The following is a 142,448-nucleotide window of genomic DNA, read 5'->3' as shown; positions in this document are numbered from 1 at the left end:
AGGTTGTGTCAAAGTAAAGCGATACTTCCTTTGTGTTCTACTAGTTGAAGCTGGGAGTATACCTGCATTGACAGCGTAGGCTCTGACCCATGCTGCTAATGGACCGTGAGCAGTGTAAGCTTTAAGCTTAGTCTAGCCTGTTACCTTCAACTTGTTGCGGGTTCAGCCAAAGCTCATCCTCCATTCTCAGTAAGTTGTTGTTCAACATGCCAGTATCTCGGATATCGCAATTGAATTGGCATGCTTGACTGATCACAACAAATGTTAAGTATGCGTTTGGCTTGTTTATCGGAGTACCATCATGTCACACGTAGAACTGTGGGTCTGCCTAGATGTTGTTCAATCCACGAACTTCAGGGAGTAGATAAGCATCTATCTCAGTTCTCATATGTGCTAATGTCCTACCTGTAGTAAAAGGGAATTGAAAATGTAGTACATATATATCCAAGAACATAAAAACGGTTAAAGTATACTACAACCCTCAACTTTCATCCTATTGACCATGTATGACCGGTTTCCTCATCCCCCTATTTCTTAATCATCTCATTGTCTACGCTCACTTAAAATCTAACAATCAACAAATCCACCACTAGGTAGTCTGAATGGTTGCCGCTCCCCAAGCTGGAGTTGTAGACATCCGTATTGGCATGGCCGATAATGCTAAAGTCAAAGAGAAGGTTGAACTGATCCGATCAAGACGTGATGTAACCATTGGAAGGGTGCTATATGATGGCGAAGAGACTGAACCAATATATGATCCAACTCTCTAATCAGTCTACTGATTACTTCCGCCAACAAGGACCAGACCTTACCTGAGCAATGAGTTACGGTTGAATACCTAAAGTCTGATCAGTTACTGATACTACCATATGCACTAGGTATGATGCCATCTTAAGACACTGCATCTATGGTTCCTTTTAGACCTACTCTGGCTGATAGATATGCAAAGTTAAAGGTGACAGGCTAGACTTCAAGCTTAACACTTCACTACTCACGGTCCATTAGCAGCATGGGTCAGAGCCTACGCAGTCAGTGCAGGTATACTCCCAGCTTCAACTAGTAGAACACAAAAGGAGTATCGCTTTACTTTGACACAACCTTAACTTAACGATCAAACAACTGTACAAGCATTTGAGCAGAGCTTCGAGTTTGATATCTACCCTTCATGCTTAAATCTCATTGCAATGTTTGGTCTTCTCCACCTTAACAAGGATCACACATTCAAGCCAAATGATCCGAATATGGAATGAATCTGTGTATCATACATCCAGACCCTCAGCACCATGGTTAACACACTGAAATCATCGAATACATGAAGGGTCATCTAGAGGCACTATGCCGGACAACTCAGCACATATTTGGCTTAGGACGAACATACATTGTTGGATTGATCATGCAAAGAAGAGATCTACTTGCTCCCACTGCTCTAGTAGATCTCTTATTTACATACATTATCTACGGTGCAACGTCTACTGGGAGATTGCATGGTGCACGGTGGGGCTTTGGCTTCGGTGATGGTTGTTGACGGTAGAGGGAGAGCTACGGAGCAGTACGCTAGTCCTTGGGTAGGCGGTTTCCATGAGGTGGAGGTGGTGGTGCTACGAGACGACAAGAACTAAGCGGTGGCTACGTGGAGGTGCAATGGGTAGGTGGTGCACGGCTAGAGTGGTGAACTCTTAAGGATTTTGGGTGGCTGAGGTTCCATGGGTGGATTGAGCAGTGGCTACCTTAAGGTGGTGCAGCGGCAACCCTAGTCTAGAGGAAGAAGATGAATACAAGATCTAACGTGTACGTGTTCTATATATAATGGGGGTTGTTGTCGTGAATATATAACTGTCTTGACTGTAGGGGCCGTGGGAATAGGAACGTGGATGGCTTGGGAAGTGCATGAGAGACGTGCATGTGTGGTGAACGTGGTGACGGCAACCAAGAACTAACCAGAGTTTGAAAATAAAACATCTACCATAATGCACGGGGCTGTGTAATAGGATTAAGAATTTTAATGGGAACGAGGCTCTATAGTTGTAACCTTAATCCGTTTGAAATTGATAATAAACATTTAAAAGAAACAAATCAAGGGCTGGCCGATGGGTCCTCGTAAATAAATTAGGCTAGTTAGAATAGTAAAATAAATAAAAAATAAAAAATAAAAAGCTTATCTGCAATCTTTCTCCTGGTCGAGTATATCATAAATATTATTAGCCCTCGACTCACATTTCAAACTAACCTAACTCATTCCATAACTTTGTTACTTCAAAAATCAAATTAATAAAATAAAATTTACTGGGTCCATAAAATATTAATTGAATCAAACTTAATTATCAAACCCTATAAAAGCCTATATTCTATCATAATAAATTTTGAATTCGAAGCCTAATCTTAAAATCACTCATTAAATTCTAAGTGGGCTTTATACATAACAATTAAAAAAAAAATCCAACACAAGTTTCATACTGGACCGGGTGTTACAGCTTAGCTCTAGCACTCAGTCTGAGTAACGTAGCCAAGGACAATCGTGGTCAAGTGAATCTATACACAAGCCTATATGGGAGAAGTATTTGTTGATTTGTGGTCGTAGTACACATTTTGATTAGGGAAAATGATGCTTTGACACTTAAATTTGACACGTTATTTATTTTATTTTATTTTATTTTTAATATTAAAAAATAATTATTAATGTATTAATATTTTTTTAAAAATGTTTTAAAATGATAAAAAAAATATTAAAAAAAATTAATTTAACCTAACAATCACTTAAAACGATGTTATTCAAACGGCAGATTAGCACTGCTCTTTGAGAAGCTAAGATAGTTTACAAGTCTAGTTGGTGATCTACACCGTAGGCCCCTTGCGGATTTGCCGAATAAAATCTTGTGCTACGGAGTAGGAAGCTAGCTGGAACAGTAGGTTCTTGTTAGCTTCGATAGGTTTTGTTAAAAATTAAAAAATAATAGAAAAAAAAAAAAAACTCAACTTTCATCCCCATTTTTAAATTGTAGTAACATCACCAAAGAGTGGCTTAATTTGCATGTGAACAAAAAAAAAACTTAATTAGTAGTTTAAGGCCTTGAAGAATGAACAAAAAAGAAAATGTAATGGGTCACGAGTTGACCCGAATGATCCAAATAATCCTGTTATGGATAGTTAAGGCTGCTAATGAATCACGTGGCTTGTATGGAGTTGTTAGGAGTTCTTCCCATTGTCATGAGGAATGGAGTAGAGCCTAGACTAGGTAGACTAAAGAGTCTGGAAACATACAAAAGAAGGGGAATTTACAATTAAATCTGCTTGGCAGAATTTGAGAAGAACATATGATCAGTGTTTCCAGAAGAGATGATCAAGCCTCAATTCTTGCTTCCATTGCTCCAATGTTCATTCTATGGGGGATATGGGTAGCTAGAAATGATCATCTTCACAAAGGTAAGGAACTATTTGAAACTGATTCAGCAACCATTGTTCAATGATTTCATAATTCCCTTCTCTACCATGGCAGTTTTATAACATTTGGGAGGACATTCTTGCTTTCCAACAAGTTTTATCTTTTTCTATTCAACATTCATATAGAGAGGGTAATTTTGTTGCTAATCAACTTGCTAAACCATGTTCAGTAGGTGTTTCGACCACTTATTCTTTGGCTTTGGGAGAGTATACAATGGATGTTTCGAGATTACCTAGATTCAGACACTAAAATTAGATGGTTGTAGCTTTTAACTCTCTTATTTTAAGTATAGATTCTATTGTAATTAGCACAATATAGAGATAGTGTTTTATAAAGCTTGGTTTTGGACTTTTTGGAATCTCCAAGTTTTTTGTGTAAAAGATATTCCTCCGCTAAAACTGAGGGTTATGAATAAAATTAGAGGAATTTATCCTCAATAGCTTAAATCTATCTTTTATCTCTTGCATATAGATTGTTAATGTGTCATGTTTATCTCTTATTATGTCTATATTTTGTTTTGTACTAAACTGGCAAGGGAGCTACTGTTTCATACTAAACTTTACTTATACTTTTGTTCATGCTTGTAACATATCCTTTTCTATTTTTGCTAATCAAATCACTCGGATCCACATGTAAACTCGCAGGTTGACCCGACACGACCCAAATCTAATTATCTTAACCCTAACTCAATTATTACGTGTTGGGTTTGCTGTTCTTGTTAAATTGACAACCCTAATCTCAACACCTTGCATGCGTACAATGTCACCTCCAAAAAAAAAAAAAAATCATATCTAACTTTCATGACTGATCTTTCTTTGCTTTTTTCAGCTTTAGTTTGCCATCTACATGGACAAAAAACCAAAAAGGAAAAAAGATGTGTAAGACCACTGGTCTATGATTTTCATGTCTCTTTAGTTCTATATATAAAGGTGAAATAAGGTTGCTATTGTTCTCCTGCATTAATTAATTACGTGCATAGCATCGATCGATCATCCTTTTTTACTTAATATGAAGACTTCGACTTGCCTACAAAATTAAAAATTTAAAAGAAACATACAAACAGATTTACAACAAATTATTTCACACTAAATAATACCCAAATACTATCAGATTCATTCTCACATCCTGCCCTCAGGAAATCCCAATCCCATTGAGAATTACAACCATCGCTTACAGATTGGGAAGCAAGCATCCACTTTTAGATTAAACAGGGTAAAAACTTGATTACTACAAATGATTACACACAAAGCCAACTAACTCCCAAATATTCAACAGGGTAAAATCATGATTTGAGTGATAAAGGTAATGGCAACATCAAGTCAATACAGCATGTATCTAGTGATTATCATACAATCAAATCACTATCTTAACCTCTACTAGGTGTTCTAGAGGATAAAACACTCCTTGTTGGATGTGTCATATTACATAATAAAGCATTTGGTTAGTAAGAAACATGAAATTACCAGAAGAAAAATCTATACAAAAGTTATATATATGGTAACAATCTGATTATTTATAAGAAAATGCATCGTTCGTTAAATACCTATACCTACAAACATCTGATGAAGATAAAGCGTAATAAAACTTCACGTACCTACTAGTTTTTCCATTAGCAGATATTCTATTAGTGTTCTTCAAAGACCTGCAGAAAAGGTATACAGAAAGGTGAAAGTGTAATAGTCCACTATTAGATTCAGCATTCAGCAGAAGATCATGGCAAGGAGTGATAATAAGATAATTTATACACCCCCTAATTCATCATCTGTCTCTCCTATTCTTGGTTTAAGTGAAGAGCATTTTGGACCTATTTTCTCTTCACTTGACTATCAACAAAATCCACCAATTCAACAGGCTACTCCCAGTTCTAGGATTCCAGATCCATCGATTCAAACATAGCCTCATATCTATAGCACTACCCACAATTAGCCTTCAATTCAAATAGAGCACTATACCTCTATCGTCCGTTTGACCATATATAATCTCAAAAGCTTTTTTTATCAAAACAGAGCAATTTTCCCCGTGATCCAATGACAAAATTATAACTTGGTAGGGAGCCTCATGACAATTTTCACTGATAATTGAGTTGTTGAGAATGCTAGGTCCGTCAGTTGAGCAACATAACAGGGGGGGCATAAATTCAAAATCTTCGAGAATAATGCATCTCAAAGAAGTACCTTCTCAGATAAACACGGGTTCCTCTCAATGTTGGACTTCTTTTTATAAGTTATAATCATTAAAAAGCACACCAAAGTACACATTATGTATAGAATCACTTATCTATATATGAAAACATCCTGAAAAGCTAGCCCACTAGAGTTTATAGAGGCTGTCCAAAGGAAGAGAGTACTGAAAAATAAAGCTTTGAGCTCCTCCAATGTCCTTTTAGTCTTCAATTTCTGATGTTCCTTTCCCACCAAAATACACAATATGCAGGCAGTGTTTAACTTATTGCCTACTTTGATCTTTTCAATTCAACTCAACTCCAAGTGTTCAGTTTAATTACCGAAATAAAATACATCTTCATCTGCCTATATAACACTAAGAGCAGACCTGATTTGTCTACATATTGTCATGGATATTATCATTAAGGAATTGACACATTGAATTACTGACTTGCTCCTTATGCTGCAGAATCACTGCAGATAGAACAGGTTCAATGCGTATATAATGTTCTGGTCACAACCAGCCTAATTTTCCTGAAAAGATCCCTCTCCATGCACAGTACCTCCCAACTCTCCAGATATTCATCAGATCAAAATCACTCTGCATTTACATCCTTCATGAACATACATGTCCAACTGCAAGCTAGAGAGAATTGGAGTAATAAAAGGGGAGGAAATTCAGACTGAAAGCTATGGACAATTTTTTTGAAGATATAAGTGGAAATCAAATATAACAGAGTTTATTACAATAAAGACACAAATAATTACAAATTCATGCACAGAGCATCCAAAAGAGAGTATAACAGTTGAACAAGAAAAATATAGGAACTAGTGAATCCCACTTCTAGAATAGGGGGAGGGTGAATCATATCAAAGCAGGCTTCCAAAACCTTATCTCTCTCTTTCTTTTTGTTTTGTTTTTTTCTTTTTCTTTTTCTTTTTCTTTTTCTTTTTTTTGCTTTTTTTTTTTTTTTTTTTTTTGTGATGAGAGATGTTTTTGAAGGAGCACAGGAAAGGAACCCAAGAAAAGCTTGTTCCAAGTAATTGACGTTTACAACATCACCAAACTATATGAAAGTAAAACATCCTTTTCCACATGCCTGGAAAGAAATTTTAGTGGTCTTGAATCATGAGGACAGAGTCATTGAAATATCCTGGTCTCTCGTTTTCACTTATGCTGGCTTTAATCCTTTTATGTTCTTTTTGTCGATTATGCTTCAAATTTCAACATATCTTTAATATTTTCCCAGATAACACTGTGCAATTGCCAAATGGATAGTTGGAAAAAAAATTATAAGCACAAAATAAGATAGGAAAGCATGCAGCAGTCTGCAAGAATCACATTTCACCATATGATAACAATTTCTATACACCTCCTTATGAATAAAATAGCAACTTGAACTGTACATTATAAATATATAAGAGGAAATCCTCTTACTACCTTTTTAGAAACATTAGACAAAGCACTCCATAGAGTTGTCGGCTGAGAATAGAAACAGAAGGGACAAGCACCAAGAGCTGAACCAATAATTACGCAATCAACAGTTCATTGTATAGCTAATTACCTCGAGATCAGAGAGGAATGGTATTGAGCATCTAAACTAGAAGCCAGTTTTTGCATTCAAATGGTTGAGAGGGAGAAGGAGCTGCTATATTCAAGCTAATGAGATATATAAGGGGCTCTTATTCCTTGTCACTGAATCTCGCAGCAATGATTGGACGTACATCATCAGCATCAACCAGAGTCTCTAAGAACGGAAGTAAGGAAATTAGTGCGCAGTCTGATGGATCGTCAAACCAACTCCTTATAGGAATCCCATTATTGACTTGCAACCGGAAAACCTGAAATAATCATAATGAGAACAAGGCTTGAACAATCGCACTTCCATTCAATAGAGATGACTTCTTTTATTTTTGTTTTTCCCCTTCCAGCACTTTATTTTGGATAATATAGACATCATTATCTCATGTAATAGTAAGCAGATAATTTTTTTGATCATAAAAGCAAGGAGATAATTATAGACACAGAATTTTCATATCAGTATTAACAGAGTTCAAACGACCTTATTCAGTCTGTCCTTCCCTTTGGAGTTATCTTGAATCAGGCTAAACTAGCTAGCACAGCAACTTTTCCATCCTAGATTTTAATCCAACATACTGCCAAGTTTTGGAATGACTTTCCTGCCTAGATATATGCATTTCCATAAGATCGAAATTCATGTATGTTCAGTTCTTATTAACGCCGGGCTGAACTGCGAAAATATGCTATTGATGATGGGAAAATCTTGTCAAGTATTAACTGGTGAATCAGATCCACATAGATTTCAGTCAGTTCTAAACCAGCAATGCAACTCTCCCTTCTTTTCCAGCTATCCCTAAGGAAACTACCAACTTCCTAGTTAAGGGTAGACCCAGTCCAACTAAATCTAAGTCGGTAGCCCAATATTAACTGATATCAAAACTCCATCAACCTATACAATATACATACTAGGCAACAGGTCAGAACACCAGTAGAAGAAAATTTCAGAGAAAGGGGCAAACTTAACAAAAAAAAAAGAGAGCTAGTCAATGGCAGGGCAGAGAGGTGGCCGCCACCCTTCCCTTCCTCCAACAACCCCCCCCCCCCCCCCCCCCCAAAGACCCCATGCCTGCCCTACAAAATTACCAAAAGAAATATTGACACCCAAAATAATTTTAAAACAACCATTCAACCCCGAAAACACAAACAAAACCTCAAAGAAAAAATCCTTCCCCTAGCCCTTAAAAAGTTCAACCCCCCCCCCCAAAAAAAAAAAAGAAGAGAGCTAGGTAATGACAAAGGCAGGGCCTAGAGGTGGCCACCCTTCCTCCCTCTCAAACACCCCCCCCCCCCCCCCCCCCAAAAAAAAAAAAAAAAAACCCACAAAAAAAAGCCCATGAATGCCTAACCTACAAAATTAGCAAAAGAAATATTGACACCCAAAATAATTTTAAAACAACCATTCAACCCCGAAAACACAAACAAAACCTAAAAGAAAAAAACCCCTCCCCTAGCCCTTCAACAACACCCCCCCCCCCCCCCAAAAAAAAAAAAAAAAATCTTGAAATAAACCTTAACACCCAAGAATCTAACAAAAACCCTCTTCTATCCTTTTAAAAAAAAAAAAAAAAAAAGAAGAAGAAGAAGAAGCTTTAGCACCCTGAAATTTAAAATAACCCCCAAACCCTAAAATCTTAAACATCCCACAGTCCCCCCAAAAACTCTGATAAAAATATGCCTAGAGTTTTTCTAAAACTAAAAATTTAGTCCAAGTCTTTAATATTATATATATATATATATATATTGAAGAGTTTGACTCCAAAAAGTTTCTGAAGGTCAAAAATGTATTTTTCTAAAGCCCAAAACATATAATTTCACTTTATATCTTAGTCCTTTCAACCCTTTCGTGTTCTATTCCAAAACCATAATTTCAAATGGAAACAAGGAGTTCTCCAATTAAGAGAAAATCTTAACCTCTTATTCATGATCTTTTACTACCATGACACATGTTAATCCTATTCAAGTTGATATACATGTTGATAACTTTTTTCTTGACATCTTCAAGACTTCAACTATGTTTATAGTGCTCTTTTTTTATACATAAAAATGTACACAATGCAAAGAAGTTACTATTAGAATACGAGATCTGTCCCCGCCCGAATAAGAAAGAGAGAGATCAAATCCTAGCTCCACCATCGGAGCTAGTAAAGGGTCAAACCATCATGACAAACTGGCCAGGTGACGTACCTGAGGAGAATTATCAACTATCACAACTTTTGCAAGATCAACACCTAAAACTGTCAAATCTTTAGTGTAACTACCATCTGAGAAAATGCATGATTCACGGAAAACTCTGCGAGATATAAGCTTTCCATCTCGATCCACTATATCAAGAAGTTGTTCTGCATAGATGCTTTGGCTTGCAGTAAAAATAACAACTTCAAACATTTCTGCAACTCTCTCCAAGAATGTATGGAGATAAGGCCTCTGTTTCACATATACAGTGTGCTCCTTCATGTCAAAGAAAACTGTGAACGTGAAGTCAGCATCATCACGGTGTTCCAATGTGGAGTGGACAAGTGTTTCTGCATAAAAGAAAGCAAGAAAGCAGGTTGACCGAGCATCAGTAACATTCACTTATACAAAAAAGAAAGAAAAGACAATCTCATTACGCTAAACAATTTCAAAGTCAAGGCCACTCTCATATCCCAAGTTGAAGCCCAAATTAAGAGCTCTGTCAGAACAGAGGCCCACACTATACAGTTCTCCTAACATGACTCATTTGGGAATATCAAGAACTTTCCAAAACTCAATGAAAGTCTTCAACCAAGAAAACAAGGGGGGGGGGGGTGGTTAAAAATAAAAAAATATATATATACATTCACAAATTCATATAGACATTTCAACTTATTGCGCCCAGTGGTAAACTAAATTTTCGTTTCCGGCAAATAAAAATTCAGTTGAATAAGCACATTTCACCGAACGGTGTCATCTTGAGAGGTTTCTGATGTTTTCCTCATGCAGACAGGTAATGTGACTTGTGCACTGCATATGAGACACCAAAGCTAGATCTCAACAATGGTACTATACCAGATTGTGTACCTGAGACCATGACTCCAAGAAAAATGATTTTTGAAGCCAAATTTTGGAAGCAGATAAATCTGCTGACTTTTCACTACATTCACTTTCATTTGCTTTTGCAGTAGTTTTTCATCTTTTGATAACCATTCATGACCATCTCAAGGAGGAATCCTATAATAGTATAAATAAGTTTCATAATATCTGACAAGCAAAATGATATTAACAAGGAGAGTAATACATGAATTGGGAGAACAGATCCCAAATAAATTCAAGTTTATACCACATCCACTGGAGAAATATCATGTTAAAGGTGGGATAACATAACTGTAAGGAGCAACAGATAAGTATAAATGAATTACCATCCAAGTCAAGTACTAGTGTTACAGGTTTCCTGTTCTGAGTATCCTTTGGCAGTATAGTAGGCTGGAAGTTCGATACCACGTCTGAGAGTTCCGGTAAATTTTTTATGAACATCTGTGGGTCTGAGTCAGTGTTAACATCAGTTTCCGAGTTGCATGATCTCCTTTGACCAATTGCTACATATGAGCTACTATTATCTGAAACCATAGCTTCTTCATGTGATTGGGTATCAGTTATGTCACTGGTTTTGACCATATCCTCAAGGAAAGGCAGCGTCATGTATTGTTCAGAGACATCAAACAACAGACTCTGCTCAGCATAGTTGTAATCAGGAAAGCAGTTAACCACATTAATATCATCATCAAACGTATTCCCACTGAAGGGAAAGCTAGCAACAATCATGTCAGATATGTAGAAATCTGATACATCACAAGTTTGGTAGTCAGATGAGCTTCTATTATCATCACTGTCATCAGTTCCCAACCCTGGCATGTCAGGATCTTTGATGTTCCCTAGAGAAAAGTAAAAAATAGGTTGGGTATTAGACATACTCTTCAAAATAACATATAAAAGTTGTTAACTTGACATGTTCAAAGGATGTAATGAGGAACTAAAAACATCCTCTTTACTATTTCTTTTCAAAGGCAAATTGGGGCATATATTCCAGAAAAGGCATGTATACTGCCAGAATTTTGTTTACATATTGGAAAAAATACCAATATTTTTTTTTTGTAGTGAAAAACAACAAAAACTAAAGCACAAATCTACCCTTTCAGTGACCAGAATTGGTAGAAAATGTTCTGTTTGTTTCTTCTTTTTCTTTTTCAAATATTGTCTGCACTCAGAAATACATCCATTGTATACTATTATTCATATTTTTAGAGTTACATCATTTATGCAGAAAAAAATACTAGTGTCAAGAGAAAAAGAACTATGGCCTAATTATTAAAAAAACAAAGAAAAGACAAAACTGTGGCTCAACCTTGGTTGGGGAAAACTTAGAAGAATGTCATGACCATCACACTTGTGAAGAATGGGAAACATACTAGATAGATGCTATGTGCTCAACCAATAGAATTGAAGTCAAACCTGCATCATCATCAGCTTTTGGTTCAGTATGGCTTTCAATGTGCTCCAAAGTGGGAGAGAAAATCGTCCCTAGGTCTGAACTGTGGGTTGATTCCTGAAAATTAATGAACCACCACTGTTACCTTACCACAAAAAGAAATGAGACAAAATAAGATCATGAGAGAGAGGAAGAACATTCAGGAGAATATTTATAACTAATTTAGGTTTATTTTTTAATTGTTTTAAGAACAGAAGGTACTTTTTTCCTAGCAACAGAAGGTAATTATAACAAGGAAAATCTCCATCACCCACTAGCACAAGAAGGTCCTCAAGAGAGTTGAGAAATACAGGCCAGCTTCCCATGAAATCCAATTTCGACCAATGATTTCTATGGTTGCAAAAAAATTAAGGTCTCGTTTGGCTACACAGATGAGATGAGATGAGATGAGATGATAAATCTATAAATAGTAGTGAAATAGTTCGAGTTAAGATGTTTTATGGGATTTGAAAAGGTTGAACTGTTTTTTTTTATTTTGTTTAGAAGTTTGGAAAAGTTGTAATGATTAGGTAATGATTAGATGAAAAAATTAAAAATTTCAAATTGAAAAGTGTTTGTGTTTGTGTTTGAATGTTGTTTGGATGTTGAGATGAGATGAGATGAGATGGATTGAGACTATATGTGAAACCAAACAGGATGCCTAAGTTTTCCACACTTGTGGCCTCCATTAGCAAGGTGGATAAAGCACAATGGACAAATGTCATAAAGCTCAATAGAGGAATGATTTTGAATAATTACACTATTCATCAGTAATAAAAAATAATAATAAACTTTAAAAAGAATAAGTTATCTTCAATCAGAAATTGGTTCAAACCAAGCCCTTTACAGTTTACACCCTTCAAGAAAAGAGTAAGGCCTGGTTTGGATAGCAAAGTGTCACATCTCATTTCATCTCATCTCATCTTATCTCAATATCCAAACACCACAAACACAAATATTTTTCAATTTCAAATTTTCAACTTTTTCATCTTAATCATTACCTAATCATTACAACTTTCTCAAACTTCCAGACAAAACATAAAAAATAATTCAACTTTTTCAAATCTCAAAATAAAAATTATATTCTACCAATATTTTAACTTTATAATATATTTATTTAACTTTTTCTCTCTCATTTTCCAAAACCCGATAAAACATCTCAACTCAAAACTATTTCACTACTATTCACAAAATATTTCACCGTTATTCACAGATCATCTCATCTCATCTCATCTCACTATCCAAACAAGGCCTAACATATCAGGTTTTATTAAATATTGAAAAAAGTACACCCATAGTGAATCAAATTCTTGAAAACATAAAAAACAAAAGAAACATAAATAAAAAAAAAAGGTTGGGTGGCTCCACCCATTCAAGGGCGGTTCGGGCCGTCCAGCCACCCCATTTGGGGTGGTTCTGCAGTGGTGGTGGCAGATTTTTTATTTTTTTGGATTTTTCTTTTTATAAGTTTTTTATTTTTGGATATTCAAATAGTTTATTAGAAATAATCAAGTGCATTTCATGTGTTTTATGAATCAATAAGCCATTGATGTGTCAATCACCTGTTAGAGGGGTAAAACTAGTTTTACACCACATCCTGACAACAGGTGCCCTAAAAAGAAAAACAGTATTGAAAACAGCACGCGCTCAAACACACATAACAAATAGCTGAGAGCGAAGCTTGTAAATGAACATGCATCTTGCCCACTTGACATGCACTAATCCCATGCCAATGTTTAAAAGGCAAAAAAAGGAAAATTCCTACTTGAAACAATTAAATTATCTGGATCCAATTCAGTAACCACTGTCAGGGTATCCCAAAATGACAAACTAAAGAAATACTACCTGTCAAAAAGATAAAACATTTTACCGTTCTCCCAATGCTTGCAGAACAAACAAAAAATGTTGGCTGCTGCTGGAACTGATATATTTCTTCATCCAGTAATTCTTCACAGTCAATGGATTCGTCACTTCCAATGTTCTTCATGGATGCTTGTGTGCTCAAAGAAACTATAAGAATGACAAGGAGCATTAAAAATAAGAATGGCGAGGATTATCATATATTTAGCTAATACATTTTTTATAAGTGCATAAACAACTAATACTACTCATTGTTTGTACAAATCAGACTAGTGTTACATTCTGTGGAACACGATACAGAAAGAAACACCAAGACATCATACATCAATTATGACCATTCTACGACTAAAAAAAATTCACATTTTTGCTCAAGATTATATAAATATTTTTGCAAAGAAAATGATTAGAATATAGTGGAAATTAGCAGATTCAAAAGCCAATTTTTTTCCCTTGATAATTTAGTGCTTTTATGAAGCTTCTTGTCCTTTTTTTTTTATGTAGAGCTTTAGTGCTCTACCCCTAGGGGAGCCCTTCCAGAAATTCTCGATGGCCAAGGTTGAACCCAGGCCGAAGAGGGGCTTTTGGAAATAGTTTTCAATCAGCAATAGGTGTGCCTTGGTTAGAACCTCACCAGCTGCATCATTGCCCCAAGTGCAAAGATTGGCTTCCTGTCCTTCTAAAAAGGCTATTCCTCTCTAAGTCTCACTTGAAGTTTGCATTCAGATATATATATATATATATATATATACATCTTTTAGATTCAAGGCAGAACAACTGTACATAAACTTCTTAAAATTGAAAAAATATATAAATATGTGAATATACGCGTAAAATAAAAATATGCAAATGTAAGACCATTATTAGAAAGGTGTGGTCTGTTTTTTAAATGAAAATTTTGTCTGCACTTGGAAATGTAGTGTAACATCTTAGAAAATTAGTCAAACTGAAACCCGCACCAAGTATCAAGATATGGATAGGCAACACGAGATAACTTGAAAACTTAATACTAAGTACATAAAATACAATCTGAAATTTAAGTATAGTTGCTTACCATCCTGGCATTTGTGAATAAATGTGTCCAATTCTGATGCTTGTTCAGAAATCCTGAATTGTGGGCAAGAGTTTTTGGCAATTTTACTGGACATTTGAGATACATGAAGACCATTTTTTTCTTTGAAATAACTCGTGCTCAATTTGTTCTTCATTTTCAATGAGGGCATTTGATCTGTGCTTCAAGAATGTACTACAAACTTGATTCAGGAACAGTGGGAGACAAAACCCTCGAAACAATCAAACCAGCAGCAGGGACTGTATCATGTAAACAAAAATATAAGTATAGGGCAAAAAGAAACGATTGATATGAAGAATTAGAGTTTCCGGTATGAACTTCAGTCAACAATATATAAGCAATTAACTTGCAGACCAATAAGCTACAAGAACTTATTCAGTAATAAATTAGAAAGTTTAGGGCAAGGGAAAGCATCCAAAAAGTTTATCCCTCAAACCATAATTTCATCACCATAAATATCATAGCCAAACCCATCGCTAACCAAGTCAAAGTACAGGTTATCCCGCCAGATTGCCTGAAAAGATGGTTGCACTCAAGTGTAGTGACCCCATGCCTTCAAATGTCCTATTATTTCTAGCTTCATTATTAAACCAAATTAGACAAGGGGTTGCTACTCTCTAACTATAACAAATAAAAAAAAAACTATATAAAAAAATTGATCCTTCGGAAGGATCATTGTCAATACCTGCCCAGCATACCTATAAAAAAAACTATAACAAATCTCCCACTTCCAACAATGCCTCTTTAAGCTGCAAAAATTGCAATAACTTTGGCATGGCCCATTACACCCCACAAAGAAGGAGAAGACCAATGTCGAAATGCACTAAGCCACCAAACAATGTCATAGCAAGTGATCAATTATATCTCCAAACCATTTACCACCATATCCAATTAATCAGTATTGCTTTTCATTTTTGCCTAGTTATCTGTGGAAAGAACGCGTTCCGAGGCTTCTATCAATGCAAAGATAGACACCTTTTGCAGGAAAATTTTGCTAAACACTCTCTCTTGAGAGAACAACAAAAAAGAAAAAAGAAAAGAAAAGAACAATCATGTCATCATTTTTTCTGTCACCATGTAATTGACCACGTGATCCACCACAAACTATAAAGATAAACAAAATGACATCTGCTTTCTCCTTTTTCAGTATGTTTGCAAGGAGAAAAAAAAGCACTAAAGAGTCAATTGTGGATGTTATTTTTGGAACATTTGAATAACTAACATTAAATTTTCTCTATGCTTAAGCTTTTAAGGTAACCTTTTGGTTAACACAGTGCTAGAACTAAACACCATGCATACAAGACCCATGCTCTCCCAAGGTAGTCCTCCCCACTCCCAACAAAAACGATTTATGCACATGGACGGCAGAGATAAGAAGCACCACAACTTACCATGCAAGAGACACTACGAATGATCAACTTTCCAATTCTCTCACAACTCTTAAGGCAAAATTCATGACAAGGTTAAGATTTAGGTTTAAGGTACTCGGTATTAAAAATTATGAGAATAGGCGACAACCACCCACCTATACTTTGAAAATGACACTTTCTTCTTTCAAACTCATTTTATGTGAAAGGTGGATTTTGCCAATAACGCCACTTCAATGACCTTTCCTAATATAAAGGAATGATTCCAGGCCATAGGATAACATTAAAATGCCAAAACACCTCCGCCCACCACCACCGTCAAACCGATTACTACTATGACCACCATCATTCAGATCACAACTCCAATGAATGTATTCTGCCGATTTTGTGCATCCTAGACTGGCATTTTGACTGAGGGCTTGTTTGGATAGAGAAACGATCTCATCTCATCATTATAACTTTCCCAAATTCCCACACAAAATATAATAACCAATTCAACTTTTTCAAATTCTAAAACAATAATAATATTAAAAAAAATAATATTCTAACAATATTTTATTCAACTCATCTAAAACCATCTCATATCATCTCATCTCACCTCATCTTACCATCCAAACAAGCCCTGAGTTGACCAAAAACGACACTTTATAAGACGAGTGACACATGACTGTTCCTCAGAAGAAAATATCATTAAATCGCCTTCATTCAGAAAAGAACACCCAAAAGAACTCAAAAGGACCTTCAACTTCAAAATTGACGTCAATTGACTCTCCCTTTGAGCTCGACTATATCAAGAGATTGTAGATAACAGAATTCATCCCCGCATTCAAATTTAAACGAATAATTAAGATGCACTATTAATGAGTAATTGCAGCACCAAGCCTGCTTATATAAAAGAATAATAAAACTAAGTTGTGCTATCTAATTGTAAATCCGGAAACCAAAAGGAGAAACTGTGATGTTTTTTATGCCAAGAAACAGGGAACCAACGTATTCACAAGGGGAGAATCCAGGAATCCAGGTCCAAAACACCACAATTCTGAAGCGAATACCACACGAAAATCGAAGTCAACGACCGATTTATAAAACCAAACCCAAAGTTGAATAATCAACAGCAAGAAAAAGGAAACAGATTAATGAAAGAAAGAAGAGCCTACAATTCAAACCAGATCATTAACTTAAACCCTAGAAAGACCAAGCTCAAATGACAGTTACACAGTTAAGGTAGAAGCAAACATTACGTTGAGGAAGAAAAATCGCCAAAAACAAGATTCAACCAACAGTAAATGAAGATTCAATTAGCCGAACCCAAACAAGGGAAAAAATTACAATAAATAGCGGAATTGAATATACGCATACCCGAAAGTAGCTGAGACTCCCTCTCGCTCTCTCCCCCTCCCCCTCCCTCTCCCTCCTCTTTGTTGAAATCTCAAGTCCTTAACTTCCACGAATGGTCAGAGACATAGTTGATGTCGGCTTCTGCTGGATCACGCGAACGGCTGAGATGCGACCTTAAGAGACGGGTTGGACCAGTGAAAATGAGCCACGTATGGTCGGTAACCAGCTCAGCGTAACGCGTTGACACGTGCAGTTTCGTGGAAAGAGAATACAGGAGGAACCCCGGTCGTGCACTGCAAGTGGCATGCAACTTTGGCGTCGGAGGGTGTTTGAAAAGTGTTTGTCTCTTAAAAGAGAGAATTGTCTCTAAAATTATTTTTCCTTTTATTTTTTTAGTTTAGATTTTATGTCTTTCATAAGATAATACATTTTATTAAAGAAAACAGAGAGAGAATTGTTTTGGCGCACGCAGTCCTCACTTGTGTTTAGAGACGTAGCATCAAGATCTGCACCACAACGATGGCACGCCTCGCAATTGATAACTTTACGTGCTCGTATGCTCGATATACGTGTATAAAAATTTAAAGCTGAAAATAATAAAGATATGTATTATGACTATAGATATGTATTATGCACGATATGTATTATGGCTAGGATGCGAGGCGGGTGGCCCTGCCAATCGCAGTTGGTGGACAAGGGTCTGCCCTGCCCTGCCCATACAGAGGCAGGATGGACGGGAGCAAGGCAGCGGGGTGCGGTGTTGGGGTGTATGTGGAGATTGATTTTGAAGCTGAAAAATGTGTTTGCTCGACATGCGCACGAGCGACACTCAACTCGTGAGTTCGCTAGACGTGCACTCGATAGTGGGCTCGAGCGAAGCTCAACTCGTGAGTTTGCTCGAATCTCGCTCGAGAGTGAGCTTGAACAAGATACCAACCCTAATGTTCGCTTGAGGCCCGCTCGAGCTAATGTTGATTTGGTCGTTCGCTTGAGGCGCGCTCGACACGCCGCTTGAGCGAAAAATGCAGATTTTGCCAATTAGAATTTTCAATGTCGTTTGTTATATATTTGTCATATTTGACTTGTGTTAGATGACTTTCAGCATATTTTGAGAGAGAACAATTGTCAAGTGAATGCATATTGTGTGAGAGAGCAAAAAGTCCTAGAAAGTGTGAGTTGAGATTGAGTGATTGTAATCTCCTCTGTTAATAAGATTTCTGCAGCTCTGTGAACGTAGGCAATTTTTTGAACCACGTATATTGAGTATCGTGTACTTGATTGTGTTGTTTTTATTTTATTTGGCATCGTTGGTGTGTGTGTTTGCACAAAATTTCACAACAACTGGTATTAGAGCCAAGGTCGGATCTAAAGGAGAATGATGGTTGGTGATAAAGTGAACGCACAAGGGATTGAGAAGTTCGACAGCACTAATTTTGGGTACTAGAATATGTAGATTGAGGATTATCTCTATGGGAAAAGGCTCCACTTTCCACTGTTAGGAAAGAAGTCGGAGAGTATGGATGATACTAAGTGGACCTTGTTAAATCGACAGGTTCTGAAGATCATTCGGCTGACTTTGTCCAGAACAGTGGTACACAATATCAGTAAGGAGAGAACCACAGTGGATCTCATGGCGACTTTATCAGGTATATATGAAAAGCCGTCTGCAAACAATAAAGTGCACTTAATGAAGAAATTGTTCAATCTGAAGATGTCGGAAGGTATGTATATAACTCAATACTTGAATGAATTCAATACGATCACAAATCAATTGTCTTATGTAGAGATTGAGTTTGATGATAAGATCAGAGCGCTGATTATATTGGCATCGTTTCCAGATAGTTGGGAGATCATGAGGATGGTTGTGAACAGTTTAGCTGGCAAGACGAAACTAAACTACGACGACATACGTGACATGGTACTTGCTGAAGAGGTTTGTAGGAGAGACTCAAAAAACATGACAAGTCAAGTTCCAAGAGCAAGGGGAAGAGCAAGACAAGATCTAGGCAGCAGATCACGTGTTGGAGTTGTGGCAAGCCAGGCCACATCAAGAGAAACTGCAGGAATCAAGAAAGTGCTGATGATGATGTTGTGAATGTAGTGGCAGAAGAAATTCATGATGTCTTACTTCTTGTAGTACGCAGTCCGATTAATAATTGGGTGTTGGATTCAGGGGGCTTCGTTTCATAGTATCTCATGTTGAGAAATCATGCAGAATTATGTTGCTGGTGATTTTGGGAATATGTATGCTGCTGATGGAGAGGCACTGGATGTAGTGGAAGTAGGTGATGTGCACATCACACTTCCAAACAGAGGCGTGTGGACTTTACAGCAAGTCAAACACGTTTCAAATCTAAAGAAAAACCTGATCTCTGTAGGACAGCTTAATGACAGTGGCATTCTCTAGAGGGGCTTGGAAGATCACTAAGGGTGTGCTGGTCTTAGCATATGGTAAGAGATTTAATTCTTTATATTTAACATGAGGGTCCAGTGATGTGTAGGAAAATACAAGAGTGCAAAAAAACAAACTTGATCGCACGAAACATATGAGGAAGCCAAAGGGAGTCATCTTTGTCGTTCCTCATGAAAGCCTGGGAAAGTTGGCTAAAGTTGTCAAGATCGGTTCGAGACCGAATACTCCTAGTACAGTGGGAGTTGTGAGTCGTCCTGTGGATGTGATGACTAAGGACGATGTACGTGGAAGACTGAAGTCGGGCTTAACTTCAGTGCGTCTTCTGGCTTGAAGACGAGGGCTGTGAGCTGCAAAGATAATAGGGCTTAGCTAGAAATAGTGATTGGCATATGGAAACCCAGTCTCCAAGTGGGAGATTGTTGGGGTGTATGTGGAGACTGGTTTTACAGCCCAAAAAGGTGTTTCCTGGATGTGCACTCGACAGTAGGCTAAAGCGAAGCTCAACCAGTGAGTTCGCTCGAGTCCTTCTTGACAGTGAGTTTGAGCAAGATACAAACCATAATGTTCACTTGAGGCTCGTTTGACACCCCGCTCGAGCCAATGTTGATTTGGTCATTCGCTCGAGGCGTGCTCAACATCCCGCTAAAGCGAAAAATGTAGATTTTGTCAATTAGGGTTTCCAGTGTCATTTGTTATATATTTGTCATATTTGACTTGTGTTAGACAACTTTCAACATATTTTGAGAGAGAACAATTATCAAATGAGTACATATTGTGTGAGAAAGTAAAAAGTCTTAGAGAGTGTGAGTTGAGATTGAGTAATTATAATCTCCTCTGTTAATAAGATTTATGCAACTCTGCGGACGTAGGCAATTTGCCGAACTACATATATTATGTGTCGTGTGCTTGATTGTGTTGTTTTTACTTTATTTGCCATTGTTGGTGTGTGTGTTTGCACAATACTTCACAATATGCAGGGCCTCTCTGCCCACCCCTAAATACAACATCATAAGTGTCATCAATAAGCCACATTATCTCAACATCACAATACCATCACAAGGTTATTACAACCATAATTATGTCTATCAAAATCACTCAAATTATAACATTAATTAGTAATAGAACAATAGCCCAAATGGGGACAGATCCATGGCTCACTCTTTGGGTTGTGTTGGGTCTTCCTGCTCGTACATGCTCTCATCGCCTATACTTGCATCAAAGTCTCCGGTTTTGATGAGTGAAACCGTAATGGGGCTACTATGATACAGTAAGTTTACCATGACAATATGTGCAATGCATGTAACATCAATGAATACAAGTATGAAACATAAGAAACCCAAGCAATGATACATACTTACAAAGATAAGAGAATCTAAGCAAACAATAATTTTCTCCACGAGAATGCAGCACTAGAGCATCAATAATATAATGGTATTTATAATCACTGAGTAATAGATATTCATAACCTTAAAGCCTTTATACAATCGGAAACCCAAATATCAATATATTGTAAGAGTTTTATAAAATTCTATGTCTCCACACACACATATCCTATTGGGTTTAGACTAATTCAAATATTATCACTTAATTAATGAGTCACAGTGGGACAAGAATACATCTATTCTAGTCATAGTGGGACATGAATGTTTTTAGATTTCATGATGGCCAGAAGTCTATAAATAGTACTAAGGGGTTAAATTTTCTCTCACCTACAACATAATTTGTGCCTCTAACCATCGGGAGACACTCGAAGGTAAAGTTGCTAGAGTGATCCTTCTCTCATAGTCAGATCAGATTATTTATCAAATTGTAATAGAGGGATGCACGTCTTCTAACTGTTATTATTTATTATTGTGGATCATAAAAAATCGAAGATCCAATTATTAATATTTCATGTTAAATTTAACATATATAACCAAGCCATGAAGATCCTAAGCAACATAAATAATATCTACAAACTTAAAACTGCAACGTCCCAAGCATCAAAATAAATATTTCCTTCAACACATTAAACATTCTAAGCATCCAATGCTCAACACCAAATACAAAGATCATAATACGAGAACCTCAGGTTCCCCAATAACCATAAATCATCTGAGAACCACAGGTTCTCTCTTTCTTAAAACCAACTTAGACCTTTTCACCATTTTTAATGTGTGCACCATGGTCTCCCCTCAAATGATCGTACATACACCCTAGCTCCCTTGTATGTAACGATCACACATATGACTTTATCTCAAGAATCACTTCACCAGAAGCATTCTCTAGTCTTCATTAGTCGAGAGATCACAATTCAATTTGAGAGCGTTACTCTCTCACTCGAGCTCGTTGATAGCCTAACATCAACCAAGGAGATGTCACTCCATTTTTATACGCTCCTAAGTGATCAGATGAGCTCCATCGAAATAATACAACATCATGGCTTGGGGTCGTGAGACACACAACCCCTTTCATTGAAAAAACAAACAGCCAACATCCCTTAAAATATTATCTCAAAGCTGAAATATAATATTGTAAAGGTTTACAAAATCCATGTACAATATATGAAAAAAAACTTTCAAGACAAAATGTGAGCTAAAATCATGAAATCACATGAATAATCTTTATATGATTTTTTTACAGGCAATAAAAACCACTAGACAACTTGCAAGGCAAACAATGAGAGAGTACAGTCAAGATGATATCTCATTACCCATTGTCTCTTAATAATACGAGAACGATAAACTTAATCTAAATGTACGATGGCATAACCCACGGTCATCAAGCACGCATTGTAAATATTGTTAAGGAAGACATTTATCTCGAGCAGTGATATTCATTGAGTTTGGTCGTTAGTTGGTTGGCTTCAAGTAGTCTGATGCTGACCTTGGGTGTCCAAGTGTGTGTGAGCTTAAACTTTAAAGAGCATGTTTTTCTTTTTTGGAGGGGAAGTTAAAACAAACAAGAGAGATAGAGAGTGAAAAGAGAGGAAGGCAGAGAGACAGTGGGAGCTTGAGTAGTAGCTAGAGAGAGATTCGATAGCAGAGAGTGAAAGAAAGTGATGGCCGATGAGGAAATAAAGGATGAAATGGTGGCAGAGGTCCCCTATCACTCGTCGCGAGATTGGTTCATTGACCAGCAAGCATCCAGCTGTCTAGGTATACACCAGATTGAGAGGGTGGTAGAGACTGGAATGATGTGTTCTGTCGCATCCCAGAAGCTCAGCCAATGAGTGTCAAGCTCTTCAAGCGGGGTTTTGAACGTTGTAGGGGTGCTACTCGCATGGTGCAGGGCGAGGGCACCCCCTCCCCGCCCCCACCCCTCACCATGCGGGGGGTGTGGTTTCAACCCCTCACCCTGCCCTCGGGAGGCAGGGGCGGGACCCGAGCCCCCCGCCCCGGTAGCGGAGGGTGGAGTTGAAATCGCCTCTGCTCAATCCAGTGATTCATTGGATCTATAATTTTTTTTTTGTCTAAATTTTTTTTAGACCCAAATCATAATATAATATAATTATAAATTTTATTCAAAAAAAATATAAACTCATTAGAATTGTATTTTAAATTGTCTTGGCCTCTTAAGCCAACCTTTATATAAGAGATCAAGGCAATACAATAGTCATTCTTAAGCAATGTGTGACTTAAGAGCCCCGCTGCCCACCCCTAGAATGTTGTACATAGGGGTGTAACCGGTCCGGTTCGGTCTAGTTTTGTACATTTTTTAAAATCGAATCGGTATATACCGGTTTTGAAAATTTAAGAATCGATACCGTACCGATTCATTTCAGGAATCGAAATTTTCAATGTTTTTTATTTCGGTCCTATTTTTCTAATTATTTATGTTAATAATAATATGATATTTATATATACTAAACTATTAGTCTATTTATATTATAGCATAAATACATTATTTTATAATAATTAATACATACGAGTATGGTAATGAATTTAACTATAGTCTATATAAGTTATAAACTTTTTATATGAGTATATATGATTAAATGTGTATAAATGTATTTACAAAAAGAATATATATTATAATTTATTATGTTAAAAATATATTTATCATTGATATAATTTAACTATAGTCTATATAAGTTATAAACTTTTTATATTAGTGTATATGATTAAATGTGTAAAAATGTATTTAATACTGAGATGTTTAATCCACTTCTAGTGAGTGGTTTTATAGCTACTTGTACTAGTCCAATATGTATAAAAGAATATTTCTGTTCTTTGTGATGTTTAATTGCTTATTTTGTTAGTAGTTGTAACGATTCATAATCATTATTTAAACTAATGGTTTTTTCTACTGTTTTAATTGTATAATTTGTAAGAAATGATAATTTAGAAGAAAAAGTAGTATGTTTGTATATTTGGTTTTTTGGAACATTAGGAATTGTCTAGTCTTGTAGATTTCTTTCTATATCTATTATACTGTAATCTTCTTGGTTGATGTTATCAGGTTCTATGAAGATACTAGTAGTGAATTCATTAGGTTTGAATAAAAAATTCATTGAGATAGGTTTTTAAACAAAGATTTCCTATATCCAAAGATAAATAAGTAAATTAAGAACTTGAGGGAACACCACCGAGACTACCCTTAAAGCCTTCCAGCATGAATGAGCTGACCATCAGTTTTTCATGACTTACCAACACAAATTTCTCAATATACTTCATTTACTTTTGTTATGAGTTATCTTTGTAAAAATCTGTATAAATGATTTCTTACTTTTTTTTATTATTATCATAAAGCAAGAATACTCAAATGATTTCTTATACTTTTAATTTCGTTTCTTAAGAAGTTGTAGTCAGCTTCATATAATTCTATTTCTGCTTGTCTACTCTGATATACATGATATTAGGACATCATTAATGTATAATATTATCTCATCAATTGTTGTTTTCTCTTAAGATCTTTTATATTATTTATCAAGATTTTTAATTCAAGTATTAAATTATAATCTAGACATTTTAACTCATATATATCACGAAAATCAGTACTATGAGCATAATAATTATATATCATAAAATATGTAATTCAAAGTTAAACAGTAAGGAAAAATAGTAATATGAAAAACAAAATAATAAAATATAACAAAATAACTATTTACAAAAAGAATATATATTATAATTTATTATGTCAAAAATATATTTATCATTGAGATATATATCAATGATAAATATATTAATAACTTGATATTAATTTTTATGTTTAACATTAAATATATTAATTTTATATTATAATATTAAAATTTATATGTTATATCAAATGTTATATTAAAAATTATACAATTAATTTTATGTTATATCACATATTATATTAATTAACAATTTAACATATAATATATATAATATAATAAAAAATATATAAATATATATACCGGTCGAGTTCGGTTTAAATCGGTATTTAAAATATAAAAACTAGTACAATATTGATTTTGATTCTTAAGACCGATGCCGTACTGGACTGTTTACACACTGGGCCGAACACACCAGTCCATTTCAACCGATTTTTCAATTTTTTTACAAGGAAAAATTTTTACATCTGCCTACACCGGCACACACTCAATGCATTGAGTGTAAAAAAAAAAAAAAAAAAAATGTGAAGTGTGTGCCGGGTGTAGGCAGATGCATAGCAAACCCCTTTTTACAATCCTAGTTATGCACGTGTTAATAAAGTCTTTGTACGCATGGTTTGGCGGAAATTAAGTGAGTCTGTGAACCTTCTCGCAACGATGTTTTATTGACCAAATAAGGATTTCGTGAGGACACCTGGTCAGAAGGGTCACTTTCGAGCACTCCCAAACTACTTCCAAGCACTTGCTCAAACTCTTTCCGAGTACTTGTTCAGACTTTAGCTCCAAGCTTTAGCTCGGATTCAAAGTAGGGCAGGGAACATGTTCTGATTACTTGTGACAATTGAATAAATAGGTATATACTTGAAGTGAGTTTTTATGATAATTGAATTAATTAATGAAATAAGCACGTGCATTGAAATTATTTATATTGGATTGGGAAGTAAAAAGTGTTTTTCTTATATATATATATATATATATATATGCACAATTTTGATGATTAGATCATTATAAAAAAAATAATGTTACGTACAGTAGTGAAGTGTACAAGTATTTGACAGTTATTTTAAAAAAAAGTATAATCTATTATTAAAAAATTAAAATTTATTCATATAAATTCTTTATTTATTTATTTTTTATAAAGTAATTGTGTGACATTTGTACACTCACGACTATAACTATCATTACTCTTATAACAAATATGAGTTAAAAAAAAAAAATTTTTGGTACGTAAATTGATAGCTATGATAGTTTATTTGTATATCGAAAAAAAGAAAGAGTTGTAGTTTTGATGCAAAATATATTTTAATTCATATATCGGTTTGATTTTTGGACAAATTAATTTCTATAATTTATTTTAAACCTTTTTCTAATTAGTTTTAGTCCTTTTGTCATCATCTCATTACTCTTGCTAACAAGACTCATGTCTTGTCAGCATGAATCTTACGTTATGACGAATTACACGTCGACACATGTCTATCATTAAAGACTCAAAACTAGGACTCTGTTTGGTTTTATTCAAGGTGTCAATCAATTTAATTTCATTTAAATATCTAAACACTATTTAAATATAAAATTTTTTATAATTGTTTATTATTTTATCTAATCATTACAACTTTTTTAAACTTTTAAACATAACATAAAAATAATTTAATTTTTTTAAATTTTAAAATAAAAATTATATTAAATAAACATAATATTCTAAAATATTTATCTGTATTACTAAAGTATTTATCTTTATTTAATTATGGTAAATGGTCATTGACATATCCATCTCATAAAATTTAAATTTTCCTCAGTTTGTTCCGGAATTGAATAGTCATCTGTGAAGCTAATAGAAATAACACATTTTCTCGACAAAAGTATAAATTAACTAATAGAAAATTTCATTACTTAATTAACTTATTTTTTAAATATTAAAGTTGAAAAAATCTCATACAAAAAAAAAAAAAAAAAAATGTAGGTGGGCATGCTAAGTGGCCACAAATTCATGATTCCGTCGATGGAAAGCAACATGTCGACCATATACAGCTATATAATTCAAAGGAAAAATAACTGCGAAAATTTAGAACCATGCAACAATTTTTTTTTTGAACATTCGTTTCGATTCTTTAATCGTTGCAGGAATCTAAATTTTTTTAAGGTAAATGTAATTTTTTAAATTAAAATATATTATAATGAATTTAATTTTTTATTAAAAATTTAAAAAATAATGAATCTTATCGATGATTAATTTAAAATGAGTTGAGTTTTATTTGACAAATAAACACAATTTAAAAGTTTTTTTAAAAAATATTTATTCTATTTTTATGCAAGTGTAATTTATGAGATTTAAATTTTTTTAAATAAAATTAATAAAATTATATAAATATTTTACCAAGTATATAAATAAATCAATTATCCATACCCACTTATAAGTACAATTTTTCTTTGTAAAAGTATATAAATAAATCATATAACTAATTTATGTGAACTCATTGTTTATTTTAAAAGTTTAAACAGTTGAAAATATGCAGAGTTAATTATTTCTATCTAAACACTCTCTTATTGTGGTCAGATTTTTTTTATTAATTATGAGTAATGTTACGTACAGTCATAGAATGTATAAATATTATGTAGTCGTTTTGAAAAAGAATAGAATCTATTTATAAAAAATTAATTTTTTTTCATATGAGTCCTATATTTATTCATTTTTTTTAAAATGACTGTATAACACTTATACACTCATAACTGCCAATATCATTTCTCTTATTTATAATTGTCGTTCGTCCTTAACTAGATGCCTAATATTATATTTATTTTATAATAAATATAAATTTAAAAAAAAATGCATGAAAACAAAATGAGAGAAGAACGTGAGTGCGAGATAAAGACAGGATTAGCAGTCGGTTACAGCAGTTTTGGAAGAAGATAAAAACCCAAACCGCAAAGTTAAAAGAAAGAAAAGACGTGTGGAGGGGAAGCAACAAGAACAAGTGCGTACGGACGATAGAAGCAGCAGTTACAGGCTACAGCGATGATAAAGACTCAGCTACTTTCACTCCTCCTATGCCCACCTGAGTTCCTGAGAAAAACCCATCAACCGGAGCCCTCAAAATGGGGCCGGGAAGCAGAGAAGGAGGCACAGCCTTATCATCTTCAGCGGCAAGCAACATCATGAAGCCCAACAACAACGCCAGTACCACCAATATCAACGACAGAAGGGGCAAAGCAATTGTTCAGTACAATGCTGATGCTAGGCTCATGGCTGAGTTTGAGCAGTCTGGTGTTTCGGGTAAGTCCTTTGACTACTCAAGATCAGTATTGGATGCTCCACAATCTGTGCCTGAAGAACAAATGAATGCGTATCTGTCTAGAATCCAAAGGGGTGGTCTAGTTCAGCCCTTTGGTTGTATGCTTGCAATCGAGGAACCCACTTTCAGAATTATCGGTCATAGTGAGAACTGCTTGGAATTGTTGGGTTTAGACGGGGAATTTGAGTCCAAAGAGTTTGAGGGTCTGATTGGAATCGATGCTAGAACCTTGTTTACGCCTTCTTCGGGGGCTTCATTGGCGAAAGCTGCCTCTTCTAGGGAGATTTCGCTGCTAAATCCCGTTTGGGTCTACTCTAGGAGTATCCAGAAGCCATTTTACGCTATACTACATCGAATTGATGTGGGAATTGTGATTGATTTGGAGCCCGCAGGGTCAGGTGATCCTGCATTTTCCCTGGCGGGGGCAGTGCATTCACAGAAACTGGCTGTTCGGGCGATTTCTAGGCTGCAGTCACTCCCTGGGGGAGATATTGGGGTGTTATGTGATACAGTTGTGGAGGATGTTCAGAAGCTCACTGGGTATGACAGGGTTATGGTTTATAAGTTCCATGATGATGATCATGGTGAAGTTGTGTCTGAAATCAGAAAGTCAGACTTAGAACCCTATTTGGGCTTACATTATCCTGCCACGGATATCCCTCAAGCTACTCGCTTCTTATTCAAGCAGAATCGAGTCCGAATGATTTGTGATTGCCATGCAACTCCTGTAAGTGTCATTCAAAGTGAAGAACTAAAGCAGCCTCTTTGTTTGGTCAACTCAACGCTTCGTTCACCACATAGCTGCCACGCACAGTACATGGCCAATATGGGCTCCATTGCCTCATTGGTGATGGCAGTTATTGTCAATGATAACAACAATTCGTCAAAGCTTTGGGGGTTGGTAGTGTGCCACCACACTTCCTCCCGCTATGTCTCTTTCCCCCTTCGCTACGCATGTGAGTTCCTTGCGCAGGCATTTGGAGTTCAGCTATACATGGAGCTTCAACTGGCATCACAATTGGCAGAGAAGAACATTCTTAGGACACAAACCTTACTATGTGACATGCTCCTCCGGGATGCCCCATCTGGTATCATCACTCAATTTCCTAGTATCATGGATCTTGTTAAGTGTGATGGGGCTGCATTGTATTATGCTGGGAAATGTTGGCATGTGGGTGTAACTCCAACTGAGTTGCAGGTGAAAGATATTGTGGAGTGGCTGCTCAATAATCATGGAGATTCCACAGGACTGAGTACAGATAGTTTAGCTGCTGCTGGTTACCCTGGTGCTGCTCTGTTGGGTGATGAAGTTTGCGGCATGGCTACTGCAAGAATCACTTCAAGGGATTTCTTGTTCTGGTTTAGGTCTCACACTGCGAAGGAAGTAAAATGGGGAGGAGCCAAGCATCATCCAGAGGATAAAGATGATGGCGGTAAAATGCACCCTAGATCGTCATTTAAAGCTTTTCTTGAAGTAGTAAAAAGTAGAAGTATGCCTTGGGAGGTTTCAGAAATTAATGCTATTCATTCTTTGCAACTTATTCTGAGAGACTCATTCGAGGCTATGGAGGACAGTGGTTCTACATCATTGAATAACATTCAGCAGAATGATACTGAGATCCAATGGATAGATGAACTCAGTTCAGTGGCTTGTGAAATGGTTAGATTGATTGAAACAGCTACAGTTCCAATTTTTGGCGTTGATTCAGATGGTCTCATCAATGGATGGAATGGTAAAATTGCTGAAATGACAGGCTTAGAGGCTAGTGAAGCTACAGGGAAGTCCCTGGTCAATGAAGTTGTTCATGAGGACTCACGTGGAACTGTTGAAAATCTTCTACGCAGAGCTTTGCTAGGTATAAATCTTTTAGCATTGATAAACGCTGACCTCTTTAATTACCACATTGCTCAAACATCATAGTAAACTATATCGCATTCATAACTTTTGTATGATTCAAAGAGCTTTCTGAAGATGTAACTGCTAAGACATATATTGGCATTTGGTACATTCAAAATCTAAACAATATAATTGATTTCCGCAGAGTTTTGTCCTTAGATGGTGTGGTTGCATGAATCATTTTGTCCATTCTTTATTAAATTGAGGCATCTTTTCAACTTGACCATTATGGCTTTTCTTAAATTCCAATTAAGTGAAGGGCAATGATAGCCTTACATTTTATTTACCATTACTTTACTATCCAGTTAATTTCTTTTTTCTTTTGCTCTTTGAATCTGGATGGAAAATCTCATAAAATGACCTTCTGGCATAATCTAAAAATAAATAAATTCAATCAACTAACATAATCATGTAATTTAATTAAAAATAAATTCAATTTTATAAAAATTGACATTCTTTTACTTTTTGAGTCAATTTTTATAAAATTAAATTTATTTTTAATTAAATTATATGATTACGTTAGTTGATTGAATTTGTTTTCCTCTAGATTATGCAAGAAAGTCATGCTCTGGGATTTTTAATCTAGATTCAAATAACAAAAAAGAGGGAAAAAAAAATTGGATAGTAAAGCAACAGTAAAGGAAGTGTAAGTGTATCATTACCCTTAATTGAATGCTTTGGGGCACAAAAGAAACATTTTTTTTCTCATGAATATACATAAAGAAAAATTTGGTCAGGAATCCCCTATACTTTGCCTAATTGAGATTTCTCTCGCTTGCTTTTTAGGAATAGCCACCCATGCTATGACAAATTTTGAATCAAGCCCCTTCATAAGAAATTATGTCCATCCTAGTTAACGAAAACGCATGGAAAACAGTAATACTGCCATGTGGAAAATTCTATTTTCTTATATTTAAAAAACAAATTGTACTTGGGCTTTTTCTCATTTTATGAATAAAATTTCTTGATTACCTAGAACAAAAATTTTTAAAAAACAAATTAAAGTACAAAAACACTTATAAAAAAACAAATAAAAGTACAAAAATAAAAGTACAATAGTTTATCTCTTAAAAATAATTATAAAAACAGGAAAAAAAAAAAACTTGGCAATTAGTAAGACTGCCCCTGCTAGACATGCATTGGCCACCTTGGTGGTGGACCTTGCTTTAGCGGCAGGGAGGGGAAATCTTCCAACCCCACCAATTTATTTTTCTTTTTTTAAAAATATATTATTATAATTTTGTTTTTGAAAAAATAATCTTTTCCACATTGTGGTGGTGTTTGAGAATTTAGTCTGCCATGTGTTTTCCGTTAATTAGGGTGAATTGGATTTCTAACATAGGGGCTTGATTCAAAAGTTGTCATCCCATGAGGGACTATTTCTAACATAGGGGCTTGATTCAAAGATATGGGTGGTGCATCTTATTTCTATATCCATTGCCTTATACCTAGCCTTCAGCTTATTCCTCTTTCTTTGCTTTTCTCAAAATTTTCCAAGTGGTATAATTTTCAGTCCTTCAAAATCATCCAGGTGAGGAGGACAAAAACATTGAGTTAAAGTTGAGAAACTTTGGGCTTGATGAGCAAAAGTCAGTTGTATATATTGTGGTCAGTGCCTGCACAAGTAGGGATTACGCAAACAAACTTGTTGGGGTGTGCTTTGTGGGTCAGGATGTTACACGTGAGAAAGTTGTTACCGATAAATTCATCCGCTTGCAAGGGGATTATGAAGCCATCATACAAAGTCTTAATCCGTTGATTCCTCCCATATTTGCTTCTGATGAGAATGCCTGCTGCTCTGAATGGAATGCAGCCATGGAAAAGGTAACTGGTTGGAAGAGAGATGAAGTCATGGGTAAAATGCTTCCTGGGGAAATCTTTGGAGGATTCTGTCGGCTGAAAGGTCAAGATACACTAACTAAATTTATGATTTTATTGTACCAAGGAATTACTGGTCAAGATACCGAGAAGTCCCCTTTTGGGTTTTTTGATAAAAATGGGAAATTTGTGGAGGTATTCTTAACAGCAAACAAGAGGAGTGATGCAGCTGGGAACGTAATTGGTTGTTTCTTCTTCCTGCAGATTGTTATGCCTGACCTGCAGCAGGCTTTAGAAGCGAGCGGGAAAGAGGATAGAGAATACTTTTCAAAATTGAAGGAGTTGGCTTATGTACGACAAGGAATGAAAAATCCTCTGAATGGTATTCGCTTTACCCACAGACTTCTAAAAAATACAGCTGTTTCAGAACATCAGAAGCAATTTCTCGACACTAGTGATGCATGTGAAAGACAGATCATGACAATCATTGAGGATATGGATTTCAGGAGGATCGAGGGAGGGTGAGTCTTTATTTTAGGCCCATGAAATGCATAAATTTAAGTTTTATATTCTGTACTATATTTAACAGGATGTTTGAGTTCATCTGCAACCCATAAGCCATACAAATTAACTGAATATTTTGTATCAGTGTTGATTAGTTACAATAGAAGGAAATCTTAGATCTCATAGAAGGACCTCTCACTTAGGCATGGTACATATGCTTAGGCACGCCACACATGCTTTTTATGCTTTTGAAGTTTTTCTTAAATGCAGCATGCCCAGCGAAAAAGCAAATAAAATGTTTCAATGGTTCTTGGGGAATGTGCACATGTTCGATGAAGAAGTTAGAGGAAAACATACTTGAATTTAAATTGTTTACTCTTGATTTTCATGAATCAATCCCCGCCCCCCCACAAAAAAAAAAAAGAAAAAAAGAACAGGGAATAAGAACCCTGATGGAAAGGTCAGCGAGATGAAATTATCATTATATTTCTTCAGCCCCCCCTTGGACCAGATTTGACTCATCTCATTTGAGGCTCACATGCCTTGAATAAATCCAACTGGATATTAAACCAAAGAATATATAATCGAATTCGTTCTTTCTTCATTTACGTGTCCTTTGAGGTTGAGATTGTCTTATCGTTAACTATAATTTCTATTGTGATGCACATTGCTATTTTCTTTCTACTAGTGTTGTTATCTTTGGCAATATGTTCTTGCTCCTTCGATTATAAATGATAAATGTTGGTCATTCACCTTATTATTATTTTTTATAGGTAAAGAAAGGTCATTCACCTTATTATTTGTAGATTATATTCACTTTTTTCTCCCCTAAAGTATTATCATAGTAATCATACATCTATACATCTCTCCATAGACATCTCACGCTAGTCATTCTTGGAACCGGAAATGAACCTATGCAGCAAAACATCCCTAGTTTCTAATATCTAATCCTGGTTACAGCAGTGGCCTGCAGCTAAAAATGGAAGAATTTCTATTGGGAAATGTTTTGGATGCCATTGTTAGTCAAGTCATGATCTTGCTGAAAGAAAGAAACTTGAAGCTTTTTCATGAGATTCCAGAAGAAATAAAAACACTATCTCTGTATGGGGATCAAATTCGACTTCAGCTGGTCTTGTCAGATTTCTTGCTTAATGTGGTGCACCATGCACCATATCCAGCTGGCTGGGTGGAAATCAAAGTTTCACCTGGTCTGAAGCTGATACAGGATGGCAGTGAATTTATCCGGATACAATTCAGGTACCCAAACCATGACTTATTTCATTTACGAATATTCACATACTATACTAAAAATCCCGTATTTTCCTTTGATTGCTATGTTCATTACATAACAACCACTTTTTGAGTTAATATTTATGACCTTTGAAGGAGTTTCACCTCTCATCCCATTATCCAATTTCTCCGTTTTCAAATTTTTTTTTTTGTATTTCTTCGTTAAAGTTTTTTGTTGTAAGAACAGGAAGGGAGTGGAGGTATCACTCACACGTTTCTAGATATCTCCCTCCAAAAAAGTATGTATCTTACCATTCTCAGAATGGAAGTCTTGTGATTCCCATCTACACAGATCAGGGATTATAACACTCATTTAATTTATGATTAATCCTATCCTTTGGGGGCCTTGAGTTGCTCGTCCTAGAGTCCCTTCTAGCTGTTGCACGCGTTGACTGTGGTTCCAGGCGAGAATTGTTATCACTTAGTTGTTGTGGCATGGCATCAGTGTCTTTCAGTTCAGTGTGCCATGTTGAGAAACTCCAGGAAATCCAGGATTGCATAAAACACATTCAGTATTCGTTTGAATATATTGGAAACCTAGAATGTTGCTGTCATATTGAAAATTAAAGGACATTATAGTGATGCAAGAAAATCCAAGAAAGTCAAAAAGGGTTTTTCTTTTCTTTTTATTTTAGGGTAAGTAAAAAATATTTTGGATACGTAATATAGATTGAATGGAGGTCTGAGAAATCAAACAAAAAGGGTTTTTCACCTCGTAGAAAAGCTGCATGATTGTCCTGCAATAACTGAATGTCATCAAGGGTAATTACCAAATAACATGTATTGAAACACCCTTTTGATTACTTTTCAGCACCAATTCCTCTGCAATAACCCCACTTTTAATTTGTTACTTATTTGTACATTAGAACAGTGCATGGGCACCATAATATATTCCAAAGTGTACTTTGTTTTGCATTAGGTTGTGTTTCCATTACCTTGCCTTTTCCAATTATGATCAGCTTCAGACTTTTAATTTCTTTCATGGGTTTAGTTTTTCCTTATTTAGCTTGTCCTCTTTTTTTTTTTTTTCCTTCTTCTCTCTCTCTATCTTAAACTTGGCTGCCCTCTTTGTTGTTCTGTTCAGGTCAGTTCTATTCATTCAGTTTTGGATCTGCTTTGAGGCCATGGACATAATTTTTTACTTGTTTCACTTTCACCAATCTTCTGTATCTTCAAGTTCCAGTTTAAAACTTCGAAGCTCACCTTCTCTCTTTGCTAAAGCTTCAAACTGAAATCCATCCTGTAGATGACACAATTTTTCTCTGAGCAGGAAAGCAATAAAAAAACCTTCCTAACATTAAAAAATCCATAACTCATTATCTTTTAGACCATTTCATGCAGATAACCTTGTATCTGTGCTTCTCCATCTCCTTGGAAAGAAATAAGATACACATGCACAGACTAAACAAATCCATTTCTTCTGCATGTAGAATGACACACCCTGGTGAAGGTATTCCTTCTGCTCTTATCCAAGATATATTTGAAGAAGGAAACCAGTGGACAACACAGGAAGGCTTAGGGCTCAACCTGTCTCGGAAACTTCTCAGCAGGATGAATGGTCAAGTCCACTATGTTAGAGAGCACAAGAAATGCTATTTCCTCATTGACCTTGAACTTAAAACGAAGGAATTAAGGGAAGGAGAGCCCACAGGCAGATAAAAGCCGGATGACTTAACTGTCAAGAACCACTGCTGTTATAAAAGGAGATCGGGAAGATTGTCTGTAGGGGCACCTGAATTATGGTTATGTCATGTCATGAAAATTCTGGTCAACCCTTGATGGTTTATCAAAACTTACTCGTTCCCAGGAGATTATTTTTGACTTCCAAGCCTATCCTCTGCCACTATTAATTGTATGCTGTCAATTTGTGTAGAACGGCTGTGTGGATTTATGTATATATGTATGCATTCACCTGTATAAATATATTTACTGGAAGGAACGTCTTAACCCTACCATCCTGAGTGTAAGCATAAATGGCTGTTTAAGTTTCATGATTTAGGATTTACAGTTGAATTTTACAGCCTTTCCATTTAAGAGCAAAAGTACCGGATGATAAAATGAAGGAATTGCTCTCTATAGCTGCACTGCACGACTTGGGACTATTTTACTTGTCAATCAGCTTATAAGCCGATACCCAAGAGCTCTTCATTAATGTCTGTCTGACATGGTTCTTTTAGATAGCATCAAGAATTTGAAGCATCAGTTCGGGTTTCTTCTTTATTCGAAAGATTTAGCAAAAATGTTTTTACAATTATATATGCACGCATCCCTCTACACAACTACAACCAGGGGGAGGGAGAGAGAGAGAGAGAGAGAGAGAGAGAGAGAGCAGCAGTCTGTACAATGTCATGTTCCACCTACTGATACAACATCCGGATTTCCACTTCAAGAAAACCAAATACATAAAAAGATTGAACTCCCTCCCCAACTATACAATTTTGTAGCCCATGCTAAATTGCCAACCATTAGAAAAAAAGAAAAAAAAGTTCCTGCACATTTACCCATATAAACATCATATTTGCAGATGAATAAGTTATCCGGCAACAAATGCAACAAAATGAAAAGAGCAGAGGTCTTAGGAGATATCGTCATGGCACAAACTGGTACTTGCATTTGCCAGCTCAGATAATTGAGTTCGCTCATGCTTCCCCTTTGCTCCTCCCTTTTAATATCAAGCCAGTGATCTGCATCGCACATCACCAAAATGCTCCTACAGGCTACAGCTTCTTCCAAAGCTCTCTAACAAAATTAGGAAAGTACTTCCATACAAAACCTCCTTGCCTCTTTTCTTTTTCTTCTTGTCTGGGATTCATTTCTTCCTAGAACTTTATACACTTGATTATATACGCAAAAGTTAGCATTCACAGCCACCATCAGTGTGGCCAAGTGCAATCTGCACAGGAAACTGTCAACAACTTTCTGGCTCCTCACCGGAGCCATCCTTCGTCGGGCTTCCTGAAGAATAGCCCGTGGGGGAATCATTTGTTTTGGGGACCTGGATGTTCAAACTGTTGGAGGGAAGATGTTCCTGGATGATCTGCATAGTAAAATATGGACGACTGATCAGCAAAAGCCATGAACTACCTTGAACAAGTACACCACAGCCAATCCTCATTAAAGGAAATTCCAGCATGCTGCAAAACTTTGTAACTTCAAGAGTCCATCACTGAGACTAATATCACTTTAAATAAGCATAATTCAATTGCCTTTTATGTAGTCAATCATTTTATTACCTGATCACCAACATCTGAACCCTCTGAGTGAAAGAGAATTGGTCGGCACCGCTTATCTTCATTCATCAAGCTTGAATTCTGGAAGTGGGTCACAAGGGCCGCCTTTCCTTGGATTCGAGCATATGCCAAGGAAGCAACTTTCTCACTATTGAACTTCTCCCACTTCTTTCCATTAAATGCCTGCATAAAACTAGAAACATTAAAAAAGATCTACCACTTTTCTCAGTACATTTTCCAAAATGTCCTCTTTATATTATACCACTCAAGGAGCACATCAATTGCTAAGCCAAACTAAGATTTATGAGGTAAAAAAAAAGGGCTTGACTTGAAATAGCAGGGGATTTATGGAGAAAGAAACTAATCCAAAAACCCTTAAAAGAGGATAAAACCTCATAGAACGGAATTATGTGAGAAGGAGATAGCATATTGATAAATGCATAGCCCACGTTACATTTATTCTGCACCAAAAAAAGGAATTGCAATCAGTTCCAATTTAAGAAGCATTAATGCGTATAAATAAAGAACGTAAACTAAAAGACCTGTTGAAACTACTCCTTCAGAAGCGCACAATTTAATTACCTTGAAATCAATTGGCAGATAGAGGAAATCATAAGTACCCCTGTGATTTTCATCAATAGCAGCTAGCAACATTTTCGAGGTGTATCTGAAGCACAATAATAATTCAGAAGTCATCATAAATAGGCAAACAACGATGTAAAAATATGGCTGTCTATTCACAAATGACAATCATAGAGGTAACTCTTACTTATTTGGGATATTTTTTATCATTAAAGTTGTTCGAGTATCTTCCCCACTTTTAATCTTATCTAAGTCAAGCTGAAATTGTTTCTTGCTATCAACCTGGTTCTCAACCCTTCTGCTCCGCCCACGCTCAGCCAAACTATCCATGCTGGAAGGTGGCATTCCTGGGTATGGGCCATTACCTAAGAACACGGGGCTAAGCCTTTGGGAGGACCGAATCCTGAAACTTGATGAGCCATTTTCAGACATGCTCCCAGGTATATTAATGCCAGGGTTAATTGCAGCACGAGCACCCATATTCACCATAAAATTTCCATCACTAGGGCCCAAACCCAAACCTCCATAAGCAACAGTACTCATTAATGATGTTTCTGGTGACTTTGGGAAGAAACCAAAATGCCTCTCAAAAGGAGCACCAGATGGAGCAGACCCAACGTGATGATGGTGATGCGGCTGGGATGAGCTGAGCAAAGAGGAATGCCGACCTGAGAATTGAAAGGCAGGGCCCTTTCCAGTAGATGTAAAAGGAAGTCCCATTGATGGTCTTGACCAAGCTAAAGAACTGGTGTGCTCTGAGTATGGATTCGGACTTCCCCAAAGAAACTGCTGCCCAGATAATGTTTCAATGCCAGATCCATTTGAAGTTGAAGGGCCAAAAGAGGACATTGTTTGATGGTACTGGGTCGACTTGGGCTCTGGAAATGAATGCGACTGTTGCAAAGTAGCCCCAAAAGCTGAATTTGTACTGCTTAGTATGTGTTCGACATGGCTACCCCTTCCTTGGTCCTTGCCAATGGGAGCAACCTTCACAGAGGTTGATAGTTGTGGGTGCAGAAGTGAAGCCAATCCAGGCAAATGATTGCCTGCTGTTGGGCTCAGGTTCCTATAAACAGGGGATTTACTGGCTGTTTGCATAGAATTATGTTCAATAGAGCCATTAAACTGCCCCCAGTTACCTGTCACGACCATTAGCTTGTTAGGGAAACAGCAGTTATAAAAGACAAGGGATTGAGAAGTCAATAACTTAAAAACCATTTATTAAGACTACTCTTATCTCAAAAGAACATCACAAAGGACCCGACCTGGTGGAGAGTTGGCAATTGGTGAACCCACGGGAGGTCTAAAACTTCGAGATTCATCTTGTTCAAGCTCTTGATTCAATTGCAACATCAAGCTAAAAATAAAACAAATGATAATATCAATCATCAACAGAGTTCAATAATAACAAAGCTATAAACTTTCTCACATTTCCAACGGTCTACAGTTACTATTTGTCTTTATGTTCACAAGTCTATTTACTCATTTTTTTAAAGGTATGTTTAATGCAAACAAGGAGTGAATTCTTACATACAAAAACAACAAACAAAAAACCAAATGCTGCATGAATTATCTTATCAAAAATAAGCGTAGCTGCAAGTCAAATATAGAGCTTGATGGAAGACTCTCACTACGCATAAAGAGAAGGAACATAACTGCATATGTTACCTCCTTGGGCCCCAACAAATAAGATTGATGTCATACCAGAGTTTGATGGCAAAAAAAGGCATTGTTTTTTAACATAGAAAATTGTCACAGAAAAAGGAAGTTCTTTTAAGAAAGTTTTTTTTTTTGATAAGTAAGAATAATTTATTAATCCACATAATTAGGCATGGTCCAGGTACACAGGAAGTATACAAGAGATAAACCTACTTACAAGCTAAGCACTGTGAAAAACAGCATAAAAATCATCAAGGCCTTGTTTGGATTGAGAGAGCATCTCAATTCATCTCATCTAATCATTACAAATTTTTCAAACTCCCACACAATATAATATAAAAGATTCAACTTTTTCAAATCTTAAAACAAAAATAATATTCTAACAATATTTTATTCAATTTTCAACTTTCATCTCATCTCAACTCACTATCCAAACCTTCCCATAACTAATCTCATTCAATACAATAGCCGAAGCCCAAAGTAACAAAGTATGAAAGAAAAAGTCCCTGATCATATTATTCTTATTTTTAGAAAGTAAAGAAAAATTAGAATAATATGATTATTATAAATTTTTACAGGTATAACATTTATAATGTAAAGTCAAGCATATAGGAATACGCACTTTCTACGAGCTCCACCAGGACGACTAGGTTCAAGCTTTATGCGTTTACCAGCTATGTCACTCCTATTTAATGACTTAAGTGCTGCTTCTGCAGCTCTGACATCATAAAATTCAATAAATTTATGATGCCTCTTGTGTGGTGTTTCCCTTATCTGCTTTGTACAAGTAAACAGATGTTAACCATATATGCGAAAAAATGCCTGATGGAAAACAGAGAAAGTAATGATTTAAAAAGATATATCAACCTCTTTGACCTCGCCGTAAGCCCCAAATATTTGACGGAGATCTTCATTTGAAACAGAAGGATCCAAATTAAAAACTACCAAGGTTCCTTGATTCATATCCTTGTCTGATGGATTATCCTGGTGTGACACACCGAAAAAGACAACAAAGAACAATAGGACGTCGGAAAAGTATCAATAATAGGGAAGTATATGATTAGGACTTGGAAATTTGTCTTGCAACCTTCAGAATATTTTTTTCTGACGAGTAAGCTATGGATTTCATTAACAATTAAAAGGGGTGATGCATCAGTACACAGTGTACAGATAGAGTCCAACTAACTATCAAATCGAAATAGGGCTACAACCTTTGGAATTGAGAAGTGAATGTCAAGTTTCCTCCGTCTTAGCGGCTTGTTTTGTAAGGCACGCATAGCAGTTCGAGCGGCACGGATATCATAATATGATATCATTACAAAACCCCTATGTTTACATGCAGTATACAGAGTTCTGATATCACCATATTGCTACAAAAAAATAAAATAAAACAATGATCGTAAGTAAGAAATAAAAGCAACATGATTTAGTACCATAATTTATCTAGCCAAATATAAAAATATTTGAATTGAGCTAATCAAGAATAAAAATTACTTTAATATACACTCAGGCCTGACCAGCTACTTCTGCACTCAATAATACAGCTCATAAATTTTATGAAATGGTCTAACAATTTGATAAAACCCCTTGTAAGTTCAAATGTTAACAAGTAATGAAGAATATAGTCTTTGATCAGCCAATGATAAAGTTAAAGAAGCCAAAACTTTGAATTAGATTACTGCTAGTCCAACAATTGTGCTTTTTTCCCTTTGTTTCAGAGGTGATGCAGCCGATCAAGCTGAATTATATATAAATGACATTTCAAACAAGGCAACCAAAAGCAAGGTCTAGTACCAAATGTGTCATGGTCCACATATGTCCTAAATGCTTTCCAAAAGCATGCCATGCACAGTGGAGATAAGAGGTAGATAGGAGCCATATACCCCACAAAGGGAAGTTACCACTAATATTGATGGCCATGTGTGATAGAGCAGGAAACCTAACACCTAATGACATGAAACCATGTCAACACAAGACATAAGGGTATTAGAACTGTGAACTTTAAATATTCAAAATATTTTAAAAGGCAAGCAATTCTTAAAGTTATCAATATCCGCAACCAACAACCTTACCCAAATCCCTGCATATCAAGGGCTCAGCTAGTACTTTATTCGTAAGAATGTATGCTATAAGCGAGAGATGAATGTTTACTTCATGTTATAAAAAATAATAATGATGCATTGAACTCTTTTGCATTACAAAAGCAGAATGTGCATCTTCCACTTCAACAAAATCACAGGAAACTGATGTGAAACATGGATATAGGTGAAGCAAATGAATAATTAGATCAGTAAGAACACACAGAAATTAAAAACAAATAAATAAAAAAAGCTAAAACACTAAATATATTTGATGACAGAACAAACTGAATTTTACTTCATAATTGGAGAAGGTGCAGGGGCAGGGTACATGAAGCAGCTCATGTTGAAAACAGTTCAAACCTTAAGAACTGTAGATGCCAAAAGAAATCATACAAAACAGCTTCAAGCAATGAAACCATACAAAATTGGCACAGTACCGAAATTGGCAATGTTTCAATCAAAACATTGAATTTTATTTGTAAAGCACATCCAACTGTGAAGATGCTGCTGTAAATCAAAGAAAGAAACAAGTATACTTTGTGGGTACTTGCACTATGCCTTTTGCAATTCCATATAAATTCTTTGATGATTTTTTTTTTAAAAGAAGAAGAAGAAGATAGAAAGAAAGAAACTATCTCAAATCATTAATAAAAACAAAAAAGGAGCAGATCCTAACTTAAATTACCTCAAAGAGGGCACTTAGCTCTGAATCCTCAACATTACTGTTAATATTTCGAACAAATAATGTTCTGGAAGGATGTTCACCATACGGGTGTTCTCCAGCAACAGTTCCCACGCCATTCGGAATGGTATAGTGGGGCATCCCATTCCCAACAACACCATCAGATAAAAGCTTTGACATACCCATGCTCAAGCTCTCTTGTGGATCCGTTTCCAATTCCATACCTCCTCCACTGTCAAAAATATCATACTCTTCCAACTCCAAGTCCTCCAGTGAACCAGGCAACCCGTTTAGGTCAAAGTCTTCCATTATGCCAGCTAAAAGCTCCTCCTCATCGTCAGGAAGCAAGCTTCCAATTGCATGAGTTTCAAGATCTTCAAGTGAATCAATACCCTCCACATCTTGTAGTTTCTCTAGGTCAGACGGGACGTATTCCACAGATTGAAAACCATGTTCTGATTCATTCAAATTAACTGCATGTCGGAAAAATCGAGTAAGAATTCACATAATAAAACAGCATATAAAATCTGTAACCACTCGCCAACACCTACATTTTTCATGAGGAAGAACAGGCAGTGAGCTTGAAAAAAGGCTAGCATCACTTGAGCCATAGTAAGTGTTGGATCCAGACAAAATCCCCCATGCATCACCTCCTGCCTCTTTTGGGATATTTATAGTCGGTATCCTAGTAGTACCTATAAAAAATAATTCAGAAGACCTGTACTCAGAAATTGTACTCCATCTACTCTCCACATAACAGAATGGAAAATTTTAGAGAGTTACCTGAAGATAAGTGGTTTGAAAACTGCTTCATTGCATCACCTTTCCACTTAAGTAAAAAGATTTAAGTCAAGTGTGCATCAACATCTGAAATGTTTGAGATAAACAAATAATCCTCAGAACTTAAAATCGATAACTAAACTATCACTGAAACTGGATAGAAGACAAGATCATAAATTCCTTGCGAAATGAAAAGAATAGTACAAGAAGCCGCCACATGCATGATGAACTCTTGGTGTGCTTGAGCAAAATGATAATTAGCAACAAACTTGAAGAACCAGAAAACTTGGCAAATATGCTACGGACTACGACCAAATAAAAAGAATAAGTTGATACTTTCATTTTTTACCAGAGAAATTATATTGATAAAAATAAGTTAATAATATCATGGGGATCATAGATAATTTATGGATTTTGTAAAATTTGAACAAGTTGGTTAAATAAATTTATGGATTTTGCACTTTCCCCAAAAAAAGGATCACAGTGCACATTCTAAACCCTAATAATCAAAATCACCGCAACTGAAAGTGTGTGAAAACAGTTCTCTATCTTAAAGGATCCCAAAGACACGTCCATGCTGTGCAGTACAAAGCAAAGTCACTTTATTTGGAATCCAAACACGACTTTCAAACTTTTTATAACTTCCAATTTTTCCTTAGAAACCTGATGAACCAAATTACTTATATTCAGCGTATCAAACTGAATTAAGGATTCTATCTCCAATACAAAATATTTAGTTTCCACTGGAGAGTTAATTTCATTGATCAGGGTCTGTAACAATAATGTAACACACCAAGTCTTATCTATTTTAAAGCAACCAGGAAGTAACATTTCATATAGTCAAATGGCAAATAAGCATTTTGTTCCAAATACAAACAATGTATCAAATTCAAGCATTAAATGCATACAAGTAACTAGTTCAGGAGTTGGGTGTGCATCTAAAAAGATTATTGCAGCCATGTCAAATCCAGATTCACTCAAATAACATTAACCCATGCATAATAAATACAATTTAACCGTTTGCTTACTTGTCAAAATAAATAAGTACTCTACTCTGAACAGAAAAGGTTAAAAAACCCCATACTTACCGACAAAAGGAAATCAAACACAGGAAAGAAATAAATATTTGCCTACACTATGCGCGTATACCTCGGTGGGTCTGCTTATAAGTGCATGCATGAATGTAGGAATCATGTACCAAATCATCGCAAGGCAACAGAGAAAGGGAGAAGCACCAAAGTTAACAGTTTTACAAACTACAGCTATAGCACAGTAAGTTCGCAGGAAACTACCAAACAAACACAATACCCCAACTTTCAATTCGAACACAAAGTTGAAGCAGAACCCCAAACAAATCTGAGCAAAATCACTGTCCTAACAATAATTCAGGAAAACAAAAACAAAAACATATTTAAAAATAAATAACACCTCACAAACCAATTCGATCAAACCAAAAAGCCATTCAAAGCACTAAAATTTGAGATTAACCAAAACCCAAAAACAAAAAACAAAAATAAATAGGGAGAGTAATTACCAGAAAGATATACCAAGTCAACGAACCCTAGAGCTTAACAGAAGAGAAAGACGTATAAAAAAAAAAAAAACTCTTCCCAATCCCAGAGAGATGCTACTCTTTGAAATTGTAAATTTGTAAGCACTGCTGCTGGTTTCTCTCTCTTAGCACAATTGGATATTTTATAGAGAGAGAGAGGGAGAGGGAGGGTGACGATGATTGGACGATAGGAGTGAAAAGCAGCAGAGAATGATTGAGAGAGAGAGAGAGAGAGATTGGTTTCTGAAAATGTAATGGGCGATTCAACTCTATTTAATATGTTTTTGGTGTCCAAAATTTTATAAAATAAAATTATATTTTCTCGTATATATTCTGAATATTTGGAAACTTACCTATATTGCTTTTGTTCCTATTTTGGATAAACCCAAACCCCAATTAAGTCCCTGATTTTGATAGAAACAACCACGTTTTGCCTATATTTATCTCGTAATTTCATCCTAAATGAAAGAATTTCGATGGGAATTTCAATTTAGTTACGGAACCAGCTAAAAAAAGCGATAATCATTAGCCACGTCAGCTAAGACAAGGGTTTTTTTTTTTTTTTAAAGGATTTTACGGAACACTCACATATGACACGTTCTCCGTTTCTACGCAACAGGAACGTGGTTTCGTAGCTTAACAAAATAAAACATTATTTTTGTCGTGTTTTTAAATCTACCTCCAATTTAAAAAAAAAAAAAAAAAACACATAACATTATCAAATACAATAATTTGATTTGAAGATCTTTACATTATATACCATCTACATGATATTATTTAAGAAAAAGCTACTTTGCCTCTCTATTTTAACAACTCCATTTGACCACTAGTCAATTTTTTTTTTTACTTAGTAATTAAAAAAATAATTTTAAATATATTGGTGTATTTTTTTTTTAATTTTTTAAAAATATTTAAATGTATTAAAAAATGTGAAAAAAAAAAAGAATTTTGGGCAGCAGAGTAACCCACTCTATAATTTATTACTCATTTGTATAGTAAGACGATATGAGATGGTTTAAGATTAGTTGAATAAAATATTATTTTTTTAATATTATTATTATTTTAGCATTTAAAAAATTAAATTATTTATTATATTTTATATAAAAATTTAAAAAAATTATAATAATAAGATAAAATGAGATGAGTTGAGAGTATTCTTGTATCTAAACAAATCTTATCTTAAAGATACATGTTATATTTGACTCTCTCGAATTCAATTATTTAATTTTAATTAATTAAAAATTAAGAAATACTTCAATTACAAAAATAATCTCATAAAAATAAAATTATAAATTAAAATAATTTCAAATGATACGTTAGATTTATTTAATATTAAAATTAATTTTATAATCTAATATACTATGTAAAGTTACAATTTGCTTAATTATATATGATATACAAGAGAAATATTACTCTTCATTTTAAATTTTATCTTCTTCAATCATACTAGATGATGGATTCATTCTATCAATTACTTAAATAACATTAATTTAAAATTTATGACGTCAATATACACGAGAGATTAAAATAAATAAAAGAGTAAAACCAACCATTAAAGTCAAAAGCTCAATTAAGTGAAATACCTTCCTAGTGGCTTCTTTACTTGGTAAGTTGGAGAAACTGATGTCATGGATGACGTCCGATGATGTTGTTGTTCCCTATATGTACGGCAAAGATGGTACGATGTAATAGGTGGTTCTTTTTTCTTTCTTTCTTTTTTTAAGGGAAAAGGGTATTTCGGGGGTTTTGGTGTTCAATTAATTTTCAAAGATGCTTAGAATAATAATGTTAATAATAATTATTTTAAAGATGAAGTGGAAGCCTTTTGTCTATGCTAGGAATGGAATATTCCGTTCATTCTCGTGAAAAAAAGGAATATCCCTCTCTCACGATTTACTTGTGTAAAGTTGCGTTAAAGTAATAAACTATTTTTAAGTATCCTAAAAAAAAAAAAAAAAAAAAAAAGAGAAGAAAAAAAATATATATATATTCACTTTTTTCAAAATTACTGTACGGCACTTACACACTCACGACTACAAGTATCATTTCTCATATATATATATATATATATATATATGCACCAACTGATATTTCCTGATATCATTTGACATTTTGGCATGATGATACATTCATTTATTTCAAATATAAACATACGTTCTCAAAGTTTTACCTCTAAAATTAGCATGGTGACTTTTATCTATTCAAATTTCAATCCCCTTGGACAGAGTAGTTTATACACCAAAAGTATCTTCATAATATGCCAGATTTTTCTGGTCTAATTATAAAAGACTACCATTATGCCCATGGAAGTTCACTGTACATTTGCTCCCTATTATAGTTTTTGAGTTTTCCTAAAAAATCGTTTGTTTTCAAAAATAAAATAAGATGGGTTGTGATAAAAGTTAAAAATTGAATAAAATATTGTTATAATATATATTTTTAATATTATTTTTATTTTATAATTTGAAAAAGTTGAATTGTTTATTTTATTTTATGTGAAAAGTTGAAAAAATTGTAATGATTAAATGAGATGGGATGAACTGAGAGGAGTTGTAAAAATAAATAAGACAACTAGTAAAGTGAGTGCTTGGTTCAAAGATTGGTCAAGTGTGAGCTTTCTAAGTTTGTAAAAGTCAAGGTTCTTTTATATCTCAGCCTCAATCTGAAGGCATCCCATATCACCATAGCTTTCAATTGTAACAACGAAAGGCAAATTTCAACTATCATTTTATGTGATTTTGAAGGAATGTGAAGATATTCGAATTCGAAAGCACTCATTATCTGGAAATCTTTCCACTAATTCTGCTGAGCATTTTTTTTCCAGAAAGCTTGTTGCTTCATTTCCCTCTGAATTCGTTCTTTTGGAATAAGAAATCTCCACCTAAGGTTTCAATCTTCTCTATTGGAAAACATGGTGGAATGGGGTGTGGAAATGCAGCTGTTGCAGAGTCAGCAAGCATGAATCTGGAAATCACTTATTTTGCCAGGGTAAAGTGGCTATTGCAGTTTGAGATCTGAGATCATTTTCCCCACTTTTTTGACTTTTTGGTAATTCACTTTTGAATTGGAGAGCTAAACTTGTTTCTTGGTGTTCCTGTTTGATGCCTCCTTACATCAGCTCTGATCTTTGGCTAAACAGGTTCCATTTCTTTTTCCATGGAAGCTTTTGATTGCTAGAAAACAAAGCCATTTTAATCATTTGAATATGACATCTGAGTCTATCATTTTAAGATTTCCAAATGATTAAGAAAACAACCCAATTTCCAAGTGAAAATCTGCTCATGTAGAGATTCTTTGCATTCTGGTCATTCCTCTTGAATTGAAGGAGCTTGGTTTGGAGAAATGGTTACTGCCTCCTCCTGGTAAAATCAAGCTGAGTGTAGAAAAATGATGAAAATAGTTTAATAATGCAATTAAGGGTCGATGTCTGCATGATTTCAACATGAAAACCAAAGGCCAAAATGAACACATGTGGTATCTAAGATCAGAACAGGCAATCAGATCAAAGAGGTGTGTTCAGAGCACTCATTTTTTCTGTGAGCTTGCTTTCATGGTTTCCTAATTAGCCAACACTAGGGCAATATCAGACTTTGGAATTCAATCAAAATGACTTACTGAAGAAAAGAACAGGATTTCTTACCATTTTTTGAAGTATTTTTACTTTTGTCGAGTAAGTATATACTGTAGTATTTATAAAGAATGATAGTTGTTGTCGTGAATGCGCAAACGCCGCGCAGTTACTTTAAAAAAAATAAATAAATACGGGATCCTTATAAAAAAAATAATTTTTTAATAATAAATCTCACTCTTTTTTAAAGTGACTATACGATACTTACGCACTCTACGACTATATATAGCGTTACTCATATTTGGTACCAATAACAGGATTTAACTTAGATAAAATGATGTCGCATTGATAAATTTTGTTTAAAAATATGATATTTTAACAAATTTAGTTACAACCCAGATAATCGAGATATGATTGAATACCTGTCCAAACTATAATTGGGATAGCCCAAACAAATACTCAATCCACATTATAAACCTAGATGCCAATTTGGACAAGGAGACTTAAATCAATGCCACCTTTTTTAATAACCAGCGGGTCACGAAATCATTTGACTGAATCATTTTTTTTTTCATATTCATTCTGTTCTTTATTTTTATTTTTAAGGCTTTACTGCACAATGATTGAGGACTCAATTCCCTTTTGTGCCTCAGTCGATCATATTTAATAATCTAATCTTACCAAACTACAAAAAAAAGTTGGATCAACCTTTTTGAATATAAAGATGTCAGTAAAAACGGCTATACTTTTGTAGTTAGAAGAACTTTATTGGTTTTGGTTTTAGTTTTAGTTTGTCTCCAGCATATGATCAAAAATACTTGAATAGTAATTGTTAGCAGCAGGGGCGCTCACGTGGGCTGATCCCCTCCCTTCATAGAGTGACATATAGCTTAAAGCCATACATTACTTGACTTGTAATAGATGGCTTAATGTCATTCGTTATATGCTATTGCAATTTGCAACATCTACAATTTGATTGCAGTGTAATGGCAGGCCAGTTGTGTGTTGATAGACTATAAATAGTCCCTCTCAATTTGGTTTTGGTATCATTTCTTTTTTTATTATCTCTTGATAAGATATTTAGACTGTAGATTTGTTAAATGTTATTCTAGTTTTATACGACGTAGTATACTTCGTCACTAAGAGGAAACGTTTGAGATTTGTTAATCTAGAGAAACTTGTGGAGTAATTTTATAAGCTGAACTTGAGATATTTTTTCGCTGTACTTTCTTACAGTAATGAAATAATTTATAAATAATAATAAAATGGTTTGAGTTAAGATGTTTTATGAAATTTTGAAAAACAAGAGAGAGTAAGTTAAATAAAATTTTTATAAAGTTAAAATATTGTTAGGATATAATTTCTTAGAAAAATAATACTTGAATCGCTCCAAATTACCACTCTAGTATTTTAATTTTTTTTAATGGTTAAGGAATTGACCATTAGTAAAGTTGTGTATTTTTTTTTCTCAATAGTTAAAAATGTTAAAAAAATATTTGAAAGAAAAAAAAAATCAAATGCACTAGTGACACGTCCAGTGGCATATGCTCGGCAGCCCCTAGCATTGTCTAATTTTTTTAATATAATTTTTGTTTTGAAATTAGAAAAATTGAATTATTTTTTGTGTTTTATTTAAAAATTTGAAAAATTTATAACAATTAGGTAATATTTAGATGAAAATTTTAAATATTTGAAATTGAAAAATATTTGTATTTGAGTGGCATGGATATTAAGATAAGATAAAATAAGATCATCTCACATCCAAACAGTGTGCTCTGATGTGGTTTTCTAGCTTGGAGGCAGGAGTTTGAGGTTTTACAAATCTATTTACATCATTTTCTTCTAAAAATGTATTCTTTTTTAAAATATCATTAATTTGGGGAGATGTCCAAGTGAATTTTTTTTTTTTTTAAGCAAAGCCATGTCATTCAAAATAAAGAAACATTAGAAGTGGTTATCAGCCCAAATTACTTGTGAAATAAAATCTAGAAATTAATTCCACCATACTGTAATTTCATCTACATTTCAAGCATGTTTTGCTAGTTGATGTGCTGCTTCATTCTCCAGTCTCCCTGTATGTTGCACTGTGTAGCTGTGCAAATCTGGATCTTCTTCATCAACGCTTTAATTTCTTGTATGAGGTTGTCCAATAAAGACAAAATTTTCCCCTTCAACTTGTAACTCCTTCGCCATTAGCAAAGAATCTATTTCTATTCTAAGTTCATGTAGGCCCAAATGAATACACAGCTGCAACCCTTTAAAAATTGGTAAAAGTTCAATATTTGTAGGGCCATTGACTTCATTTTCCTTTTTACTAGCAGACATGATGACATTACCTTTAGCATCTTGGTGTATTGTCGCAGGCAATCAAAAATAAAATATATACTCCTAAAAATATATGCAGTGGTGCAAGTAAGGATCATTCTTACTTAATTCATAGTTTAAATATTCACCGTTGGAATTATTTTTCTATCTCTCCTTAGTCGCATTTAATTAGAAAACAAACGATCTAATTAACCTTAACTATTAAACAACCCAAGACAAGCACTAAATGTTTAATCTAGTAGCAGTCTTAAGAATTAGAGAGATCGATGAAGCTAAACAACACAAGCACAAGTGGTTGCATTTAATTTTGTCGAGCATTTTTCTTAAGATCTAATAATTTCTGACGCAGCAAATCATTAAATCTTAGTTGCTTCACAAATTAGAGGAATCAAACAATTACAGATTTGATATCTAATCTAGCAGTAGATTAGAACGAATAATAAACTAGTAGGCCTCCTAGTAATTAAACGAGACAATGAAAATAGATACAAAAGAATATCCAATACACAAAGCATAAATTGAACACTAAAAATAAATTAGATCTTACAGTTTTATTGATTCCGAGACTTATGTTTCCTTCGACTAATTATGAAAGTTTAGCCACACAAGACCATCATGAAAACTCGAAGGAGAAGTTGGAGAAGAGGGAAGGGAGAGGCGTCTCCTAGTCTCCTGATTCCCCCCCCCCCCCTTCACACGTTCAAACCAGTTTTTCTCAAGTCTAAAAAATCTCCTAAAAATATTCTAGGTATTATCTTCAAATAATAATATCCAAATCTGATTAATTAAGAAAAATATTAAAAATAAAATAGAGTCTTAGTATAACTAGGAAAGTGGTGTTTCCAGTAGTAAAATTTCGTGCACCAGATCTCAAAACGTCCACATTTAAATCATGTATTTGAATTGCACAATAAGGCCGAACGTTCAGGAACGTTAGCAGTGTAGGTGCGTTAACTTTAAACCCGATTTTGACCTTGATGCAGCCAGTATCTCTCAAAACATGAAAGTTGTAGATCTCTTTCTTGGTGTTCTATAAAATTCTGAATTATCTCAATTGGAGCTTGGATGAGAGAGTTATGCCCAGTTTACGGATGTTGAAACTGTCAAGAACTACCCAATTAGCTTCGTTTTGCATTAAATGACTCCATTTGCATCCTAAATAAAAATATAAGAATAATGAGTACATTTAGGCACTAAATAAGTATAAAAAGACTAAACATTAAGGGAGAAAAATATGACATTTTACATTCTCATCACATCTCGAAGAATAATACCCACACTTGCTCTGTGCTAATCATGAAAAATTACTCCGTCTACATTTAGTTTCATTACTCCTAGAGAAGGAAGATTCCAACGGCACTGCATTTAATTCAGCTTCTTTGGTTTTTCTTGAGCTTTATTATATTCCGTTTTACATAGATAAGACATGTTCCACTACTTGCTCCGATTGTAAGACTTTCTCTTCATGAACTTTCTGACTACGTCTATACCATAGGTCCATAGCCCCATGCAATGAGAGATAATTTTTCCAGATCCTCTTTGCTACCCTTACTCAACTTTCCTAACTACATCCACAAAATCTTCTCTATATTCAAATGGTGGCAGACAACTTAACTGTTTTGTCCAGCATTCCCTTATTGATGGGTAGTAATAAAGAGCATGGCCAACTTCCTCCACATCCTCCCTATAGAATTTACAACATTTCTCCATAAGAATCTTTCTGGTTTTTAAGTTATGCAGGATTGGCAATCCATTTTTGCAAGCTCTTCATGCAAATACTTTCACTTTACTTGGCTTCCAAAGTCTCTTCCAGATACTCTTATGGTTTTTTGCATTAGAACACTCTCCTTCTTGTAAGGATTTTCTAAGTGCATGAAACAATCTGTATCCACTTCTCACACTATATTGACCATTCGTTTCATGTTTCGATATAAGTCTATCTTCTCGATCTCCTGGGCTATAATGATGTTTAGAACTTCTATGGCTACTCTTGGTGGAAGAAGACATCTAACTTTCTCCATATTCTATCATGAAGTAGTTTGATCAATAAGGCTTGCCACTTTTGCCTCCTTATCTTGATCTTTGTGTTCATTCATACTTTATGGGATAATTTTATTTTCTAGTATCCAATAGTCTGTCCATATATTAATAGATCTTCCATTCCCCACCCTCCATCTGCAGCCTTGAAATAAACCTTGCTTTGCCTCCCAAATTCCTCTCTAAGTATTGGATGGTAATATACCTAACTTGGAATAAATAAATAAATAAAATTAGTCCAAAGGAAATACTTAGCTTTGCATACTTTGTGCAACAGAGTTGACACTTCATTTATAATTCTTCACCCCTGTTTTGCCAACAATGCCCTGCTAAAAGTCTTAAGGTCTTTGAACCCCAAACCCCCTTCTGCTTTAGGATCACACATATTTTTCCAGCTAACCCAATAGATTTTGTTTTCATTCTATCTTTGTCCCCACCAAAATTTTGCCATCATACTTTCGAGATCAAAGCAAAAATTCCTCGGTAACTTGAAATAGCTCATAGTGTATATTGGTATTAACATAGCTAATGATTTGATAAGAATTTCTCTCCCCCTTGTGATAGTAGCATTTCCTTCCAACTTTGAAGTTTTTTCCATACTTTGTGTTTCAAATTAGAGAAAGCATGGTTTTTTGCTTGACCAATCACAAGAGGTAGTTCCAAATATTCATCATACTGGTGAAAATTCTAAACACCCCAAAGATTCATGATTTCCTCCTGTTGCAAAGTGTTAACATTCTTGTTGAAAACCATAGAAGTTTTCTCTCTATTGATTTTCTAAATGCTCTTTCATAAGTCTATAATAAATTATAATTGTTGAATTCTCAGGTTCTCTTCCAAGTTTGCCTTACAAAATAAAATACTATCATCTGTAAATAGTTATGTGATTTATTTTTGGGACCCCTCTGCAAATTTTAATCCCTTCCATCGATTTATCAACCTCTGTTTGTCATAAAAGAGTTATCAAACCTTCAATACACAACAAGAATAGATAAGTGGATAATGTATCCCCTTGTCTTAAGCCTCTAGATAGTTTTATCCATTAATCATTATAGAAAAAGAGACAGTTTTAACAAATAACACAATCAACTTCACCCACTTATCATGAAAGTCCAACTTGTGCATTACCAATTTTAGAAAGCTCTATTTCATTGCTTATGTCAAGTTTCATAGACATATAGCCAGATTTACCAACTCTCTTCAGCCTTAACGTCAGCTCATAAGCTATAAGAATATTATTAGTGACGAGTCCTCCTAGAACAAAAGTACTTTGTGAATAAGAAATAATTTTAGGGAGGATAGCTTTAAGTCTATTTGTTGAACCTTGGAAAGCAACCTATAGATCACATTACTGAGACTTATGAGTCTATAATCAGCAACTAACTCAGGGTTTTTCTTGTTGAAAATCAAAGTAATAAAAGTATGATTAATGGAATTTGAGAATTTATCACTGTTTAAAGCATTCAACACTGCTGAGGTTACATCTTTGCCAACGATGTCCAAATATTTTTGGAAGAAAATTGGCATCATCCCATCAGGTTCAGTTGCTTTTGTAGGGTTTATTTGATGCAACGCTACATAAACTTATTTTTCTATGAACACCTTTGTAAGAGTCATTCATATCTGTAGTGATTCTTCCAGTAAGGCCCTCTAAGAAATCTATGTTCCATATCTGATCTGATGTAGTGAAGAGCTTACTGAAAAAATCCAAGATCACATTGTCTCTACTTTCCAATTTCCTTCTCCATCTCTGATCCCTTTTATCAGGATTTTTTTTTTCTTTGAGAAACTTTATTGTGAAAAAACTTTGTGTTCAGGTCCCTTCTTTGAGCCAAAGGGCTTTGAGTTTGCATGGTGATAGTTATCAAGGAAGAGGTATCAGACTTTTTAGATTTGAGGCCATGTAGGTGGAGTCAATAGATTGTAAAAGAGTCATCAATGAGGCCTGGTAGAGGATTTCAAGAAACAAAGATTTAAGCGCTATAATGGGAAAAATTAAAAGATGCAATGAGAAATTAGTGAGAAATTATAAGTATGGAACATGAGTAGTTTTGGAAAAATAGGAAGAATATACAGAACTCAAGAACACAACTTCAGAAATTGCAAAACAATGACCCTATCTGCTTAAGGATCAAAGAACACAAAGAAGCTCAAGCTGAGGTATAGAAATGGTTGGAAAGAGGAGATAATGTGGAGGCAAAGGTCCAAGTGATTTAAGATAGAGCCAATTATTATATATAAAATGATAAAATCTAAGATAAAGAATATCATTTTTATTTAAAGTATATGCAATTTGCCTCTAAACTCCTAGGGATTGACTCAAGTGGTAAAAGCTTTGGACTTGGGGGTATGCTCCCCCTATATCTAAGGTTCAAATTCCCTTGTATGCAAATAATCTCTAAGAATCATTAGATTGAGGGATTCCATACGGGTTAGGCCTAGGTTTTTTTTTTTTTATAAACTGAATTATTTCACATATTTTCTCTAATTTAAATGGTACCTATTATTCTCACATACACTAAAAATATTATACGTGAAAATGCATAGTATCATTTTCTTCTTTAAAAAAAAAAAATGGTAGAATGCAAACATGTCTTCCAATGAAACAAATTTTCGGCTTTTGGCCATGCTAGAGCCGCAGATGAAATCCATTAACACTTCTGCCAACTGTATATAAATATTTTTATTTTTTTGTATTTTTTTCAAACATGTTTTTAAATTTCTTAAACATTTTTTTAATTATAGAGTCATTAGAATGCACTTCATTCACATTTTTTTTTCTCAAATGCATGAACAACAATTTCTTAATCATTTTTTCTTCCAATTTCTATGCCTCCTTTCTTTTCGCATATTTAGAGTTTTTACCCTTCTAGAAAATAAGAGGTAAATAAGAGAGTAGGACCTTTACAAAAGCTCAGATTTTGGGGTTCCTTCACAAAAAACTAAAAATCATTTATGTCACATTTTATACTTGAAATATTAAAAACCTATTTGCAAACTTAAAACAATATAGAAATGTCCACAATTTTTATTTTTTCTACTAAATCACATTCCATACCAAAATTCATTTCACATATGCCTATCTTCTTTCCTTCTAATCAATGCTATATGCAAGGGCATAACACCTTAACTATTACGTGTGTATATAGAATAATGTTAGATTCAGTTTTTATTTGAAAATTATAATGTAAGTTTAGATAATTTTATCTTTTAATTTTTTTAAAATAATATTTTTTTTATTTAATAAAATGTCTACACATAAAATCTCTAAGTAGAGACTGTAAATAAAATTTGTCGTGTATATATATCCGATAATAATATAAATATTTTGGCTAAATGTTTTTTCTGACAATCTAAAATTTTAAATATTATTTTTTTCAAAAATCACCGGATAACTCTTCTGCGCGGTACTAGGACAGGGTGTACTTTTTTATTTCTTTAGAAATTAGAATCAAATATAGCCGCTATTCTTCCCTGCTGATGACCACTGAATATCAGTGAGCCAAGCAAAATGATGCAGAGAGCTTCACCTCTCTGTGCTTCAAACTCACTTCCTTCGTTTCCCACCACTCTTCCGAGCCGTCATCTAATCGGAGCCCCAATTCGTAACCGAACCACCACAGCGTCCACAGCTTCCTACTCATTTCGATTTCCCTTGAACCGTCTGCAAAATTTCAGGCTTGCTCTCCCTACTCTGCATAGCACCGGTAAATTCAAATTCTTTTGAACAATTTCTCTGTTCTTTTTGTTTTGTTGTTGTCTTTTGTGCGGTGGGTTTACGTCTTTTTTTCGTTTGTGTTGCCTGGAAACTCGGGAGATTAGTGAATTGTGAGCTTAATTAGAAGAGGTGCTGCTTACACATAGAGAGTAGACAAAAATAAACCCAAAAGTTTTCGAAGTTTTATACTAATTACATACTGCTTTTTTTACTGTATTTTTTTTGGACTAAATAGTTTTGTGTATGATGGCACGCATAATTTTTTGTGAATTGGCTCTGGCTTGAGTTTAGTCGAACAAGTAGTTTGTGCCCGGATTGTTCACGATTCTATCAAATTCAAAAAATATGTTTTATGTATTGTTATCCATGTCATGGATTTCTAGAATTATTAAATTTAAATTTTTTATGATTTTTGCTAATTGCATGACTGTGTAGACTGCAGAGAAGAATCGTTCTATGACTGCGCCAATTTTGTATGTGTTGATTTTGTGAAGTCGGTGGATTTCACTTGAGCATCTCGACTCTCAAGGCTCAAATGAGTAAATTTGATGTATAATGTGGTCATCTTGTATATGTAACCTTTTTGAAAATATCATCGAGCCCTTTTTTTCCGAATGTAATTTTAGCTAGCACGATCATGTTATTATGTGCAATTAGGCTTGAAATGCTGTACTTGGGCTATGCCTTCTCTTCTTATAAAGAAGACTTATTGATTACCTATCAGATAAAAAAAAAAAATAGGCTTGCTAAAAACTTGTTTGATCAACATTATAATTCCCTGATGTGTTTGATATTCATCGTATAATGGGTTCTTTTTTCATTTTCTGTTTGCCCCTTCAGCTACTCAAGAGGCAGTTGAAACCTCTAAGACTGAATTGGGATTTATAGAGATTGGGTACATATCTAGTGTTCATGGACTTCAAGGAGAGATTCGTGTAAAAACAAGCACTGATTTTCCAGAATTGCGATTTTCTGAGGTATACAAACAATACTTTTTAAATTGCTTCAGAAACTTATGATATTAACACCATTCGTTGAGGACTCTTTACTACATAGGGACTAATTATTGTTTTAATCTTAGCCTGGTAGAAGATGGTTGAAGCAACAAGTTTTGGGTCGAGAAACAGTTCAAGAAGTGGAACTGGTAGAGGGAAGAGGACACCCTGGTCAGAAGAGTTGGATACTTAGATTCAGTGGGATTGACACAGTTGATCAAGTGAGCTTTACCATAGTATCTTTTTTAAAATGTTGCTTGTGTCTTAATTTATCCTTCAGATTACTCTCTCAGTGCATCTGCTTCTTTTTTTATTGAGTATGTATAAAAAGTATCTGGACGACCTTTTTAAATGTTGCTTGTCTTTTTCATGGATGTCTCTTGATGAAATTTTGTCATCTATTTGGGAAGGAGAAGGACTATAAGTTTGAGCGTTCTTCTTAGAACATGCTAGATGGTTGAGTTTTCTTTGTAGTCTTCCCTTTATGCATTTCTTCATCAACCAACTTGTTTGCTTTCAGGAATGATAAATCTATGATGGTAATTGTGGAAAGAGAAAAAGGAAAAAGAAAAGGCTACTTCAATTATTAGGGGATTCTCAGAATTACTGAATCCTTTTCAATCATTAACTTTTGTATTGTTCTTTAGTTGAGCCATACCATCAGAAAGGTGAACCATGATAACCATAGCTCTGCCCTTTCTGATGGAAAATTAGAATATGTTTGTTCTGTAGTAATTACATGTTTTATCATATAAAATGCACAACTATTGTTCTTTCCTTTGTTTTTTTAAAAAAAAAAATTGGAATGTGTTCAGGCTAAGCAGCTTGTTGGGTCAACTTTACTGGTGAGGGAAGATGATAGGCCGGAATTGGACGAAGGCGAATATTATACTCGTGATCTTGTAGGCGTCAGAGTTATCCTTAAGGTTTGTGATTATTATGATGATATAATGATAGATTCCTATGGGTCAAAAACCTTGTTTGTAGTCCGGCGGTCCTATTTTTTGCCATATTGTTTACTCTTCTATGCTTCAGCTTCCTTTTTTTTGGTCATCTTTTGGGAAGCTATGAATTTTTTCAAGCATCAATTGTACTTCTCCTTTCAGGAAACTGGTGAATTTGTGGGAACTGTTGCTAATGTTTACAACAATGGGGCAAGTGATCTTTTACATGTCAAGCTTGATTCATCATTAAATATACTGGATAAAACCGGAAAGCCAAGGCCAACAGAAACGGTGGTGTCTGATCACCTTGTGTGGGTACCATTTGTTGAAGCAATTGTTCCACATGTTGATATGAATAGAAGAGAAATCCAGATTACGCCTCCAAAGGGACTCCTTGAGTTAAATTTGCGCTTTGATGAGAGGTCGAAGAAAGAAAGGCGGCAGCTTGTGAGGCATACTCATTTGTACTATACTATTTGTTAATTAAAGTAGTTAGTTGATACTCATTAATAAAAATCTCTTATAAAAAAAATGGGAACTATATATGCCTTCTAGAATTTTTACAACGGAGGTCACTATAGTGCTATTCAATTTAGACTATTATATATATACATATATATATATATATTTTTGCCCCCTCATATTTGCACATATTGTGTTTTTAGAGTTAAGTATACTCATGTTCTGATGCAATTTAGGAATGGAAGGAGAGGAAAAAGTTCCAAAAGCGCCTCATAGCAGCAAAAAAGAAACTATGTGAAATGGAGCAACAACATGTATTTCATGGCTTTAGATCTGGGGAGAAAGCCCAAGGGAGGTTGCTTGCTGATCAAATTGTTGGTGTGAATTCCAAGTTGCTTCAACATGCATTGCAAAATATTGAGATACCTTCCAAGAGGTGAAGTTAATAGGAACTAACTACAATTTGTTACTAGATCATTAGATTTGTTTAGGAGTTTTGAAGGATATAGAATATCTTTCAAATTTGATATGTTTTGGGAATTTATAGGAATTAGGTTGTTGTATGAGGCACTGACATCATGGTAATCGTTCTCAAACTGGGCAATGTTTTTATGGGTCTAGTTGATAATCTGTTACCAATGTGATGCTTTTGATTGAATAGAGCCAGTTATCCTCTCTTGTACACATGGTTGATTCTGGTCTTTCTGTATCTTATTTACACATATTTCTGCTAGTTCATCCCCTCTTTTGTATACATGGTTGATTCTGTCGTTTCTGTATTCTTATTTGAGTAGTATACATATTTCTGCTAGTTCTTCCTCTCTTTTGTACACTTGGTTGATTCTGTTGTTTATGTTTTCGTATTTGAAAATAATACATGTTTATGCTAGTTCATTTTGATACCTCATACTGAGTGATGAGTGTAGGTGGTGTATAAGATCCAACATTATTTGGGAGGGAGTAGTTATTGCTCTTTATAATGATTCCAGTGGGGCTCAAGTTGTACCATTAACTAGTCCTTTTGGAGTACGGCCCAAATATAGCTTAGGCCTTCCCTTGGGGCATCCACATTCATCCTCTCTTTTGTAATGGTTGATTCTGTCGTTTATGTTTACTTATTTGAAAATTGTACATATTTCTGCTAGTTCATTGTGGTACCCCATATTGAGTGATGAGTGTAGGTGGTGATCCCACATTGATTGGGAGGGAGAAGTTCCTGCTCTTTATAATGAATCCAATGGGTCTCCAATGGTATCATTGACTAGTCTTTTTGGAGTATGACCTAGATGTGGCTTGGGCCTTCCCTTGGGGCATTACATTCATCCTCTGTTTTGTACACATGGTTGATTCTGTTGTTTATGTATTCTTATTTGAAAATTGTACATATTTCTGCTAGTCCATTACAATTTGTGGGACCAGGAGTGTCTCCTTTGTCTGACTTCACCAGTAGTGTTGAACCTATTACTTTTACCTGACTTTTTAAACCAGATGGAATGTAGCTGAGTTGGTCAGATCCTCAGAAACCAAGAAAACAAGTACTCTGAAAATATCAGAGGAGTGCCTCACTTCTTCTGCAAGTAAAGAGAAGCTGGGTGCAAATTGGGCTTTTCAAGAAAGGGGCCTCCATCTCATGTCTAAAGGGAAATTGGCCATTGTTTTAGTTGTGAATGAAAGTGAGGAACAAGCATGCAGCAGTGACCATGATCTTGTTGACTCTCAAAGCAACGAGACGTCACCATGTTCCCTCCTCCAGAAATTTCTTTGTGATGACCAGAGATTTGTAGAGGTGATACTCATTTTAGATTTCTCTTGTTAGAGTTATTCTTGGTCAAATTTTGCAAATTGAATAATCTATAATTGATGTGGTCTTTAATGAACTATCTATGATTCATGTGATCGGGGACAAGGCCAAGGGCCTTGGCCCCCCCAAGGCTCGGACCAAAAATAAAATACATATATTTTTTTATGAATAGAAAATTAATAAAAAAATAATGCATATATATATTATAATCTTGTCTAATTTGTATACCTCCCTTAGTTTTTGATACTCTTATGCTTGTTCTTGTCCACAATTCATAATTGGCACTGGCCAATGCTCTTAAAATGGATGGCCAGTTTTAAGGGGTGCCTTGCAAATTGTCAATAATATTTTAATAGATCTTTCTTGTATATCCTCAAATTAGAATTTGGTCTCATTTAAAATTTTGTGGTAACTACATTTTGTTTTCCTGTTTTATTTCAAGAAACTAAATTAGAATATAATATATACACTAAATTATTTATCTTTAAAGTTTTTAATTATCTGGGTGAAACATATTTAACAAAAAACCCCACATTCATTATATAGCTAGCTGGCTATGCAGTATACAATTGCGCTACTTAAAAACTATTAAATATATGACGTTAGAGCTATAAATTATTCAGTAAAATACAAAACTTAGTTTATGGTTTACATATATACAAAAAAAATTTATAATTCCTTTATGGATCGTTTCCATAATTCAACATCTTCTCTTAATTGCAAGATATGAAAAGCGTAGATATAAAATTACTGGTATTCATGGATGAATGCAAATTTGAAATTTATTTATTTTTCTTACTTTTTACTTGTTTTTTTTTATCAATTTGTTAAATGTGTTCCTACGAATTTTTAACTCAACTATTTATTCTAGACCTAAAAGTATTTGGCCCCTCCAAACTTATGATCCTTGACTTTGTCCCTGCATGCGATACTTCTCATTATAGAGTTTGCTACCAATTCGTGATCACTTTAGGTCCTATCTGTTTTGTTCTTTATTGCATGTGATGGGAGACTTGTGTTACGATGTGTAGATGGTTTGCTTTTGTTCTCCAGTTTAAAATTTTAACCTTATGCTTCTGAATAAGAGGTGCAATTTTCACCATATCGATTAAATAATTGGAAGGCTGTTAATTTTTTTTGGGTGGGGGGGATGGGTGGCAAAAGCTATTTTAAATGGGCTAATCTGCAAATAAAACTGATTCCTGGCACTGATGATCGGTGTCCTTTGCAGATAGAAGAACGTGCATCTGTGCCGGTGATTTTTATTTCCTCAGCCCGTGGAATTGAATCTTTAAGAAGGCTGTTGTCAGATAATGATTATTTTGGCTTTGAACCCCAAAAGGTCAGCATTTACACCATCACATTAAGAATACCTCTTCATTATAATTTGAGATGTGCTGGTTAGGAATGAACTCAATTGTAGAAGTATCATTTTTGTGTTGACATAGGAAATTTGAATTGTCTTATAATCGTGGCACAATATTAGCTGTTTCGATCATTATCTTTGTGCTGCTTACTTTTCTCTCATATATTTTAATCCTCCTCATAGGTCTGGTATCTGGAAGAAGAGAAGCTACCAATTGTTAGCAGTTCACTGGAAGAACAAAACAGGCATAAGATATTGATGAAATCTCCATGGGAAATACTCCAATCACCTGTTGGTTCTGGTGGTGTTATTAGCTTGCTTTCATCACACAGCATTCCAGATAATCTTAGCAAAATTGGTGTGGAATACATCGAGGTCAGACATTTATTATATTGTTCAGAATTTAAGTTGTGATCAATCTGAAATTGTTGAAGGTCCAAGCCTAGTCTGTTGTTAAGGTCTCTAGGGGATTGAGCTTGAGGGGCTCTAGGACTAATTCCCACCTTCATTTGAGTAGCTGAAGAGGCTAGTTATCGAAGAGTGACAGTTTCTACAGGTTGCTTTTTGTGGAGTAACCTTTTTTCTTTCCTGTCCTTTCCCCTTCGGTTGCTGAAACATACGTAGAAATAATTTAGATTTAAAAAGAGTCACATATGCCTCTTTGAGTTGCAGTGAAGTGTAGGGCTTTATAGGTCACTAATGCAACACAAAATGATTCTTGAGAAGAATATGCACCATTTGAAATGATGTCTCGCCCTATAATGACATAGGCATGAGTGTGATCCATTATAAACCCATGTGGTTGTTTGAAACTGCTGTGCACATTATTGTTCGTCTAATTAGGAAATATTTGAACAGTTGAGAAAATAATCTTGTCACTCTGATGAAATAGTTGGTTTTTTTCTTGTTAAATCTATAAATTCGGTCATGTTGGCTGGTGACTGGCGTTATGAACTGGAAATTAATGTGGAACTTTGTGCTGTAGGGATATCAATTCACTAAGGGCTTGTTTGGATTTAGAGAGTATTTCATCTCATCGTATCTCATCGTTATAACTTTTTCAAATTTCCATACAAATATAATAAACAATTTAATTTTTTCAAATCACAATTCAACTTTTTTAAATCTCAAAACAATAATAATATTAAAAAATAATATTCTAACAATATTTTGTTCAACTTTTAATTTTTATTTAAAACCATTTCATTTCATTTCACTATCCAAACCAGTCCTAATTAGAATGTCTTGCTCTACATGTTGCCTTGAGTCTTAATCTGAAATTTGTGGCGTAGATGCATACCATACAATGTTTCTTCAACGTGGTACAATGTTTCTTCAACGTGGTGTGAACTCACATGTCTCAGAGGAGATGAGATGAGTTGAGATAAAAGTTAAAAGTTGAATAAAATATTATTAGAATATATTTTTTTAATATTATTTTTATTTTGAGATTTGAAAAAGTTTAATTGTTTATTTGATTTTGTACGAGAATTTAGAAAAGTTGTAATGATTAGATAAAATAAGATGAGATGAGTTGAAAAGTTTTGTGAAAGTGAACGAACCGTCTTCCTTTAACCAACATGTTCGTTCCATCAATTTATTTCTTGATGCTTTATGTTGCTGCAGGTATGCAGCACCAATCAAAGAAACCTTGGCGTGAACACGCTTCTCCTTGGGTTTCTTAGTTCGCGTGGAGCAGATCTTGGGATCCAAATACCAAGAGATGTAGAAGATTTTGAGGAAAGTTTTGACATGATTTTCTCGGTCAACTTTATGGAGAAGTTAACAAGACGGATTGATAAGCTCCAGTTCTTTGCGATGCCAAAGCCAAATTCACATGTTGAGAAAGTTGACAAAGAGTGGGTTGATGTTGTCCCCTCATCTCCCAACTCATATGAGCTTTGCTCTTCAATTTACGGTTCCCTAAATGCCTGTTCTTTTGACAAGGTTTGTGTAATGCAGGTCACAGAGTAATATAATTATCGATTACCTGTACAAGCTTTATCACTTCCATTAACAAACGCAAATACAAGCTCTGATATCTTTGGCAAAACAATTGAGTTAAACGTGTTTTGGTTTTAGATAAATTGATTGTGTTCATAATAAATCAGTAGCGAGGAAAACAACATAACTATTCTAATGCGGTAAATCTTGTAGCTTTTCCATCATTCTTGTGGTAAATGTTCACCATTTTCTCGAAAGATTGATGTTCAAATTAGTAATGTCCTCAACTAAGAAGTTGGAACCCAAAACAGGGTAATGGGAAAAAAAAAAAAAAAATGGAACAAAACATCAGGAACTCCTAATCCTTCGTGGCATTCAAAACATTGAAAGTAAATTATGCAATGGTTTTTTGTTTTTTAACTGGATGTAAGCCAAACACTCTTTATACAAGTAATTTAAGGCTACGTTTATGTAGTGAGGTGATATCAGCTGATTAGTAAATAGTGATAAAAAAGTAATGATAGAATATTGAATAGTAGTATAAAAAATAGGTAAAAACTAATGATATTTAAACACAACTTAAGTCTGACGAATTGGATGAGTAATTATAGCATTTGATTTAGAATAAGGAAAGTCTTTTTCGAGGAATAGAAAAGATACTAATCTTTCTATTATTCTCAAAGTTTCACACATAGGGTAACATGTATTAATTCTTAAATTTAAGAGTATTGATACACGAAACTTTCATCCTATCGTAAGATGCCATGTCATTAAAAATTATTACTTGTATAAATAATTTTAATGATATGAATTTTGTGATAAGATGAGAGTGTAACAAAATGATGTTTGATAAGTAATTTCCCACTTATAAAATATATAATCGAAAAAGAAAATAAAATAAAAGAGTTGTCCCCTCCCTTTACATAAGTAATGTATATCATGGTTCCAAATACGAAGCACGAATAAGCTCCAAACTACATCTAGAGCTGGCTATCCTGATTCCCAAACAGACCCGTAAAATCTGATGCCAAATTCACCAGCTCCAAAAACCCTAATCCGATAGCCCGTCGCTTATATATACTGGAGAAAAGCTTCATCAGTACCGTCAGCTCGGCGGCTAAGCAAACCCTGCTTCTCTGTAATCCCCTTTCCCACCCTCTCTTAGTATAGTATTACAGCGTCTGTTTACGTTAACCTGTTTCGATTCTTTAGCGTCGAAGATTTTTTTTATTTTTTGTGTTTGGAGTTTCGGATCTATTCCGATTTCTTCAATTCTGAGCTAACGAATATTTGTCCGTGTTCATAATTGTCTCAGAAGGTAAGAGAAAATGGCGGTGCCGTTGCTGACGAAGAAGATCGTGAAGAAGCGGGTCAAGAAGTTTAAGAGGCCCCAGAGCGATCGCAAGATCTCTGTCAAGGTACGTGCGAAATACTCAGATCAAAGTCCCTTCTTTATTGCTATTGTTTTTGCTGGGTCATGTCCAAATTATGCCTGGGGAGTTTTTCCTTCTTTAGATTGAGCACGTATAACTATTTGATTAGGGGTGTATTGGGTGAAAATGATGATAGTTTTTGTCGCCCCAGTCTTACTTGCATCTCATGATGCAAGATGGTGATGGACGTTTTATCTGATTCTAGTAACCCTTTTTCATTAATGTTATCTTCTCTGCACTATATGGCAATATGCACAAGTATCCTTTTTTTTTTTTTTCTTACATCTCAAACAAACCTTTTACTTTTTTCTTCCCTGATATTGTTTTTTTAAATGGAATCACCGGGATTCGGTGATGAGTTTTGACACCAGTGTTCCATGCTTTATTTTTATGCTATGTGGTGAATCCGTTTTCAACTCACGGACCCCATGGTGTTTATGTTTATGTTTATGTTATGATACTGTTTTTCATATATTATTAGAGTTTGGCGTTTAAAGTTCACGCTTATCAAAAAAATTATTAGAGTCAAGCCTTCTCACAGGCCTTGAAAAGCTCAAGGGATATGATGCTACCTTTTGACACCCAGTCTTACTTGCATCCATTGGTGCAGGCTGGTGATTTGAATTATATAATCTGATCCCTTTGTTTACATATGTTTATTTTTTATTTTTTGATCGGTTCTGTTTACATGTTTTTAATCGTTATTTGAAACTTCTTTGGAATAAAGGTCTAATTTATGCAACGAGATATGATGATGCCTAACCATTATTTCTGCAGTTTTATGATGAATAACAACATGCACTACCATCTGATCTCTATTGCATATTTTGTATGCATTTCTTTCTTCAATGGAATATTTGTTAATTGTGAAGCATTGAATTGATTTTTTTCTAAATGTTTTTGATCTGGTTCTGTGAATGTATTTCTGCAATCAATGATGCAAAATGTTCATCGTTTCTGACTTATCTGTGATGATCATTTAAAATATCACCATCTTTCGGCTGAGATTGAAAATTTTTTTTATATTAATAATACTAATCTTTATTGTTATTTTATTATAAATCTGGTAAATTGGTTGTTCCAAGGTAAACCAATTGTTATTTTGCCCATTGTATCTGATGTCCAGACTTTATACATTGTTGTGGCTGGTCATTTCGTTTAAAGGGCATAGATTGAATTACTTACAGGTCTTGCGACACAGTGAGCCCGAGAATTTTCTCATTGGCTTCCTGTTACTATTTCCCTGTTTACATTTTTGCTTTGATATTATTAAAAACAAAGTAGAGCTCCATTCGGTTTTGATTCAAACTTCTTTCTATCAATGATTTTGGTGGAATGCATCTTTGACAGACAAACTGGCGCAGGCCAAAGGGTATTGATTCTCGCGTGAGAAGAAAGTTTAAAGGATGCACTCTGATGCCCAATGTCGGCTATGGTTCAGACAAGAAGACTCGTCATTATCTTCCCAATGGCTTCAAGAAATTTGTTGTGCACAATGTCAAGGAGCTAGAGCTGCTGATGATGCACAACAGGTAGATGAAAGCTGCAGCCCTCACTGCAACTTGCTCAGTTTTTGTCAGTTTGTGCTTATTTTTTGTGTTTTTATGCTTCTTCAGGACGTATTGTGCTGAGATTGCACACAATGTCTCCACAAGGAAGAGGAAAGAGATTGTGGAAAGAGCCGCCCAACTTGATGTTGTTGTGACCAACAAGCTTGCCAGGCTGCGCAGCCAGGAAGATGAATGAGTTTGAAACCCTTAATGTCTTGCTTGATATGTTTTTGTAGTGAGAGCTTTTAGCAGTATGTAGTTAGAAGTTAGACATGGTTTTCATTATGGCCTAACGTGGGTTGATACTTTCTAGTTCATGCCATGCTAGGACTTACTTTCGTTTCGATACTAATGAGATTTTTACGTAATTTATGCTTCTTACTTTCATTTTTCATTTGATATCTCCATTTGACCGCTTGTCTTTTTAAAATTTTTTTTTTTAACTAAGTGATTAAGAAAATAATTTTAAATATATTAATATATTTTAAATGGAGCGGCATAGTAGCTGCACCATAATAAGAGCAAGAAAAACAAAACAAAAAATGGTGTCGAAGGTACGTTGACAAGGGGTACTTATTACAATAATTCAATAAATAGAATGTAGCAAACAAGTCTTTATTTTATTCTTTAAAAATCGTTAGGGTACAAGAGCATGGAAAGCACTCTCAATGGTTTCTCTATTTTATTCATTAAAATCTATTTTTTATATTTTATATATTGACTTTTACAATATATCATATATGAATTTATCTATTTTATATATTTTTTAATTTTTTTTAATTTTAAATATCATCTCTAACTAATTTACAATATTCTCATGTCTTTTTAATATTTACAATATCTTCCCATCTTCAATATTTTCATCATCTGAAAAGTGATATCAAACAAAAAATCATTAATGGTAATGGACTCTTAAAATAATTTTAGTAAAATGAACACTTCTCGTTGTTTTTTTCCTCCACCCAAGTGAAATTTTCCAAGACTTTCTCAGCAACCGAACAAAGCCAAGTAAGGCTAGCAAAAACAAATATACACCAATTTATTCTAGTCACAGAACCCGCGAAAAAAAAGAAAGAAAGAGAGAGAAAACTAAAGCACACATACTAACAGAGCAAACTCAGATTTTATTTCTCCACGAAATTCCGATGCCCCGACCTAAACTTTTCTCAATGTTTCAAGGCTTCTGGCCAAGAAAGAATGCCAAATAGATACAGTAAAGAGAGAGCTTTACGTCTGAATTGAAGAAGCAGCCCGAATCGAGGACCAACAAAGATCGGTAATGAACTTTGCTTTACAGGCGCAAAGGCGACACAAAGGAAAAACTTGCACCAAACAAACAACAAGGGCTAAATGAAATTATGCTAAAGTTCAACAGTGGGGAAATAAGCATTCACAGGAAAGATAAACGAATTAAAAATGTTTTGCATGTGTGAACAGTACCCTCTAGATACTTTTCAATTTCAAATGTTCAACTTTTCATCTGATCATTACCTAATCATTATAATTTTTTCAAATTTTTAAACAAAATACAAAAAGTAATTCAACCTTGTTAAATCTTAAAACAAAAATAATATTAAAAAATAATATTTAAACTTTATAATAATTTTATTTAACTTTTTTCCTCTCATGTCCCAAAACTCAAAAAATATATTAACTTAAATCATTTCACTACTATTCATAGATAATCTATTCTTATTTTGGTTAGTTAAATACTCTCAACTCATCTCAACTCATCATTACAATTTTTTCAAATTTCAACACAAAATATAATAAACAATTCAACTTTTTCAAATTCTAAAATAATAATAATATTAAAAAATAATATTCTAACAATATTTTATCATCTCAACTCAACTCATCTCAACTCATTTTAACATCCAAACACAACCATGTCACTATAAAATAAGAGTCCCTTAATTGTAACCACTGTATGTGTCTACCACATCATTAATGTTATGTGGGGGCGGGCTACATTGACGATGTTACAAATAAAATTCCTCTTGAAGTATAGTGAATGTGAATCCAATACATGAATGCAATTATTTGCCACCTTTCATAGATGGTCTCTAGCTATGACAACAGAATGAAGCCCACTGATTCACCTTCCTTTCTATCACTTAGCAAAATCTGATAAAGGTGCTGAAGAAACTGAATAACAGAGGTAAAACAAAAGAAAAAGCTCCCAAATCAAGTAGGAGAGTGAAGTGGGTGGAGAATAAAGGAAAAATATGAAATTATCAGGAACTTAAAAGCATATTTGGGTACAAAAGCATGTGACCTGCAAGTTTTAAACCAACAGTGAGTGCTTCTGGAAAAGTAGTAGAGCTGAGATGAATAAGTAATTCCATTGACGCATCACAAATAAGGTCAGCAATCGGTTAGTCAGTAGAAGGAAGAAAAACTCTATTTGCACTCGCGAGGGGTACCCCGCGTACACGGGCCTCCACGTGGATGCTAGAAAAGCTGCGTTTCATTTGCAACCCTAAACTAATAGACTCCCCTTCGTCTTCGTCATAGACACCACCAAGCAACAATAAACAAGCCACTGCAATTGTTAGTGAACATCTAGTCTTTCATATTCATAAGAGATTTTGCTCGAACTAACACGCATAAATTGTTAGTGAACATCTAGTTTTTCATTGACCTTGCCTCAGTTCATTGATCGGTTCATATCAAAATGCAATGTAGAAAAAAAATATAGCAGGATTTATTTGGTCGAAGCCACTATAATGTCAAAATGCCTCAGTTCATCTCTACTCTACATATCCCCAGTTTATTGTTCCAAGATGCTATGAACTGCTATAACAGACTAATAAACTTGAATGGAGATTAATATGAGGATCTAGCTTTAAACCCATATCTTTCTTTATGCTATGAGGATTTGTAAACCCATATCCCTGTAACATTTGTTTCTTAGGCAAATAATACAAACAAGCTAATTTCTGAAGAGCAAACTCACATTAAAGATAAACAATACCAACCAGCTGAAAAAAATAAAAATAAATAAACACACAGAAGTACCAATTAACCAGGAAAAAAAAACACATTGAAGTACCAACCAGGAAAAAAAAATTCAATGGCTACCCACAACGAACCAGACCCCCAAACTCACGAACCAAACCTCTTTGGCTACCCACAACGACGACCACCAGTTGGGGCAAATTCGGTTGTTTTATTTGACTGCCTACCCACAACGACGCCAACGACGGGATTTAGCTGGATTCGGTGGCTTTCAATGTTTCACACAGGTTCTGCTGTGGTTTTGCGATTTCATTTCTGAACTTCCATCTCTTTCTCTGTTTTTCGTCTTTTTTTTTTCTTTTTTAATAATATATCGGCTACGATTTCCCCCCGTGTACCTGTAGAAGAGCTGGTAGTCAGAATCTGTGATGGAAGAATCCAGTACAAAATAACACATAGCATGAAGTGTTTATTTATTTTAAAAAATTAATCTCAATCTAGGCAAAGCAAATGAGTTATTGATCAAAATTTGTAATAATTTATTCTTACTATAAGTTACATTTAGATGTTAATATGAGTTGAATTGAGTTGTAAATAGTTATATTTTATGGATTTTATTAAGATGAGTTTGACTTTTTTATATTGAGATAAATTTAACTTTTTAGGTTAAAATATATGAAGTAGATTGAGATGAATTTAACCTTTTTTTTTTTTATGAAAAGTTAAAAAAGTAGTAAATCTCATCAATAATTCAATTTAACCAAACACAATTGACTTTTAAGGTGAGGTTTGGATAATAAGTTGAGATGAAAGTTGAAAATTGAATAAAATATTGTTAAAATATTACTTTTTAATATTATTATTTTTTTAGAATTTAAAAAAATTAAATTTTATGTTAAAATTTTAAAAAATTGTAATGATTAAATAAAACGAATTAGTTGCTATTTTTATCCAAACTGGGTCTAAGTTGAGGCCCACTGGACCTGCCTGAAATGGAAAGTGGATTAGCTCCAAACTACAACTAGAGCCGGTTCAACCCTTTATCCTGATTCCCAAACAGACCCCCAAGGGCTGACGCCAATTCTAAAACCCTAATTCGACAACCTCATCGCTTATATATACTGGAGAAATGCACCAGTACGTTAAGCTCGGCCGCTAAGCAAAGCCTATTCTCTGTAATCCTCTCTCCCATTCTCTCTTAGTTCTTCAGCATTTGTATACGTTAAGCTGTTTCGATTTTTCGACGTCTAAGACTTTAGATATCCTTTCTGTTTAGGGTTTCAGATCTATTACGATTTATTCAAGTCCCAGCTAACAAATGTTTTTTCTTCGTGATACTTGTTTCAGAAAGTAAGAGAAAATGGCGGTGCCGTTGCTTACGAAGAAGATCGTGAAGAAGCGGGTCAAGAAGTTTAAGAGGCCGCAGAGCGACCGCAAGATCTCTGTCAAGGTATGTAAGAAATACTCATATCAGAGTCACTTCTTTATAGCTTTTTTGTTTGTTCAGTCATTTCAAACTTATTACCTTTGAAGTTTTGTTTTTTTAGACTGATTTGGTACATATATTTTTATTAATGTTGTATTGGGTGAAAATGATGATAGTTTTTGTCGCCCCAGTCTTACTTGCATCTCACGATGCAAGATGGTGATGGACATTTTATCTGATTCTAGTAACCCTTTTTTAATTTATGTTATCTTGTCTGCACTCTATGCAGAAGTATCCTTTTTTTTTTATCTGCCCTGCTATTGTATTTTTTAAATGGAATCACCGGGATTCGGTGATGAGTTTTGAGTCTTTTGACACCAGTGTTCCACGCCTTATTTTTATACTATGTGGTGAATCCGTTTTCAACTCACGGACCCCATGATGTTTATGTTTATGTTGTCATACTGTTTTTCTTATATTATTAGAGTTTGGCGTTTAAATTTCACGCTTATCAAAAACATTTTTAAAGTCCAGCCTTCTCACAGGCCTTGAAACGCTCAAGGGATATGATGCTACCTTTTGACACCCAGTCTTACATGCATCCATTGGTGCAGGCTGGTGATTTAAATTATATAATCTGATCCCTCTGCTTACATATGTTTTTGTTTTGTTTATTGGTTCTGTTTACATATGTTTTTAATCGTTATTTGAAACTTCTTTGGAATAAAGGTCTAATTTATGCAACGAGATATGATGATGCCTAACCATCATTTCTGCAGTTTTATGATGAATGACAACATGCACTACCATCTGATCTCTATTGCATATTTTGGATGCATTTGTTTCTTCAATCAAATATTTGTTAATTGTGAAGTATTGAATTGATTTTTTTTAAATGTTTTTGTTCTGGTTCTATGAGATCCTGTTTGGATAGTGAAAATGTTTCATCTCATGATAACAATTTTCCTAAATTTTCCTCAAAAATATAATAAATAATTTGACTTTTCAAATTCCAAAACAATAATAATGTTAAAAAATAATATTATAATAATATTTTATTCAATTTTTATCTAAAACCATCTCATCTCATCTCACTATCCAAACCGCATCTGAATGTATTTCTGTAACCAATGATGCAAAATGTTCATTGTTTTTTATTTCTTACATCTCCAACAAACCTTTTATATTTTCTCCCTGCTATTATTTTTTTAAATGGAATCACTGGGATAAGGTGATGAGTTTTGGACACCAGTGTTCCAGGCTTTATTTTTATGCTGTGTGGTGAATCCGTTTTCAACTCACGGACCCCATTGTGTTTATGTTTATTTTATGATTCTGTTTTTCGTATATTATTAGAGTCTGGCGTTTAAAAAAGTTCACACTTATCAAAAAAATTATTAGAGTCCAGCCGTATCACAGTCTTACTTGCATCCATTGGTGCACGCTGGTGATTTGAATTATATAATCTGATCCCTCTGTTTACATATTTTTTTTATTGGTTCTGTTTACATATGTTTTTAATTGTTATTTGAAACTTCTTTGGAATAAAGGTCTAATTTATGCAACGAGATATGACGATGTCAAACCATCATTTCTGCAGTTTTATGATGAATAAAAACGTGCACTACCATCTGAGCTCTATTGCATATTTTGGATGCATTTATTTCTTCAATTGAATATTTTTTAACTGTGAATGTATTTCTGCAATCAATGATGCAAAATGTTCATCGTTTCTGACTTCTCTGTGATGATCATGTAAAATATCACCATCTTTCGGCTGAGATTGCAGTTTTTTTTATTAATAATCCTAATATTTATTGTTATTTTATAAAAAATCTGGTAAATTGGTTCTTCCAAGGTAAACCAATTGTTATTTTGCCCATTGTATCTGATGTCCAGACTTTATACATTGTTGTGGCTGGTCATTTCGTTTAACGGGGCATAGATTGAATTACTTACAGGTCTTGCGACACAGTGAGCCCGGGAAATTTCTCATTGGCTTCCTGTTACTATTTCCCTGTTTACATTTTTACTTTGATATTATTAAAAACAAAGTAGAGCTCCATTCGGTTTTGATTCAAACTTCCTTCTGTCAATGATTTTGGTGGAATGCATCTTTGACAGACAAACTGGCGCAGGCCAAAGGGTATTGATTCTCGCGTGAGAAGAAAGTTTAAAGGATGCACTCTGATGCCCAATGTCGGCTATGGTTCAGACAAGAAGACTCGTCATTATCTTCCCAATGGCTTCAAGAAATTTGTCGTGCACAATGTCAAGGAGCTGGAGCTGCTGATGATGCACAACAGGTAGATGAAAGCTGTAGCCCGCACTGCAACTTACTCAGTTTTTGTCAATTTGTGCTTATTTTTTGTGTTTTTACTCTTCTTCAGGACGTATTGTGCTGAGATTGCACACAATGTCTCCACAAGGAAGAGGAAAGAAATTGTGGAGAGAGCCGCCCAACTTGATGTTGTTGTGACCAACAAGCTTGCTAGGTTGCGCAGCCAGGAAGATGAATGAGTTTGAAACCCTTGTGTTTTTGTAGTGAGTTTAGAGTCTGTATTTAGTCATGGTTTTCATTATGAGCCTCAAGTGGGTCGATACTTCTTGTTCAATCCATGCTAGCTGACTTGCACATTTGTGTTTCATACTGACAAGATTTTTTCCAATCTAATTCTATTTTTGTGGCTTTGTTGTTTTAAAATCTTCCTTAAAACACATACCTATATATGAATCGATCGTACGCACTCCCAATATATGAATAAATTCTTCACCTATAGAGATGGTCTCAGTCAAGATAACGAGATGAAGCACGTTGATTCACCTTCCCCCTTCAGTCACATACCAAAATCTGATAAAGTTACTGAAGAAATTGAATGTTCGAGGTGAAACCAAGAGGCTCCCTGATCAAAAAGTATGAGAGTGGGGAGGGTGGAGGATGGAGGAAAAAGATGAGTGTGTCATGAATCCAAGGGCACACTAATCAGAAGCATATCTGGGCATAACACGTGGCTTCAAAGTTGTAAACAAGTAGAGTGCTTAGACTATAGATTTGTCACTCAGTTGTATGTGGTTCTGGTGTGAATCTATTAGCCAAAGCACATTAACTGCACGGCTATGGCCAGGAGTTCTTCTGGGAAACAGTAGCCCAAAATGATTGCATTATCCTTATTTCTCTACAAACTTAGTGAGGCAAAACCAATGATCTCTAAAGTTGGTCCTTGTTTATACTACAGTTATAATGTAATTCTATATCTATTTTTGCTAATCCAAAATCTTTAAGAACAAACTAACCACATATTAAGAAGGATGGCTCTGGCTATGCCAGAATACTGACTGGTTCTGTCACTTCTTCACTTCATGTTGCCCCAAAGCTCAGGATCTGTTGTTGATCTTACATCTTCCACTTGCTTCTCCAATTGGCGAATTTGTCTTTCTATCTGTTCAGTCGGAGCATAATTTTTCAGAAGTTCCATAATCATCTCGATACTCCCACGACAGCACTTCATCAGGAATTTAATGTAATCTTGCTTCAACTGATGCCCAATTTCCATTGATTTTTTCGGCACTGTCCTCCTTGATGTCTTCTCGTCCAAGAGGGTAATCTCTTGTTTGAGTTGAGCTACTCGACTCTCAAGAAACCTTCTTTCTTCATAGTATCGACGACACTCTTCAAAGGGATCATTTCCACCATTTCCAAACAAAGATGCGGATTCCATTTCGTAGAGTACTCCTTTATCGAGCTGTTTTCTCTTTTCTTTCTCCTCAACTTCTTGTGTCTTGAACCTTTCAATGATCTCCCCAACAGAAACTTCATTCTCATTATCTTTTTCAATATTTTCTTCTTTCTGCACGGATCCAAAACTAAAAAAATCTTCATACACTTTTACCATAAAATAATCTTCGCAACAATCCACAGCTCTTCCATTCGAGTTCGTTACACTCTTCTTTTCTTCTTCCTTCTTGATCCCTCGATCAGTTTTTACTATAAGATGTTCATCCATTTCATCTACAAGAACCCATGAACCCATTGCCGTTTGGCCTTCGGTGCCCTGGTTCAGTTCTGAGATATCCTCAACATCTTCAAGATCATGAAGTCCATTATGATCTTGGTTTTTAGTTCCATCCCCGTCTATCTGAGCAGCGGATTCCCGACTCCCCATAGATTCTCCTGTGAAGAAGAAGAAGATGAAGAAGTGTATAACTACAAAGAAAACTAATCACACAACCAGAAGAAAGATTACCCAGGACTTAAAAATTTGTAAAGAAGAAGATGAGAAAGTGTATAATTGGAGTTCAAGGTGAGAAAGAAACCCTTGCGAAATCTGTTAGTGTTGGACCTGCTTGTTTTCTTGCTAGAGAGAGAGAGAGAGAGTTTGTATGAGTTACAAGGATGGGAGAATGGCATGGGTTTGGCGCCAATTAGCAGAGATGGCTACAGTAGGGGCATTTTGGAAAAAAACAGTGGATGAGGAGATTGAAGGCACTCACTTCGCTCATACGAGTTTTCTGTGAAATAAAGAAATTAATAAATTATATTAATAATAACTTTTTTATTAAATAGAGAAGTATCATGTAAATTTTTTTAATAAAATAAAACTATTATATTAGTTTTTTTTTTCTGTAAAAATTTTATAAAAATATTGTATGAAAAGTAGTAATAAAGAACAACCATTATGTACACCTCTTTTACGATTCTATTTTTAGACTCATTGTACTATGCTATTGTGACATTATTTGTCAAAAAAATATATTCTAATAATAATATATTCTAAGCAAGCAAAAAATATATTCTAACAATAGTTTGTTGTTCACTTTTCTATTTTGAGATCTTTCTTTTGGTATTTTTTTTCCTAAGCAAACAAGTTTTCATTCAGATAAGGGAAAGATGATACATGTAGAGGGAGCAGGGTTCTCAACAAATGCAGGGGATCTATTGGTGCGACGCATGTAGCTGGTGGGTTCGTCGGGGTGCGGCAACGCGTGACCTTCATGCGCGGAAGCAAGCCACACATGATGGTCACTCGCCGCGATTCTCGTCGTATTTCTCGTCGCGATTCTACATCGTCCTAGTAGATCGGCGGCTGTTGGTAGCCAGAGTGTGGTAAATTTGACCAAAATTAAACTGTGGAAGGAAGAGAATAAAACACTATCATAAGAACCAAAGCATATACACAAAACGATATTGAAAAGGGAATAGAGAGGAGGACTCCAGCATAAACACTAGAAGATATATATTTAAGTTTTTTTAAAGAGGAGAGTTTCTCTTTTTAAAACCTAGTAATAATTCTCTTTCTATTGGTAACTTGATGGCATGGAGGAAGGCTCTTTCTTTCCAAGGTCCCAATACGTAATTTTGGTTTGCCTACGCTTTCATCCTAGATTCCTAGTTTGAGCATCCGCATCCGTTTACGCATTCGCATAGCGTCTCCTTCCCTATATTTTAATAAAAAAATTCAACTTTTTTGACAAAAATCTCTCTATCCCAATTGACTATTTTAATTGAAAGTTTTGGGGTCTCAGCAGTGACTCGGAAAGTTATTGTTTATCATTAAATTATTTTTTATAAATATTTTATTTTAATTAGTAAAAAAAATCTTTTTCCTATCATTTATACTTTCCTTCGTACTTATATTTATTATAGTTGAAATTTGAAAGAACGTCATCATTGAAATGATCCATTTTTTTTTAAAAAATAATTGACCATTTGTGAAAATATGAGTTTTTTTAAATATTATTGTTATGAAAGCACCCATTTTAAAAATATTATCATTTAGAGAGATAATTAGTTTTAAAAGAAATCGTTACAGATGAACAATCGAAAATATGGATGCAATACATAATTAAATAATTAATTAAGAAAATGTGAAAAAAAAGTTAAAAAATTTTCTTCCGCCCTTTTTTCGAAAGACAAAAAAATAGTAGTTAAAAATGTAAAAAAAAATTAATAGAAAAATAATAAAATAAAAATAGAAAAATATTATTTTAATAAAATAGAGAAAAAAAATAAGAAGTGAGATGTTGGAAGTTTTGGAAATATGAGTAAGATTTAGGAAAAATTTACGGAAAGATAATTTTTACCTAAAATTTAGGAAAAAATTTACTCATCTAGATGTGAGTGCTCTTAATAAACAACCGTAGACTATGTATAAAATAAAAAAAAAATTTTATTTATAAGTCGGTGTGGATAACACACCTATTAAAATGTTTATATGACATAATCCGATTTAGAAAATGAATTTTAGAAAGAAATTTAAATGATGTGGAAAGTGTGCTTTATACATTGACTTGAAAATAAAATAATTCTAAAATAAATTTAATTAAAAAATAATACATAATTTTTTAAAATTTAATTTAATTTTAAAATCTTAAGATATGTTCAAAATTTTTAAAGACTTAAATGTTTAAGATTCATTTTGTACCATCTGATGTAAAAAATCAAGGAAATAAGTTGAGGACCAATCTTTGTAAAAATTACGTAGTATTATAGTTTGAGTTAATTCCTGTGTAATCTTCTATATATATATATATATTGGGTAATTAACATAAGATTGCTAGATTCAATTTTAGGATGTACAAGTCCTGCAAACTCACTTAAAAAAAAAGTGAAATTTATTATTAAAAATAATATTTTTATATAAATTTTATATTTATTAAATTTTTTTTAAAAAAAATACATAAAACTTACACAAAATATCATTTCTATTAACATAAAAGAAAGTTAAGGGAGGCAAAAAACTGTACTGTATTTAATGAAGAAAGCTTTAATCGCGTTGATTCTTGTGCTTCTATGCAAATAACACAAATTATCGTGCAAAATTTTTGGATTTAGAGTTAATTGAATTTATATCATCTTATTATTATAAATTTTTTCAAATTTTACATAAAATATAATAAATAATTCAATTTTTTTAAATTTTAAAATAATAATAATATTAAAAAAATAATATTTTATTAAACTTTCAACTTTCATTTTATCTCAACTCACTATCCAAATACCACTTTAATTTTCAACATTTACAATATAATATATGAATAATTCTACATATAACCGTGAAGTTCGTAAACGTCGAGTTTTGAAAAAGAGTGATATTCATTATTAAAAAATTAATTTTTTTTATATGAGTTAATCTATGTATGATTCACTTTTTTTAAAATAATTATGCAGCGATTGTACAATTCACGGTTTCAAATATATTTTCTCTTTTAAAGACACATTGCCATGACATGCAACGTATGCAAAGAGAATAATCTTGTTCAGTTGGAAAGTTTCAACCTAAATCGTTAACAAGATCAAATAGGTTTGTTTTCTGGGACTGGCAAAGACTATCACTTTCTTCCCTTGAACACTATCGGCGCAAAGCCTGAATAAGAATGTACCTTACAAAGCAATGTAAGCCAAGCAAGAATCCATTACGTTTTTGGCTTGCCTTGAATACCAAGCATCCTCTTTACACCACCACAGAACGTTTTGTAGTTAACAACCTCAGCAAGAAAAGAACCAAAAACCCTTTATGCCATGCTATGTATAAGACCCCCTCTTGCATGAAACACATGTATCAAGTGTACTAGTTCTGTCCTCTTTCAACAGTTTCTCACCCTATACCTCAACCATATTGTTCAAGGATGGCTAGTCAGCAAATGAAACCCGTTGCCGGGCTCCTTTTGGTCCTCAATTTCTGCATGTATGTCATAATTCTGGGCATCGGCGGTTGGGCTATGAATAGAGCAATTGATCATGGCTTCATCATTGGTCCTGGATTCGATCTTCCGGCGCATTTTTCCCCCATATATTTCCCAATGGGAAATGCTGCCACCGGATTCTTCGTCATGTTTGCTTTGCTAGCCGGAGTTGTTGGTGCCGCATCAGCATTATCTGGATTAAACCATCTTCGTACTTGGAATGATCGAAGCTTGCCATCTGCTGCTACAGCAGCCCTTATTGCTTGGACTCTTACTGTCCTTGCCATGGGGTAAGCATTACCACTCTCCAATTTTCCTATGTATCTCTAAACAATAATGAAAAAAAGCATCATAGAAGTATTTTTGTTGTTGATCATAATCAGCTAAACATTTGTGCAGGTTTGCCTGCAAAGAGATTGAGCTCCGCATCAGAAATGCTCGTCTGGTAAGGGACCAGAAACCAGTTTTCCTTTTCATTTTTCTGAAAAGAACAGGATAATCACCTGCACTTTCAATATTAAGTCTGAAAACCATTTTATCAGACAAAAAACTAAGTGATGTTTTCTTGCAGAGAACGATGGAGTCATTCCTAATCATCCTTTCAGCGACACAGCTTCTATACATTGCGGCCATTCATGGCGCAGCATGAAGATAAATTTGAAAAGTACAGAGAAATGGTTTTTGTGTGGCTTGTGTTCATTTTTTTTTTATTCCCTTTTTTTTACCACTTGAACCGTATAAGAACCTAGGCAAAGAATTGGCAGGCTATTGTGTGATTGGTGTGATTAGCAGTTGTTGTGATTTGTATGGAAAAACAGTAAGAAATGGTTTGGAAAAAAATGCTATATTTCTGTACAACAATGTCCCACCAACTTGAGTGATTTTCTTCAATTGAAACAGCAGCACAATTTCATTATACCGAAGCTTGACAAACAGGAAAAGGTCTAACTTTATAGTTCAAACAATCGATGAGTATTAGGCAGAGAAGTCTATCCTTGTTTCTGTTGCAGTCGAGAGCTTATTTAATGTGATAGATACACAAATAATGCCGTGCAATGCATTCTGATCGAGTTAAGCACTAAGAAAAAGTACATTAGTAGTGAGAAAGAAAAACTTGGTTACGGAACCTTCTAAAGTAGGTCTCGTGTGCCTTCTAAAGTAGTCTTTTTTGTGTGGAATGCTGTTCTTGGGAAGATATTGACCACGGACAATCCGAGGAAGAGGGGATGTATCGTGATGGATTGGTGTTTTACAAATCCATCAAGCATCAATAAAAAGAAGCCAGCAAGCATGAAATAAAAAGAATGGCTGTATCATTAATAGAAACCCATATGCCGTAAAAGCAAAACACAAATTTCTTGGAAAGAGAGTGAGTTCATATCCACTAGAAAACACCATGAAAGCAATCAAGGGAATATTAATATCATAGAAGAATTTGCAAATCCACATCGCACCACCACCATACCAATGCAAAGCAACTAGGTACTACACACCATTTAGAATATTTAAAAAAAAAAAAAACTACAAAATTAACAAGACATGTACTGAAAGCTAGGGACACTAAGCCGCCAACAAATATTGATACTATCACCACAAACCTCAAGCTGTTTATCTGATCAAGCTTCTTGCCTGATATTTATTGGGAAAAACCAAGAACAATTCTAGTAGGAAATAATAATAAAAAATTCTCTAGACAAAATCCTTCTTAAGTTTCACAAGCTTCACCAGTTCACTGAAGCCCATGCATGCCGTGTCTGCATCAAAAGGAAACCATGGCCCATACATGCTCTGTTTCTGCATCAAAAAGAAAACCATGGCAATACTCGATTACAATTTCTTTTTTGGGGGGGGGGAAGATTATGTCAATCTTTTTACTTTCTTAGCAAGTCCAAGGCATGAGATAAATTCACCAAATATTTAGAAAGTCTTAAACAATTGTACAACTATTAAGCAATACATGGTCTTAAATCTAATGAAGAATGAAAAGGAACAAAAATTTGAAGAGCCATAAAGAGCTGTTCAAATCACAAGGCCTAAGAGCAAGTTCTGCAGGTAATTGTGATCCAATCAAGCAGGAAAAAATTGCCTCTTTCAATGTTTCAGATCACACCATCGAGCAACCCAATTAGCAAGGCAAATACAACCCGAAAACAAATTTGCGAGGAATTAGAGACTACCATATCCAGTCTCCAAAATCAAATCCCCAAGGTCCTTTAAAGGTTAAGCACCAAATGATGCAGAATATCAGAGGCACAAGAAACATCATAAGTTAAAAAAATATATAAGAAAAATAGAGGAATGTGAACGGGGACTTACTGCTTGTATCACATGCACAACTTAAAGGTCTTTGAAGGCAAAAGCTGCATGAGGCATAATACAAGAGGCTAAAGAGAAAAAAAACTAAAGGCTTAGGATACAGTCAGAAGGTGATGTGGGGCTCACTGGGACCTTCAACAGGGATGAAAATGGAGTGAAAGCAGAAAATGAAACAGACATTGCAAAATCCAAGACCTTCTGCAATGATTTTTCCAATACCAATTGAAGTCTCTATCTCAAATGTGGATTACTTGTGCAATATTATCAGACTTGCTAAGACATCTGCTCCACAAATTGCTTGCCAAAAAACATAGCTTACTGTCAAAACCTGAGACCTACTAAGAAGCTTGTGGAATGTTGGAGCTTTGCTGGTGTGACTCAAAAGTCTTTCCAGTCAATTGTAGTAGGAAAGTCCAAGGAATATATCAGATTTGAGGTTAGAGAGACTGAAAGAAACAAGAACATGGGCCCGATGATGATCTTATCAGGATTTCACATGGCATAACATATTTCGACGATAAATGAAAATCACTTTTGCTCTCCCTTCGAGGGAAACTTTTGCTCCTATATGAGTGCCTCAGTAGTTTATTAAAACTAAGCTTATTTCATCATAATAGAGAAACATAAAATTTCGACAAACTACTAATAAATTCGCCTGTCAAAAGAACAATCTCAAGAGAGAGAGAGAAGAACAAGAAAAAGGAAAAAGAAGTAACTTGAAATGAATGATTTACAGTCCTTAATTTGAATTGTGTGTGTGTTTGAGAGAGAGAGAGAGTCAATAAAGGAGAAACTACACTACATTATAACTATGAGAGACGAAAGAAAAATAAATAGCTATGAAGAATGACTGATGCAGGTCGCCGTATGCATTATAGAAAATGTGCCTAGACAATTTTATTCGGTATACAGAACACCATGCAATCATAAAAAGCTGTCGGGTTCATGAATCGATTTCACCGAAAAAAGAAACTAAAACTGAAAGCAAGATTAGTTGGCATATGACAGAAAATCTTTATATTTTCTAAAACAGAGAAGTAAGAAACTGAAAAATGCCATTGAATGATGCAGTATAAGGCTCTAAAAATCTCTAAATGATTAAAAATAATTCCAAAGGCAACACCATGAATTTACGATTTGGGCTCTTTTTGGTTGAGTGAAATATTTATAAAGTGCAGAAGTCTTGGCAGAGCTAAACCTTTCAAAAGCGCATCAAAATATGCAACTAGCAAAATGTGCCACCTAATTTTGCTTTTTTTCAGTAGCCACCTTTTTAAATCAAAAACCATAGATCCGACTTTCTCATTTCACTTCATCAAGACCAAAAGAACAAGTTGCAGGGAAGCCATCATCTTATCTCACAATTTTAATACTTACCTTGTCCATCCTTTCAGAGGCTTCAATTCAACTTAAAAGGTTTAGCCATTGCCTGATCACCACGGCATCTCAAATTTTTTTCTTTCCTTCCATCCTTTATCAGAATTCTCAAGTCTTTCTGTCCTTCCCATGTCTCGTAGAAACTTCATATTAAACAAATTCGGCTCAAATTATCATCTCAATTCAGTATTACACAAGAGTATACCAATTTTTAATCTATTTACCTCTGTTTGACTTCATTACCCTAGCATCCCAACTGAATAGTAACCTCAATCTCCTCGGGAATATATCCATTAACATTAGAAGAGGATGGGAAGTTTTCCAGCGTTACACTAGATTGCACTTGGGAACAGGTGCCAAGATCAGATTTTGGAAGGATGCATGGTGTAATACCAGTGTTTTACTCGATCTGTTTCCGTCTCTTTTCTTGATTGCAAGTAACAAAGAGGCCACAGTGGCGGAGGTTATGGAAGTCTCAGTCTCAGGTAGAAACATTCACTGGAACATTAATTTCAACCGGGCGGCACAGGACTGGGAGATGGAAAGTTTTGCAGAATTCTATAGCCTCTTATATTCTGTTAGACCGAATATCCAGCAGGAAGATGAGTTGTGGTGGCATCCTGCAGGAAAAGGGGTATTCTCAGCTCGCTCTTTTTATAAGGTTCTCACACAAGAACCAGAGGTACAGTTTCCTTGGAGAAAGCTTTGGCGTCATAAGGCTCCTCCCAAAGCCTCTTTCTTTGTGTGGACAGCGTCTTTGGGGAAGATCCTCACTACGGATAATCTAAGAAAGAGGAGGATAATTATTGTACATTGGTGTTGTATGTGTAAAAGTGGGGGTGAGTCGGTAAATCATTTACTTTTACACTGTGAGGTAGCTAAGGCTATTTGGGACTCGGTGTTTATAAGGATGGATATGGCGTGGGTGATGCCGGAAACAGTTTTGGATGTATTGGCTTGCTGGAATTCTATCCGTGGGGTGAAACAGATTAAAGCAGTATGGAAGATGATCCCTATCTGTATTATGCGGTGTCTATGGCAGGAACGAAATGAGAGGACTTTTGAAGACAAAGAGAGATCTGTGGAGGAGCTTATATTGTTATTTTTTAGAACTCTTTGTACTTGGGCCATAGCTGTAGACTTTAATGGCATGGACTTTCACGAATTCCTAGTTTCCAATATGCCTACATAAACAGGGCATTTTCTTTGTATCGTGTTACTTTGGTGATTTAATAAAGTCTTATTTTTACTTATAAAAAAAAAATATATCCATTAACAATGAAATCCAAAAAGCAGAAATGCTTGTTCTTGAACACCCAACACTTCTTTTACTTCATAATGTGGCTGTCCTTGAAGCCGTTTATTTGGGTTTCTGGCACAAGTAAACCGATGAGAGAATGCACCAACTTTTTTATTATGCAGGCTACACAACAACAAATATACTATCCCTTTGCATGAACGTAGCAACTACTGTATCTCGCACCCATCAATCATCACAATTCACAATTTTTTAAAATTATATCCTAATTTCCTTAAAATTGAATTTTCACCAACATATCTTGCCTACCCTTTGATTCTTAAGCACTTGTCCAAACTTCTAAGATAGCATATTTACCCCATTTATATCTCACAGACCATGTGTCATAAATGTGAAATTTACATCATCAAGAAATTGATATATACCATGAGGTCCTTTGTCCAATTCTTGCTAAAGAAGAACGGACAAATGAATTACAAGGCAAATGATAGAAAGAAATTCCATGGAAACCTATTTTATTTCTTCCATACGCACACTAGATGGGCAAACTACATTTGGCTGCTGTAAGACTGGTCTCTACAGCAATAAGAACTTTGTTGTAATCCTAATGTTTGTAATATAAGACTGACTATGCAAAAATTGTCGTCTATCAGATAGTTTGACATAATCAATCAATAGCCTATACCTCCAAAATCTCCTATAAACAGTAACACCATCCTAATAACAGCCAAGCTTGCTGCACTCTGGCCAGGAGGGGGAGGAAGAAATGCACAGAAAAAGAAAAAATTGAGCAAATCCCAGTATATCACCGCATAATTATTTTAGGAAAAAAAAATAGGCCAAACTAATATATATAAATTGGGTTAAATAATCCCAACCTGAACTTATCTCCCGAAGCCTGCTAGCACCTCAAATAATCCACAGCAACACAACCAGGAGGTTCTTTGCACCACTTTTGGGGCTGGCGCTTCTATAGGCTAAATATCAACTCAGAAAAAGATAATCAGATTTATCTTCAATGCATTATCCCATGAATCCATAATCAAATTGCAATCAAGAAAAGTATGGGGGCAATACCTGGCTTTCAGAACATTCAGGAATCACAGAATCTTTGACATGTGCTGCATCATTACTAGTTGCAGCAACAGGAGCACTTGATGATGGCAATATTTTACCCTCATATCGATTTGAAGCAGATTCCACCATGTTTGAAGATGCCTGTACATTTTCATAAGATAAAGGAAATACTTCCTCACTTTTCTTCAATGAAAAATCCGTCACAGCTGCTAGACCCTCCCTTGATTCCTTGCTTACTTCAACCACATTCATAATCACTGGATTCTCAACTGGAGCGCTTGGGGCCATTCCAATTGTCTCTTGGGACACAGGTACCACTGACTGTAGAGAATCAACAAGAGTAGCACTTTCTGAAATTGAATTAAAAGTCTCCCCAGCCAGTCCATCATCAGCAACCCAAATCACTTCCACCTGGGATGAATCAACCGGCTTATCCAAATCATCATATGATCGTGCTTCCAAAACTGAATTGTAAGCCACCTCGTTTGGTTTCTCCTCAGTGATTTGGGGCTTATCATCTGGACTACTACTGCTAAAGCTACGCTCATCCCCATCATGTGATTCCTTGGCAAACTCAACATGCTCTATGCTAACATTTTTGCTCTCAGAATTCTCCTCAGATTTCAGTTCCCTTTCGATTACAACGACACCATCATCCTCTAAGCCTATTTTCTGGGCACCCTCTACATCACTATGGACTCCCAACATAGTCCTTTCCTCAGCAACATATGGTCGAATGGATGATGAATCTCTCTCCCCCAATTCCTCACTCCCCTCATTAAATGGATTCTGATCGCTATCCTGGTCCCGAGATACAGGGCTACTAACCTCACCATCATCACTTTCCTTCCCATCTTGAGATTTCAAATCGTCATTTCCTACCATAGTTTGATTCAATCAGAAGATTCACAACCAAAATCAATCTCAACGAGTCACCTTAACATATACCTTTTAAGCCAACTCGACCATAAATGAAAATAAAAGTAAATAAATAAATTATGACTGAGTTACAGAGGGTAAGCTGATTCAATCCAATCAATACAATAAAAAACTTCAAGTAAAACAACTGTTTAGCAAACACCTATTTTTTCAATGCAACCTAAGTTTTAAAAAATAACAATAAACATGGCATGATTTAGGGGCCGAGGAATAAGTTGGTCTGCAATCATAGGAGTTCAAAATCAAGCAAAACAAGGGATATTAATATACACCCATAGGAATTGACGCCCAAAAAAAATTCAAAACAAAAGATTGATAAATGAGAGATGACAGCTAAAAAAGTTTTCTTTGGTCCGGTAGGACTGAAATTAAGCAAAAGAGAGAGTACCAACAAACACACTAACCAAACTTGACAAAAGGAAAAGGAAAAAACACACTGAAATATAGGGAAGTGTACAACTGAAAAACAGATGGGCGAGTGTACACTGGTCTGATAGAGTTGAAATCAAGCGAAACAGAACATATTATCAAAGACCCAGTGACCCAAAGTTGGCAAAGTAATAAATCAAAAAACAAAAGTTGAAAAAGTTGAGTGCATGATTGAATTACAGATAGACGATCGTGGATGAGTCCGATTCGAAAAAGCAAGAGGAGGGCAAAAGTCTGTACCTTGAGGGTTTTTGGTTGAGGGGTTATGGATTTCCTTATCTTTCTTTTTCTTTGCAGCCTTTCTCTTCTTGGGACCGGATGGCATGATTGAATTGGGGGGCTGCTCTCGTGGGTGAATCGTACAATGGGGTTCTCACAGAAAGTGGCTTGTCTCTGATATCGCGTACCTGAGTGCCCCCCCACACACTCTCTATGTCTCCCTCTCTCTCTCTCTCTCTCTCTCTCAACTTTCTACTGTAATAATGTTGTGTTTATGTTTACGTTTTAAAATTGGATATATTAACTCAGCAAGGTAGACTGGCGAAGTAGCAGGGTCTGAAACAGATGATTTATTGGAAATTCCGAAGCAAAATATTGAAACGTCGCATGTGGAATGGAGGGAGGATGCGTAGATTCTCTCTCTCTCTCCCTCTCTCTCTCCCTCTCCCTCTCTCTCAGGGAATAATTAATAAATTATTGACTGCTTGTCTACTGAACAATGTCGGAAGTGAAGCTTTTCACCATCGCATCGTAAATATTTTTTATTTAACTTCTTAATTTATAAAAAAATATTTAACAACATTATTTAGATTTTTACGTTAACTAAAGATCTTTTTTGTAAAATTCATACATGAAATTCAAGAAAATTATAATTAAGTATTTCTGTTAATCATTTGTTAGAAAACTAACCAATGCGACATCTGAAATGTGACATCAATATCTAATTCAGTCTATCGAAAGATAATTTTTCTATTAATTTTTTACTTAAAATTTGACGGAAGTACTTAATTGTAAGTTTTTTGAAATTTGGGTTTCAATTTTTCTAAACTAAAAATTGAAATATCGAATTGTAAAAATATAAGATAATAACGCTTTCTTTCCTTGTTTGTTTGTGTTTAAAAAAAAAAAAAAAAAACGAGAGTGCAATTTTTTGAAGGGTGGATGCTAAAGCCTTGAATAAATGTTATTTTCGGATGAAAATGATGGAGGGGGAGGGAAGAGATATGAGATAGATTAGGGGAAGTTTGAGTGGCGTGGAATTTGCTAAGTTTTGTTTGTATTGTTTGTGCCATGGAATAGGAATTGATGATGTTTGCAAATATTTATTATTGAAAGGAATTGTGTAGATTCATTATGATGGATTGGTCACATTCACTTCATTGTTTTGGTGCATAAAAGTTAAAAAGTTGCAGTTCCAAAATGAATGTTTGCAATACAACAAGACGCAATGGGAAATTTCTAAGGGAGAAAGGAGACAGATCAATATTTATTGTTGTTTATATAAATATTTTAAATAGTATTTAATGATAAATAAATATTATAAGACATACTTTATGAGACTATATTTTTGTATTTGAGACTCTTAAAAAATGAGTAATGTTAGGTTCAAGTTTCAAACATACAGACTTCTTGTAAAAATGTAGGCTCTATCAAGAAAGGAGACAGGCAAAAATGTAGGTTTTATTTTATTATTACTTTTCACCTATTTTTCTACTATTTATTATTTTTCATCTACTTTTTACTACTATTTATTATTATTCACAAATATTTTCAACACTTCTCAAATATTCTCACCTTCCAAACTTGAACACCTCTCAAATATTCTTCCTACCCTAAGGTTGCGTTTGGGTAACGAAAATACCTTAGCACTTTCTAAGTATTTTCGTACTATTAGAAATACTCCACATGCCAAACAATTTAAAATACTCTAAATGGGACCCACAAACCCACTTCAATTTTTACTCATAACTATTCACAAATATTCTATAATATTTATTATTATTATTATATATAAATAAAAATAAAATCACTATAATATTTATCACTATTATATATAAATAAAAAATAAAATCAATAATATTTATCACTATTAAATAAAAATAAAAAATAAAATCAATAATATTTATCGCTATTATATATAAATAAAAAATAAAATCACTATAATATTTATCACTATTAAATATAAATAAAAAATAAAATCACTATAATATTTATCACTATTATATATAAATAAAAAATAAAATCATTATTATATATAAATAAAAAATAAAATCACTATAATATATAAATAAAAAATAAAATCACTATAATATATAAATAAAAAATAACATTACTATAATATTTATCACTATTATATATATGAAAATAAAATTATTATAATATTTATCACTATTATATATAAATTAAAAATAAAATCATTATAATATTTATCATTATTATATATAAAAATAAAATAAAATCACTACAATATTTATTAATATTAAAAAATCACTATAATAAAATCACTATAATATATAAATAAAAAATAAAATCACTATTTATCACTATTATATATAAATAAAAAAATAAAATCAATATAATATATAAATAAAAAATAAAATCACTATAATATATAATAAAAAATAAACTCACTATAATATTTATCACTATTATATATAAATAAAAAATAAAATCACTATAATATATAAATAAAACATAAAATCACTATAACATATAAATAAAAAATAAAATCACTATTATATATAAATAAAAAATAAAATCACTATTATATATAAATAAATAAATAAAATCACTATAATATATAAATAAAAAATAAAATCACTATAATATATAAATAAAAAATAAAATCAATATAATATTTATCATTATTATATATAAATAAAAAATAAAATCACTATAATATATAAATAAAAAATAAAATTACTATAATATATAAATAAAAAATAAAATCACTATAATATATATATAAAAAATAACATTACTATAATATTTATCACTATTATATATATGAAAATAAAATTATTATAATATTTATCACTATTATATATAAAAATAAAATAAAATCACTACAATATTTATTAATATTAAAAAATTATTATAATAAAATCACTATAATATTTATTATTAAAAATAAAATTACTATAATATTTATGAGATATATACTTTTTTCAACTACCTATCTAAAAGTCAACAACTTAACATACTTTACACATTCAAATAACTCAAAATACTCTCAATAGAGTAAGTTTGAATGTTGAAGTGAGTTGAGTTGAATTGAGTTGAGATGATAAAATATTGATAAAATATTATTTTTTAATATTATTATTATTTTGAGATTTGAAAAAGTTGAATTGTTTATTATATTTTATATTGAAATTTAAAAAAATTATAATAATAAGTTAAGATGAGTTGAGAGTAATTTACTAACCAAACGCAGCCTAAGATTTATAAATTCATTCTAATCTCTACTCATAACTATTAACAAACATTCTTAGCGGTAGAGAATTTCGCTGTGGACGTAGCAACGTCCTTCACAGACTTACATCTCAGCTTTCTCTCCTTTCTCCCGCTCGACGCTCACTCTTTCCCTATTCTTACTGAGTTCACTCTGTCTCCCAAGTCCCAACTCCGTGGTTCTGTCATTCTCTCAGACTCAAGCGCATCTTCACTTTCTCAGGTAAGGATTATTTGAAGGTTACGTTGGGTTTGGGTTTCGGCATAATCCATAATCCAAATACCCACTATACGTTTGCAGATCTACAATTTACAAATGTCTTTCTCTCTCTAAATCTTTCATTTTTTTTCTAGTATTTTATTCTATCTCCGTCCCTATCTTCCTCAACGTCCACAAACTGTGTTTTGCGCATACAAAACAGGTTCGGCTTCCCACATCACGGGCTCTCTCTCCGTATGTATTTTTGCCTGCCGCTCTTTCCTTGATTGCGTTGTGTTATGGTTATGTGTGCTGTTGTAAGTTATATTGGGTTACTTTACTTTTTCTGATATGCAGTGTCTGCAACCATTGATTTTCGTTTCCGAGCTTCGTGCTCAGCTGCGTTGTTTTGTGATATCGTATCATGTACTGTGGTTCTTCTGATTGAATGATCTGAAGCTGGGATTTCTGATCTGGGTTTGTATCATTTGCATTATTTTTGGCCCATTTGGTTGTTCCAGATGATTATTTTGCACAAACTATGCAATAAAATTTATTTTTTAACTTATTCTGAAAATCTCGTGTTGGATAGCATTCTATTGCTGGGGTTTGTTCCCCCCCCCCCCTTTTTTTAAAAGCATCAATTTCATATACTAATATTGCTTGGGATAATTCTTGAATCATGATAGTGTTTTTGGCAGTATATTAACTATATCAAATTGATGAGATATAACAATTTATACCAGATTTTACCGAGCAAAAAAGAAACTATTTATGCCAGAAATTGACAACAGGAGTATGCAGCAGCAAGAGTCGGCCAATATATTTTTTGTATGATGCTTTTATCTGAGAGGGAAAAAAAAAAGTCCTCTTTTTAACAGACATAAAATTTAGAAACTCATTTCCATTCTCTCATTACTCATTAATTCGACAAGGTTATCCAATATATTTAGAAAGTCTTGAATTCTAACTGACTAGAATTTTCTGCTAGTCATCAAATTTTCTCTCATATGGTTCAATGATTCTCTTGTTCTGTATGAAAGTCAGATGTAAATACTCCAAACAGATTCCAAACTTCTTCATTATCTTTGCCTTCAAACTAGACTCTGCTTTCTAATTCAATCAAAACAAGTCTTTATAACAGAAATCATGTACTTAAGAAAATTTATTATTGTTCATGTTTTAGGTGACAATAAAATATCCCCGTGCAGATTTATCAATGTATTTCAACCCACTGCCAAAGTAATACGAACATCATCTTGACACATGTTAACAGGTTCAATTCAAAGCAATTTAACTGAACCTAAAGCCCTGCATCTCAGAATGATTATTTTGGTCTTGCTAATTATAAGTTTGACAGTCCATTTTGCCTTTTAAAGATTGCACCAGCTCTTGCTTAACATTGGTTATGGTTGTTATATATAAAGATGTATGCTCATTAAACCATCTCGGTATGTGCTTTGAAATAACAGGGAATTTTTAAGCTTTAAGTTATATGCTCGTAAAACTGATGTGATGATTTTTTAGTGATGGTTCTTATCTGAATTCCATTGTTTGAAGTGCTGATGAACTTGTTCTGTTTTCTTTGTGTTTGTGGTGGGAATGACAGGAATGCTGCATTTGCCTAGCCAAGTACAAGGACAAGGAAGAATTGAGGCAGTTGGCATGTTCGGTGTTCCCATGCGTTCTACCTCAAGTGTGTAGATCAATGGCTCCAGCCTCCAAATTATATCTTGGTGTCCTCTTTGTAAATTGTACCAGGACTCGGATTGGCCCTGCTTTGTGGCATTGTAATGAATAATACATTGTACATGGTAAAACCTTTTGGCATTCAAACATCAGACTTCTTTTCAAGCTGCTAGCATGTGAATAACTGTTCATGCATGGTAGATTATTAGTACATTAATTTATGTTGGAACCAAAGCATGGTGCTAGACAATAGAAAAGCAAAAGAATTATCTGGCTCAGAGTGCAGCTCAAGAATTTTTAGTTGAGCCAATACAAAGCATGCAGCAGAAGAAAACTTAGCATATTTCTTTTGTGATTTGGCACACCCTCCGAAAAACAGAAGGAAGAAAAATGGAAGGCAATATACTTAATTAGATTGATTTGAATACTTGGGCAGGCATGCATGTCTTGTCTTTTAATGTATTTTTTCTTTTCACATGAAAAATGATATAATGAAGAGCTCCAAAAAGGTAACGTCTGATTAATGAGTCTAAACTAACAATGCATGTACAAATTAAAGCTGCCCCTCTCTCTAGTCTCAATATTGGCAAATATATATCTAAGTTATTGATATTGATCCTCCGGTTCTTGAACCCAAAAACAAGAACTTGTGTAGTCGCCACTTGACGCCATATTCAAGATGAAAAAGTCCAAGAATTAAAAATATCATGCATTTTGGTAGACCAAATTGGTCTATATTATTTATATATGTTATTTATGTTAAAATAATAATAATAATAAATCGGATTGGGTCAGAACACCCGGTCCTTCCGAAAGTTTTTTCGGGTTGGCTAATCAGTCAATCGAGTAGCAGCAAGTGGAATGTCTTTGTTTCGAGTCGGGTTGGAAATGTGATTTTCTGTTATGGTCCTGGTTATTTCTTGCTGTTTGTAATAAGGAAATGCTATAAGAATGTATGATGGCTGCTGCGATCAGTAAGGGAAATGCTCATAAACTGTTTGATGAAATGATGAATAGACACAGGGATGAAGATGAAGGCTGAAATTCATAATATAAATCATGCTGGAATTTGTTCGAGACAATTCCTTTCTCCTGCTACAACCACTGACAACTTTTGATTCCACTTTTCTCTTCCCCCACTACACGTCCTTTTCTTTTCCTTTATACCCGTACCTCTAACAACCATAAAAGGTAAGATAAAATGACCTACTTACTGAATGAAAACTCACAGTAAATGAAAATGCACCGTTTTGGTTTATAACTACCAAAACGCTGCGTGTTACATAATGAAAACCAACTAAAACGCTGCACATCTGCTTCCTCTTTTATTCCTCTTCAACGCTGCGTTGCACCATGATTCAACTCCAAACGTTGCCGTTTCTAGTTCCAGACTTCTCCCTTCAAGTTCACTTTGTAGGTTCCCCACTTCAGTTCCTCCAGTTCGTGTTTTCTTCTCTCCACTTTAGGGTTCCTAACATTCTCCCCTTTCTTTATAGCATCTTGCCCACAAGATGTGGGTAGTTCTGTTGAAGCTTCCACAGCCTTTCCCAGGTATTTTCTTCCTCTGTCATTCCTCTCCACTTGACTAACACTTCGGTAACTCCTCTGTTTCCCTCCTTTATCAAGCGTCGCCCCACAATGTCTTCCGGTTCTGGTTGGAGTTCTCCTTGCGCATCCACTGGAGGCAAGGTTGCCAGTGGCTAGATCGAACTTCCCACCTTTCTCTTGAGGCATGAGACATGGAAAGTGGGATGGATTCGGGAAGTCGACGGCAGCTTGAGACGGTATGCAACCTTACTGATTTTCTTCTCCACCTGAAAGGGCCCAAAAAATCGAGGAGACAGCTTCATGTTTCTGCGGTGGACAACGGATTTCTGTCGGAATGGCTGCAACCTCAGGTATACCCACTCTCCTTCTTCAAATGTTCTCTCTGATCTGTGTTTATCAGTGTGTAACTTCATGCGATTTCTTGCCTCTTCAAGATTTTCCTTCAATACCTTGAGAATCTGGTCCCTGCTTTGTAGTGTTTGGTCAACTGTCTGATTTGCTGAAGTTCCTGGTACATAGGATAGTAGCATTGATGGTGGGTAACCATAGAGGGCTTGGAAGGGTGTCATTTTAGTGGCTGTGTGGTAAGATGTGTTGTACCACCATTTAGCAAAGGGTAGCCACTGTGACCACCTTTGAGGCTTAGTTCCCGCGTAGCATCGTAGGTAACCCTCTAGGCATTTGTTTAGTGCCTCTGTTTGCTCATCTGATTGGGGATGATAGGCAGAACTGAGATTGAGTGCTGACCCCTGTAAGGAAAAAAAAGACTGCCAAAAAGAACTCACAAATATTGGGTCCCGATCTGTCACAATAGTGCGGGGTAGACCGTGTAACTTGAACACATGATTCAAAAACAAGTTGGCCACCCCAACTGCTGTGTAAGGGTGGGACAAGGGTATGAAATGTCCAAATTTTGTGAACCTATCAACAACAACTAGGATCACATTAAAACCACTGGACATGGGCAATCCTTCTATGAAATCCATAGAAATATCTGTTCACGCTTGTTGAGGCACGGGTAAGGGTTGCAACAACCCTGCTGGTGGTGAGGTCTCATATTTCACTGCTTGACAAATCACACACTCCCTCACCACTTTTTTTTATGTATTTTTTCATGCCCTTCCAATAAAAATCCCGCTTCGCCCTTTGGTAGGTTCTTAAATAACCCGAGTGGCCTCCCATAGGATTATCATGTATATACTGCAGAACCTTCCCTTTAAATGATGAGTCTGCTGCGATGACAATTCTGCCCTTCTTTAATAACAAGCCCTGCTGTAGTTGATAACTTTTAGCTGGAACAGTACCCTCCTTTAGTTGTCCAAGGACCTGCTTAAGTTCGATTGACTCTTCGTAGCTGGCCTTAAGTTCCTCTACCCATTCGGGTGTTGGAAATGTTATCATTGCTAAGGATCCACCCTCTACTTCATTCTCATTCCCTTTCCTTGACAATGCATCCGCCACCACATTTTCCTTGCCTTGCTTATAAGCAATAACAAAATCATACCCCATTAACTTGCTCACCCACTTTTGCTGAGTTACGGTGCCCACACGTTGCTCTAATAAAAATTTCAGGGCCTGCTGGTCCGTTTTTATTACAAAAGACTGCCCTAGAAGATAGGGTCTCCATTTTCTTACCGCCGTTACTAACGCGAGGAGCTCCTTCTCATATGTGGAGAGAAGGAGTTCCTTTCCCTTCAAAGCCTTGCTCATATAAGCAAGTGGCTGTCCCCCCTGCATCAAAACCGCTCCCATTCCTCTTCCATTTGCATCGAACTCAATCGTGAATGGTTGGGTAAAATCCGGCAATCTAAGAACCGGAGGTTGTGTTACAGCCAATTTCAGCTCCTTAAAAGCTTTTAAGGCAGCCTCAGTCCACACAAAGGCATGCTTTTTAAGTAAATCCTTCAATGGTGCAGCAATTGTTCCATACCCCTTTATAAATTTCCGGTAGTATCCCGTCAACCCCAAAAATTCTCTTAAGGATTTGACATTCATTGGTACCGGCCAGTCCAGCATAGTAGCCACCTTCCGTGGGTTAGCCATCACTCCCTTTTCACTTACTATGTGTACCAAATACTCTACTTCATTGACCCCAAATTGACACTTGGACAATTTAGCGAATAATTGGTTTTTTTTTAGTACTTCCAGCACCACACGTAAGTGCATTAAATGGTCTGTCCAGCAGCTGCTGTACACTAGGATGTCGTCAAAAAACACTAAAACAAACTTCCGCAAATAAGGTCGAAACACCTCATTCATCAGCCCTTGAAAAGTTGATGGGGCATTAGTCAAACCAAAGGGCATCACGAGGAACTCATAGTGCCCTTCGTGAGTTCTAAATGCTGTTTTTGCCACATCCTCGGCTACCACCCGGATTTGGTGGTATCCGGACCTCAAATCCAGCTTTGAAAAAACCACCGACCCGTGCAACTCATCCAAGAGTTCATCAATAACGGGGATAGGGAACTTATCCTTTATGGTTTCTTGGTTAAGTGCTCGATAATCGACACATATACGCCAACTCCCATCCGCCTTACGGACCAAAAGTACGGGAGACGAGAAGGGGCTTGAACTGGTTCTTATTACACCTGATTCAAGTAACTCAGCCACTATCTTTTCAATTTCTGACTTTTGGTAGTGTGGGTAACGGTAAGGTCTAGCGGTAATGGGTTGGGTTCCTTCTTTAAGAGGTATTCTATGGTCTTGGGGTCTTGAGGGTGGAAGTCCCTTCGGAATGTCAAATACCTTTGCAAACTGTGAAATCAGATTCTGCACCTCATCTCCTCCACCCGAGATCCTCAACACATTGGTTTCACTAACAAGCTGCAAAAATAACCCCTTCCCCTTTTGCATGGATGTAAGCATTGATTTTCCCCCCTTAGCAAGGGTCAACCCTTCCAATTTCAGTCCCAACAACTCAACATTCTTCCCAAGATACAGAAATTTCATGGACAACTCATGAAAATTCCAAGCAATGGTTCCAAGTGTCTCCAACCAATCCACGCCAAGAACGACATCACAACCCCCAAGAGGTAAAACATAAAAGGAGGGATAGAAGGATATACCTTGTACCTTGATCTTGGCGTTACTGCAGTAACCTAAGCCTTGCACTATCTGTCCGTTAGCAACTTTGATAGCAAGTCTCTTTGACTCATCAACCACCAGCTTGGCTGTTTGAGCAATAGAGGGGTCCACGAAGCTATGTGTTAACCCTGAATCCACCAAAAGGACCACTTGTGTCCTCCCTATCCACCCCATGAGTCGCATAGTCTTAGAACTAGGCGTTCCCGTAATTGCATTTAAGGATATCTCGGGTTCTACCACCACCCCTTTCTGTTTTGAGTCTCCTTCAATAAGTAAATCAGCAACCGTAATTTCCTCGTCACCTACCTCCCTCTCCTCCAAATCCTCCACTCCTTGTAGGAGGTACACTTTAGCTTTCTTGCAAATATGATTGGGGTTCCATTTTTCATCGCAATGATAGCACAACCCTTTCTTACGCTTCTCATCCCATTCCGTGGAGAAAACTTTTTTGATAGGAGGGCTGTATTTCTGGTTGTTACTTCCTGTAGCACCACTACTCCTATACGAAACATAGTTGTTAGTGGGACTAAACTGCCCATTTTCCCCCAAGAACTTCATTGGTTTCTTAGCACTAATAAGGTGTTCTTCTTGAATTCGTGCTAAGCCAAAGGCTGCTGTTAAGTTGTGTGGGTTAAACATGCGAAGAGGCAACCTTATTTCATCCTTAAGGCCGCTGAGAAAGCAGCTCAGCTTATGGTGGTCGGCTAAGCCTCTCACGCTATTCGAGAGTGACTCGAAACTAGCCTTATAGGCGGCTACTGTGGTGACTTGCTTCAACCTAGTCAAGGTTTCCATAGGATCATCATAGGCAGTTGGTCCAAAGCGAATCAACATAGCCCTCATCAAAGTTTCCTAACTCACAAACTGGGCTGTATCTAAGGCCTCTTGATACCATACTAATGCTTCTCCCTCCATGTGGTATGCGGCCAATAATAGTTTTTGGGCAGGGTTTGTTTGGTGGTATTCAAAGTACCGTGATGCCTTAAAGATCCAAGCAGATGGATTTTCTCCCGTAAAGTGAGGAAACTCCAAACGAATACCTCTTAGAGCTTGCCCCCTTTGCTGCACTTGCTCATTCTCTTGATGGTTTTGCAGGTCCCGTGCCATATTCCCCTGGTGAGCAACCAAGGTTCGAACCATTTCATTGAGCTGGTCTAGCCTCTCATCAATGGTGTTGAAGCGTGTTTGGGTAGCGAGGTGGCTCTCCTCCAAGGCATCAATCTGCTGTTGCATTTGTTTGGATCTAGTAGCTTCAGCCATGGTTGCAAGATTCTGGGTTTTTGGATGGTAAATTTGTATGGCTGTTTGTGGCTTTTCTGGGTTATATTTTCTGGTTTTCTGGGCTGTCAATATGTTGGTTGTCTATGGTCATGGATGGGGGTGCGGAAGGGGATTGTGTCAGGATCGGTGCTCAAATGATACCACTTGTTATGGTCCTGGTTATTTCTTGCTGTTTGTAATAAGGAAATGCTATAAGAATGTATGATGGCTGCTGCGATCAGTAAGGGAAATGCTCATAAACTGTTTGATGTAATGATGAATAGACACAGGGATGAAGATGAAGGCTGAAATTCATAACATAAATCACGCTGGAATTTGTTCGAGACAATTCCTTTCTCCTGCTACAACTACTGACAACTTTTGATTCTACTTTTCTCTTCCCCCACTACACGTCCTTTTCTTTTCCTTTATACCCGTACCTCTAACAACCATAAAAGGTAAGATAAAATGACCTACTTATTGAATGAAAACTCACAGTAAATGAAAACGCACCGTTTTGGTTTATAACTACCAAAACGCTGCGTGTTACATAATGAAAACCAACTAAAATGCTGCACAACGGCTTCCTCTTTTATTCCTTTTCAACGCTGCGTTGCACCATGATTCAACTCCAAACGTTGCCGTTTCTAGTTCCAGACTTCTCCCTTCAAGTTCACTTCGTAGGTTCCCCACTTCAGTTCCTCCAGTTCGTGTTTTCTTCTCTCCACTTTAGGGTTCCTAACATTTTCCAGGCCGAGTTGGTTGGGTGAACAGTGTGTTTATGTTTAGGTTTCAAAATTTTGGATATATTAGGCCACTGGCAAAGTAGTAAGGTCTGAAACAGATGATGATGCGCAGACTCTCTCTCTCTCTCTCTAAGGGAATAATGATAAACTGCTCGTCTGCTGAACAAATGTCGGAAGTGAAGTTTTTCACCATTTGCATTTTAAATATTTTTTATTTATTTAACTTAATTTATAAAAAAAAATATTTAACAACACTATTTAGATTTTTACGTTTAATTAAAGACCTTTGTAAAATTCATACATGAAATTCAACATTATTATAATTTAGTACTTCTGTTAATCACTTGTTAGAAAACTAACTAGAGGTAATGCATCAATCTTTGATTGTCTGAAATGTGACATCAATATCTAATTCAGTCAATCGAAGGCTAATACGTGAAAATTTTCCTATTAATTTTCTATCTAGAATTTGACGAAAGTACTTAATTGCAAGTTTCTTAAAATTGAGGTTTCAATTTTTTTACACTAAAAATTGATGTATCAAATTGCAAAAATATAAGAATAACCCTTTGTTTACATTTTTTATTTTTTTATTTTATTTTTTAACAAGAGTGCAATTTTTTGAAGGGTGCATGCCAAAATCTTGAATAAACATTATTTTCAGATGAAAATGATGGAGGGGGAGGGAAGGGATATGAGATAGGTTAGGGGAAGTTTGAGTGGCGTGGAATTTGCCAAGTTTTGTTTCTATTATTTGTGTCATGGAATAGGAATTGATGATGTTTGTAAATATTTATTATTCAAAGGAATTTTGTAGATTCATTATGATGGATTCGTCACATTCACTCCATTGTTTTTCACAATTTTTCATGGTGGGATCTACCCTTTTTTTTTTTTAAAAAAAAAAAAAAAACTTTATCGATACTTTTACATTTGAGATTTGAATAAATCATTTATCATTTTTTGAAAAGAAATACATGCATGCATGCCGATGTTATTGTCCTTCCAAATCATGAATGTGTCACGTTTTTCGGTGTTTAGCCAAAAGGGCAAGATAACAAATCCCATTAATAATTGTGGAGAAGAGGAATGGTCCCAACATTGAAATTATTATAGCACCTAAATTAAACGAGGGGAGGATTGAAGAAAGGAAGCAAATGAATATTTTGATTCTAAGTTTCTTGGATTGTTAGGTAATACAATGACAACTATAGAACGTTTGATTTAAGTGTCCAAAGTTATAACAATTTGATCTTGTATCAAAAGGTTCCCTCTCTCTAAAAAATGTTTTCTCCACCTTTCTAAATACTCAAAGCTCTCTCTCTGGTTTAGGGGAGTGAGGACTTCCTCCCTCCTCCCCTATTTATCTCCATCTCTTATTCTTCGATTTATGTTTATAGTGTTTTTTCTTCTTCATTTTTTTTTTGTTTTGCATTTTTTTTTTCTCTATTGGGTTTGAAAATACCTTATCTACTGCCTTTTGGCCACCTAATTTGTACATGCGTGGCCCATGCTGAACATGAGCCATATGAGTCATCACTTCTTCGGAACCCTGACTGTTACACATGTGTCATCAATGGATTTATTGGCCTCAAATTTTCAAAATGCGCCTAACCAAACTGCATTCATCCATCTCTCTCTTGCTCTTAGTCACTCTTTGGGTCTCTGTCTTGGGTGGTTGGACGGCCTGTTGGCCAATCCGCCTGTCAATCTAGCCAGACGAGACCGCTCACAGGTAGCAAGGACGAAAGGAAAACTCTACTTGACGTCCACTGTTTGCTGCACTCATTTGCACACATGACGTGTCATCCAACCCCCCCCAAATGCACGAACTCGGTTTCATTTTGAATTTTCCCTTTCGTCGTTTTGATTCGTTCCTCTCCCCCAACCCCCCACGTTTCCTCCCTCCCTGTTTAGTCTCCCATCCCTTCTCTTTCCTTATTCTCACCCCCCCCTCGAGACTCCTCTACCCTAAGGGAGGCCCTGCACTGCGATTTAGGGCCTATAATTTTGAGTTCCTCCCCCGAAGGCCCCCGAGACTCCTCTGCCCTAAGCGAGGCCCTGCACTGCGATTTTGAGTTCCTCCCCCGAAAGCCCGAGCTCCTCGCAGGTGATATCTTATTCTTCTTCTTCTCCTCCTCTAAGATTTTTTCTTATTCTCTAAGGTTTCTTCTTCTTCTTCTCTAAGATTTCTTCTTCTTCTTCTTCTCTCTCTCTGTGTTCGACACACTCAGATTGAAGCCCTCAATCCACCGACGCGAAGCCCTCAGATCTACGGGAGGGGTAATGTATAGTTTCTTCTAAATAATCTTCTTGAAGCTTTTTCATGTATTACGTTTTTTTTCCTCTGTGATTCTAGGGTTTAGTCATACATTTATTTTTTTTCTCTGTGTTTACAACATCTTTTTTCCTCTAGGGTTTAGTTATATGAGCTATAAGTTAATGGTATTTTCCTAGAAATTAATGGGGTTGTTTCTGGATGATGCATAGCTAGTATTAGGTAGAGATTGGAGGTTGCATTCTATCCTGGCTAGTTTTAGTTTATTAATGAAGGTGGAAATAACTGATATTGGTTCATAATTTCAAACAAAATTAGCTTCACAGTGGGAAAGGCCCACCATCAACTTCTGTAATAGCCTAGGTTTAATTTCCTGGTTTTGCTTTGAATGGTTGTAATAGTCTAGACCCACGTTCTACCGAACTGAACTAAGAGCGCTTTCTTATCACAGTAGATACGACTATAAAGAAAAGGATGATTTTTGTACCCCCAATACATCTTACATGCATATAGTATCATTAAATGAAAGATTTTGTATGTCCAATTTGAATCGATCTCAATGGATCCCTTGTGACTGCCCAGAGGAGAAGTAATAGGTAGGAATGATAGGATTGGAACCCGTTAAATTTTGTACCCAGAACCAGATGGAAGGTGGAAATAGCTAAAGGTAAAACGAACCAGATTTTACTGGAAGGGTGGTGCTATGTAACCTCTTGGGTATGTTGTATATCTTGATTTTGGTCATGTATATAGATATATGTGCCGTACTGGACATATATTGCTTTGAATCACAAACGTTGGCGATGGATGGTGCATCACCATGGGACTGTAGTTGGGTTTGTTCAAAACTGTGTGGATGACATTACTTTGGTTCTCCTTGTCATGGCAAAAACGATGGATCCCCCCATACTTAGTTTTTTTTTCTCACTTGTGGCGGTGAGGAAGACAACAATGCGTACAAAAGTTGAAGTACCTTGAAACATTCAAGGTACTTCAACTCACCTAACCTAACCTATACATCCTTCCTTTAGACCTTCTCCTTCTCCTTCTTTTTCTTCTTCTATATATTTTTTTTCTTTCAAACTATGAGATCTTGATGCAAAAACTGTAAATTTTTTCCAGTTACAGAAAAATAATCTAGACTATTACAACCATTCAAAGCAAAACCAGGAAATTAAACATAGGCTATTACAGAAGTTGATGGTGGGCCTTTCCCACCGTGAAGCTGATTTTATTTGAAATTAGGAACCAAAATCAGCTATTTCCACCTTCATTAATAAACTAAAATTTGCTAGGATAGAATGCACCCAATATTTCCAACTCTCATTAGAATAAAATGCATGTTCTCTTCACTTACCTAGGTTGGGTTTGATTACTTTGAAATAAACCATACATGTGGTTGTACTTTATTGACACTAGTTAATAGAAAATTAGACTATGGCTTTCTATTATTAGTTAAACCCCCTTACCGGTCAAAAAAAAAAAAAGAAAATTAGTTAAACCTCCTGGTTTGACTAGCAATGCCAAATTTTCTGCTATTGCAGTGAAAGCAACCTAGAAATGAGATATGACTAAAACTCTTATTCTTAAATTTTGTCTCTTTAACCAAATTTATTAAGTGGCATATTTTAAATGCATGTCTATTTAGACTCACCTTTCTTTTCTTGTCTTGTGATTGTTCTTTTCCTGAAACTTTTTTTTTCAAATACGTCTTCAATCAAAACGCACATTTTGATTTTTTTAAAAAGAAAAAAAAATAGAAAATGCATCCACATACTGAGTGCACCGCTATAGTGGACTCCATATAGTAGTACTCAGGACGAAAATAGGCCCCTTGCTAATTGTAGTGTCTTTTTACTAGTAGTGGTTTAAATCTTTAATGCCACAACCAATTGATCTAATAGTTAGATCATTTCAAACCGCTTTACGTGGTCCTCTCTTAGCTAAGCTAAGAATATGTGCTCAAACCTATGGTTTATTGTTTTTTTTTTTTTTTTTACCCCATCTCCCTCCTAACAATATAAGTATTCTCGTTATAATTTTTTTTTTTTACATGCGGTTGGAGACAACACTTCCCGCCGCTTTATTACAATGATCTACCGGATCTGACCTTTACACAAGCGAATGCGATGCTAATGTTTCGCCCTACTTTTCGTAATTTTGTATTTCCCCTCGCTTCCTTTTCGTCCTCTGTTTCACGCTCTAATTTCTCCGGATGCTTCCTGGGCATGGTCGATTACGCCAACTCAAGCACTCCCTTTCACAAATCATTGTTGTCTGGTCACCTAAAGAACCAAAGATTAGACGCAGCTCGAGCGCTCCTCGATAACATCCCCGTTCTCGATGCGACTCTATGCACCATGATGATCAACGGTTATGCCAGAAATAATAGACTCCGCGATGCCTTGAAGCTGTTTTACGAAATCCCGGTTAAAGACATTGTTTGTTGGAATTCGATAGTTAAAGGGTGTTTGGATTGTGGGGATTTGAGTATGGCCGTGAAGCTTTTTGGTGAAATGCCTGAAAGGAATGTCGTTTCTTGGACCACGATGGTGAATGGGTTCTGTCAGTTCGGGAGAGTTGAGATGGCTGAGCGCTTTTTTTGGGAGATGCCGGTGAGGGATGTGGCAGCGTGGAATTCAATGCTTTATGGGTATTGTGGTAGCGGCAGACTTGACGATGCTATGAGATTGTTTGACAAGATGCCTTTTCGTAATGTGATATCATGGACTTCGTTGATTAGTGGGCTTGATCAGAATGGGAAGGGCATTGAAGCGTTGTGTCTTTTTAGGCAGATGGTAGGTTATGGTGTTGAGCCCACTGTGACCACGTTGGTTTGTGTGTTATCAGCTTGTGCAAATATACTAGCTCTACATCTAGGTGTTCAGATTCATGGACATAATATTAAGTTAGGGTACTGCTTTGATGAATTTATATCTGCTTCACTCATAACATTTTATGCAAATTGCAAGCAAACAGAGAATGCTGGTAAGGCTTTCTATGAGGTAACGCATAAAAATGTAGTTGTATGGACAGCTCTTGTAACCGGATATGGTTCAAATGGTAAGTATCAGGATGCATTGACAGTTTTTGGGGACATGATAAAGATGGGTGTCCTTCCTAATCAATCTTCTTTCACCAGTGCTTTGAATTCTTGTTGTGGATTAGAGGCTCTTGATAGGGGCAAAGAGGTCCATGCAGTAGCCGTTAAGCTAGGTTTAGAGACTGATGTCTTCGTGGGTAATTCTAACATTGTCATGTATGCTAAATGTGGAAATATAAATGATGGCTTAGCTGTATTCAAAAGAATTCGTAACAAGAATACTGTCTCATGGAACTCAATTATTGTTGGTTGTGCACAACATGGGTGTGGCTTCTGGGCTCTGACTCTCTTTAGCCAAATGATACGTATGGGGGTGGACCCGGATGAAATCACATTCACAGGTTTGCTTTCTGCATGTAGCCATTCCAGGATGTTACAGAAAGGGAGATGTGTTTTCAAATATTTCAGTGAAGGTAAACATATTGAGATGAAGCTTGAACACTATGCATGTATGGTTGATGTCCTAGGTCGATGTGGTGAGTTGGAAGAAGCAGAGGAGTTAATAAGACGCATGCCTATGAAGGCGAATTCCATGGTATGGCTAGCTTTGCTTAGTGCTTGTAGGATGCATTCTAACTTGAATGTGGCTGAAAGAGCCGCAAAATGCCTTTTTGATTTAGAACCAAATTGTAGTGCAGCATATGTGTTATTATCTAATTTATATGCATCTGCAAATAGATGGGGTGATGTCTCCAGGATACGGGGGAAGATGAAACATAGTGGGATCATAAAAGAACCAGGATCCAGTTGGGTTATTCTTAAGGGACTGAGGCATAAATTTCTTTCTGGAGATAGGTTGCACCCACTCAGCAAAAAAATATATGAAAAGCTTGACTGGTTGGGAGGAAAGATGAAGGAATTTGGTTATGTTCCCGATCAACAGTTTGCTTTGCATGATGTTGAGGTTGAACAAAAGGAAGAGATGCTGTCTTATCATAGCGAAAGGCTAGCCATTGGATTTGGGTTGATTAGTACTGTAGAGGGGAGTACAATAATAGTAATGAAGAATCTTCGTGTGTGTGGTGACTGCCATTCTGCCATTAAGCTCATAGCTAAGATTGTTGGGCGGGAGATCGTTGTAAGAGATTCTAGCCGCTTCCATCACTTCAGGGATGGTCTTTGTTCTTGCGGGGATAATTGGTAGTTCTGGTCTTGTATTTGTAGGATGCACTTCTGTGGAATTGTTTTGAGGGGCTTTATAATATTTGAAATGATTTGCAGTAGAGCATGTCTATGCATATCATATGATACCCATTGAATCAGCAATACTGTTTAAAGATTGGCGAGATCATTAAGAGTCTCCTTGGCTATCTTATATGTGGTTTGGAAACACACCAGTTTGGCTAGTTTAAGGTGCCTCAGGTGTAGATAATTTTAAGGTTCCTCAAATGTAGATACTGAGGCATTAAGTGATAGCTGGTCCAAACTTGAGCAGAGAAGTAATCTGGTCTCCAAGAAACAGTCTTTATACCCAGTGGTACTTTTAGCAGGAAAACTCTTTTCCATATTCCTTTACATCAATTAAAGGGAAATGTGATTGCTGTTGATGGTTTTTTCATAAAATGGGAGTTCTCAGAGCCTTGGCAATTCCATAAGGAGCTCTGCAAGCAAAGCTGCTTCTGGTGATGTTATACGCGAACGGTCAGTAGAAAAACTGTTTTCTGTGAGCTCCCATGCTTCAAAATTCACTAGGTTCAATAAGTGGTACGAAAGTAGTATTGAATTCTTAAGAAAGGCAATTAAATGAGGTGGAATTATTTCAGGAAAATGATTGGCAAACAGGGACTCATACACAGGTTCTGCATGGGATATGCAAAAATTTACTCGTTCGGTTATATAGATGAGATGAAAGTTGAAAAATGAATAAAAAATATTATTAGAATATAATATTTTAATATAATTTTTGTTTTGAGATTTGAAAAAGTTGAATTGTTTTTTATATTTTTCGTGAGAGTTCAAAAAAATTGTAACAATGTTGTCTAGTGGTGACAAAGTAATTGCAACTGTATGTTCATAGTCACGAAGAAACTGGTGGGATTGTTCTGTAACAAGCTAATGTGAAAGATGGAAGTTGTGTTCTGTGAATTTTAACACTCATATGTTTTATGCTTTGGCTTGCATTAACTGTTGCTAACCATTGGAAGAGGTAATTAGGTAACAAGTTGGCTTCATTTTAGATTAAAATTGACATGCTTTCTTTAGATTCTTCAGCATGAAGGACAATGTACATCATTCTGGATTTCTTTCATGTTTCAGTATAATGCAACGAGTCTTTAAATTGCACTTTTTTTTTTTTCCCTTTTCCCAGGACATTTGGTTGCATTTATGATGCCCAGGGAAAAATATATCTTGGACTCCTCATTATGTTGTTGCGCATTTTGCAATTAAAGTAGCAGACTTTTGCTATACTGAACAGTACATAGCAAGATTCCCATCGCCATTGACCTTATCAGAGAGGAATTAGCATAACCATTAAAAACTCGTAATACATTAAAAACAGAGTATCAGGAATATCCATGGGCAGACTGTTTATGAAGAGATGGAACCGTAATATATCCTGCTTCAGTAATGTGTGAGTGTCTACCACATCGTTACTGCATGTCAAAACCCATAAGTCTCCCGAATTCACTCTCTTTAAAGTTCCCCGGCAAAATGGGCAAGATTCTGACCTTGTGTTCCTTTGAAATACAAAAGCAAACGAAGACTGCAACTAAAGAATCACAGCTACTCTCCATCATTACAAATTGACAGTGAAATACAATGGCAAGCAAAGGAGGAAAATGAGAAGGGAGAATACCAGTCATGGTAGCAATTGATGCACATGGCATGACAGCAGTTCGGCAAAACTATCTTGGTGCATGGCTCCAAACAGATCCCACACTCATCTTCTCTCTCCAAATCTACATCTGAAAGCTTCTTCCTCTTGTCCTCTGATATCTTTCTGACTGCCATCCCCAAGCCATGAAATTCACCTCCAGTAGTTTTCAAGTCTAATGAGTCATTGTGGAGGCACTGAAGAGAGGGTAATATAAGTTATATTATATAACAGCTGCAGTAACGAGTATAATCAATAAGTGAAGAATCAGCACAACACATGAATATTATATCATTCCACTCAAAAATTTATATTTTTTAAAATTTGAAAAACTAAATGAAGTTTAACATTGTTTACATACAATAGAATTCTCCAATTGTAGCTTTCCTTCCAAATGAAGAGAGATTTTGTTTCCCATCTGTGCGCACCTAAATAAGAAAGAAATTAACAAGCATACAACTATGTGAAAAAAATGGGAAAATCTTATATTCAGACGTGCATTGTATGTCATAAGTACACAAATAGAAACTAACCTTATATACAACTATGTGAAAAAGGTTTAAATAACTTGAAAGTAGACATGTACACGAGCAATCAATCCTTTGAAGCAAAAAAAGAAAAATGGGTTCCAAGTGATCGTAAGCCAATTTCATATGAAAACAAGCGCCACCCTTGCCTCTTGGAACTGAAGCAGCCCTGCATACATATTAATTCAGGCTGATAAAAATATCCTCTTAAAAGTCTTTCAACTTTGTCATCACAACTGCAACTTGATTTAAGTACCACACACCACTCAATTCAATCCATCTAAACCAACAACAAAATCACAGCCAAACCTATAGTTTCGCGTTAAAAAATCAATCGGAGTTGTAGTCTTTCTAAACGGCATTTCCAATTACTGTCATTAAAAGTAAGACCCACTTGGTAAACTTGTATTTTGACAATGGAGTGATTGACTACTATCTAATATTTTATTATCTTACTACCGAGCATTTAAACTAAGACTGAAATACAAAAAAAGGCAAACTAAAAAAATTCCCAACAAGCCCATTACTAGAGTGGGTTTGGATTCATAAAACTATTTCATCTCATTTCATCATTATAATTTTTTCAAAATTTTATATAAAAATATAATAAACAATTCAAAATTTTCAAATCTCAAAATAAAAATAATATTAAAAATAATATTTTATTTAACTTTCAACAAACATCTCATTATATCAAAAACCCACCCTAAATTTTGCATAAACACAATTAAATTTGCACATAAAAAAACCAAAATTTTATCATTAAACTTAACAGCTGATTGAAACAAAACACCGAGAGAGAGAGAGAGAGAGCTCACAGCACATGAGCGTGCTGAATATCAGCCTCGAGTACCTTGAGGAACTCCTGATAAGAAGGTCCAGAAGCAGGCTGCTGAAAATAATCTCACATTCCTCTTACTCTTTCTCTCACTTGGGGATTACCAAAACGTACCGCTCGGTTATTATTTTTTTTACCAAACGATGATAGAAATGATTTTAAGTATATTGGTTTATTTTTAAAAAATATTTAAATACATTAAAAATGTGAATAAAAAAAAATTACTTTTACAACTAGCGGTAACACCGAGCGGTGCACCGCTCCAAACCTTAAGATGAACCAATTTTAAAGATCAGATAAAAGTGATACAAAAATTAAAAAATAAAATAACTCATGTATATACCTTAGACCAATATAATTTTTATTTTTATAATGCTTAATTTGCTAGCAAATTTAGACATTGTCAAGGATGTTTTGTGAGTACTGTTATATGAAATTGAAGATGGGATATCAAAACTTGGAATCTCAATGAACATGTTATTGAAGAGATTATCACTTTATCATTGATACCAGATTTTAATTGGCTATAACAAAGTTGTTTAATTTGATTTTACCCATAAGCAAATTTAAAATTGAACCGAATCGAACCGATTGATCAAGAGGTTTCGCAATTTTAAATGTACAAGGTTTTACGATCATTACTTGTAGACCAAGGACACCAACCACTACCTTATAACCAATTTACAATTCTTTGTTGAGGAAAAAATCCAGTATAATTTGTTATTCTCTGATTTGAACTTTGAGTAGTAAGCAGATGAATAGGCTTAGTAAATTGGGGCTTTTATTGCTCAATTCAAATGTCTAATGTGAGATTCAATTTCCTAATTAGCCCAATCCAACATAGCCCCACTTTGAAAGTATGAGCCTTATAGTCGAACCCATTTCGAGTTAAGACCCCTCCTAGCCCTTCCAAATTTTCTACCTTATTAGCATGATGTCATCCATTTTTTCACAAATTCATCCATTTTTTTTTTTTTGATAAAAAGGATCTCATTCCATTCATTTAAGAGGACATACGATTTTGACTTCAAACAACAAGTCAATTACAAACGTTAGTAGAATCTCAGTACACTATTGTGACTGACATGGTCTAGTTTAGACGGCTTATCTCTAAAGACCGAAGTCTAAGAGATAGCACAACTCTGTTCCCAACAGAGTTTACAGTAACCAAACATAAAACTCCATACCCAACTAGATTGAGTATGGAGAAACCAAACCCCAACATCACCGACTAAGCGGAGGGGGGACAACACCCTTTGGACCTAAGTCCGAAGGGACAAATGTTTTTGAATTTTTTTGTTTTCTTGAAAATAAAGACAATGCATAAATAAATTACATAGAGAAAACACTGTAAAAAGGGAAAAACAGTGCACAAAAAATGCCTCGGAAGGGAAAACCGACGGTCGGTCTTGGGAGATCCAGAGTTGCCGGTTCGGGAGCTGCTACGCGTTGCAACGGCAGAGAGCTCCTTGGTGGCGTGTGAGGGCCACGCGCCGACGGGCTTCGGAATTTTCGTCCCGCTCGTGCAGGTTACGCTCCACTACGGTTGGGGCCGTGTTCGGTGGACGTGTAGATCGGCGGCTGGGCAACCTCCTGGTGGGGCGCGTGTTGGCTATAGGGACCCCGAAGACCACGAACGGCGATTCTCCCTTTATTTGGCCTGAAAAACGAAAAAGAAAAAACAAAATACAAAGAAAAATCAGAGAAGTAGAGGGAAAGAGTGAAGGGGGAAGGAGCCGAAGCTCCCACCCCCTCTAGCCGGTCTGAATGCGCTGGGTTTAGAGAGAAAGTTGAGGTCTGGGTAAGAGAGCTCCCGGGAATTACTAATGGTCTAATACAAATTCATCCTTATTATGCTAATCGCATATTGTCTCTTGATATGCGAATTTGCCCATCTCGCATTGTGGACTACGATTTCTCCTCTAAGATGGCATCGATGATTCTATATTTCATCTGAACTTCATAAAATGTATGCTTGGAAATTTATGTAACAAAACCTCAATCCTCAATCCTCAATCCAAGAGAATAAAAAAGGAATGAGAAACGAGAAATTTCCATTGCCTGAAAGTTTCTCGGAGGCTGTGAGAAAGTATCAAGAAATTATAAGATAATGCATTTCACTCAAAATATCGATTGCGTTTGGATAATGAAATATTTTCAAGTATTTATAAATAGTAGTGAAAAAATAATAAAAAAATAATTATATAATAGTAAATAATAATTAAAAATAAGTGAAAAATTATAATGAAATAATAAATAGTAGTAAGATATTCTCAATATCCAAATTAGGAATCAACTGTGTAGTGCACTCAATCTCATGTGAAATGGGAGAGCATGATAACACTGGTTAGTCTGCACCTTGTGGGTTGATGGCATGGCTTAGATTTAATTTATATCAATGTGCATATGTTGATAAATGAAGATAAAATATGTATATGAATTCAGGTGCATGCTGTGATGGAACTGTTTTCTGGACATTCTCTCTTCCCCTTTCAAAAATTAAGTGAAAGGAAAAATATTTTTTTTATATTTTTTCCATATCATCACAATTTTTTTTTTTTTAAATTGCTTGGCTCCAGAATTGAAAATTATCTGCGTCCTACTCTGTGTGAGGATGATTTCCATTGCCACTCTTGGATTTAGATGAATTTTAACTATTACAAGATGCTTAGTATTTACCTCTTACTTATTTAAAAAAAAAAAAAAAACAAGATGCTTAGTATTTCCGTGGAAAATTCGATGTGTGTAATAACTAAGGGCATTCATGTGAAATTGGAAAACTTTGAGTAGTTGTGTATATGGGTTCCAAGGACTGAGGTAGGGAACTGTGAGTTGAAAATTTGTTACCCAATTCCTTACCCACTAATTGCTTCAGTAAATTTGTTGGCATATTGTCTTTCACAAGGCATGGTCAAATTTTTTTTTTCTTTCTAGAATCAGATAGTGCTTCATTCAATAGTAAGAAGCAGATACAATGAAAGTCATATACTTACAAACACTGGCAAGACTTAAAATTATACAACAGAACATCTCTCCACATCTATTGCTAAACAAGTTAGAATAAAGTCAAGTGGAGTGGACCACCATTGAAGGGTATTGCCCACAAAACATGAATTTTTGGCCAAAGTATGCACTACCACATTTTCTTGATGGCCGAAATGAAGCACATCAAAAAAGTGGAAATGAGAAATAAGCACATCACTTAGGGCTCTAGCTAAACTTTTGTTCTTGACTTTGATCAAATAGCTTCAACAACAATAAGATAATCTCCCTCAAGTATTTAGTGAGAGATTCTCATATGGTGAATAATCTGTAAAGCCCTCAAGGCCGCAAGCGTCTCAATATCCTCTACCAAATAAATGTCGTCTTTCTTCCTTGATATGAAAATACAAAAAGATATAATATTTGACATTTTTCAATTTTAAAAAATAACAATACACATGGCATGTTTTAGGGGGCGAGGAATAGGTTAGTAGGGATATTAATATACACCCATAGGCCAAGTTCACGCCCAAAAAAAAAAAAAAAAAAAAAAATTCAAAACAAAAGATTAATAAGTAAGAGATGGCAGCTAAAAAATGGCATTTGGTCTGGAAGAAACCCAGTGGAGCCGGCAAAGTAGTAGTCCCCTTTCCAATTGTAGGCTGGAAACAATCATCAAAATAGTTTTGTGTTAGAGGTTATATATAACAGTATTCTCATCCGATTTTCTAAATTTTTTTCTTAAATTTTAGATAAAAATGACATTTCTTATAATTTTATCTTAAATTTTACTCATATTAAAAAAACTTTGTACATTTCATTCCCTATCATTTTCCTATTTTATTAAAATAATATTTCTCTATTCTTTCTTTATTATATTTTTCTCTCACTTCTATTTATAAATTCAACTACTCAATATTTTTTCTTATGTTTTGAACTATTACTCTAGTGAATATTTTAAATAAAAAATTATTTTAAATATTTTTAAAATTATTATTTTTTTACATTTGTGTAGTTATTTAAATTATTTTTAAAACTATAACAAATAGGAGTATGAGAGAAAGTGTAAATGATTGGAAGAACAATTAATTTAATTGAAATGAATAAAATATTGATAAAAGTGATTTAGGAGAGAAATAATGGTTTTTATATTTAAAAAATTTATATTCATCTCATAATTTTTTTTTTCTTTTTTAAATAGAGAATGAAGAGAGCTTTTGAGAACATTTCCTAAACTCTTTTTCAAATTATAAGAAAAAAAATTTACAGTACACCGGATGAAAATGTTCTAACAAATTTTGAACAAGTGCAAAACACTATTTTTTTTTTCTCATTTTACATATTTTCACCATAAAAAGTAATTAGTTTTAAAACTGTCTTGTCACCATTCACCAATGCAAAAGTATCAGTACATATAGCAATGATAGCCGCCTTAAGAGAATAAACTAGGAGTCAAGTTAATTATATGAACCAAGAGAATAAAAAAGGAATTAGAAACGAGAAATTTCCATTGCCTGGAAGTTTCTCGGAGGCTGTGAGAAAGTTATGTAATACACTAGGAGTCAAGTCAATTATATGAACCAAGAGAATAAAAAAGGAATGAGAAACGAGAAATTTCCATTGCCTGGAAGTTACTCAGAGACTGTGGAAAAGTTATGTATTATACAGCAATGGTAGCCGCCTTAAGAGAATAAACTGAGAGTCAAGTCAATTATATGAACCAAGAGAATAAAAAAGGAATGAGAAACGAGAAATTTCCATTGCCTGGAAGTTGCTCGGAGGTTGTGGAAACGTTATGTATCATACAACAATGGTAGCTGCCTTAAGAGAATAAACTGGGAGTCAAGTGAATTATATGAACCAAGAGAATAAAAAATAAATGAGAAACGAGAAATTTCCATTGCCTGGAAGTTTCTCGGAGGCTATGAGAAAGTTGTGTATCATACAATAATAGTAGCCGCCTTAAAAGAATAAACTGGTAGTTAAGTCAATTATATGAACTAAGAGAATAAAAAAGGAATGAGAAACAAGAAACTTCCATGCTTTCTCAATAGAAGTTTCTCGGAGGCTGTGGGAAAGTTTTGTATCATGAGAAGGTTGATTTTTTATGTTAAATTGAGTTGAAATAATAAAATATTATTAGAATATTATTTTTTAAATTATTATTATTTTGAGATTTGAAAATTTTAAATTTTTTATTATATTTTATATTAAAATTTAAAAAAATTATAATGATAAATTGAGATGAGTTTGAGAATAAAAACAACATATTAATAGGAAAAAGAGATAACAGCTAAAAAAGTTTTCTTCGGACCGGCAAGATTGAAATAAGGAGAGAGAGCACCAACAAACACCCACTAACCAAACTTGACAAAAGGAAAAAGAAAAAACAAATATCCACTAACCAAACTGAATAACAGATGGGCGAGTGTTAGTTGAAATGATAACTTTTTCTCCTAAGAAATCAATGGCTGAATAAAAAAGTATTATTTCGTTAGTCTGTAGGTTTTTTTTAATGGTTTTATTTCTTTGTTTCTCCCATTGTGTTTGTGTTTTCTACATACAGATCGGAGTTGATGTTCATTTTTTTCTCATATACTTTTTTTATCTTAAATCTTTTTCTTCCTACAGATCCGACTCAATGTATATATTTTTTTAGGTAGGTTTATTTCTGATTTTTATTCTCTATAGATATGAATTGATCTTCATATATTTGAAGCCATCGTGTTCAGATCTGAGTGGTGTAAATTTTTTTTACTTTTTCGTTCATTTGTAATTTTTTTTTGCTTTCGTTTTCTTTGTTCTTTCACTTTTTTTTTTTTTGTTATTTTTTTCTTCCATCGTGCATCTGTAGGGAAATGCGATGTTCATTTCCTACAGATCTGAGTTGATGCAGATTTTTTTTGAAGTGGGTTTATTTCTGAACACATCTTCATATATTTGAAGAGATTGTGTTCGGATATGTGTTGTTTTTTTTTTACCTTTTCGTTGTTCTATAAATTTTTTTCACTCTTTTTCTCTGTTTTTTCACTTTTTTTTTCCTTCCACTGTCTATTTGTAGGTAAATGAAAAAAATTGATTTTTTTTTTTCTAATTTTGCCTAAATTTTTATTTTACTTTCATTCCTTTCTTCTCTATTTTTTCTTTGTTTTGTTTGCTGTCTCTTTTTCTGTTGCCTTTTTTTATTCCCTATAAATCTCAATAGATGTTGAAATCTTTGAAGATATCATCTTCAGATTTCATTGTAATTTTTTTGCCTCTCAATTAGAAAATAATGTAGTGATGAAAAGATAACATCTGAAAAAGAATTTGGCAGAAGCAGAATAGGATAAGAATTGAAAAAGAATTCGGCAGAACCGGAATCCAAAACATAGGTTATGCTTGGTAAATAGATAAACTGTAGGTTCAAGAAGACCAAAAATTGAATATAAAAACGGTGGGTAAATACATAAAACAGCAGGATAAAAACTTAAAAATTGGAATAAAAAAAAGTAAATGATGGATAAAGACAAAAAAATAGTCAGCAAAAGAAGGGTAAAATTGTAAAAATACAAACAGAAGTTAACAAATATCAAGGATAAAAAGGGAAAACAAATATAAAAGTAGGGACAAAGTAAAACTGTAAAAATACAAACAGAAGTTAACAGATATCAAGGATAAAAAGAGAAAACAAATATAAAAGTAGGGACAAAATCGGAAAAGAAAATGTTAGACAGAAAACATTGTTGAAAAATGAAAGTAGAAGAGAGGACAAGGGAGAATTAAACAAAGAAAATAGGGACAGAAATGAAAAAAAAAAAAAAGTGTCGATGAAAACCCAATTACTCCATCGTTTGCGTTTATACATATATAGTAGATATATATATATATATATATATGTATGCTCAACAGTGACTTTACAATCTAGACTTCATTTTAATGGGTTAAAATAATAACTGACCGATCAAGGCATATGTTATGGTTATGGAGAGAGAGAGTGAGAGATGGATTTGTTAGAAATTGTCACCTTGACTTGACTACTTTCATTAATGCTTATGGTTGGGGAGTGGAAGTTGGAATGACGAGAAGGAGGGAGCATCTCCCAAAGTCAAGACCATTATTATGGTGTTTGGTTTGGCAATGAATTGGATGGGACTGCTTGGATTGGGTCATTCAATATTATTCGGTCAAACATTCCGGTTTACGGTCAATGATTTGGAAAGATTAGCAGCTACATTATCATCGAAATTTTTAAGGTTGCCCAAACTCAAAATCGGCCAAAAAGATTGTGTTCCTCAACTTATCTTTAGTTCTTCACGATCAGCCTACAATGAAAATTCTAATCTTGATTTCATGCCTTTCCTTGATACCCCTATGCTCACTTTTCCTCAAAGTCTGTACGTTAAAGGTGTCAGGCCAATGTCTTGGTAATGAGCAATCGTCGTTGCTTCAGTTGAAGAACAAGCTTGTGTTCAACGATGCCTTGTCGGCAAAACTGGTACATTGGAATGATAGTGCCAATTGCTGTTCGTGGGAAGGCGTAACCTGCAGCGAGGGTCGTGTTATTGGTCTCGACCTCAGTAATGAATCCATCTCTGGTGTGCTTGACAACTCCAGCAGCCTTTTCAATCTTCACCATCTCCAGAAGCTAAACTTGGCCTATAACGAGTTTGATTCTTCCCAGATTCCATCCCAGTTTACGAAGCTCAGCAATTTGACTTACTTGAATCTGTCAACTGCAGGCTTTGCTGGGCAGATTCCGCTTGAGATTTCACACCTCAAAAGGTTGGCTACTCTTGATTTATCCATCCATTCTTACCGGAGTACTTATTTGCTTATGCTGGAGAAGCCAAATCTATCTACGTTAGTTCAGAATCTTTCGGGGCTTAAGGAACTTCATCTTGATGGTGTAAATATCTCAGCTAAAGGGTATGAGTGGTGTCGGGCCTTATCATCTTCACTGCCACATCTAAGAGTGTTGAGCATGTCAAGATGTTATCTTTCTGGGCCTTTTGATCCATCCCTGCAGAATCTCCAATCCCTCTCAGTTATTCATCTGGCTAATAACCAGTTATTTGTTCCAGTTCTGGAATTTTTTGCAGACTTCAAAAACTTGACATCCTTGAGTTTCACCTCAAGCAAATTGAATGGGAAATTTCCAGAAAAGATCTTCCAAATTCCGACACTGCAAAGGATTGAATTATCAGATAATAGTATGCTACAAGGTTCTTTATCAGAATTTCCTTGGAATGGAAATCTTCGAACCCTACAACTAGGGGGTACTTTTTTTTTCAGGGACATTGCCGAATTCTATTGGTAACCTAAAAATGTTGACCATAGTTGATTTGCATAGTTGCAATTTTAATGGATCAATCCCAAAGTCAATGGCAACCCTCACACAGTTGGTATATTTGGATATGTCATACAACAATTTCACAGGACCAATTCCATCATTCAGTATGGCCAAGAGATTGACAGAAATTTACCTTACCCGTAATGATTTAACAGGTAAGATTACTTCCATTCAATGGAAAGAACTTCGGAATTTGAAAATCCTTGACTTGGGATACAATTCGCTTGAAGGTAGTATTCCGATTTCTCTGTTTTCCCTTCCGTTATTGCTGGAATTACGACTTTCCAACAACCGATTTTCTGGCCAATTTGATGAGTTCTCCAATGTTTCTTCTCATCCACTATACATCCTTGATTTGTCCAACAACAACTTGGAAGGGCTAGTACCGATGTCTGTTTTTGAACTCCAAGGCCTTAAGGTCCTCGACCTTTCTTCTAACAACTTTAATGGGTCAATGCAGCTTGATTCCATCCAACAATTGAAAAACCTTTCAAATCTTGATCTTTCATTCAATAACTTGTTGATTGAACACAATGGAATTAATTCTTCGGTATCCCTATTTCCTCAAATCAAGACATTGAAACTTTCTTCTAACATTTTGAAAACATTTCCTGATTTCTTGAGGAGCCAATCTTTATTATTAGAACTAGACCTTTCACATAATCAGATTCACGGAGAAATACCCAGTTGGATCTGGAAACTTCCTAATCTAGCTCACTTGAATCTCTCTTTTAACTACCTAGTATCTCTAGAAGGACCATTCCTCAGTTGTCCAACTTTAAATATGCTAGACCTTCGTTCCAACCATCTCCATGGCCAATTCCCGGTTTTTCTCCCCAATGTTGTGTACTTGGATTTGTCAAGGAATAATTTCAACTCTTCCATACAAAAAAGCATTGAGAACTTGCCCATTACGACTAGTTTCTTCTCCCTTTCAAGCAACAAATTCAGCGGGAGTATTCCTGTTTCAATATGCAATGCTACATATCTTCAAGTTTTAGATTTGTCAAACAATTCCTTCAATGGGATAGTTCCCCGGTGCTTGATTGAGATGAGTGAGATGCTAGGAGTGCTAAATCTGGGGAGAAACAACCTCAAATTGGCACAATTTCTGATGCATTTCCGAGCAATTGTCATTTACAAACTCTTGCTCTTGATGAAAACCAACTAGAAGGAGAGTTGCCAAAATCTCTAGCCAATTGCACAAAGTTGAAAGTCTTGCATATTGGAAACAACCACATCTAAGACACCTTCCCTTGTTATTTGAAGAACAGTTTCAGTTTGCGTATCATTGTTTTGCGATCAAACAAGTTTTATGGGTCGATTGGATGCCCGGGGCCGAATGCCACTTGGCCGGACCTTCAAATTCTAGATCTAGCTTTCAACAAATTCAGTGGAAAACTATCAAAAAGTTCCTTCACTGCATGGAAGACAATGATAACTGGTGACGATGAGGATCAGACAGAGCTGAATTATCTCCAGTTTGACTTTTATGGTTTAGGTCCATATTATTATTACCTAGATACTTTAACGATTGTCAGTAAGAATCTTGAGCTAGAGTTGGTGAAAATCCTAACAATCCTCACATATATTGACTTTTCATGCAACAATCTCGTTGGGCCTATTCCTGAAGAATTAGGAGCACTCAAATTGTTATATGGTCTCAACTTGTCAAATAATGTCTTCACTGGCCGAATCCCATCATCTTTGCGAAAGTTGAGTCATCTTGAGTCACTAGACCTGTCAAGAAATGAGCTTACAGGGGAGATCCCTTTGCAACTCGCAGATGGTCTTATTTTTCTGTCAGTACTCAACCTTTCATTCAACCGACTGTTTGGAAGGATTCCACTGATCAAGCAATTTTCTACATTTCCAGAAACTTCCTATGAAGGGAATCAAGGATTATGTGGTTTGCCTTGAAAGAAAAATGCATAGAAGAAGAGCCACTATCTCCACCTCCAACATTTGGAGAAACTCCATCCGAGTCTAGGAGTGTGATTAATTGGAACTATCTAAGTATTGAATTGGGATACATTTTCGGCTTTGGGATTTTCATTGGGCCGCTTATGTTTTGGGAGAGGTGGAGGATATGGTATTTCGAACAAGTTGATGGCATTCTTTCCAAGATCTTTCCCAAACTGTATCTTGGAAGAAAAATCCAGCATAGACCAACTCAAAGAAATCGGGGACCGAGACGTCGGGAATAATTTTGAGGGGCAATACAACCAGGTTTATATAACTTTTTCTTTGTTCGGCTTTGTTTCAATATATATGCTATTAAAGTGAATGCTACGACATCTATTCCTGTCTTTATAAATATTTCAAACACTATTAAATAAAGAATAAGTATTATTAGATCCACATAATGATATCCATAACTGGTGAATTGTTGAAGGCGTTATACGGAAGCAAATCTTCCCCTTGCTTTTACTCAGCATCGATGGTTAGATTTATATTAAAATTAGTTGCAGACTCACTAGCATGGGAGTAATTAAATTTATTGAACCTCTTCCTTTGTCTAGTTCTTGTTTTCTACTTGTCTGGAGAGTTCAACAAACAATTTCTTATAAGTACTAATAGGAGCTTTTCTTTAGGCCTATTTGTGTAGAGTTTCATTCAGTAGTAAGAAGTAGATACAATGAAAGTCATATCCTTACAAACTCTGACAAGCCTTAAAATTACACGCCTTGCTTGGCTAGAAGTGCCAAGTTAAATGCCTCCAAGTCCAGAAATCCCAACCCACCAGAATTTGATTGGGAGTTTGAAAGTACTTATTTAGAGGCATTCTAGATATCACCATCTGGGCGCCTCATGTTTGGTTTCCCAATAGTTAAGGTGGGTACTATGTCATGCCCAGGCAGGGAAGCAACATCCGATGGCCCTTTCTACCCTTTTTACATAGCAAAAAATGATTGTGTCAATAGGTGGTCAATAACACAGTTTCCCATAGGGACACTTGATGATTTTTCAACATTACAAAGCTGTAAAAAAACTCTTCCTAATGGTGTAGCAAATCATGTGCCAAGAATATTTGTACTTCTTAGAAAATGTAAATTGATGGCTTTCAGCTTTCTTTATTGGCACTGGGTATCTAGGATAGGAACAAAGTTCCGACTAATCCCGAGGGTGAATGAGGCCTTGGCAAGGAGTTGACGGTTTTTGGCTTGATCTCGCTTGAGTGAGTGGGTCCATATATGTATTTCAAACACAATTATTTACAGTTTTGAATTAACATGCATTTCTAGTTTTCTCTATTATGTTTAAGCTAAACATTACAATTCTTAGGTAAATTTAGAGCACTCCAGTCCTACAACATTCTTGGGCTGAACTGACATTAACTATTACCTTTAGTTATCTGCAAACTATGTTGGTTCTTTTTTTTGTGTTTGTTTTGGTTTAGGGGAGGGTGAGTGGTGGCTTTAAAAAATATATTTTTTGATCAACCCATTGATGCAAATGTGCCTTTTGTTGGTATCTCTATATTCGATTTTGTGCTACATCATTTTGGTTACATACACCTATATGCATAGATATGAAGAAGCATGTCTTAATGTTGGTCATATGTATATTAGCAAACACAACCATAGACATATATAAGGGTAGTGGTACCACAGCTTAAGAGGTAAAAGGTTTGCATTCTTTTATGTTTGGCTATATGCATGTATGGTATTTGCTATGGGGTGTCCTTGCCAATAGAAGTAGGCAATACATGGTTAGCATATCTCGTTAGCTTGAACATTTACCTTATTATGACCCACTGTGAATTTTAAAGAACCTGCTGTTTGAGACGATTTTGTCAGTGAAGCTTCTTATTATGATTGATCACACTAATTTGAACACCAACTTAATTTCATCTCACATATGGAATGTGACAATGGCCAAGATAGCATAGTTGTTATTTATACTAGCATCACGTTGAACCCAAAAGTAGTCCATATTGTGTCCATGTCACCAAATGAGATGCTCAGTATATGAGATTATGACTACTACAGAGGAAAAATTGAAACTTCAAAATGTAGCATGGTGTTGTATGTTGAGGAAACTCTTTTTGGGTATGGATAGTGTTTAAGTTTATTCATTACTTTTCACTTCTAGCGTTTTCTTTTGATATTGATCTTGATGTAGTTATCTTTTGATATGCTGCTTATCTTAAGGCATTTCTTGACAGTGCTTTTGTTGTATTGATGTTAGCATTTCCTGAAAGTGGTTTTGCTTTATCGATATTAGGTTCAGGGATTATAATGATGCCTGCTGGAAGGGTTGTGCTCTGTTCCCATGCAATACAAGGAAACTTGATCACTTAAAGGTACTTTTGGAGTTTATGCCTTAATATACTTTGGGGCTGGAAGAGGGGACGAAGCCATTGGTCCGTATAGCTTAGCTATCTGTGTATCGTATTAACAATATCTGTATATATATATATATATATATTATCTACTTTGAAGTTCTTTGGATAATAGATGCATTGCTGCATCATCTGTTTTTCTTTTCTTTTGGTGCCGAGTATTACCTTGTCTTGAAAAAAAAAACAAGAGTGCTATTTTTTGAAGGGTGGATGCCAAAGTCTTGAATAAATGTTATTTTCGGATGAAAATGATGGAGGGGGAGGGAGGGGATATGAGATAGGTTAGGGGAAGTTTGAGTGGCGTGGAATTTGCTAAGTTTTGTTTGTATTGTTTGTGCCATGGAATAGGAATTGATGATGTTTGCAAATATTTATCATTCAAAGGAATTGTGTAGATTCATTATGATGGATTGGTCACATTCACTTCATTGTTTTGGTGCATAAAAGTTAAAAGTTGCAATTCCAAAATGAATGTTTGCAATACAACACGACGCAGTGGGAAATTTCTATGGGAGAAAAGAGACAGATCAACTCAGACTTTATAATATTTATTATTGTTTATATAAATATTTTAAACAAAATTTAATGAGAAATAAATATTATAAAATATACTTCATGTGATTGTTTTTATTGTTTTCATTTGAGACTCTTAAATGAGTAATGTTAGGTTCAAGTCTCAAATGTATAAGTCTATTGTAAAAATATAGATTTCATCAATAAAAAATGAGTTTTTTCACAATTTTTCAAGGTGGGATCTACCAATTTTTTTATTTTTTATTTTTATAAAAAACTTGTTCGAGACTTGTACATTTGAGATTTGAATAAATCATTTATTATTTTTTGAAAAGAAATACATGTATGCATGCATGCTGATGTTATTGTCCTTCCAAATCATGAATGTGTCACGTTTTTCGGTGTTTAGCCAAAAGGGCACGTTAACAAACCCCCCATTAATAATTGTGGAGAAGAGGAATGGTCCCAACATTGAAGTTATTATAGCAGCATAAATTAAAAGGGGGAAGGATTGAAGAATGGAAGCAAATGAATATTTTGATTCCATGTTTCTTGGATTGATTAGGTAATACAATGACAGCTATAGAACATTTGATTCAAGTGTCCAAAGTTATAACAATTTGATCTTCTATCAAAAGGTTCACTCTCTCTAAAAAATGTTTTCTCCACCTTTCTAAATACTCAAAGCTCTCTCTCCAGTTTAGAGGAGTGAGGACTTCCTCCCCTATTTATCTCATCTCTTATTCTTCGGTTTATGTTTAGGTTTATGTTTATAGTGTTTTTTCTTTTTCTTTTTTTTTTGTTTTGCATTTTTTTTTCTCTATTGGGTTTGAAAATACCTTATCTACAGCCTTTTGGCCACCTAATTTGTACATGCACGGTCCATGCTGAAGATGAGCCATATGAGTCATCGCTTCTTCGAAACCTCGACTGTTACACACGTGTCATCGACGGATTTATTGGCCTCAAATTTCCAAAATGCACCTAACCAAACCGCATTCATGTTAGTGCATGGGCCATACAGCAACTACAAGGGCTGACCATCATTTGAAATTATCGACGATAGTGGTTTTTTATATATAGATATTCTATTGTATTCCTGCTTTTTTCTGAATGAGATAATGGAGGCAATGTAAGTGAAATTCTCTTACAAAATGCAGTAAAATAGTTGATTGTAGTTAGGCCTGGGCAATGGGGGTCCATCCCTCTTGGCTCATGTGGTAGCGGGTAGATAATTCGCCCAACTTACTGGGCAGACGAACATGGTAGGAAAACAAATTTAACCAAGGATATCCACATGTCCACCTGCCCCACCTACATAGAATTTAAAGCATGCAGCAGAACAGGAGCACAAGACAAAAATGGAACCTGACAGCGATGTGAAATCGGTTGGTGAAGAGGTCATCAGAGAACGGAAGGCAGTTTAAAGCTAAAATGTTATCTAGACTACATCTCTAGGCAAGACAATAGGAGCATTCTAGCTGCTAAAATGTTCATAGTCATGAAGAAACTGGTGGGATTGTTAATCTAGCTAATGTGAAAGATGGAAGTTGTGTTCTGTGAAAGATGAAAGATGGAAGTTGTATCAATGATTTGATACAATAGGATGATAAAAGGTTGGTAGAGGTGAACTCATGGACTCCATATTTTCCATCCCATACATCCGATTATGTTCTGTTTTTGTGTCAGAGATTTTGTATTTCTCAAAAAGCAAACATTGCTTTAGCTATGCACGCGACCTTCTCCCCTATATTGCAAGAGATCAACATCAGTAATCTATGTCAAATACATCGCAACACATGAAAGAGCAATGCTACTCTTCCCTCTCCCTGTACATCATTATTCTGTTAGATTAAAATAAAAACTCGTAATACATTAAAAACAGAGTATCAGGAATATCCATAGGCAGACTGTTTATGAAGAGATGGAACCGTAATATATCCTCCTTCAGAAATGTGAGTGTCTACCACATCATTACTGCATGTCAGAACCCATAAGTCTCCTAAATTCACTCTCTTTAAAGTTCCCCAGCAAAATGGGCAAGATTCTGACTTGTGTTCCTTTGAAATACAAAAGCAAACGAAGACTGCAACTTAAGAATCACAGCTACTCTCCATCATTACAAATTGGCAGCGAAATACAGTGGCAAGCAAAGGAGGAAAATGAGATGGGAGAATACTAGTCATGGTAGCAATTGATGCACATGGCATGACAGCAGTTCGGCAAAACTATTTTGGTGCATGGCTCCAAACAGATCCCACACTCATATTCTCTCTCCAAATCTACATCTGAAAGCTTCTTCCACTTGTCCTCTGATATCTTTCTGACTGCCATCCCTAAGCCATGAAATTCACCTCCAGTAGTTTTCAAGTCTAATGAGTCATTGTGGAGACACTGAAGAGAGGGTAATATAACAGCTGCAGTAATGAGTATAATCAGTAAGTGAAGAATCAGCACAACACATGAATATTATATCATTCCACTCAAAAATTTATATTATTAAAATTTTGAAAAACTGAATGAAGTTTAACATTGTTTATATACAATAGAATTCTCCAATTGTAGCTTTCCTTCCAAATGAAGAGAGATTTTGCTTCCCATCTCTGCGCACCTAAATAAGAAAGAAATTAACAAGCATATGAGGCAAACTTCAAAAAAATGGGAACCATCTTATATTCAGACGTGCATTGTATCTCATTAGTACACAAATAGAAACTAACCTTATATACAACTATGTGAAAAAGGTTTAAATAACTTGAAAGTAGACATGTACACGAGCAATCAATCCATTGAAGCAAAAAAAGAAAAATGGGTGCCAAGTGATCGTAAGCCAATTTCAGATGAAAACAAGCGCCACCCTTGCCTCTTGGAACCGAAGCAGCCCTGCATAAATATTAATTCAGACTGATAAAAATATCCTCTTAAAAGTCTTTCAACTTTGTCATCGCAACTGCAACTTGATTTAAATTTCATCAAGCTTGAAAACATCTCCCTGAAATGTCTACTCCAAAACATAGCAAGATAAGAGAGAATTTTTAAGTGAGTTGAGTTGAGTTGAGTTGAGATGATAAAATATTGTTAGAATATTATTTTTTAATATTATTATTATTTTGGAATTTGAAAAAGTTGAATTGTTTATTATATTTTGTGTTGAAATTTGAAAAAGTTGTAATGATGAGTTGAGATGAGTTGAGAGGAGTTAATTAACCAAACGAAGCCTAAACCAACAACAAAATCACAGCCAAACCTATAGTTTTGCGTTAAAAAATCAGTCGGAGTTGTAGTCTTTCTAAACGGCATTTCCAATTACTGTCATTAAAGTAAGACCTACTTGGTAAACTTGTATTTTGAATTAAAAATAATATTTTAATAATATTTTATTTAATTTTCAACAAAACATTTCATCCTATCAAAACCCACCCTAAATTTTGCATAAACACAATTAAATTTGCAATAAAAAAACCATAATTTTATTATTAAACTTAACAGCTGATTAAAACAAAACACCGAGAGAGAGAGAGCTCACAGCACATTAGCGTGCTGAATATCAGCCTCGAGAACGTTGAGGAACTCCTGATAAGAAGGTCCAGAAGTAGGCTGCTGAAAATAATCCCACATTCCTCTCTTTCTCTCACTTGGGGATTACCAATACGTCACTATTTCGGAATATATCAGACCGATGCAGACTCGGGCACACAGAGATAAAGTAACCCATAGAGTGGAGGAGGGCTATATGTTACCTTAAAAGGCAGTATGGGAAATTATTGTAGTTGAACAGAGATGTCATGAAAGGTCATTGCAGTCTAGAAGGCGAAGATCGAAGATCAAAGAACGGAGTGAGAGAGTTGGATTTGTTTGAAATTGCCACCTTGACTTGACTACCTTCGTTAATGCTTATAGTTGGGGAGTGGAAGTTGGAATAACGAGAAGGAGGAAGCATCTCCCAAAGCAAAACCATTATTATGGTGTTTGGTTTGGTCAAAGGATGAATCGTTTGGATTGGGTCACTCAATATTATTCAATCATGCATTACAATCTACGGCTCCTCCCCTCCCTTAGAGCATCCCCATCCGGATGCCTAAAACACTATTATCTCTAAAATTTAGAGATGAAATTTAGAGAAACTTCATTTGGCGCCTCCCATCCCATTCCCTAAATTAGGGATTTGTTTTCGGGGATCTACAGTCGTTCTCCATATTTGGGGAACCATTGTACATCCCCAAATCGCCCGAACCCCAAATCTGTTGCCCTTGGTCCCGCGTGTTCCTCTCTTCCCTCTCGATTGCCCTCGTTCGTGAAGGAGGCCCTCTCTCACCCCGTCTGCCACCATTTACGGTGTCTTCTCTTCATCGACTCCATAGGAATGTAAGTTTTCTCTTCTCTGTGAAACTTGCGCCCTCTTCTTCTCTCCATGGATGGACTCTGTCCTCTCTCGCAGAAATTGAACAAACTGAGCCTCTTTCCATGGTGAATCTGATATATTTTCGAGTTTTATTGACAAAAACTATTGTATTTGTCAGTTTTGCCACTTGAAATCCGAGAACCCTAGATTTCAATTACTACTCTAGGGTATGAATATTCATGGATCTGTGACCCATATTCACTGGATTTAGAATGCATGTATTTGCCATGGTTTTCATAGTTCCTGGATTTATCGACTTCTTAGTGCTATTTCATCAATCGACTTGCTGCTATATACAAACACTGCATTTTATTGGGTGCTCTGCGGTTTGAATGAACAATTTTTGCTATGTATCATTCACGACACAGTCAATGCATTTGTCTGCCATGGATAAATCTCAGACATTACTCTTAAATTAGTGCTTTGTGGAGCTTGTGTGGAGTGTTGTGCATCATTTGGCCATTAATTCCTGAAGCTGAGTGCGTATGAAAACACTGAATTTTTTGTATGGCCCGACTCTTTTTCCCTTTGAATCATTTACCATAATCCAATTGGTTGTCATCAAAGCTAGTCATGTTGTCCAATGAGACCTGATCAAATGGTGTTATTTTTTTTATTACTATTACTGTCATTTTGTCATTACCAGCTTTGAGCTCCCTTGTTGGTTTGTAGTATTTTTGTTAAATGATTTTTTATGAAAAATATTACTTGTATGTGTTTAGGAATTTATAATTCAACATGATACATTTCTTGTATCATTCAACATGACTATAATGAAGATTTCTTGTTATATAATTTGTATTTTGTCAATGACCATATATGTTTGGGTACATATGGCTATATATGTTTGGTTTGTGCTGTTTTTGCCCCCCATAATCCATATAATGGAGACAAACATGTTGTGTATTATTAAACTTTAATGGTTTAATAACACATACGAAGGTTTTATGTCCATACAAAGCCACCCGAATGATATCTGTCCTCCTCTGATCACCACACATACAAAGCCATTTTTAATGACATTAACTGATTATTGATTGTGCTTTGTGCATCATATATATGCTAGGCCATATATGTGATCTGTCAAGAATGTGATCAGATGCTTTATTTTGTAGAATGTGATCTTTCAACTAGCATTACAAACTTTCCCTTTTTCTGTTAGCTTATACTCTCTTCAATATTTAGTCCTACCTCATACCAGTTATTTAATCTTTGTTTGTGGCATGTGTTTGCTGGTTTGAGCTACTGTTATCTCTTTAATTATTGTTCCCATGGACTAAGCTCTGTTGGTTTGACAAAGATAAAATCTGTTTTTATGTTCTCATGCACTTTGCATGCTGTTTAGTATTGGATTTTCCTTCTTTAACCCCTGGCTGTGAATTTGTCTGTGCTATTGGGACCTTTGCAGTGTTTAGTACTGATGAATAATTATTACTTGTGGGGGAGGGAGGGGGCTGCATGTCTACTGTTAGGCTATGATGATGGGGTTTAGTGAGATAATTCATAAGTGTTAATGGGCCCCATTGAGATGGCGGGGTAATCCTCACCCGAATGATCATACTGCAGTTTGTAATAGTTTTCACAAAAGGCACGTGGGGTTTGGGTAAGGTTTTGCAGCCATTTGATGTTGGGCTCCTCTCTCACACATGATGTAAATTTTGTAACCCATTCTGAGCCACATTTAAAACACACAAGTATTTAGGGAAGTGGATGGGAATGCTCTTATTTTCACGTTTTCAAACTAAATTTTTTATTGGATCTGAGTTGTCTTAACCCCTCGGCTGTGATGATGAGACAATCCGAACATGGTGATGGAACACTTTGGCACACATCTCCATGGCATGGTAACCCGGATGGCCGATAAATAGTGGCAACCGGTTGTTGCAACCATGCAAGGAAGGGTGCCAAGTGTGTCGTCATACGTTGCCATAGGATTCCTGAGCCGGCTACAAAAATCACTTGCAAATTTAGTTCTTAATTTTCTAACATGTGTCTCACATGTTTTATGTTTACAAATTGTTAGAGATGGACTCAGGAGAGCATGGAAATATGTTCTTCACCAGCCTCCTGAGTCAGGAGCCTAAACTTGACCACATTTATGTTGGTTAAGGTGAACAACATCCCGTGACTTTGGATGACTCTCCACCCCCGCCCCAAGTAGATCCTCCCCCCTCTCAAAGAAAATCAGCCAGGGGTGCAAACTTCACCCCCGAAGAAGACAAGTTACTTGTCTCCGCATGGCTGAATAGTAGCATTGATGCCATCCAAGCAACGGACCAAAAACACGCCCAACTTTGGAAAAAAGTTAGTCAATACTTCAATGATTATAAAGAAAGTACAAATGAGCGAAGTGTTCGGTCCTTAATACATCGGTGGCCTGCCATTCAAAAGGCGACGACCAAATTTTGTGCTAAACTCGCCCAAGTTGAAGGGCTGAATCAAAGTGGCATGACTGAGCAAGACAAGGTATAAGCATCCACTTTATTATTATTTATATGCGTTACGTTCCCTTTATCTTTAATGGGTTGGTTAATTATTTGATTTTCATTTTGAATTGGAAGTTTGACAAAGCGAAGGTCATGTACCAATCGCTTGAGAAAACGGCCTTTCAGTTCGAGCATTGTTGGCAGCTATTGAAAGACCAGCCGAAATGGAATCAGCGTTGCACAAAGGACGGGACAAAGCGAAGGTCGACGATGTCCCCTACATATTCGCGTACATCAGCAGTGGCAACTAATTCATCCATTGATTCAGTGGGAGGTACAGAGGGCGAGAATCTGGAAACTAATGATGTCATCGAATTGGATAGGCCAATAGGAAGAAAAGCTGAGAAAGGAAAACGTAAGGCCCAAGGCAGAGCCTTAGAAGAGCTTGTGGAGCTCAGCAAGAAAAGGTATACTCTCCTAGAGGAGTCACGTGCTCAGGAGCAAGAATTTTTCCGACTCAAGGCGGAGAAGATGGCATATGAACGAGAAATGGAGGAAAATAAAAGTAGACAAGAGGATGAGAGACTGAGGTTGGAGGCGGAGAAACTGGAAATCACCCAGTTGGAGAGAGAGGAGCGCATAATGTTGCTCGATGTGAGTACGTTAAATGAAGTTCAGCAAGTATATTTCCAGCAACTTCAAAGAGAGATATTGGCGCGACGCAATGCATCCTCAGATTAAGGCTTTTTTTTTTTTTTTGTAACTAAACATTTATTCAGCACATAAAGGTGATGTATATTATGAACCACTCGTTTGTGGCACTTTTCTGCGTTTATTGTATTATATAATTTGTACGTTTGCAAAGTTTTATTAAGAAGATAGAAAACGTGATCGTCAAATTTAAATCATCCATGGATAGATGTTTCTTGATTACAACTTGACATTACAAATTCTTAAACTATTACAGATAATGAAAATATTACAATAACTTAAACTGCATTTTCTTGAACCAAACATGTTTTTTGGAATGAAAATTCTAGAAACTTGAAATACACCTTCGCTACTAATGATAAAATAAAGACTCCAACACAACCTTCTCTTCTATTGCTGGGAATGGAATTGCCAGTGATGTTCAATTAAATCTGCTTGTAGTTGATGATGTGCCGAGCTATCCCTAATTTCATGATGGCGTTGAATGAAGTTCATAAACTCATTTGTTGGATTGCGCGACAATTTTGGAATATCATCATCAAGTTGATCGTACTCCATGTTCAGACCCTGACTATCATCACGCTCGTCCCCAATGATCATGTTATGTAGAATAACACATGTTTTCATTATATTTGTTAGGTCATTGACTTTGAATAATCGGGAAGGTCCACGAACGATTGCAAATCGTTGTTGAAGTACCCCGAAGGCACGCTCGACATCTTTTCTTGCAAATTCTTGTGCTGTGGCAAAGTTTTTCTTCTTATTCCCTTGGGGTGATGGAATCGTCTTCACAAACGTTGACCACTTAGGATAAATACCATCGGCAAGGTAGTACCCCATAGTGTAGTCGTTGCTATTGATTGTGTAATTGACTGGTGGAGCACGCCCTTGAGCAAGTTCCGTGAAAATAAAAGATCTCTCTAGCACATTAATATCGTTATGTGAACCGGGCATACAAAAAAATGCATGCCATATCCAGAGATCATATGAAACAACTGCTTCTAAAATAATAGTTGGTTCACGGATGTGGCCAGAGTACATACCTTTCCAGGCAGCGGGACAATTTTTCCACTTCCAATGCATGCAATCAATGCTTCCTAGCATTCCTGGGAATCCTCGTTGTTCACCAACAACAAGCAATCGAGCAATATCATTGGCATTTGGAGACCGCAAATATTCATCTGAAAAAACAGTTATGATTGTCTTGCAAAATTTTTTGAGACTCTCCATTGCGGTGCTTTCTCCAATACGTATGTATTTATCTATAAAATCTCCAGTAACCCCATAGGCCAGCATTCTAAGTTCTGCGGTTATTTTTTGCATAAAAGATAAACCAAGTCTTCCGGCATTATCTCTTCTCTGGACGAAGTAGGGCTCGTAAGCCTCTACCTCATTTAGGATACGGAGAAATAAGGGACGACTCATCCGAAATCTCCTTCGAAATAGATTGGAGGGATATACTGGATTTTCTGAGAAATAATCACGAAAAAGGCACTCATGCCCTTGAATATGATCACGCCGAATAAAATTACGACGTTGGCGATTGCCATGATGTCTCGATGACTCTCCATCAGCCTCGGCATTCATAACAGCATCCAGCTCATCATCAGATGACAAGTATGTAAGTAATTTGCGAAAGAAAGAACGAGCCATTTAATGAAGGGAGTTAGAGATGAGACTTGGATTTTTGAGAATGTGAATGCAAGCAAAATGCGTATTTATAGAGAAAAAAGTTACCGTTACATATAAGATACAAAATGTTAACGTTGAAGAAAAGACAAAAAAAGTTACCGTTAGAGAAAAGACAAAAAAAGTTACCGTTGGAGAAGAGACAAAAAATGTTACCGTTGGATAAATGACAAAGCGTGTGTACTAATCATAACGAATTAAAAATGTTACCGTTATACTATTCTGCAAAATATTTACCATCAATAAGCGAAAAATGCACATATTTAAAAAAATTATTATTTTTAATATCGATATTGTTTTGAAAAATAATACTGTATCTGTCAAAAAAATCGTATAAGTATTTATAAAATGTGATATTTGAAAATAAGAAAATAAGACAAAATAGTTAGTAGTTAAAAATGGAAATGGAAGTGAGAGAAAAAAGTAATAAACAAAGAATAGAAGAATATTATTTTAATAGAATAGAGAAAGGATAGGGAATGAGATGTAGAAGGTTTTATGAAAATGAGTAAAATTTAGGATAAAATTATAGGGAGTGTCCTTTTTAGCTAAAATTTAGAGAAAATTTTAAGGAACCGGATGGGGATGCTCTTACACTACGTTACCTACTTCCCTTATTCATTTCACAAAATAAACCTTAGAAAAATGCTACTTTGCTGCCAAAAATGTACGGCTCGGTGATTTTTTTTTTTTACCGAATGATGATAGAAGTGATTTTCAGTGTAATTATATATTTTTTAAAAATATATAAATACATTAAAAAAATATGAATAGAAAAAAATTACTTTTGCAACTAACAGTAATACCGAGCGGTACTACTCGGACGGCAAAGTAGCACCGCTCTAAACTTTAAGATGGACCAATTTTAAAGTTCAGATAAAAGTGATACAAAAATTAAAAAATAAAATAACTCATGTATATACCTTAGACCAATATAATTTTTATTTTTATAATGCTTAATTTGCTAGCAAATTTAGACATTGTCAAGGATGTTTTGTGAGTACTATTATATGAAATTGAAGATGGGATATCAAAACTTGGAATCTCAATGAACATGTTATTGAAGAGATTATCACTTTATCATTGATACCAGATTTTGATTGACTATAACAAATTTGTATAATTTGATTTCACCCATCAGCAAATTTAAAATTGAACCGAATCGAACCGATTGATCCAAGAGGTTTCACAATTTTAAATGTACAAGGTTTTACGATCATTACTTGTAGACCAAGGACACCAACCACTATCTTATAACCAATTTACAATTCTTTGTTGAGGAAAAAATCCAATATAATTTGTTATTTTCTGATTTGAACTTTGAATAAGCAGATGAATAGGCTTAGTAAATTGGGGCTTTTATTGCTCAATTCAAATGTCTAATGTGAGATTCAATTTCCTAATTAGCCCAATCCAACATAGCCCCACTTTGAAAGTATGAGCCTTATAGTCGAACCCATTTCGAGTTAAGACCCCTCCTAGCCCTTCCAAATTTGCTTTAGAGTTCAAAGTGACAGAAAAATAAGTGTCACCAAATTTTAATGAATCAATCACAGGTGGGGTGAACATGGCGTGGACATTGGAAAATATTCTGAGAACCATGGTATTGTGGGTAATTTGTCTGGCTATTCTTATGAAAGAGATATAGACATATAAAGTCAGTCTCATAACAGTTTCGCTGTTAAGCGGTCGGACATATAATTAAAGAATAACAGCCCTCTAGTTATAATGTGTTGACACGTTAGCAAATCTTGGAAAGTAATGGTAGACTCGTGCGCATGGGATAGTTGTGCTTCTTCAGGCTTCAGCCCAGTGTTTCTGGTTAATGCGATTGTGGTCTGTTTGCTTCAGAATGCGAACTCGCCTCCACGTCCAAAGGCAACTGCCACCAGTCCACCACGTCCACGAGTTCTCCGTTGGCCACTACACAACTACAACTGACCGCAACCGAGTTTCCCGATTTATTCTACAAGTTCCTTGCCACTGGTTCGTCGCCCAATAATTTATTCCACTACGCACCGCCACTCTACCGCCCAGTAGCGGTTGTCATGGCTGAGTTCAGTGGCTTTGGTGTAACTCAGGTATTTCTCTATATGCTTTGGTTGTTCATGGCTGACCATGTGTTTGACAAAATGTTTGAAAGACACATCCGGATTTGAAGAGTAATAATCTTTAAGATTTCTTTTCATTGCTTGATGGCTAATGAATACATGAGAAGGATGAGATCACTGATCATTCTTAAATGAACCCCACATCTCTTCTTACAAAAACTTGATGTAAAATTTTGCAACACACGTGCCAAAATTGTAATTTGTTTTGAAACTGTTTAGAGTTTAGTTTCTGATATTGACAAAATGAAGCAGGGGAGGGAGCAAAAGCAAGTTGGGGTTTGGGAAATAGTATATAGATCATGTTAGAAATAATATCAAATCAAATTAGATTGAATAGAAAATCATTAGACCTCGTTAAAGAAAATCATAACAATTTTGTATTGAATAGAAACTGCATCTCTTGAACTCTAACTGGAAAGTGGAAACTCATCGATACCATATTTTGACATGCTGCATGTATGTTACATGGATAAATTCTTTTAATGTAGCCTTGGCAAATTAAGAATCAAAGTGGAAAAAAACAACTTCTCTTTTGGAGTACAATTTCATCTTTTTCTTGAGAGAACATTATTGTGTGCCTGTTACTGTTACAAAAATCGAGGTAAAGAGTCTTGGAATCATGTAGAGGATAAACAACCATGTATAAAAGCAGAAATAAAAATAACTTTTGTAGGGAACGTGACCCCCCTGAGATCCCCAACAATACAATATTATACTTGTTTATTTTATTTTCTGTAATCTATAATTTGCCTTTAGATTCAAATGACATAATGTATTTTGGTGATTTTCCAAAACTTGCTTGTTTATAATCGTGTGGTTTTGTATGGTAGGAACCAATTTATAATATTGATAGTGATGAACTTGAGGCTGAACTTGAGGCTGAAAGTGTTGAGGTACAAGGTGATGTGAATGTCGAAGATGGAGTAAATGTGATTCCCTTTTCGAGTAGTGCTCCGTTGGAGCCATTCATTGGTATGGTATTTGAGGAGGTCGAAGATGACCAAGCATTTTATAAGGCATATGCAAGGCGACAAGGATTTGCAATCCGGACGAATCATACTCGATTGTCGAAAGATGATAAAACTCGTTGTGCAGTAGACTATGTTTACACAAGGGAAGGATTTTGGCGGGTAAGCCGGAAAAACACAGATCGAATAATGCCTGAACCTGCTGAGACAAAAATTGGATGTAAAACAATAATGAGAATAAAGAAAGATGGTGAAAAGTGGATAGTCAACAAGTTTGTGGTTGGACATAATTATATTTTGCTTACACCAAGAAGTACTAGTTTCCTTCGTGGACATAGAGGAGTTAGTAAAGTACAAAAGAAACTTATTATGACCTTAAATGAGTCTGGTGTACCGACAAGGAAGATAATGTCGGTATTGAGTAAAGATTCAGGTGGTGACTTTAATGTCGGTTGTATTGGGAATGATGTAGAAAATTACTTGGGAAGCCAAATGAGAAAAATATTTGAAGAGGGTGATGCACAAATGTTATATTCCTACTTTCTTAATCGACAAAACAAAAAACCTGGGTTTGTGTTCTCCATGCAAGTTGATAACGATGGGTGTATAGGAAGTTATTTTTGGGCTGATGCGAGATCAAGAGCTGCATACCAATATTTTGGGATGTTGTTACATTTGATGCCACTTACTTTACCAATATTTATAAGATGCCATTGTGCCATTTTCTGGAGTTAATTATCATCATCAGACTATAATGTTTGGGTGTGCCTTGTTAGTTAATGAAACGGCGGAATCATATATATGGTTATTAAGAACATGGCAAGAGGCAATGCTTGGGTGTGCCCCTTCAACTATAATTACAGATGATGACAAGGCGATGACTAAGGCAATTGTTGAGGTACTCCCGAATACAACTCATAGGTTGTGTTTGTGGCATATTTTACAGAAGTTTCCCGAACACTTAGCCTATCTATACAACAAAATTTCAGACTTTCAAAAAGATTTTCGTCATTGCATCCATGAAACAATTACTACTGATGAGTTCGAGCAATAACGGGCTTTGATTGTGGTGAAGTATGACCTAGGAGAAAATACTTGGCTTCAAAATCTTTACAGCCAACAGAATAAGTGGGTACCCGCCTACTTGCGTTCGACATTCTGTGCCGGTATATCAACAACTCAGAGGAGTGAAATCATGAACAAATTTTTCAAAGACTATGTTCGTTCAAGCACTATGGTTAGTGACTTCGTGCATCAATATGAAAAAGCTATAGATGCACGTTACTTTAAAGAGAAAGAGAATGATGTCCGGCAAAATCTCCGCGAGCTATAATGAAGACACCTTTTAAAATTGAAGAGGAGGCATCAATGGTTTATACAAGAAAATATTTCATGATCTTCCAAGATGAGTTGTTTAATAGTCTACGATACCAAGCAAGAAGATTGTCTTTGATTGGTGAGGCGAAGACATGTGGAGTGACAGTTCATGGTAAAGAAACACCTCTTTACCATGTGATATTGGAGGGTAGTGGAGAACATGCTACATGTACATGCCATATGTGGGAGTTTATAGGGATTCTTTGTAGGCATATCTTGTGTGTTTTTGGCAAGAAAGTGAAGTTAAATAGATTGCCAGAACATTATGTTCTAGACAGATGGACTATTAATGCTAAGAGTCGACCCATTCCCCACATTCTGTGTTGTGATGATCAAGTGAGGCTGGAAGTAGATGAGCCTACGATGAGAAAAGCAAGTCAATGATATAACTTTATGACATTGTAGAACTTGCATCCCAATCAGCAGAAAAACACAATCATTTCACACTTGCATTGGAGAAGGTTCACAAAGAGATGCTTGCAATGGACGAGCATGTAGAATGTTCACGAGCAGTGCCGGCCAATGATGATCAAATATTAAGAAGTCAAGTTGTATCGACCTTTTCACAAACGGTGCAAGATCCTCCATGGGTACCCACAAAAGGGCGCCAAAAATCTTTTGAGAGCGAAAAACCCAAAGGAAACACAAACAATAAAGAAAAGACGTTGTAGCATTTGCAAGAATGAGGGACATGTTAAAAATAATTGTCATTCAATGATGTATAGTAGCCTTATAGTTATTTGTGTTTTATCGCTTTGTAATTAAAGAAGCTAATAAAGATTATTGTTCTTTTTGTAGGGATTTTGGGCAAACAACTGACAACATATCAGAACATTTGGATTCATAGTGCATGCAACTTTTATTATAAAGCAGTATGTGATTTCTTCCCTCTTTTAGCTAAATTAAATTGGTGGGATTATTTGATAGGACATAAATGTCAAACTTACTCTTTATTTGATGCAGCAAGACGCGGAAACTAAAGGTTTTGAGTCATACGAGGAGCAGCTGAGGAAGGTATTTGAGTCATATGAAGGAAGCTATGCCATGGTGTTTGATGTAGCTTTATTGATTTTTCCCTATTTAGGTGACAAATAGAGACACATTTTGATTGACTATGTAAAAACTGCATCTTTGTAAATGGGCATTTAGATTTTAAAGCTTAGTTATCTTTGTAACAATGGTCTCATTTTAAAACTAGCAATTTGTGGCTTTTTCCCCCCTCTTTAGTTTTCTTTTATCCCTTTGAATTGGTCACTTTTTCCTGCAAAGAGACATTTGAATGTTGACAAAGGAGCTAGACAAGATGGCACAAAGTAATTAACGTTTTCTGCACAGTCCTAATTACATCTTGTTTCTAGATCCTGATATAAGAGTACTGAATCATTTTGAAATACAGATCAAACATTGGGGCCCGCCGCCTATCTGCTTTAGGTGAATGGCCATTCCCATAATATGAGCAGGGAAAATTGTTGCCACTAAATTTAAAGCAAAAGAGTTTTTAACACAAGCATGATCAGTATAAAAAAAAATATTTGTTGGTTTTTTATGCTTACTTTACTTGGACAATGGACCACAGACCTAGTCATCAATTATAACAACCAACCTCCAAGGTCCCGTGCATAAAAAAGACATTTCTCATTCCTATTAAAATAAGATTGAAAGTGAATGAACATGCTAAGCTGAAATTCAATTCGGTAGTACAAGGACAACTGATATCATATCCACTGGGTTATCACCCCTAAGTAAGCACAAAGTAATTACAGGACCAAGTATCAAAAAGAAAGTAGTCATTACATAAAAGTGTTACAACAAGTACAACGGGTTACATGAGTCGTAGCACTGATCGAGATACATTGTAATTATTTGGATACATAAAAATTACACCACAAACAATAATAAAAAATAACCATGATAAAATTAATAGCTTCAAGACTCCGTTGTACTTCTTCTCCATTACTTTAAATTTGGATTCTTCTATGTGTAGCCGCTCATGAAGAATCATGTAGTTCCTCTGTTCAGCTAACTCCAACGCCATCTTACAGCAGCTGTTTTGCTCACTTTGAAGATCAATCCACTCAAACAAGTCACATTGTTTTTTCTTCTTATAGTTTGGACAATTAAAAAATCTTCTTCCAAAATTATTTGCTTTTCCAGAAATCCGTAGCTTCGCTTGGCAGCCATAATAGCAAAGTGGTCTTTCCAAACTACCTTGGTCTTCCCATCTTACACCCCAATTACTTGACCCGGATTGAGAACCCGAACTCTTCATGCCCTATCATAATATTGAAGAAACTAAGTAGTAACTGAAAATCATGCTATTAAAGAAAGCTCCCAGATCAGTAAGAAGCTATGTTAATAAAAACACATATGCTGACAATTGATAACACGAAATTATAAAAAGTAAAAGTGCCATTAAACACGATCTCCAACATTAAAAGTTTTGAGTCATATTGAAGGCCAGACAAAACATAAAGCTTATCTTAATCAAGCCAACCAGGCTTTACACAAACGTATTCCATATGGATTCTCTAGATGAGGAGTAACTTGGAAATTTTTTCTACCAAACTGATATCTTTTCTTCCACCACAAAATCATTTGGGAATGCTGAGAACATGAAGGATGTTCTAAAATGGAGTAATCTTATCAAACAACACTACAAACTTCCTTGTCTTAAAATGAAAAATTTTCCCTTAATGCACTAAGAACATGCTTCCTAACACAATCAATTTATCAAACCAATCCTCCAGTGTGCAACAGTCTTGGTCACGTTAAAAAATATTTGAACATAAAACTAGTAAACCAAGCCATATACTACTCTAATTTCAAGTAAATATTTGTTCACAAAAAATTATAAAAAAATCCGTAAACAACTCTATTTCAGTTGTACCCGGATTTAGTAAAAAAACTAACTAAATCATTGCATTTTGGCATTTTGGAATAGGATCAAACACTAGTTGGCTGCATACCAGAGAATAAAAAAATGCTGGTAACACGTAAAATGCAAACCAAAAACAGCATTAATCCAAGAGACCTTTTGCCAAGTTTGCAAGAGACCTAAAAAATGCATACAAAATCATACCAGAGACCTATGTTAGGGTAGGGCATACCAGAGAAATTCCACGAGTCGCGGCGTCAAGGGAGGTTGAGGAGTGAGGGCTGTGCGACTCAACTGCTAGAGGGTTGTGCGACTCAGCTGCGAGAGGTCGTGCGACGAGATCTTGGGAAATGGTGAGGGTTTGCACTGCGAGAGGGGGTGCAAAATGGTTAGGGTTTGCGAAATGAGAAATTGGGGGTACTGCGAAATTAGGTGATGGTTTCGTCGGTGAAATGGGAAACTGGGAAGGAAAAACAGAGAGAGGAAGTGAGGGTTTGGTCTGTGAGAGGTTGTGCAATCTGGGTTAGGATTTGCGAAATGGGAAGGAGGTCTTACGAAAAATGGGAAGGTCTTACAAAATGGGAATGAACTAGGGAAAGTGGGGAGGAAAAACAAATGAGAAAAAAAAATTTCTGATGCGGGGCCTCCGCGCAGTATTTTCAATAGGACTCTACATGTCACAATTTTATTCGTGGGATGTTATTTGCTTAAAACAGCCCGACCGACGTGCAGGTTATCTCGTCTCATAAATGTCCTGGGATATTGAGCATTTAAGATTGCCCGAGAAGTTTATTCAAATAGCTATAAATGTCTTAGGATCCGATCAAGAATTTAGAAAATATATATTTTATGTACAATGGCCAATTTACTTTAAGGGTCTTTTTATTTATTTATTTATTTTTCTCACATTTTCTATGTAAAATTAAAAGAAGAGAGATTACAGTTTTAAACTTCTAACCTGAGTTTGAATATAGGGAACTGTTAGGGCCAAGAGATGGTCTCGAGAGTTCCACCCATAATTGTAAAATTCACTTTTTTATTTTGTGTGTTTTTTTTCAAGTATTATTAAATCATTTTAAACATTTAAAAAAAAATTACAAACTCATTACAAAACAATTCCTTAACCCAAAAAAGAAACGGGAAAAAAAAAAACCCAAATCGGCAGAAACTCTTGAGAGAAATTGTCGGTGGCTTAACAATTTCCTTGAATATGCAAATGCTGATCGCATATTGTCTGTTGAAATGCGAATTTGCCCATCCGCATTGTGGACTACGATTTCTACTCTAACATGGCATCGATGATTCTATATTTCATCTGAACTTCATAAAATGTATGCTTGGAAATTTATGCAACAAAACCTCAATCCTTGTAATCCCAAAGATTTTTGAGATGGCTTTAACATTAAAGTGAGAACATTTTGCATAAAACAAGTGGATTGCTTACGAGGGATGTTTGATAGCAGAGTTTAGTAAATGACAAGATTGAGAGATCAGACATAGCGGGATAAAAAAAAAAAAAAAAAAAAAAAACAGGTAGATGGAAAATAATACTTAACCCCGTCAAAGCAAAAAGAATAAAAAATGGATATTTCTATTGCTTGGAAGTTTCTTGGAGGCTGTGGGAAAGTATCAAGAAACTATAAGATAATGCATTTTGTTCAAAATATCAATTGCGTTTGGATAATGAAATATTTTCAAGTATTTGTAAATAATAGTGAAATAATAATAATAATAATAATTATATAATGGTAAATAATAATTAAAAATAAGTAAAATATTATAATAAAATAATAAATAGTAGTAAGATATTCTCAATATCCAAATTAATAATCAACCGTGTAGTGCACTCAATCTCATGTGAAATGGGAAAGCATGATAACATTGGTTAGTCTGCACCTAGTGGGTTGATGGCATGGCATAGATTTAATTTATATCAATGTGCATATGTTGATAAATGAAGATACAATATGTATCTGAATGTAGGTGCATGTTATGATGGAAGTGTTTTCTGGACATTCTCTCTTCCCCCTTCAAAAATTAAGTGAGAGGAAAAAGATTTTTTTTTACATTTTTTCCATATCGTCACAAAAAATTATTTAAATTGCTTGGCTCCAAGATTGAAAATTATCTGTGTTCTATTCTGTATAAGGATGATTTCCATCGCCACTCTGGGATTTAGATTAATTTTAACTGTTACAAGATGCTTAGTATTTACCTCTTACTTATATATAATAAAAAAGATACTTAGTATTTCCATGGACAATTCGATGTGTGTAATAATTGAGGCATTCATGTGAAATTGAAAAACTGTGCAGTTGTGTATATGGGTTCCCAGGACTGAGGTAGGGAATTTCAGTAAATTTGTTGGCATATTGTCTTTCACTAGGTGTGGTCAATTTTTTTTTTTTTTTTGTTCTTTCTGAGAATCAAATATTGCTTCATTCAATAGTAAGAAGCAGATACAATGAAAGTCATATCTTTCCAAACGCTGACAAGACTTAAAATTATACAGTAGAACATACTTCTGGATCTACTACTAAATAAGCTAGAATAAAGGGTATTGCCCACAAAACGTGCATTTCGGGCCAAGCTATGCACTACCTCATTTCCTTGACGGCCTACATGAAGCACATCAAAAGATTAGAAATGAGATAATAAGCACATCACTTTTGGACTCTTGGGAGGAATTATTGGCAGCTCTAGAAAGGGTGAATTTCATGGTGCTTCATCAATATAGGGAAGGGAATAGTGCAGGTGATTTTCTTGCTAGAGAGGGTGAAATGGGCAAGAACGTGATTTATAAAGAGCGGTCTTCGCTACCTCATCTTCTTAAGGGGATTCTTTGCTGATTGGTGGGGTCTCGCCTCCTTTCATACATAGGCACACTCGAGTTTGTTTTTTTTGGTCTTGAGCTTAGGCTTGTTTTAGATTGTCTTGTTTGTCCTAACATTTGGTTGGGACGTGCTGTGATAGGCTAGTTTTGACCGGCTTTTGCTTATTTTGGGTGGTAGTTATCGGTTACGTTGCCCTTTAGGTTTGTTATGTTACCACGATATTCCTCCGCCATAAGTGATGAGTTTTTTCAATCAACTTAGGTCGAGACCTCGTCTAGAGTGGTTACCGACTATTTTTCAAAAAAAAAAGAAGAAGAAGCACATCACTTAGGGCTCTAGCTAAACTCTTGTTATTGGCTTGATCGAATAGCTTCAACAACAATAAGAAAATCTCCCTCAAGTATTTAGTGAGAGATTCCCATATGGTGAATAATCTGTAAAGCCCTCAAGGCCGCAAGCATCTCAATATCATAAAACCAAATAAATACATTCTTCCTTCTTTGACATGAAAATACAAAAAGATATAATATTTGACATTTTTCAATTTTAAAAAATAACAATAAACATAGCATGATTTAGGGGCCGAGGAATAAGTCGTTTGTATTCAAAACCCACTTCAACTTATCTCAAGTCATCTCATCTTATCATTACAACTTTTTTAAATTCTCATACAAAATATAATAAATAATTCAACTTTTCCAAATCTCATAATTTATCAAATTTTCACATAAAATATGATAAATAATTTAATTTTTATTTTACTATTTATAAATCATTTCAATCTATTTTAATTTATCTTTAAATTCAAACCAATTTAAACCACTCCTAACCTCCCGTCATGGGAGTTCAAAATCAAGCAAAACAAATGATATTAATATACAAGCATTAGGCCAAATTGACGCCAAAAAGAAAATTCAAAATAAAAGATTAAGAAACGAGAGATTTACAGATGGACAAGTGTTAGTTGAAATAATAACTTTTTCTCCAACCTATTCTGCACGATCCCAATATTTTTCATCCCTAGGGAGTATATTTAAAAATAAATAATGTTACTTATAATTTTATTTATAAAATTTATTTTATTAATTTATTTTATTTTAAATTTAAATTTTAAATTTTATAATCTTTTAACATATTTAAAAATAAATATGTTAAAGCCGGGGCGCACGATTTCTACCGTTAAGATCGTGCTCTTGGATGCCAAATACAAGCAGGCACGCAATCCCAAGCTCAGAGCATCTGGCTTGAACAACTAAAATTCAAATAAAATTAATGAGAAAATTTTATAATCTTCAATCTCACGTTTACCAACAATGAAGTGATTACTTTACATATTTGCACATGCAAGAGTGATTGTCTTGTCTGTACCAATGCACAACAATAGGACATACAGCCTGTCTTTGATCGTGATGTTGAAATTAACTTCCTTAATTTTTTAAATTATAACTCAAATCATACGAAAAATATTAATTTTTTACTCTTAGATCTAGTTTATTTTCAGAGATAAAATGAGATAAGATTAAAATTAAAAAAAATTGAATAAAATATTGTTAGAATATATTTTTTAATATTATTTTTATTTTAAAATTTAAAAAAGTTGAATTCTTTATTTTATTTTGTATTAGAAGTTAAAAAAATTGTAATGATTAGGGGTGATTAACGGTTCCGACCGGACCGACCGTTTCGGTCCGGACCGGACCGGACCGAGACTTAGATCGGTCCGGTCCGGTCCATATTTTAGAGGACCGAAATCATTCGGTCCGGTCCACGGTCCACTGTTTTTTCGGACCGGACCGAACCGAATGAAAAATTAAAAAAAAATATATATATTTTTTATATATATTTTATATATAATAATTGTACAATTAACAATATAAATTTTTAAATATATTATTAATACTTGTTAATATTCTATAAATTAACAATATTTTATATATATCTTCATTTAACCTATCACTATTAACAATATAAAATTTTAAATATACTATTAACACTTGTTAATATTCTATGAATTAATAAATATATAATATCAATTAGTTAATTATATAGTAATTATATAAATTAATAATATAATTTTCATCTAATTTATTATTATTGACCATATAAAATATTTTTTTATTGAGTTTGTTACATAATCTACATTAATAAGTCACTTAATTTAATTTAGTATTTTAAATAAATTTTTTTATTAATTAAAAAAAAAAAAAGAAGGGCGGACCGACTGGACCGAACCGGACCGGACCGGACCGGACCGGCCCGTTTGCAGCCCTAGTAATGATTATATGAGATGTGATGAGATGTTTTTCCAAAACAAACAAGGCCTTAGAGCATCCTCATCCGGTTCCTTAAAATTTTCTCTAAATTTTAGCTAAAAAGGACACTCCCTATAATTTTATCCTAAATTTTACTCATTTTCATAAAAACCTTCTACATCTCATTCCATATCCTTTCTCTATTATATTAAAATAATATTCTTCTATTCTTTCTTTATTACTTTTTTCTCTCACTTCCATTTCCATTTTTAACTACTAACTATTTTGTCTTATTCTCTTATTTTCAAATATCACATTTTATAAATACTTATACGATTTTTTTGACAG

The 142,448-nt window shown here is 35.0% G+C and overlaps 13 protein-coding genes, 8 non-coding genes and 3 pseudogenes across 24 annotated transcripts; 18 read left to right on the top strand and 6 right to left on the bottom strand.

Annotated features, from left to right (window-relative positions):
* Positions 1 to 4,529: 4,529 nt before the first annotated feature.
* LOC108990237 (CTD small phosphatase-like protein 2) lies at positions 4,530 to 17,449 on the bottom strand. 3 transcript variants are annotated; one of them, XR_001995952.2, is made up of 8 exons: positions 17,322 to 17,449; positions 14,578 to 14,834; positions 13,537 to 13,676; positions 11,651 to 11,744; positions 10,561 to 11,073; positions 9,368 to 9,705; positions 7,167 to 7,443; positions 4,530 to 5,081 (listed from the first exon to the last, which is right to left on the bottom strand). XR_001995952.2 is itself a non-coding variant. In XM_018964129.2 (7 exons), the coding sequence occupies exons 2-7, from the start codon at positions 14,744 to 14,746 to the stop codon at positions 7,285 to 7,287; spliced, it is 1,413 nt and encodes a 470-aa protein (XP_018819674.1). In that variant the 5' UTR covers positions 14,747 to 14,834; positions 17,322 to 17,449; the 3' UTR covers positions 6,909 to 7,284. The 3 variants fall into 3 exon arrangements, 1 of the variants encoding a protein (XP_018819674.1); XR_001995951.2 differs by lacking the exon at positions 4,530 to 5,081 and adding an exon at positions 5,088 to 6,244; XM_018964129.2 differs by lacking the exon at positions 4,530 to 5,081 and having other exon boundaries at positions 6,909 to 7,443.
* LOC118348372 lies at positions 14,028 to 14,187 on the bottom strand (annotated as a pseudogene).
* Positions 17,450 to 27,714: 10,265 nt separating the features above from the next.
* On the top strand, positions 27,715 to 35,523 carry LOC109000711 (phytochrome E). Its single transcript, XM_018977677.2, has 4 exons — positions 27,715 to 29,915; positions 31,488 to 32,295; positions 33,239 to 33,535; positions 34,999 to 35,523. Exons 1-4 carry the CDS (start codon positions 27,863 to 27,865, stop codon positions 35,225 to 35,227), a joined length of 3,387 nt encoding a protein of 1,128 aa, XP_018833222.2. The 5' UTR covers positions 27,715 to 27,862; the 3' UTR covers positions 35,228 to 35,523.
* A 235-nt stretch (positions 35,524 to 35,758) lies between these two features.
* Positions 35,759 to 44,359, bottom strand: LOC109000712 (protein MEI2-like 5). The gene is made up of 13 exons (XM_018977680.2): positions 44,117 to 44,359; positions 42,586 to 42,669; positions 42,354 to 42,497; positions 41,806 to 42,275; positions 40,251 to 40,409; positions 39,907 to 40,023; positions 39,662 to 39,813; positions 38,646 to 38,737; positions 37,568 to 38,519; positions 37,381 to 37,465; positions 37,191 to 37,259; positions 36,802 to 36,981; positions 35,759 to 36,605 (listed from the first exon to the last, which is right to left on the bottom strand). Exons 2-13 carry the CDS (start codon positions 42,614 to 42,616, stop codon positions 36,477 to 36,479), a joined length of 2,580 nt encoding a protein of 859 aa, XP_018833225.1. The 5' UTR covers positions 42,617 to 42,669; positions 44,117 to 44,359; the 3' UTR covers positions 35,759 to 36,476.
* Positions 44,360 to 55,508: 11,149 nt separating this feature from the next.
* LOC109000706 lies at positions 55,509 to 63,437 on the top strand. Its single transcript, XM_018977671.2, has 10 exons — positions 55,509 to 55,771; positions 56,623 to 56,759; positions 56,864 to 56,998; positions 57,593 to 57,703; positions 57,884 to 58,168; positions 58,420 to 58,619; positions 59,672 to 59,969; positions 61,216 to 61,326; positions 61,534 to 61,725; positions 62,977 to 63,437. The coding sequence occupies exons 1-10, from the start codon at positions 55,576 to 55,578 to the stop codon at positions 63,322 to 63,324; spliced, it is 2,013 nt and encodes a 670-aa protein (XP_018833216.1). The 5' UTR covers positions 55,509 to 55,575; the 3' UTR covers positions 63,325 to 63,437.
* Positions 63,438 to 64,257: 820 nt separating this feature from the next.
* Positions 64,258 to 66,658, top strand: LOC109000709 (60S ribosomal protein L32-1-like). Its single transcript, XM_018977675.2, has 4 exons — positions 64,258 to 64,432; positions 64,610 to 64,712; positions 66,078 to 66,259; positions 66,344 to 66,658. Exons 2-4 carry the CDS (start codon positions 64,623 to 64,625, stop codon positions 66,471 to 66,473), a joined length of 402 nt encoding a protein of 133 aa, XP_018833220.1. The 5' UTR covers positions 64,258 to 64,432; positions 64,610 to 64,622; the 3' UTR covers positions 66,474 to 66,658.
* On the top strand, positions 64,850 to 64,929 carry LOC118348387. Its single transcript, XR_004801477.1, has one exon. It is a non-coding gene; the product is annotated as a small nucleolar RNA U31b (small nucleolar RNA).
* Positions 65,286 to 65,367, top strand: LOC118348338. Its single transcript, XR_004801432.1, has one exon. It is a non-coding gene; the product is annotated as a small nucleolar RNA U31b (small nucleolar RNA).
* LOC118348369 lies at positions 65,469 to 65,545 on the top strand. The gene has a single exon (XR_004801463.1). It is a non-coding gene; the product is annotated as a small nucleolar RNA Z195/SNORD33/SNORD32 family (small nucleolar RNA).
* On the top strand, positions 65,654 to 65,739 carry LOC118348373. The gene has a single exon (XR_004801466.1). It is a non-coding gene; the product is annotated as a small nucleolar RNA Z196/R39/R59 family (small nucleolar RNA).
* Positions 66,659 to 70,289: 3,631 nt separating the features above from the next.
* Positions 70,290 to 73,363, top strand: LOC109000710 (60S ribosomal protein L32-1-like). The gene is made up of 4 exons (XM_018977676.2): positions 70,290 to 70,413; positions 70,586 to 70,688; positions 72,789 to 72,970; positions 73,055 to 73,363. Exons 2-4 carry the CDS (start codon positions 70,599 to 70,601, stop codon positions 73,182 to 73,184), a joined length of 402 nt encoding a protein of 133 aa, XP_018833221.1. The 5' UTR covers positions 70,290 to 70,413; positions 70,586 to 70,598; the 3' UTR covers positions 73,185 to 73,363.
* Positions 70,827 to 70,906, top strand: LOC118348388. Its single transcript, XR_004801478.1, has one exon. It is a non-coding gene; the product is annotated as a small nucleolar RNA U31b (small nucleolar RNA).
* Positions 71,227 to 71,308, top strand: LOC118348337. Its single transcript, XR_004801431.1, has one exon. It is a non-coding gene; the product is annotated as a small nucleolar RNA U31b (small nucleolar RNA).
* On the top strand, positions 71,408 to 71,484 carry LOC118348370. Its single transcript, XR_004801464.1, has one exon. It is a non-coding gene; the product is annotated as a small nucleolar RNA Z195/SNORD33/SNORD32 family (small nucleolar RNA).
* Positions 72,367 to 72,452, top strand: LOC118348371. Its single transcript, XR_004801465.1, has one exon. It is a non-coding gene; the product is annotated as a small nucleolar RNA Z196/R39/R59 family (small nucleolar RNA).
* A 4,629-nt stretch (positions 73,364 to 77,992) lies between the features above and the next one.
* On the top strand, positions 77,993 to 79,868 carry LOC109000708 (membrane protein PM19L-like). Its single transcript, XM_018977674.2, has 3 exons — positions 77,993 to 78,637; positions 78,747 to 78,792; positions 78,919 to 79,868. The coding sequence occupies exons 1-3, from the start codon at positions 78,291 to 78,293 to the stop codon at positions 78,994 to 78,996; spliced, it is 471 nt and encodes a 156-aa protein (XP_018833219.1). The 5' UTR covers positions 77,993 to 78,290; the 3' UTR covers positions 78,997 to 79,868.
* Positions 79,745 to 86,397, bottom strand: LOC109000707. Its single transcript, XM_018977672.2, has 4 exons — positions 85,984 to 86,397; positions 84,376 to 85,253; positions 84,177 to 84,275; positions 79,745 to 80,141 (listed from the first exon to the last, which is right to left on the bottom strand). Exons 1-3 carry the CDS (start codon positions 86,066 to 86,068, stop codon positions 84,183 to 84,185), a joined length of 1,056 nt encoding a protein of 351 aa, XP_018833217.1. The 5' UTR covers positions 86,069 to 86,397; the 3' UTR covers positions 79,745 to 80,141; positions 84,177 to 84,182.
* On the top strand, positions 86,108 to 91,259 carry LOC109000703. The gene is made up of 4 exons (XM_018977668.2): positions 86,108 to 86,132; positions 89,238 to 89,419; positions 89,551 to 89,650; positions 91,005 to 91,259. The coding sequence occupies exons 1-4, from the start codon at positions 86,108 to 86,110 to the stop codon at positions 91,097 to 91,099; spliced, it is 402 nt and encodes a 133-aa protein (XP_018833213.1). The 3' UTR covers positions 91,100 to 91,259.
* A 10,789-nt stretch (positions 91,260 to 102,048) lies between these two features.
* LOC109000704 (pentatricopeptide repeat-containing protein At5g46460, mitochondrial) lies at positions 102,049 to 104,949 on the top strand. The gene has a single exon (XM_018977669.2). The coding sequence runs from the start codon at positions 102,130 to 102,132 to the stop codon at positions 104,245 to 104,247; it is 2,118 nt and encodes a 705-aa protein (XP_018833214.2). The 5' UTR covers positions 102,049 to 102,129; the 3' UTR covers positions 104,248 to 104,949.
* Positions 104,950 to 105,552: 603 nt separating this feature from the next.
* On the bottom strand, positions 105,553 to 110,192 carry LOC118348216 (annotated as a pseudogene).
* Positions 110,193 to 114,530: 4,338 nt separating this feature from the next.
* Positions 114,531 to 120,143, top strand: LOC109000705 (receptor-like protein 53). Of its 2 annotated transcripts, none has more exons than XM_018977670.2 (2): positions 114,531 to 117,826; positions 119,825 to 120,143. In XM_018977670.2, the coding sequence occupies exon 1, from the start codon at positions 115,572 to 115,574 to the stop codon at positions 116,766 to 116,768; it is 1,197 nt and encodes a 398-aa protein (XP_018833215.1). In that variant the 5' UTR covers positions 114,531 to 115,571; the 3' UTR covers positions 116,769 to 117,826; positions 119,825 to 120,143. Both variants share the same exon structure in this region, with proteins under 2 accessions (XP_018833215.1, XP_035545298.1).
* On the top strand, positions 117,032 to 117,517 carry LOC109000701 (putative receptor like protein 25). Its single transcript, XM_018977665.1, has one exon. The coding sequence runs from the start codon at positions 117,032 to 117,034 to the stop codon at positions 117,515 to 117,517; it is 486 nt and encodes a 161-aa protein (XP_018833210.1).
* A 2,143-nt stretch (positions 120,144 to 122,286) lies between the features above and the next one.
* LOC109021661 lies at positions 122,287 to 124,073 on the bottom strand (annotated as a pseudogene).
* A 3,363-nt stretch (positions 124,074 to 127,436) lies between these two features.
* On the top strand, positions 127,437 to 128,024 carry LOC118348215. Its single transcript, XM_035689244.1, has one exon. The coding sequence runs from the start codon at positions 127,437 to 127,439 to the stop codon at positions 128,022 to 128,024; it is 588 nt and encodes a 195-aa protein (XP_035545137.1).
* The last annotated feature ends 14,424 nt before the right edge of the window (positions 128,025 to 142,448 follow it).

The sequence above is a fragment of the Juglans regia genome, chromosome 4 (genome assembly GCF_001411555.2).
Source record: "Juglans regia cultivar Chandler chromosome 4, Walnut 2.0, whole genome shotgun sequence".
Lineage (NCBI taxonomy): Eukaryota > Viridiplantae > Streptophyta > Magnoliopsida > Fagales > Juglandaceae > Juglans > Juglans regia.
Note: the sequence above shows the minus strand (reverse complement) of the source record. Positions and strands in the feature narration are given on the sequence as shown.

What these genes read in the sequence shown, in the direction of transcription:
- LOC109000705 (XM_018977670.2), top strand. Translation starts at nt 115,572, where the DNA reads ATGTTGACCATAGTTGATTTGCATAGTTGCAATTTTAATGGATCAATC.
- LOC108990237 (XM_018964129.2), bottom strand. Translation starts at nt 14,746, where the DNA reads ATGCCCTCATTGAAAATGAAGAACAAATTGAGCACGAGTTATTTCAAA. An exon ending in TATTCACAAATGCCAGGATG is followed by an intron (nt 13,677 to 14,577) that starts GTAAGCAACTAT and finishes TCATTCTTATAG; the next exon opens with TTTCTTTGAGCACACAAGCA. An exon ending in AAAAGCTGATGATGATGCAG is followed by an intron (nt 11,074 to 11,650) that starts GTTTGACTTCAA and finishes ACTTTTCTCTAG; the next exon opens with GGAACATCAAAGATCCTGAC.
- LOC109000712 (XM_018977680.2), bottom strand. Translation starts at nt 42,616, where the DNA reads ATGAAGCAGTTTTCAAACCACTTATCTTCAG. An exon ending in CTTACGGCGAGGTCAAAGAG is followed by an intron (nt 39,814 to 39,906) that starts GTTGATATATCT and finishes TGTACAAAGCAG; the next exon opens with ATAAGGGAAACACCACACAA. An exon ending in CCTGGTGGAGCTCGTAGAAA is followed by an intron (nt 38,738 to 39,661) that starts GTGCGTATTCCT and finishes TTTTATTTTTAG; the next exon opens with CTTGATGTTGCAATTGAATC.
- LOC118348215 (XM_035689244.1), top strand. Translation starts at nt 127,437, where the DNA reads ATGTACCAATCGCTTGAGAAAACGGCCTTTCAGTTCGAGCATTGTTGG.
- LOC109000710 (XM_018977676.2), top strand. Translation starts at nt 70,599, where the DNA reads ATGGCGGTGCCGTTGCTTACGAAGAAGATCGTGAAGAAGCGGGTCAAG. An exon ending in ACCGCAAGATCTCTGTCAAG is followed by an intron (nt 70,689 to 72,788) that starts GTATGTAAGAAA and finishes CATCTTTGACAG; the next exon opens with ACAAACTGGCGCAGGCCAAA. An exon ending in CTGCTGATGATGCACAACAG is followed by an intron (nt 72,971 to 73,054) that starts GTAGATGAAAGC and finishes ACTCTTCTTCAG; the next exon opens with GACGTATTGTGCTGAGATTG.
- LOC109000703 (XM_018977668.2), top strand. Translation starts at nt 86,108, where the DNA reads ATGGGGTTCTCACAGAAAGTGGCTT. An exon ending in GTTCTCACAGAAAGTGGCTT is followed by an intron (nt 86,133 to 89,237) that starts GTCTCTGATATC and finishes AAACATTCTTAG; the next exon opens with CGGTAGAGAATTTCGCTGTG. An exon ending in ACATCACGGGCTCTCTCTCC is followed by an intron (nt 89,651 to 91,004) that starts GTATGTATTTTT and finishes TGGGAATGACAG; the next exon opens with GAATGCTGCATTTGCCTAGC.
- LOC109000701 (XM_018977665.1), top strand. Translation starts at nt 117,032, where the DNA reads ATGATAACTGGTGACGATGAGGATCAGACAGAGCTGAATTATCTCCAG.
- LOC109000709 (XM_018977675.2), top strand. Translation starts at nt 64,623, where the DNA reads ATGGCGGTGCCGTTGCTGACGAAGAAGATCGTGAAGAAGCGGGTCAAG. An exon ending in ATCGCAAGATCTCTGTCAAG is followed by an intron (nt 64,713 to 66,077) that starts GTACGTGCGAAA and finishes CATCTTTGACAG; the next exon opens with ACAAACTGGCGCAGGCCAAA. An exon ending in CTGCTGATGATGCACAACAG is followed by an intron (nt 66,260 to 66,343) that starts GTAGATGAAAGC and finishes ATGCTTCTTCAG; the next exon opens with GACGTATTGTGCTGAGATTG.
- LOC109000707 (XM_018977672.2), bottom strand. Translation starts at nt 86,068, where the DNA reads ATGCCATCCGGTCCCAAGAAGAGAAAGGCTGCAAAGAAAAAGAAAGAT. An exon ending in CTCAACCAAAAACCCTCAAG is followed by an intron (nt 85,254 to 85,983) that starts GTACAGACTTTT and finishes AAACTATGGTAG; the next exon opens with GAAATGACGATTTGAAATCT. An exon ending in CTGAATGTTCTGAAAGCCAG is followed by an intron (nt 84,276 to 84,375) that starts GTATTGCCCCCA and finishes GTTGATATTTAG; the next exon opens with CCTATAGAAGCGCCAGCCCC.
- LOC109000704 (XM_018977669.2), top strand. Translation starts at nt 102,130, where the DNA reads ATGCTAATGTTTCGCCCTACTTTTCGTAATTTTGTATTTCCCCTCGCT.
- LOC109000711 (XM_018977677.2), top strand. Translation starts at nt 27,863, where the DNA reads ATGGGGCCGGGAAGCAGAGAAGGAGGCACAGCCTTATCATCTTCAGCG. An exon ending in TCTACGCAGAGCTTTGCTAG is followed by an intron (nt 29,916 to 31,487) that starts GTATAAATCTTT and finishes AAAATCATCCAG; the next exon opens with GTGAGGAGGACAAAAACATT. An exon ending in TTCAGGAGGATCGAGGGAGG is followed by an intron (nt 32,296 to 33,238) that starts GTGAGTCTTTAT and finishes TCCTGGTTACAG; the next exon opens with CAGTGGCCTGCAGCTAAAAA.
- LOC109000706 (XM_018977671.2), top strand. Translation starts at nt 55,576, where the DNA reads ATGATGCAGAGAGCTTCACCTCTCTGTGCTTCAAACTCACTTCCTTCG. An exon ending in CCCTACTCTGCATAGCACCG is followed by an intron (nt 55,772 to 56,622) that starts GTAAATTCAAAT and finishes TTGCCCCTTCAG; the next exon opens with CTACTCAAGAGGCAGTTGAA. An exon ending in GGATTGACACAGTTGATCAA is followed by an intron (nt 56,999 to 57,592) that starts GTGAGCTTTACC and finishes GAATGTGTTCAG; the next exon opens with GCTAAGCAGCTTGTTGGGTC.
- LOC109000708 (XM_018977674.2), top strand. Translation starts at nt 78,291, where the DNA reads ATGGCTAGTCAGCAAATGAAACCCGTTGCCGGGCTCCTTTTGGTCCTC. An exon ending in CTTACTGTCCTTGCCATGGG is followed by an intron (nt 78,638 to 78,746) that starts GTAAGCATTACC and finishes ACATTTGTGCAG; the next exon opens with GTTTGCCTGCAAAGAGATTG. An exon ending in GCATCAGAAATGCTCGTCTG is followed by an intron (nt 78,793 to 78,918) that starts GTAAGGGACCAG and finishes GTTTTCTTGCAG; the next exon opens with AGAACGATGGAGTCATTCCT.